At 41.9% G+C, this 144,179-nt stretch overlaps 2 protein-coding genes across 6 annotated transcripts; both read right to left on the reverse strand.

Moving 5' to 3' along the window:
- Positions 1–1,661: 1,661 nt before the first annotated feature.
- Positions 1,662–28,111, reverse strand: nol7 (nucleolar protein 7). Of its 3 annotated transcripts, XM_048521550.2 has the most exons (9): positions 27,906–28,111; positions 22,912–22,972; positions 20,913–20,968; positions 17,246–17,277; positions 15,617–15,695; positions 3,451–3,572; positions 3,280–3,357; positions 2,332–2,348; positions 1,662–1,999 (listed from the first exon to the last, which is right to left on the reverse strand). In XM_048521550.2, the coding sequence occupies exons 1-7, from the start codon at positions 28,079–28,081 to the stop codon at positions 3,281–3,283; spliced, it is 603 nt and encodes a 200-aa protein (XP_048377507.1). In that variant the 5' UTR covers positions 28,082–28,111; the 3' UTR covers positions 1,662–1,999; positions 2,332–2,348; position 3,280. The 3 variants fall into 3 exon arrangements, with proteins under 3 accessions (XP_048377507.1, XP_048377517.1, XP_059509567.1); XM_048521560.2 differs by lacking the exon at positions 2,332–2,348; XM_059653584.1 differs by having other exon boundaries at positions 1,662–3,357.
- Positions 28,112–30,914: 2,803 nt separating this feature from the next.
- Positions 30,915–64,264, reverse strand: sirt5 (sirtuin 5). Of its 3 annotated transcripts, none has more exons than XM_059653594.1 (9): positions 64,181–64,263; positions 63,620–63,749; positions 56,000–56,133; positions 53,199–53,424; positions 46,074–46,161; positions 44,547–44,600; positions 42,047–42,170; positions 35,552–35,667; positions 30,920–31,283 (listed from the first exon to the last, which is right to left on the reverse strand). In XM_059653594.1, exons 2-9 carry the CDS (start codon positions 63,729–63,731, stop codon positions 31,208–31,210), a joined length of 930 nt encoding a protein of 309 aa, XP_059509577.1. In that variant the 5' UTR covers positions 63,732–63,749; positions 64,181–64,263; the 3' UTR covers positions 30,920–31,207. The 3 variants fall into 3 exon arrangements, with proteins under 3 accessions (XP_059509582.1, XP_059509577.1, XP_059509571.1); XM_059653588.1 differs by having other exon boundaries at positions 30,921–31,283; positions 64,177–64,264; XM_059653599.1 differs by lacking the exons at positions 35,552–35,667; positions 64,181–64,263 and having other exon boundaries at positions 30,915–31,283; positions 63,620–64,094.
- Positions 64,265–144,179: the final 79,915 nt, after the last annotated feature.

Here is a 144,179-nt window from a genome sequence, read left to right on the forward strand (position 1 = left end):
TAGGCTGGAAACTTAGTACTGTAAACAGAAAATGCAAATAGATAAACAAGCAAGGTAAAGCATCTTTGAGTAGACAAGTGCCAAATTGGAAGCAGTTGATTTGATGCTGTAAACTACCTTGCAGTCAAATGGCATGTGTCTAATGAGAGACAAGGGACCAAAAGTTGGGAAATGAACTTGTGATCAAGTTACAATAAGGAGACCCTGTTACAATGGCCTAGATGTGATTATGTATGACTAGTTCTGGAATAAAAAAATTCTGCATAATCTATCAATGGGGAAGAAATTTATCAATTATGGTTACAAAAAAACTCAATACTATTTGGCTTGTGCTGCAAACATTTTAGTAGTAATGCACTTTGTACCTCACTGAAAATAGTTCAAAGAACTGAAAGATTGTCTTCAATTCTGTTTTTGAGAAAAGTCCTGAACATTTGGAAAATATACAAAATTGGAAAGCACTACACTTGAGAAGTGGGCAGATTGAATATTTAAATGTAATCAAGCAAGAATATTAATGAATGGTTGTTCCTTTTGTGCATAGGCAAAACCTGGCATTATGGGACAAATGGAAATATTCTGCAGTGCATGGAATTAAAAATGTATTGGAATTCTTAGCTTTATTTGATCTTGAGGCAAACTGATTCAATATTGAGAGTTTCCTCACTTATCTGCACTGCTTGGAGTCATCAGCAAAACAAAGTTTTCAAGCTAGAAATTTAAAAGACTTTGTGCAAAGCTACAGCAGTGGTCAGTGCTATTTCATGGTGACTTCCAAGAGGTCTTACACCTCCAAGATGTTTCTTCTTCAACACTCAATTCTTGTTTTAAAAACTGAAAAGAACTGCAGATGCTGTAAATCATGATCAAAAACAGAAGTTGCTGGAAAAGCTCAGCAAGTCTGGCAGTATCTGTGAAGACAAAAGCAGAGTTGTGTACCCTTCCTTAGAACTAAATTTTCAATGAAAAGCTTTTCACTAGCAAGTTTAAAACTGAAAGACATACTGTTGTTTTTGCATGCTGTGTGAGACTCAGACTGGTGACTATCCTGAGAACATGAAACAGCTTGAAAGCTTTGTCTCAAATATGACGGCCCAATTTGTGAAAGTAAAGCGAGAAAAGCAAAGTTTTAAATGTTTCACCAGCAGAATTATAAGAAATCCAAACTATTTGTACGTGGTGTGCAAAACGAACAAAGTAAATTAAAGTAGAATTGCTAGGACAGGGAGGAAAAGTATTGCTTTTCTTGACTGCTAAAACTATTGAGCTGGGCCTAACAGCATATTCTATTCAACAACAAGTAATTATTTGAGGAAATTAAGTGTTTCCAAATTGGTACAAAAACTCATTCTACAAATAAGCTGACCAACTTTGGATGAAACCTAATTTTTTAAAAAGTATAGGGCCCAGGTGGTGTTGTTGAGACCGGTATTTATTTCCCAGTCTTAGCTGCTTTGACTGAGTTAGTCATGTACAACCACATGGATGACAAGTTTTCTTCCAACAACAACATTAATGAACTACTTTAGGCTTTTGACTTTGACATTTGTAACTGTAAATTAAACCACTCATTTTTAAACTTGGGTTAAAAAGTTTAAGCCGTCAATATTTCTTACAAATTAACTTGAAAGTAAAAGAGAGCCCATATGAAGAATTTAACATCGGCTTTAAATATTTTTATGGAGAACACGTTGTATACAATATTAGAAACACTTCCAGCATCCCAATTTATTAACGTAACAACTGACAGCTATTACACAGTATAATCTTGTACCATAGCATCAAACTATTACAGAAAATATGGTGTACAGCTTCTTCAAGATTAATTAATTCAGCACATAAATGTTAATGTCCAGAGTATGTGTCCTGTCAAAGAGACCTCCCATTTCTTCTATTTGAGCCCCATGTATACTTCCATTTTCCCAATAGCTCCATTCCCTTATTTCCCAGTGGAAGAGTGAATCTGAATCCATAAACTTACAAAACTTCACAGCAGCTTCTAAAAGAAAAGTTATTTTGATTAAAAAGTAAAATAAATACCATGCAAAGCTATAAATCCTTGGGGCATGCAAGTGAAATTAACAATTCAGCACTGATGGTATTATTGTTATGATTTAGGAAGGACACAGCAAATTCTGCACAATGCACAATATTCAAGTCCAGAATTCGCAATCGATACATTTCAATCATTCACAAAATGGACAGTTCCAGTACTGAAATGACTGCAGCTGTACTTGGCCACTAGCTCTGCAGTTTTTAAAAAGAAAGCGGAAGAAAATGACACTAGGGTGTTAATGAGATTTGAACACATGGTAGGTTATAACTACTTACCAGCAACTTCTCGTGTGCTGAAAATTTAACATGGAATTTTATTCAATGATGAAAATTAGCATAAGATTTTTAGAATTTTAAAGTTTTGTGCCCCTTTCAGCTCACTTCCTTAATCTTATCTACATTTTCCAACCCTTATTTTGCATGCTGTACATCATTTCTAGTTTATATTTTTTGACTTAGAATCTATGTGACAATGAGGATCCTTTAATATGATTTGTTTCCAAATGTTGCATCCTTTGGATACCAGGGCTGAGATACTGATGCGAATGGTGAATGTGAGCTCTTGGCATCAGAGCAAAATTAAGGCCAAGATTTCAAAGAGCAGAACATGAAGGATATTGTAAACTTGGACTGTATTACCGCTTTATAAATATTGTACCAGAGCAGAGGCTGGGAACTCTGTGGTGAGTCACACATCTTCTGACTTGCAAAACCTGTCTTGCATCCACAAGGCATATCATCAGGGATATGATGGAATACTTGTTTAGATAAGTGCAGCTCCAACAATACTCAAGAAGCAGATTTTTTTCAGTTTGCTTTAGACAGTCTCTCATCTCACTAACGTTGGTCATCCTGAATTTAAAATTCTAGTAGTTGATTTGGGCTTTTCACTTTCAAATACTATACTGAACTCTATCTTGTTATGATCACTACTTGATAAATGTTCATGCACAATTAGGTTACTAATTAAATCCAGGTCATTACTAAATCCAATACTGCCTGTCCCCTTGTGGCATCCAGGATATTTTGTTGTAGGAAATAATCCTTGACACGGCAGAAACTCTCTACCTTTCTGACAGGTGTTTGTCAGCCGCTTACGACTTATGTTAAGGTTAAAATCCTCCATTAATACTTCTGTTTTTGCTACACACTTGCCTAATTTCCACAATTATGCAGTCTACTACTTTAGAGCCACCAACTGTAGGTTATACTAAGGTTTCTTACCCTAGGATTTGTTGACAAACAGCATTGCAGCTTTTTTCTTTTCTGCTTTCTTGTTTGCTACTGAGAAGTATTCATTGACTTATTTAAAAATACAAAACATAGAAACATTATTAAGACACATGAAAGGCAAATGAAAATTGAAATTCTGGAACAAACTGCAAAAACAGTTACCACTGCTTCTCCTGCTGCCAGGTCCATACAGTCGAAAATTAATGAAAGCTTTAGCATTTTCAATCTGCTGGCTTTTTTGCCCTTGGTCCTTTAAACGAATGGCCATATAGCTCTCCTTCCATCTGTAAAGGAATGAAAGTGTAAACAGAGTTAAAAACTACATAGCGAGCCTTTTTTTTAAATAGATCAATTTGATTATACCAAGTAATTGTTAAAAAAACAGGAGAGAGTGTAAATTTGAACACGTGATGCAAGCTGGAAAGGAGGTACAACCCTTGCCCTCCATTCCTTGCAATGGTTTATGAAATCTTGAGGCACTAAGCACTGTTTTGGTGCTTACTGTTATGACACAGAGATAGCAAATCAAATCATCACCCGATTTGCAATTAAAACAGACTGTCTAATTGGTTCCCAACAGATTTTACAACTAACAGATCTTGGACACCAAGCTTAACAAAAAATTGTCAATTTATTACAAATTATATAACTTCAGCAGAACACAAATTAATATCTACAATATAAATCTTCATGCATCATAACCCTCACTCTTACACACTATGTGCAAGGAAAGAAATTAAAAAGGAAATCAGGAGAACAAAAAGCAGGCATGAAAGAATAACGACAGGTATAATAAAGGAAAGTCCTAAGTTATTTTACAAGTACATTAAGGTTTAAAAAAATAGGGAAGAGTAGGGCCCATTAAGGACCACTGGTAATTTCTGCATGTAGCCAGAGGTACGGTTGTAAATGAATACATCGTATCGGTGTTCCCTAGTGTGGGATGATGAGTATAGAAATCTGGGAGAAGGACTGTGATATACTTAAAGAAATTTGCATAGACAAACACCAAATTCTGAGTAGTCTGGCAGGCTTAAAAATAGATAAATAGGGGAGAATGAAATATATCCCAGGCTGTTGCATTAGGCAAGGGAGGAAATAGAAAAAAGGGGTGTTTGCAATAATTTTCAATTATTCCCTGGCTACAGGGCAGGTGCCAGAGGGCTGGAAGAAAGCCAGTAAGTTTGCTTCGAGAATTGTCCATTTCTCTTTCACTTTCATCTTTCTTTTCTCTACGCTCCTCTTCTATACTTACTACCTGACACATCTGGACTTTCTCATACAAACAAAAATAGAAATTGTTGGAGAAACTCAGCAATTTCTGCAACTGTTTGTTTCAGATCTCCAGCATTCAGTTTCTTTATCACTGCACTTTCTCTTCATCTTCTTGAGGCATACTGTTTCAACATGCTTACATGACAATTGATTTTCTTTTCCTGTGGTCAGGAGTATCAATTAGATATGTCACCTTACTGACCATTTTAGCTACTTTGAACAGACCACCGAACTTTGCTCTTAGTCGGTCACATTGTGAAGATGAACAAGAAAATGCCACTGCCCGATTTGAATTACTAGTTGTTACATGTTTATCTGCCCATTTTCTTTTGTTTTCTGAAGTTTTCAGATGATTCTGCATAGCTCTACACACTCTTATTAACATTTACAGAGACAAAAACAGAAATTTCTGGAAAAACTTAGCAGGTTTAATAGCATCTGTGGAGTGAAATCAGAAATGTTTCAGGTCCAGTGACCCTTCTTCAGAACCGATGGTAGCTAGGATAAAGTTTTTTTATGCAGAAGATAGGATGGCAGGAGGGGGTAAGGAGTTAATGACGGGGAGAGATAGAGTCCAAAGACTGGCAAAGGAGTGGATAATGGTCAGCCTAAGAGCTGCTAATGGTGACGAATAGTAGCTAATGGGTTGTGTGAAAGAGCAGATCATGTGCTAACGAGGCCTGCTGTGTGGGGGTTGGGGTGAGGACTGGGAGAAGGTACCTCAAGCTGTAAAATTTTTGAACTCAATGTTGAGTTCAAAAGGTTGTGGAGTTTCCAAGGGGAAAAAACGTCAGCCAGGGAACGAGGTGGTGCGTTGCAAGTGGCAGGCAACTGGAAGCCTTTGTGCAAACAGGACGTAGGTGTTCTGTGAAGCAGTCACCCATTCTACACTTTGATTCCCCAGTGTAAAGGAGACTACATTGTGAACAGCAAATGCAGTAGACTAGATTGAGTGAAGTACCAGTAAAGTGCTGTTTCACCCAGAACGTGTGTTTATGTCTTGGATGCTGAGGTGGGGTGGGGGGGGAGGAAGTAAATGGGCAGGTGTAATCCCTTCTGCATTTGCAGAGGAAGATGCCATGGGACTGTGGGATGGTGTTGGGATTGAAGGAAGAGTGGATGATGGTGTCCTTGCCGAAGATGACAATAAGGGAAGAGGAAATGTGGTGACATCCTGCCAGAGGTGGCGGAAATAGCAGCTAATGATCCTCTGGATGTGGATGCTGGTGAGATGGTAACTGAGGACAAGGAGGACCCTTGTGTATTGCTGCTGTGGGAGGGAAGAGAGGGGGTGAGGGGCTGAGGGCTGAAGTATGTGAGATGGGTCAGAGCCAGCTGATGGCCTGGTCGGCTACGGTGTTGGGAAATCCACAGTTGAGCAAGAAGGTGGACATTTTGGATGCTCCCTTGTCACATTTGGCATCATCAGAACTGATGTGATGGAGATGGAAGAACTGGGAGAATGGAATAGAGTTGGTTCTAAAATACCACACAACATCATTACTCTTTTATGGACCCCAACATGCCATGCCATGGGAATTTCACGTACTACTCATAATATCTCCCAGTGGTAGCTGGGCGGTATCACTATCTGACATCTATTCCTTATCTGCTCATCTGTGAGGTGAGTATCCACTTCCTCATCAGCACTCTATTCTTAAGTTAAAAGTACTCAGTAACTTCTTGGGCCTCTATGTCAGTTTAAGTTGACTTTGCTAATTTATTTAATTCAGTATCTGCTTTCTGAGCCTCAATTAGTGATATTATACAAAATTTTCTCCCTCAATTATCTCAAACAATTTTCACCTCTCAGGCAAATTTCAGTGACCCTTGATTATACTATCATGTCAACCTTTATTGATGAAGTTTAGTTAACCATTATTCTAGTTCCACACAGTAGGTAAAAAAAATCTGGAACCTGTTCCTGTAATTGTTTGGTTTCTTGAACATCCTTTAAGTATTCTGTAATTATGATGTTCAGTCCTGCAAAATCGTTACCCAGAAGTAAATCTTCTCCCTCAATAGTTAATGTCTTCACTACTCTGACAATTATTTCTTCTGATAATAAATCACATTCCTATATACTCCATTTAATGGAACTGGAATATATTCTCCACCAGTCCCATTTACTAGTACCTTAGCTCCCATTGAACTTGCTGGAGAGAAAACCAAGTATTGCTGTAGTAAAAGCAACTGTGTTTTCCCTGTATCTCTTTCTACGTTTAGCTTGGATTTGGGTTTAGCTACCTCACCTGAAGAAAACGGAGTAACCTTGCCCCTCGATAAAAACTATGTATACCTCTCATCTACCTTGCATATTTCTTTTTTAACAAAGAATTCACCTCTGTTGTAGTTAGAGGTACAATCTAGTCCATGGTGTTGTCTTTTTGAGTTCCCTTCAACTTATTTATTATGAATTTCTTCCAACATTCCTAACAAATATGTACTAACTTATTACAAGAGAAACATTTATGCTTCTGAACTTCACTTCCACCCTCAACGCTTTCCTTCCTGATTGCAGGATATTCTTCAGATATTCCCTATTGTGTATTCTCTAACCTAGCTGCCTGTCTTCCTTTCACACTTCCACATTTTACTTTTCTCAAATTTCTGGTGACAAAACAAAGTTTTATTGATTAGTTCATAATCGCTAGCCATTACAGCTGCTTGCTTTGCCGTTGCTACCTTTCTATCTTCTACACAAGTTCTTATTACATAAGATAGGAGAGTTTTAAATTCTTCTAAAAATAACTTCCCTGACAGTATAAGTATTTTCAGCCTTCAATGCAGTTACCCACCTGTTAAAATTGTTTTGTTTAATTCCCTCAAACTCAACAAAAGTTTGTTCAGGCTGTTTCCTTTCGTTCCAAAACCTCCGCCTGTATATTTCTGGGACCAATTCATATGCATTTAACTTAAAATAACCCTTTCTACCTCATCATAATCTCTAGCGCCTTTCTCCACCAGGATTGCATAAATTTTGAGCTTTACCAGGTAATTTACTTTGTATGGGCAATATCCAATCTGCATTTGGCCACCCTAATTGGGTCTCTACTTTTGCAAATGACATGAAATGCTTCCATATCCTCCTTTTCAAATACTGGCTAGGCCTTCACAATCTTAAAACATCTCTTGACTAAATTGCAGACTATGCTTAGTTCTTTCCTCTTCAAAGCTCTCCCAAACTTCTGGTTTAGCTTGCTAAGCTGTATCATTTGTAATTTAAATTCTCTTTTTCCTCCCTTTCCAGTTAGTTTAATTTTTTTTCAGGAATTCCTTCTCTCTTTCTGTTCTTTGGAAGTTCACCTCCAATTTACTCATTTCTAATGACCCTTCCTTCAACTTAAGGTTCACTGATTGTACTACCTGGATGACTTGGCCTCTCTGGTATTTTCATTAAACCAAGTTGATATTAAATCCATTACATCTGCCTTCTCAGCTCACCCTGGCTCTGTTACCTTAGCTCTAATCATGTCCCGCAACAGTACCAGGGAAACCTCTGACACTTACAAAAAATCTTTAATAAGTTCTAGTGCCACCTTAAGTCTGTACACAAACAGTGTCACAGGCACCAAGGCACAGCAAAATCCAACACCAAACTTGCATTGTCCATAGTGTTGAGCTGCCAATTATATCATCATACAGGTATAGTAAGCCAAACCAAATCAGCTTCACTATCAACATTAACTAAGTAATGTGTAGTAAACAATAAAAAGTATAAATTATATCACAATCTGGACTACAATAAGGCAAAGCAGATGGCAGGTCTGGACTGCAGGATTTATGAAAAGACGGACTGCATTGATTGAACACTTCTGCAGTTACGTGTCTGTTTAGAATCTCATCAGCTGAGTCTTTGAATCAGACACACAATGACAAATGAGACAGGAACTCCCTTCCTAACAATTTTGTAGTTGCACCTTCACTGAATTGACTGCAATGATTCAACAATATGTCTCACCACCCCTTCAAGGGCAATCAGGGATGGACAGTATCTGCAGGAGTAGTCATCAACATTCACGTCGTATGCAAGAACATAAAAAGCTGGCAAATTTGCTCCAGACCTCAGTCATCTCACAGAGATTTGGCATCAGAATGGGGCTTGATGTGACTGACATCAAACAATATGGCACAGAACAGGCCCTTCAGCCCTCGATGTTGCGCCGACCTGTGAACTAATGTAAGCCCATCCCCCTACACTATCCCATCATCATCCATAGAGATCAAGAATCCATAGCAAGTCATCTTATGTAACAGGTACAATGCACAGATAGCCATGAGGATCAGCATGAATGCAATCCAAGTCACCTTGCAGAGGACACTAGCCAAAACAAGGAGGAGTAAAAGTCCAAATGATAGTTGTAAGGATCCAGTAACTAGGGGGACAAATAGAATCTTTTTACTAGATTCATTCGTGCAACACATATATTGCTGACAGGCCAACATTCTATTGCCCATCTCTGGTTGCCCTTGAGAAAGTGATTGTGAGCTGCCTTCTTGAACTCCTGCAGTCTGCATGCTGTAGGTTCATCCAAAATGCCCTTACAGAGGAATTCCATGATTTTGATCCAGCAATGAGAAGGAATGGTGATATATTTCCAAGTCAGGATGATGAGTAACTTGGAGGCAAACATGCAGGTGGTGGTGTCCCTCTGCCCTTGTCTTTTTAGATGGAAGTGGTCATGGGTTTGGAAGGTGCTGTCTAAGGATCTATAGTAAATTTCTGCATTGCATCAAGTAGATAGTAACACAATGCTGCTACTAAGCGTCAATGGTGGAGGGTCTGGATGCTTGTGGATGTGGTGCTAATCAAATGGGCTGTTTTGTCCTGGATGATGTCAAACTTCTTGAGTGTTGTTGGAGCTGCACTCAGCCAGGCATTCCATCACATTCCTGACTTATGCCTTGTAGATGGTGGATAGGCTTTGGGGAGTCAGGTGAATTACTTGCTGCAGTATTCCTAGCTTCTGTGTAGGTTAGATGGGCTTCAGATTGGTATGACAGGTCGGCACAACATCGAGGGCCAAAGGGCCTGTACTGTGCTGTAATGTTCTATGTTCTGACCTGCTCTTGTAGCCGTGTTCATGTGATAGGTCCAGTTGAGCTTCTGGTCAATGGTAACCCCAACAATGTTGATTGTGGGGGATCTCAGTGATGGTAACACCACTGAATATCAAGGGGCAGTGATCAGATTGTCTCTTATTGGAGACAGTCATTGCCTGCCATTTGTGTAACGCAAATGTTACTTGCCACTTGTCCACCCAAGCCTGGACATTGTCCAGATCTTGTCACATTTGAATATGGATTGCTTCAGTATATGAGGAGTCACAAGTGGTGCTGAACATTGTGCAATCATTAGCCAACATCCCCTCTTCTGACCTACTGGAGGAAAGGTGATTGTTGAAGCAGTTAAAGGTGGTTGGGCCTAGGTCACTACTTTGAGGAACTCCTGAAGAGATGTTCTGAAGCTGAAATGACTAACTTCCAAAATCTCTTCCTATGTACCAGGTACGACTCCAATCAATGGAGAGTTTGCCCCGGTACGCATTGATTTCCAGTTTTTTCTCAGACTCCTCAATGCCACGCTTGGTCCAATGTGGCTTTGATCTCAAGAGCTGCCACTCTCACTCTATCACTGGAATTCACCTCTATTGTCCACATCTGACTCAAGACTGTAATGAGGTCAGGAGCTGAGTGGCCCTAGTGGAACCCAAATTGGGCATCAATAAGCGGGTGCTGCCTGATAGCACTGTTATGACACCTTCATGACTATTGATGATCGAGTGTAGATTGATGGGACAGTAACTGGCTGGGTTGGATTTGTCCTGCTTTGTGTGTTCAGGACATGCCTGGCCAATTTTTCCACATTGTCAGTTAGATGCCAATGTTGTAACTGTATTGGAACAGCTTGACTATGGAAACAGCAGGTTCTGGAACCCAAGTCTTCAGTGCTTTTGCCAAACAGTCATCAGGGCCCATAGCTTTTGTGATATCCAATGCCGTGAACCATTTCTTGATGTCATGCGGGTGAATCAAATTGGCTGAAGACTGGTATCTGTATTGCTGGTGACCACTAAGGAGGTTTAGATGGATCATCCATTTTGCACTACCAGCTGAAGATTGCTGTGAAAGCTTCAGCCTTAACTTTTCCACTTGTGTTGGGCTCTTCCATTATTGAGGATGGGAATATTTGTGGAGCCTCTTCCTCCAGTGATTTGTTTAATTGTCCACCACCATTCAGGATTCCAGAGTTTAGAGGTGAGTCGTTGATTGTGGGATCACTTAGTTTTGTCTATTACATGTTGCTTACACTGTCTGGTAGCTTCACAAGGTTGACATCTCATTTTCAGGTACGCCTGGTGCTAATCCTGACATGCCCTCCATTGAACCAGGGCTGATCTCTTGGCCTGATTGTAATAGTTGAGTGGGGATATTCCAGACCATGAGGTTTCAGATTGTGGAGTATATTTCTCCTGCCATTGATGGCTCACAGCACCTCATGGATGCTCAATCTTGAGTAGCTTGGTAAGTGGTACCAATTGTGCCATTTGGCATGTTATGTAACTGGTAACAGGTCAGGTGAATCTCAAACCAGTCTGAAAGAATATTAGAGAAAGACAGAAAAGATCCAGTTTGTTGTGATCCTTGTTTGGATTAACAGAATTGAAGCGGCTCTGTTTAGAGAGTATCAGCTTTTTTTATTCATTCATGGGATGAGGGTGTCACTGGTTAGGCCAGCATTTATTATCCATCCCAGAGGGCAGTTAAGTGTTAACTACACTGCAGTAGTTCTGGAATCACATGTAGGCCAGACCAGGTAAGGATAGTAGCTTCATGTTCTAAAGGACATTAGGGAACCAGATGGGTGTTTTCAACAATCAACAATGGATTCATGGTCATCAATGGACTCCTAATTCCAGATTTTTAAAAACTGAATTCAAATTCCAAATGACTTTCCACATTAAGCAGAGGTTCACCTGCACATCTGCCAATGTGGTATACTGCATCCACTGTACCCGGTGTGGGTTCCTCTACATTGGGGAAACCAAGCAGAGGCTTGGGGACCGTTTTGGAGAACACCTCCGCTCAGTTGGCAATAAACAACTGCACCTCCCAGTCGCAAACCAATTCCACTCCCCCTCCCATTCTTTAGATGACATGTCCATCATGGGCCTCCTGCAGTGCCACAATGATGCCACCCGAAGGTTGCAGGAACAGCAACTCATATTCCGCTTGGGAACCCTGCAGCCCAGTGGTATCAATGTGGACTTCACCAGCTTCAAAATCTCCCCTTCCCCCACCGCATCACAAAACCAGCCCAGTTCGTCCCCTCCCCCCATTGCTCCACACAACCAGTCCAGCTCTTCCCCTCCACCCACTGCATCCCAAAACCAGTCCAACCTGTCTCTGCCTCCCTAACCTGTTCTTCCTCTCACCCTCCCTTCCTCCCACCCCAAGCCGCACCTCCATCTCCTACCTACTAACCTCATCCCACCTCCTTGACCTGTCCGTCTTCCCTGGACTGACCTATCCCCTCCCTACCTCCCCACCAATACTCTCCTCTCCACCTATCTTCTTTTCTCTCCGTCTTCGGTCCGCCTCCCCCTCTCTCCCTATTTATTCCAGAACCCTCACCCCATCCCCCTCTCTGATGAAGGGCCTAGGCCCGAAACGTCAGCTTTTATGCTCCTGAGATGCTGCTGGGCCTACTGTGTTCATCCAGCCTCACATTTTATTATCTTCAAATTCCAAATGGTGGGATTTGAAACCAGGCCCCCAGAACATTATCTGGGTCTCTGGAATAATAGTCTAGTGATAATAGCACTAGGCCATCACAACTATAGGAGTGAAATTAAGGAATGGGGTCTCAAGACTAATAACCAGAGATTATGGTATCCATGGATTCTTATACAAACCATATGCAAATTGCACAGGTACATTCAGATTGTAGATATGAACATTGAGTGGAAGTGATGTAGAAAAAAAAGTGATTCCAGGAGTTTATAGGCACCAGCACTAAGTATTAGAACAAGGATGAACTAGACTAAAAGAAGGACTATACCGGAACTCAGAATTTCAGTGGAAGGTTAATTAGGGTGGTAAATGGTGGGACAATTACCAGGTGCTGCAAATAGAACATTGAACAATACAGCGCAGAACAGGCCCTTCGGCCCTCGATGTTGCACCAACCTGTGAACTAATCTAAGCCCATTCCCCTACGCTATCCCATCATCCATATGCTTATCCAAGGACTGTTTAAATGCCCCTAATGTGGCTGAGTTATCTACATTGGCATAATTTCGTCACTACAATGAAAGATAATACTAAATGATGCAAAGTAATTAAATGAAGAGAGAATTAAAGGAGTGTGAATAAAACATTAGAGAAAAAGCACAGGTTCAGGTATGTGGTCTAAATATTTGTTCTTTGGATAAACAGAGTAACAGGACAGAATTTGAATGATGAGTAACAGGCACAAATTCATCTTGGGAGGATATGATGTGGCAGCCATTACTAAGACAAGGTACAAGACAATCAAATCTAGGAAGTAAATACATCTGGTTATAATGTGGGGAAAAGATGAGGGGGAGTGGTGATTTTGGGTGGGGAATACTACCTTACTGATGAAAGATAAATTCAATTCATTAATAAAAGAAGATCAATGAGAAGCATGCTCAGGACAGTCTACTGCAACAGTGCGGTCAAGAATTAGCGAGAGAGCGTCTAATGTTGAATTTGTTCATGAATAATGAGCCATATTTATATATTTAACAGCCACATGTGAACAGTTACCCAACAGCATTTTATATCAAGTTAAGTGCATTTTTTTTGGAAGGGAAAATGTGAAATGCTAAAGTTCTAGATTTAGGCAAAGTAACTATGGATAACTAAATAAGAGACAATGGCAAACTGAACAGAATATATAAAGATGCAAAGAAATCTTGTATGCTGATGAATGGGAGAGCTGCAAAGTATGGTTAAGAATACATGAGGGCATCCAGCAAATTTGGCCAAAATCTCACAAATACCCCAAAAGAAATCAAAGATGGAGGTTAAAAAAAATTCACCTTATCCACATTAGCTTATACAATGACTGGATAACTACAGATTCTCAGCAAGTGCAGAAAAACAATAATATTTGACTGGAAGAACAATGAGAACAAGAGGAAAAGATACAGATTGTGTATCTCCTATGCTATTGCTTCAGCTTCTCCAACACAAGCTGTCATACTTCCACCCTTTTTGCTCCGCCAATCATAGATTGTCTCTCTGGAGGAGCTACAACAGCCAAGAATAAGATTGAAGGCCAAGGAGCAGACATGCTGCATTATGAGGCTGACCCATTCAATCTCCTCCTGCACCAAACGATGACAGTGGAAAAGAAGCAGCGAAAGAAGAAAGTTTGAAGTTGGCCCAACACCTAGTAATGAAGTCAGAGACATGCGTACAGCAACACCCAAAGCAAGAATGTCTTCAAGGGCAGCAATCATAGATTCTGTCTTTGGAGGAACAACAAAAGTAGGACAGACAGAAAGTAGGAACTGCAGATCTGAGATAACAACGTGGAGAGCTGGATGAACACAGCAGGTCAAGCAGCATCAGAGGAGCAGGAAGACTGACGTTTCAGGCCTGGACCCTTCTTCAGAAGAAAAAGAGAACTTGTGATTAGAGCAGCTGGTGCAGAAAGCACTGGAGAAAGAACATAGAACATAGAACAGTACAGCACAGAACAGGCCCTTCAGCCCACAATGTTGTGCCGACCATTGATCCTCATGTATGCACCCTCAAATTTCTGTGACCATATACATGTCCAGCAGTCTCTTAAATGACCCCAATGACCTTGCTTCCACAACTGCTGCTGGCAACGCATTCCATGCTCCCACAACTCTCTGCGTAAAGAACCTGCCTCTGACATCCCCTCTATACTTTCCTCCAAACAGCTTAAAACTATGACCCCTCGTGCTAGCCATTTCTGCCCTGGGAAATAGTCTCTGGCTATCAACTCTATCTATGCCTCTCATTATCTTGTATACCTCAATTAGGTCTCCTCTCCTCCTCCTTTTCTCCAATGAAAAGAGACCGAGCTCAGTCAACCTCTCTTCATAAGATAAGCCCTCCAGTCCAGGCAGCATCCTGGTAAACCTCCTCTGAACCCTCTCCAAAGCATCCACATCTTTCCTATAATAGGGCGCCCAGAACTGGATGCAGTATTCCAAGTGCGGTCTAACCAAAGTTTTATAGAGCTGCAACAAGATCTCACGACTCTTAAACTCAATCTCCCTGTTAATGAAAGCCAAAACACCATATGCTTTCTTAACAACCCTGTCCACTTGGGTGGCCATTTTAAGGGATCTATGTATCTGCACACCAAGATCCCTCTGTTCCTCCACGCTGCCAAGAATCCTATCCTTAATCCTGTACTCAGCTTTCAAATTTGACCTTCCAAAATGCATCACCTCGCATTTATCCAGGTTGAACTCCATCTGCCACCTCTCAGCCCATCTCTGCATCCTGTCAATGTCCCGCTGCAGCCTACAACAGCCCTCTACACTGTCAACGACACCTCCGACCTTTGTGTCGTCTGCAAACTTGCTGACCCATCCTTCAATCCCCTCGTCCAAGTCATTAATAAAAATTACAAACAGTAGAGGCCCAAGGACAGAGCCCTGTGGAACTCCACTCACCACTGAGAGGTATGACTGGAGGAGTAGCTGTGACCTGTCACTCATTCCTGACCCAACCAAAACTCTGTATTTAGAACCCGCTCCCAGCGATTAGCAGAAGTACAATTTTCATTTAAGCCTCACTCCAGCTGCTGAAGGGCAGACCATATACTTGAAATGACAGATTTCCAAGGTGCCAGTATCAGAAACGTGCAAACAGGGAAAATTCCTCATCCCTTCTTACTTTTATGTAATATTAACCCATTTCTCCTAAATTAGTGGCCGAGATAATAAGGTTGTGGAATAAATTGAATTCAGAAATGTAAACTATTTCTTCAGATTGTTAGCTCATCTTTGGCTAAAAGAGGCTGGATTCTGGTGTCAGTTACCTGGTATCCAAGCACTCCTCAACATCTCCTTCCAATCCACTATCCTCCTCAGGGTGCTGCATAGAATCACAACCTTCACCTAAAATGAGGCAAAACAAGTTTTAAACAAAATAAATTTGTAGGAGCAACCAAGATATATAAACAGAATTAAAAATAACCTCACCTACAAAAAACAACCTGCTTAGGTGACTCTAGAGGTTGCAAGATAGAAACTAAACTGAAAGTGGTATAGTTCATATTCCCAGGTGCTGATCCAGGCAAAGCACTGCAAAATCTAGTGCCAGGTGGAACTGAACGTCAATGATCCCTTTATCCCTACTAAATGCCTAAATTCATGTTACTATGCTGTTCAAAAGTTAATGACATATTTTGACATTCTGACACAATTTTATCCAACAACAGTAGTTAACCCAGTCCAGACTGGGTATGGAACTCGGGACCTTTGACCCTCACATTGTTCAGTGTCACCAGTACTGTGTTGTTATTACCTTACATTAGGAGGTCCACAACTTTTCCTTTGTAAAAGATTTGTCTTTGCTAAAGGGAACAAACTAATTAGTCAACAATCAAGAAATTCTTCTCTCACAATGCATAACAGTTTCATTTAGCAGAAAAGGTCGCAATGTGCTGCACAAAGGTGTGATCAGAAAAAATCACACCACTGCATAGGAGGCAAAATAAAAAGGGATGACTAAACCTGTCAAAGAGGCAGATTTTAAGGAGAGTTGTAAAAAAGGAGAGCCAGAGGAATTTAAGGGAGGGAATTTCAGCACATGGGCCTCAATGGCTGATGACACAGCACACAATGGTGGGGCAAACAGAGGCGTAAGAAGCTAAAAGGGAGAGTTTGGGGCGAATAATGCAAAGCTGGAGCCAACGACATGGGACAAGACTAAGAGTATGACGATGAGAATTTTGAATTTGAGACATCAAGGGATCAGAAAACGACGCTGGTCAACGAGGTCAAAGGTGATGAGACAGCAAGATAAGCAGTGGACAAAGGCAGGTCGTGGACAGGAATGTCTAGCATACGAGAAATTGGGTTGCAATGTTGAAATCACCTTTTAAAAATGAATCAAGTATCTAGCATAATAAAGGCATACAATCTATTCCACCTAACATTTGCAATAGATCATCCTCCTAAACAATATTTTGTATTAGTTCCACTTTCTCCTCAGTAATGTAACTCTGCATTAAAATTGTTCACTGTACACTGTGGACAATGTACTTGAAAAAAACAAAAGAAAATTACCTTTATCACACTTAAAGCACTACATGAGAAGTACACAGGCAGGTTACCAATAGTTTAGTCCTGTGTTAGACATTGTACCCTACAGTCCCTTATTATGCAACCACTTCTTAGAGCAACCCCGATGTGCTTATATCCGAAAAATATCAGGACGTGGCAGGCTAACATAAAACAGTTTTCAAAAGTTTAATTTGGATGTGTAGTGCTGACAACAAAAACTTTGATTTTTTTTCTTGGAGGACTTCAGTACCAAAACATCAGAATGCCAACAGTTGGTCAGCTTCCATCTGAAAGAATCTCAAATCATTTATTAGTGGTAAAAAAAATTAATTACATAATGTGTCAGAAATCCAACTGAATGGCAAAAAAGCATGCTCTACCTTCTTTACTCGAGTCATGTGTCTGGTCATTCCTAGAAGGCAAAGCAAATCATTCAGTATACTGTTCATCATACAGCTGGTGTCCTGCAGCATATAGTGCAAACTTCAGACAAAGTATTAATCACTTGAAAAGTTGAAACCGAAAATTAAAGCTGAAAAATTCCAAACCTTGTATGTCCTTCACAGGTAAAGTTGCTTTTCTACAAATACACTATACAACATTTTTGGGATGGGTAGTAAGCAGAATGAGGATATTTCTCAGTTGCTATTAATCCTGCATAAGCTATTCTGCAATACAATGAAAAGAACTTGCATTTGTATGGAATAGCTCAAAGCATTTACAAACAATGGGTAACTTATGAAGTATAGAACACCGAACAGCACAGTACAGTACAGGCCTTTTGGCCCACGATGTCTGGTCAATGTTGTGTAGTCAAACTGGGTGGACAACCTGGTGCAGAAAATATATGAGCAGATGAGTATTTAAACTATGTTTAGCGGTGTTAGTACAGAAAGGATATGAGAACTGTATGTTCTTTTTCACTAAAGCCAAGGTTATTTTACTTCCACCTGAATGGGAAGATGGGTCTTTATTTTCCTTAAAAATGTGAATTTACTGCCTATCCCTAAGACATGCTTGGTACAACCATGCAAATTGGTGTGCCATTTTGGATGGTATTAATACTCCAGCAATTTTAATGGAACTGCCCAAAATACATTGAATTTAATTATGTGAAAAACAGCACTTCTGGCAACTTAGCCCTGCCTCTGCACTGTCCTGAAACATCAGCCCAAATGTTTAGTTCTGTAGTCAGGCTTCAGTTTTTGCCGTGAAGTAAGAATTCTATCCATTGAGCCAGACCAACAATAACCACTTTAACTGAATGGACAGCATAAATGCATGCATTTTGTTTTCATAATTGGATATCTTTATGACAAATTCTACTGCAATTAATTTTCATGTTGTTTTATCTCATTAAGGGTTGTGTAGGTTAGGTTGGTTGTAAGTGGATGAGTCTGGGTGGGACGCTCTGTGAGTTGGGTGTGGACTTGTTGGGCCGAAGGGTCTGTTTCCACACTGCAGAGATTCTACGATCTAAAACTAGAACCAGAGTCAAACAAACTGAATCACATTTCTGGGCAGATGGCGATAAAAATAATTTTTAATATGTAAATCAAGTAGACTTGTATGTCTGACATGGAAATAGGGAAACAGCGAAATTTCATGACTTTAAAAGAATATAAATTTGAACAGGTTAGACTCATTTTTAACTGATTAAAAACAGCAGCCCAGAAATGTTCAAATTGTGTGTTTTCTCTACATATTTTGAGCAATTTTACAAAACTAAGAGTCAGGGACAATCAGATTTTCTTAATGATCATATTATTAAAATTTTATATATATGACTTTGTAGCAGCAACAAAATTTGTGCCTGTATTCAAAATGGGTACAAATCTAATAAAACCCACCATCGTTAACAGCAGTTAATAACTTCTAAATTTCTTCTCATTTGAAAACTTTGACAATGTTTCATCAAAAGAAATGCTGTCCTGAATCTAACACAATATGAACAATGTACAGTGGGTTGACATTTCAAACCAAAGCACGCAGATAAGCAAAATGGCAAAAAACAAGGCATTTTCATCTCCCCATTGGGAAATTTAAGATTTAGAATTATCAATCAATATTTACATGCAGTTTCAAAATGGTTCAATAAGAAGAACTTGTAAAAGAAGGAGCTAGTTGAACAACTCATCTACTTGGCACCTGTGCCTTTGTTACCTCTACACGGTACGGTTTCCCACGTTCAACCCCCCACAACTTAAGGATATCTAAAACTCTGCTCCCTGCATGGTACCAAGTCTCATTCATCTATTACCTGGGCATTCTGACCTAAAGTAAATGCTGCTGAGCAACATCTTGACTTCAAAATGCTTACCATAGAATTCCTACAGTGTGGAAACAAGCCATTCGGCCCAACAAGCCCACAACGCCAAAGAGCATCTCACCCAGACCCACTCCCCGTACCTCTGCAATTTCCCATGTCTAACCTAAACTACCACAGACACTATGGGCAATCCGCCTACCCTACACACCTCTGTACTGTGGGAGGAAACCAGAGCACCCACAGGAAGCGCATCAGACATGGGAAGAATGTGCAAACTCCACACAGTCACCAGAGGGTGGAATTGAACCCGGCTGAGGCTGCAATGCTAAGCACTAAGACACTGTGCCGCTCTCATTTTAAAATTCCTTTGTGGCCTCATCTCAGTCTATTTTTGTGACCTTCTGCCCCACTATTTTCCAAACTATCCAGACTCTCTAACTCCTGGCTTTTGAAACACACGTGATACTTCACCAGTGATGGACAAGTGTTCAACTGTCTCGACTACAAACTCTGGAATTCCTTCCCTGTACTTTTGCACCTTCCTATTTCGGTTCCTTCCTTCAAGACACTTTTTTAAACCTACTGCATTGACCAAGATTTTGGTTAACTGACCCACTATCTCCCTGTGTTGTTTAGTCTCTATTTTATTCCATCATGCCCTGTGAAAAGCCTTTGGGTGTTTTCTAAACATACGTAGTTGTGCAGTTTTAACTAGAACCATAATGTTAAAGAGTGGTGGAGTGATTAGGTTTTAAAAGGAACATGCTATTTGTAACAGATTAAGGTATTACCTTTATGCTTTTAGAATACACAATACACAAGGGAAGTTGGCAGAAAATAAAAAATAAACCAGAACTTGTCAATATGTACTCAAACGGCCTCAATGACATGTGATCCTGTTTTCTCATTTCTATTCCAGTCAGACTGAGGTTTACGTAACATGAACATGTGTAGCAAACTAAGCTCATTCTTGCAATCAAATCTGTAATCTGGACCTAGGTTCCTTTATTAGAGTTTCACAAAATACAAATCACTCCTAACAGTTGTTGAGCAATTCATTGCTGGCTTTTCAAATTTTTCACGTGGGCCCTCTTGTGGCACTGTGGGTGATGTCCCTAACCATGAACCAATTCAAGTTCCACCTTGAAGGTCATAGATCATAGATCATAGAATCTCTGCAGTGTGGAAACAGACCCTTCGGCCCAACAAGTCCACACCCAACTCACCCAGACTCATCCACTTACAACCAACCTAACCTACACAACCCTGAACACCACGGGCAATTTAGCATGGCCAATCCACCTAACCTGCACATCTTTGGACTATGGGAGGAAACCGACGTAGACACGAGGAGAATATGCAAACTCCATATAGACAGTCTCGTGAGGGTGGAATCAAACCCAGGTCCCTGGCATTGTGCAGCAGCAGTGCTAACCATGGGGCCTCAACATCTTTGAACAAGATGATTAGAAAAATAGGTTAATTTTTTTTTAAAAAGTCCACATTTTTAAAAATCCAATGTTTTCACAAAGATGATCACAATTTTCTTGGCAGATTGTGTAAGCAATGGAACAACCTCAATTGTTTTCAAAAGACAATGCTTACACAACTCAGAATTAAAAAGAAACAGGGCAACTGCATAATGTTTTGAATAATGTTAATTTTATAAACTGATACAGATATATACATTAAGTAGGTAATCAATCTTCAAAACGTTTACTATTTACTTTATTATCTTTGTACTTCAAAAGTGTCTTGTTTAACAAATGTCTACTTACTTATCTGAGACTGAAGTGATCGCTTCAAGAATATTATCCGGAAGCAACTTGCGTTTCTAGTATATATAATAACAAAATAGAAAGAGAGATTATCAAACAGACAAATTCCATATTATGCCATCTAGCAAGGAGAGCCAAATTCCAATTAAAAATTCGTAATTTCAACTTATCCAATGTGGACATATTCAGCCTGCCTTTGTTTTAACAAAAGCTACAAAAGAAGTTGAAGGACATCCCAGTGCAAAACCCACAGTTTGAGCACTTAGTGTTGAACAGATTGTTTTAATTCATTCAAGACATGTTGGTGTCATGGCTATAATTAACCATCTTAAATGTCCTTGAGAAGGGGATGGTGATACACCTTTTTGAACCAGAGCAGTCCATGTTGTGTAGGTACACCCACAGTCCTGTTGAGGAGGTAATTTCAGCATTTGACCCAGCAATGGTAAAAGGAATTGCAATATAGTTCCAAGTCAGGATGGTGCATGTAGACACCAGATCGACAGCCCTTCCGGAACAGTAACCTATTCCAATAATGTATCAGGGACCCGGTAAACTCTGAGCCTCTGGAAAATTAATGCAAAACTGTTTATGTATGGTAGTTTATGACAAGTTGAGTAAAGATGGAAGGCCATTAGCTTGCTTGGAGTTTAGAATAATGGAGGAATATTTAATTTTACATTTGAAAACTCAGTAACTGAAAGCTTTTCAGATTGTTTTGAGGAGATATAGCTGGGCTAAGAGACCAGCACAGACCCTCTCAAAGAAAGAAGTTTTTTTTAAATAACAGTGCGGGAAAACAGTTACCTCAGCAGAGAAGTTTAAATTGTGAAATGTTCAAACCAGGAGTGTTTGGTTAGAAATCTGTATGTGATTGAAAGCTGAGAAAGTTTAAACTCTCAGTTTTGAGAGAAGTGAAACTGGACGAAACTACAGTTCACACACAAGAAACTGGATTGAATCAATTCAGTAGAACTTAAAGATTTAGTAGAGGGATAAGTTATCTGAATATGCATTTTGGTAATGGACAGGAAACAAGTCAAAACTTTGTTTTGCTGCATGTTTTAAAGATTTTTCTGTGTTCTATATATTTAGATGACTTAGTTTTATTTCTAATGGAATAAACTCTCTCCTGTTGTTAAAGAAACATCCTCACGAGACTGTTTTCATGAGTGACTACCTCGTTAAATAGTATTTTAAAAAAAATCTGATTTCATTCTGGGATATGACCCATATAGCAGTACCATCAGCTGGGATCATAATATTGATCTCACAAGGATTTAAAATCCCTCTATGGTTTCATACCTCCCTATCTCTGCAACCTCCTCCAAACCCAGAACACTCCAAGATCTCTTGTGCATTCCCATTTTAAAAGTGTCACTGCCAATGACCATGCCTTAAGCTGCAATTGCCCAAGGCTCTGGAATTATCACTATAAGTAATGCTCCCCAACACTTTTAAGACTGCTACCTAAATTCTAACTCAGCCAGTTGTTTTTCATCATCCATCCGATTGTCTTTTTGTATTGTTCAGGATCAAACTTGAAGTTTCTTGGAATTTTTTATACTACATTAAAGCCGCTATACAAATATAACTTGCTCTTGTCACTGTTTTGCTCAATGGTAAGAATCAATAATCAATATCATACTGTGCCAGGACTGAAAATGGAAAGGGTTTATTCTGGTTGCCCTGGGCTTAAACATCCAAAAACTGTACAGTGCAGTATGACAGGCTAGTGGAATTATTGAGTTTTAAAATAATGTAATTCAACCATAATTTTGGAAAATAGCACAAACTGAATAAACATGTTCTAACAAGATAAATACGCAAAAATATTTGCATAACAGCCTCCAAAATTGAACAGCTCACTAAACTGATGCAGTAGCAGTGCATTCTATAAATGAAATGAAGAAGAGCTTCAAGTGTGCTTCATCTACAAAATGAAAATGAAAATGAAAATTAATTTATAAAAGTTTGGTATCTTGACTAACAACCGTACCTTCTGCTCTTTGAATAACTGTTCCTTTCTTCTTCTTTTCTCCTTCAGCAATGCTTTTTCTCTGAAATATTTTAAAACATAATTACAAATAAAAATTGCATTTCCCTTTTTTGTCACATTTACACTTAAGTTTACTGTAATTGTGTTGTGCCCCTCATCACTTCCTAGCCACCACTGCCAAAAATAAACCCATGCTCAAAAGTTAAATATTTGGGACATTCTTACCAAATTACTTTCCAGAGAAACTGAATTGCATATTAAAAATAGAATGTCCAATTCAAGAAAGTGGCTGATTCCATACTTTGTCAGGATGACAAGGCCTTGGAGAAATTATGGAGGAAATCTACCAGAATGATACCTGGGATTAGGGATTTCAATTAGGTGGAAATACCAGAAAATCTGGGACTGCTCTTCTTAGAGCAGAGGAGGATACAGGTATTCAAAACTGTGCAGGATTTTGATCAAAATTCAGGGAGTACACACATACCTTGGCAGGAATGCGGACTATCAAATTACACAGATTTTTCATGATTTGCAAAAATATCAATGGGGCAATGGGAAGTTTTGTTTTAATAACAAGCAATTATAGTTTAAGATGTATTGCCAAAATGGACAGTGGAAAAGTTCAACAATAACACTCAAAAGGGAACATGTGAATACTTATGAAGGAAGAAAATTTTAGGGGTATAGAAAAAGAGTAGTGCTAGTTGGATAGTATTTTTCCATTATTGCTGACAATGGCTCAGAATAAACTTCTGCATTGTACACTACCAAGATAACTGAAAATTAAGATCCAAAAATTGCTCAGAAAATTCGCCTTTGATTCTGAATGAACAATGCAAACTAGAACAGGCTATTTTTCAAAGGAAAAAAGAATTGTATGAGCTTGGGTAGTTTTATTCTATTCATTTATGGATCTGAACTTCATTGGAAATTCCAAAATTTGACACCCATGCCTAATTGTGCTTAGCAGGTGGTGGAGAGCTGCCTTGCTGAACCAGCTGCAGCACATCTGTGCAGGCACATAGAGTCATACAGCATGGATACAAACCTTGCTGACCAAGTTTCCCAAACAAAACTAGTCCCAAGTGCCTGCATTTGCCCCACAGCTCTCTAAACCTTTCTTATTTAATGTACCTATCCAAACGTGTTTTAAATGTCGTAACTGTACTTGTGCCTACCACTTCCTTTGGCAATTTATTCCACATATGAAGCACCCTGTGTGAAAATGGTGCCGCTGAGGTCCTCTTTCTCCTCTCACCTTATCAATACACCCCCTAGTTGTGAAATCTTTCCTAAAGCAGGGCGACCAGGACTACACAGAACACTCCAAAAATGGCCTCGCCAACATTCTGTACAACTGCAACATGACATCCTAACTTCTATACTCAATGAAGCACTGAAGGCAAGCGAACTAAATGCCTTCTTAACTAGCCACTCTACCTGTAATGCACCCTTCAAAGAACTATGTACCTGAATCCCTAGGACTCTACTCAATAATTCTACCCAGGAGCTTCACTGCTAACTGTATAAGTGCTATCCTTTTTCATTTTATCAAAATGCAACACCTCCCATTTATCCAAATTAAACTCCATCTGCCACTCCTCAGCCCAATTGATCAAGATCCCTTTGTAACCTTAGATAATCTTCTTGGCTGTCCACTGTACCACTATTTTGATGTCATCTGCAAACTTACCAGAAATTCCTCCTAATTCGTCATCCAAATCATTTACATAAATGATAGACAACAGTGGACCCAATACCGATCCCTGCGGAACACCTCTAGTCACAGGCCTCCAGTTTGAAAAACAACCCTCAACCACAACCCTTGGTCTTCTACCATCAAGCTAATTTTGTATCCAACTGGCAAGGACTCCCCGAATCTCATGCAATTTAACTTTACAAATCAGTCTACCATGCAAAACCGTGTCAAAAACTTACAGTTAAGTCCAAGTAGGTGTCTACCACTCTGTCCTCATCAATCTTTTTGGTAACGTTCTCAAGAACCTCAATCAAGCTTGTGAAACATAATTTCCCTCTCACAGAAACATGCTAGCCATCCCTAATCAGTCTTTTCCTCTTCAAATCAATGTAAATCCTATCTTTCAGAATCCTCTCCAACTTTTCATAGAATCCTACAGTATGGAAGAAGGTCATTTAGCCCATCGAATCACCAACTGAGCAGATAAATATTAATTGATTTCCGGGCTGGCTGGACTGACATGCGAAGAAAGACTGGATCGACTGGGCTTGTACTTGTTGGAATTTAGAAGAGGGGGCATCTCAAAGAAACATATAAAATCCTGATGGGATGAGACAGGCCAGATGCGGGAATAACGTTCCCGATACTGGGGATATCCAGAACTCGGAGGTCATGGTCTCAGAATAAGGGGTAAGCCATTCAGGACTAAGATGAGGAAAAATTTCTTCATTTGGAGAATTGAGAGGTACGGAGAGAAAGTGAAAATCGGATACAGAGACTGCATGATCAGCCATGATCGTATTGAAAAGTGGTGCAGGTTTGAAGGGACAAAGGGCCTACTCCTGCATCTATTTTCTATTTCTTTAAAGATCAACGAACTTTCCCATGTATAGAACCAAAGAAGCTGGGAGAGATAATAAACAACTATTTCTCGCCAATATTTATGACGAGAAAGACATGGAAACTAGGGAGTTACAGGAAACAAATATTGATGCCTTAAAAACAGTCCACATTACTGAAGACGATGTGCTGGAGAGCCTAATCAAACGTATCCTAGGACATTTGTGGGAAACTCAGGAAGAAATTATGGGGCCTTTAGCAGATACGTTTGTATCATTTGTAGTCACAGCCATGGGTGAGGTGCCAGAAGACTACAGACCAGTGAGTTTGACATCTGTGGTGAATCAGTTGTAGGAGCTGATTCTGAAAGAAAGGATTTACATGCATCTGGACAGGCACTGGCTGATTATGGATAGTCAGCAATGGCTTTGTTTGTGGGAAACTGTCTCTCACAAACCTAATTAGAGTTTTTTTGAGGATGTAACTAAGATGACAGATGAGACAGAACTGTAAATGTTGTCTACATGGACTTTAGCAAGGCCTTTGACAAGGCACTGCATGGTTGACTGGTTAGTAAAGTCAGATCACGTGGGATTCAGGGAAAGCTTGCCAACTGGATACAATATTGGCTGGATACAGCATTTACAATATTGGCTTGATTGTAGGTGACAGAGGGTGCTGGTGGTGGTGGAGGCTTATTTTTCAGATTGGAGGCCTCTGTCCAGCGATGCTGCATGGGTTTTAGTACTGGGTCCTTCTATTTGCTATTTCTGTAAACAATTTGGAGGAGAAATTAGGGAGAATGGTTAATCAGTTTGCAGATGACACCAAAATTAGTGGTAGACAGTGAAGAAGGCTATCCAGGAATACAAAGGGTTTGAGTATCAACTGGGCCGAGAAGCTTAATACAGATAAACGCAAGGAGCTGCATTTTGCTAAGACAAACCAGGGCAGAAATTATATAACTAATGGTAGGGCACTGGGTATGTTATCGAACAGAGAGACCTATGGGATTCCTTGAAAGTTGTGTCACAGATAGTCAGGGGTGGGGGGGGCACCTGATACGTCTTCATTGCTCAGTATAGAGTTTGGGATGTCACGTTGAAGTTCTACAGTATGTTGATTAGTAGTACTGTGTATAGTTCAGGTCCCCTCACTATAGACAGAATATTATTAAATTGGAGAGGGTGTACAAAAGATTTACAAGCATGTTCTCGGGCCTGGAGTGTATGAGTTACAAGGATAGGCTTGGACTTTTCTCAGCGAACGTAGGAGGTTGAACGGTGACCTTTCAGAGGTTTATAAAATCATGAGGGCATAGGTAAGGTGAATAACAAAGGTTTTTCTCCCCCTAAGGCAAGGAAGTTCAAAAATAGATGACATAACTTTAAGGCGGGGGAAAGATTTAAAAGGGATTCAAAAGGTACTTTTCCCCCCACACCCCCAGGCCCACAGTGGCTGGTTAATACACTGAATGAACCCAGAGGAAGTGATAGATGCAGGTTCTGTTACAACATTTGAGGGACATTTGGAATGGCTGGTGAATAGGAAAGATTTCGAGGGACATGGGCCAAACGCAGGCAAATGCGACTAGTTGAGTTTGGGAAACCATGTCAGCATGAACGAATTGGATCAAAGGGTCTGTATGACTCTATAAGCTGAATCACGGAAAACAGAGGTCAGGTTTTCGCAGCAAAGCCTTACAGCATAACTGAATTTCCAACTGGGATAATTAAAGTGCTATATAAATGCTGGACGGCTTTTTTTCTGTATATTCAGTTACGATTTTATGGAAGAGCAAAAAATATGGTGCGTTCGTTGACTTAGTGAAATCCAACTCAGCCCACCTGACTTGCTGCTTAACAGATTAAAGAAAAACCGAGAGAACAGCGGATGCTGTAAATCAGGAACAAAAACAGACGCGCTGGAAAAGCTCAGCAGATCTGGCAGCATGAGAAGACAAAATCAAAATTAACGTTTCGGGCGCAATTCTGAGAAAGGGTCACTGGACCCGACACATTGACTCTGATTTCTCTTCACAGATGCTGCTAGATCTCCTGAAGCGTTTCCAGCAGTTTTGTTGCTGCTTTAACAGGTTAAGTCGATCACACCGAGACCTTAAAAGTTCAGAGGAGACTTGGTTATCAGAGTTGGGCAGCGGCGCACTGTTTCAAACAAACAGGCTTGCATGTGGCCGGGCCCCTCGCTATCAGACCGAAGGTTCAGTTTTGGGGCTGTGCTGATGCTGCGGTTGGAGACCAGGTGCTCAGCAATCGGATGAGATCTCCAATGCCAGGGATTAAACTTTCGCACCAGAGTATCCGAAGTTCCCAGCCCGACCCTTCTGACCGTCGCTTCAATTGTGGAGGCTGAAGACACGAACCAACAGTTTAACCCTTCTCAAAGTGGATCGGGGGCGCCGCGTCAGAGAGAGGACCAGGACCGCTCTCACCTCCTCACAATCTCTAGCGCCGCTTTTATGTTTCTTTCAGCTGCCTCCCGGGCGCTACTGAAAGTCACCTCTTCCGGTGCTTCATCTGCTTCCCTCTGGTTGGATTCAGCCGACATTTCCCGCCGATCTTGTCGGCTTTTCACGAGACACCCCGCTTCCCTTCTCGCCATCTTCATGGCTCCTCATTGGTTCAACTTCAAGTTTTGCGCAATTTCAACACAGCGCCCTCTTGCGTCTGGGAGGTTCAGACAGCGCCCGTTTGCGGCTTGGTAGTTTCAACCAGCGGCCTCTTGCGTATGGGAGTTTATAGGGCTACAATTCACCTACTTGGTGTTCCCGGGCGACTATATCTAAGGTCGGGGCTAACAAGGTGTTGAGCTGGATGAACACAACAGGCCAAGCAGCATCAGAGGAGCAGGAAAGTTGACCTGAAGAGGGGTCTACACGCCAGCTTTCCTGCTCCTCTGATGCTGCTTGGCCTGCTGTGTTCATCCAGCTCAACACCTTGTTATCTCAGATTCTCCAGCATCTGTAGTTCCTACTATCTCTGAAACAGTTTCTTAGTGTCATCATCTTTGTCAATATCACGTCCCAGAAAATGAGCAAAGTCCTTGGAGAATTCACACCTCATTGGGAGTAAGCATGCTGTTTGCAGTTGTTTCAACATTGTGTATATTAATTGTGGCCATTAATTCATGTTGTCTCTGCAACAACCAGAATACCACCCCATTATGTAAAATGCTCTCCAACCTTTGAAGAATGTCAGACACTAGGATGTTGGAAAATCCTGGAACTGAGCCCATTTGAAAAGGCAAGCTGAGAAAATAATGTTTACCAAATGGAGAGATGATTGTGGTAAACAGTCTGGACTTCTCACCTAATGGAGTCTGCCAGAAACCACAGTTGGCATCAAGTTTACTGGGAGTCTTAAGGTCTCATTCACATTAGCCATGCAGTTATTTTTTTTCTAGCCCTTGCCTTAGTGAACTGTGTAAGATCAACTCAAATTCTGATCAAACCATTTTGCTACAGTGAGCATGCTTGAACAGCATTCTGAGATAATGGGAACTGCAGATGCTGGAGATTCCAAGACAACAAAATGTGAGGCTGGATGAACACAGCAGGCCAAGCAGCATCTCAGGAGCACAAAAGCTGACGTTTCGGGCCTAGACCCTTCATCAGAGAGGGGGATGGGGGGAGGGAACTGGAATAAATAGGGAGAGAGGGGGAGGCGGACCGAAGATGGAGAGTAAAGAAGATAGGTGGAGAGGGTGTAGGTGGGGAGGTAGGGAGGGGATAGGTCAGTCCAGGGAAGACGGACAGGTCAAGGAGGTGGGATGAGGTTAGTAGGTAGCTGGGGGTGCGGCTTGGGGTGGGAGGAAGGGATGGGTGAGAGGAAGAACCGGTTAGGGAGGCAGAGACAGGTTGGACTGGTTTTGGGATGCAGTGGGTGGGGGGGGAAGAGCTGGGCTGGTTGTGTGGTGCAGTGGGGGGAGGGGATGAACTGGGCTGGTTTAGGGATGCAGTGGGGGAAGGGGAGATTTTGAAACTGGTGAAGTCCACATTGATACCATATGGTATCCCTTCCTCCCACCCCAAGCCGCACCCCCAGCTACCTACTAACCTCATCCCACCTCCTTGACCTGTCCGTCTTCCCTGGACTGACCTATCCCCTCCCTACCTCCCCACCCACACCTTCTCCACCTATCTTCTTTACTCTCCATCTTCGGTCCGCCTCCCCCTCTCTCCCTATTTATTCCAGTTCCCTCCCCCCATCCCCCTCTCTGATGAAGGGTCTAGGCCCGAAACGTCAGCTTTTGTGCTCCTGAGATGCTGCTTGGCCTGCTGTGTTCATCCAGCCTCACATTTTATTATCTTGATATCTATGTTGATTTGCTTTCTCAAAGGATGAGGAATCTTCCTAAGTGTCAAAAGACAAATGCTATTTTCTGTCTTTATTCTGTGTGAACTGTGCTAAGATTACCTAATCCTGTGAGTAGTTTAAGGTCAAAATTAACTTTTCACAATCTACTGTTCTTTCTATTTGGGCTTTCTTGTATTTGGTGGAGGAAGTTCAAGCTAAATCTGCTCTCTTGATCTAAAACGAGCTGTGCTACTTTTTTATGTCTTTTTTATTTAACAATAATCTTTGTTTCAAAGATACTTTTAACATCCCTTCAATGTTGATGATTGCTCCACCTAATCTATGTAATATTGGCTGACTGTATGACTTCTGTCATACCTTGTTGAGGTGAGTCACCTATTACCCCTGGGAATGATGAAGTCACAGCTTACAAACATGGTATATCTTTGTGCTCCTCCTAAGATGCTTGCTAAGATATTGATCTCTTTATGTAAGTCAGCATTAAAGGTTGTATTTGACTTTTACACATTCTGTAGAAATGTTCTGCAGACAGAAGTTGCACTTGTGTGATAAAGCTAACATTGTTTGTCTTTTCTGTTGAAAACTGCACATCCAGAACAGAATCTTATTACATTAAAAGATTTGAAGACATTTTGCGTTGGTCTATCACATGATGCTTTAGTGTTTTGTTTTTATAAGATGAATCTTTAAGTATTTTTCAACAGTTCTAATTGTCCTAATTTAATAAATTACTGGACAATGAAGGCAAATAAAGCTCAATCATTAAGAAGTGTTTTTTTTAAAAAACATCAGGATTTTTAACTTCTGCCTTACTTCCCTATTTAGAAATTCTCTTTAATTTCTGTTAACATTGTAAAACTTCTAAATATTTCATAATATACTCAGGTTCAGTTGAAAAAAATTTAAAAATCATTAAAGCTACCTGCATTTCACTGTATACAAGTTACATTAAAAAACTTTTTATTTTACACATTTTAGTGAATTTAAATCTTTGCAAAGTACACCAACTGTAATACTATCTGCTTTTAGATAGAAATTGGAGAGAAGCTGACATGAAGATTCACACGGATAAACTGTCCACAACAAATAGGAATTAAATTGAGGTCATCTTCATCTTACATTTGTAAATTGTTTTATTCATAGACATTTCTGTACAATACAATGATTGAATGTTCTCAAAGTCCTATTCAGCTGATATGCATTTATAAGGAACTACCTTATAAATTCAATGAAAAACAAAACATTTAATCTTGTAATTAAATTCATGAGTCATTAAAAGTCCTTTGTCATTCAAGCAGTGATACTGATTTCCTATCGCTGAAAGCACCACAATTTTTTTTAAAGTGCTGAATTTGATAACTTAACATGACCTATTTATCACTGTTTGAAAAGACCTGTGAATATTCATTCAAGTTCCTTAAAAAATTACTTCATTTTCATGACGAGCAAGTGCTGGTGGTAGTGTTGTTCCACATGGGCCTGGAAAATAAAATCTGAAAAGACAAATATATTCCATCAATTAAACCAATTTATCTCTGAACAACAGGTGGAGGAAGTGACAGAAAAGCATGATTAGACTTGAAGGATGCAACAAATCAGGGGGCAGAGAAAAGAGTTTTGGAGGCTGGCAGTAGAGAAGCTGCTTGAGAACGGAAAGGAGACTGCTGAATCAGAGTTGGGAAAATGAAGTACAGAAAAGGGATATTAAGAGATTACAGCTCAGACTGGAGACAAATGAAAACAAGGTTGTCAGAAATTTGGCACCAGGAACCAATATTTTCTGCAAGAATAGCAACACACTCAGTAAGCGGCAATCAGACAGGAACAGTCGTCAAGGATGAGATCTGCAAGCATTTAGTAGATAAGTAGTAGGAGGAGGGCTGAGGGCAACTGGAGATCAAAAATGAGTTATGGAAAAGGAAAGGCTAATGAGTACTTCACACATTTTAATCAAGAATGCAAATGCGACCAAATTCATGGTGAGAGAGAAGGTAGATGAGATCATACGTAGGCCAGAGATTTATTTTGCAGTATTTACTAGAAAGGCATAAAAGTGCTTTCTAGTAAAGTGCTTAAAAGTTGACAAATTGCCAACACTAGATGGTATGCGTCCAAGTATGCTAAGGAAAGTAAAGATGGACATTAAACGTCAATAGAGAGAGATCACAGTATAAAAAGAAAAAACAAATGCCATCACCTTACCTTAGATTTATAAAAAAAAAGCCAGAAGTTTTATAAGTCTTCAAATCAAACACTTAGCTGATCAGACTCAAAAACCAAAAGATCATCATCTTCTGTAATTTCAGGCACTGATTTCTTCCTAAGTCACTGATACCTCTACAGCTATAACTCAAGATATGAAATCTCCCACATCAGTTATGAAACTGACCTGCTTGTTTGATAGTCATAATGGGAACTGCAGATGCTGGAGAATCCAAGATAATAAAATGTGAGGCTGGATGAACACAGCAGGCCCAGCAGCATCTGAGGAGCACAAAAGCTGACGTTTCGGGCCTAGACGAGAGGGGGATGGGGTGACGGTTCTGGAATAAATAGGGAGAGAGGGGGAGGTGGGCCGAAGATGGAGAGAAAAGAAGATAGGTGGAGAGGAGAGTATAGGTGGGGAGGCAGGGAGGGGATAGGTCAGTCCAGGGAAGACGGACAGGTCAGGGAGGTGGGATGAGGTTAGTAGGTAGGGGATGGAGGTGCGGCTTGGGGTGGGAGGAAGGGATGGGTGAGAGGAAGAACAGGTTAGGGAGGCAGAGACAGGTTGGACTGGTTTTGGGATGCAGTGGGTGGAGGGGAAGAGCTGGGCTGGTTGTGAGGTGCAGTGGGGGGAGGGGACGAACTGGGCTGGTTTTGGGATGCAGTGGGGGGGGGGGAGGGGAGATTTTGAAGCTGGTGAAGTCCACATTGATACCATTGGGCTGCAGGGTTCCCGAGCGGAATATGAGTTGCTGTTCCTGCAACCTTCGGGTGGCATCATTGCGGCACTGCAGGAGGCCCATGATGGACATGTCATCTAAAGAATGGGAGGGGGAGTGGAAATGGTTTGCGACTGGGAGGTGCAGTTGTGTATTGCGAACCAAGCGGAGGTGTTCTGCAAAGCGGTCCCCAAGCCTCTGGTTGGTTTCCCCAATGTAGAGGAAGCCACACTGGGTACAGTGGATGCAGTATACCACATAGGCAGATGTGCGGGTGAACCTCTGCTTAATATGGAAAGTCATCTTGGGACCTGGGATAGGGGCGAGGGAGGAGGTGTGGGGGCAAGTGTAGCATTTCCTGCGGTTGCAGGGGAAGGTGCCGGGCGTGGTGGGGTTGGAGGGCAGTGTGGAGCGAACAAGGGAGTCACGGAGAGAGTGGTCTCTCCGGAAAGCAGACAAGGGTGGGGATGGAAAAATGTCTTGGGTGCAAAATTCCATCCCCTATTCCCAATTCCTCCGCCTCCGCCACATCTGCTCCCACGATAAGGCATTCCACTCCCGCACATCCCAGATGTCCAAGTTCTTCAAGGACCGCAACTTTCCCCCCCACAGTGGTCGAGAACGCCCTTGACCGCGTCTCCCACATTTCCCGCAACACATCCCTCACACCCCGCCCCTGCCACAACCTCCCAAAGAGGATCCCCCTCGTTCTCACACACCACCCCACCAACCTCCGGATACAACGCATCATCCTCTGACACTTCCGCCATCTACAATCCGACCCCACCACCCAAGACATGTTTCCATCCCCACCCTTGTCTGCTTTCCGGAGAGACCACTCTCTCCGCGACTCCCTTGTTCGCTCCACACTGCCCTCCAATCCCACCCTGCAACCGCAGGAAATGCTACACTTGCCCCCACACCTCCTCCCTCACCCCTATCCCAGGCCCCAAGATGACTTTCCATATTAAGCAGAGGTTCATCTGCACATCTGCCAATGTGGTATACTGCATCCACTGTACCCGGTGTGGCTTCCTCTACATTGGGGAAACCAAGCAGAGGCTTGGGGACCGCTTTGCAGAACACCTCCGCTCGGTTCGCAATAAACAACTGCACCTCCCAGTCGCAAACCATTTCAACACCCCCTCCCATTCTTTAGATGACATGTCCATCATGGGCCTCCTGCAGTGCCACAATGATGCCACCCAAAGGTTTCAGGAACAGCAACTCATATTCCGCTCGGGAACCCTGCAGCCCAATGGTATCAATGTGGACTTCACCAGTTTCAAAATCTCCCCTTCCCCCACCGCATCCCAAAACCAGCCCAGTTCGTCCCCTCCACCCACTGCATCCCAAAACCAGTCCAACGTGTCTCTGCCTCCCTAACCTGTTCTTCCTCTCACCCATCCCTTCCTCCCACCCCAAGCCACACCTCCATCCCCTACCTACTAACCTCATCCCACCTCCTTGACCTGTCCGTCTTCCCTGGACTGACCTATCCCCTCCCTACCTATACTCTCCTCTCCACCCTGCCTCTCCCTCTCTCCCTATTTATTCCAGAACCCTGACCCCATCCCCCTCTCTGATGAAGGGTCTAGGCCCGAAACGTCAGCTTTTGTGCTCCTGAGATGCTGCTGGGCCTGCTGTGTTCATCCAGCCTCACATTTTATTATCTCTGCTTGTTTGATATTTCAGTGAAACCTGATCTCCAGAGCCCTTGTGCACTTTCTCAGTCTGACAGCCATAAAACTGTTTCAGAGATAGCAGGAACTGCAGATGCTGGAGAAGCTGAGGTAACAAGGTGTAGAGCTGGATGACCATAGCAGGCCAAGCAACAGAGGAGCAGGAAGGCTGACATTTTGGGCTTAGACCCGTCTTCAGAAATGGGGTAGGGGAACTGGGTTCTGAAATAAATAGGGAGAGAAGGGGAGACAGATAGAAGATGGATAGAGGAGAAGACAGGTGGAGAGATCCACTGAAGTTGTTTGTTAGCGACTTCATAAAAAGTCAATCTCCAAGCCTTATACAATTCCTCAGTTTTGACCTTGCCTCATGGTTGCACTTCCAAAACACACACTCTTTCCTCAACATGCAGAAAATAATCAGAAGGCTAATGGAATACTGGCCCTTATATCTATATGACTGGCGTACATGGAGGCAGAAGTCATGCTGCAGAAAATGCTGGAGTACACAAGCTGATCTGGCCATCACACCTTAGCAAGGATCTTGAAGGAGTATTGGCATTATATTGAGAGTACAAAGGTTTACAAGAATGATACGTGGACTTCAGGGTTGAGTTATGAGCGGAGATTATATAAATTAGGCCCAATGTCTCTAGAATTTAGAAGGATAAGATGTAATCTGATCCAAGTCTTCAGGATGGTAATAGGAAAAGTCAGTGGAGAAAAAGACAAACTGGTTTGAGATTCTAAAACTGGGGGACAACGTCTGATGATTAGGGCTAGACTGTTCAGGAGAGATGTTAGGAAGCATTTGCACACATGAAGGGTGATTGAGGTTTGTAACTCTCTTCCATAAACAGCAGTTATGCCAGATCAGTTGTTAATTTTAAATACGAAATCAATACATTTTTGTTAAGCAAAGGTATTAAGGGACATGGGCCAAAGGCAGGTACAGGGGCTTAGGATACAAATCAACCATGATCTCACTAAGTGGCAGAAGAAGCTCAAAGGGCTGAATGGCCCATTCCTGTTCCCATGTTCAACAGCAGCAGCAGAATCATGCCAGTGCCTGGAAAGGAATCATTTCCTTCATCCCAGTGCACTAAAAAATGTACACACTTGGCAAGGATATAGAACTGGATAAAATCGACATACCTGAATTTTGTGGTGGCATCTGTGACAACAGTATTAAACTCTGCTACTGGCACACCCCTTGCAGCTACTTGGGGAGCAAACAATGCTGCAGGATAAACAATCGATGAGGTCCCAACCTTGAAAAGCAAATGTAAAACATTTGCGTAAGCAAACTTCCCTGCATTGTATGAAACAGTGGCAAGACTAACTCGCTGTAGAAGATTTCATCAGACAGAGATGAGTAACTGACTGAACGTGATGCCTGACTCACGACTAAAGCCCTGCAGCTTGGAACAAGCTATCAACACTTTGGTATCTCATCTAAAACAGTGCCACTCCAGCTAAAAGCTACAAGACTCAAACTCAGACATTTACAGGACCAAATAGCCACCTTTTGTTCATCGTGTAGATGCAGTCAACAAAGACCTAACTACGTTAATACTATTTTCCAGATTTTTCAGGTGACAAACAGGAAGTCCACAGGATCTTTTGTTGTGCTGAAGTGGTCAATGGACAAAAGGTTTGAGAATAGCAAATAAAGTGCAAAATAGAAACAAAAATACCATCTATTCTGCCATGAGTACTAACATTGTTGAGTCCTCCCTATTGCCACTAGGTTTTTTTTTAAAATCATTTTCTATATTAGCCATCTTTGTAGCCAAAGTGAGATTGCTAATTCAGGAAACACTGTACCATCAATCTACATCATCTAGCACAAGTGATAACAAGGTACTGAGCTGGATGAACACAGCAGGACAAGCAGCATCAGATGAGCAGGAAAGCTGACATTTCGGGCCCAGACCATTCTTCTGAAGAAGGGTCTAGGGCTGAAACGTCAGCTTTCCTGCTCGGCCTGCTGTGTTCATCCAGCTCAACAGCTTGTTATCTCAGATTCTCCAGCATCTTCAGTTCCTACTATCTCTACATCATCTAGCAATTTGGTTGAAATTATTCCAACTACTTCATTTAGAAATTTTACAATCGTAATGAAAAAGTAAAGAATTTCAGTCAGGCTGGATTCAAACTCAGATCTTAACTGGTGGAAATAGAAACAGCAATTCCCCATTTAAACAGTTTCCAACTGATTTCTTATTGTGACATCTGCACTAAACCTTAGGTGTAGCCCTTTGTTAGAAGTCAGAAACAGAGTGGGTTTCTCACAGTTTCTGAAGTTGTCTTGTTGGAGTGGAAACGTTAACTTTTTCTCTCTCCAAAAATGCCACTAGACCAGCCGTGCTTCTCAAGCACTTCACATTTGATCACATGATACAGGGTGCTTTGTGCTACAGACAGTGCAATAAGAATTTAGGTATTGCACAGGAACTTGCACTTTGTTAAAGATAAAAATGTTTCATTAGAAAATGTAGCCCTACAACTTATAATTGCAAGTTTGTATGAATCTAGACATTCTGATATTGGATGCATGATGTCACACAATGGCAATTGAAAGAAGGTAAGAAGGCAGACTAAGTTCAGCCAATATGCACTAAAAGGCACAGAAAGCATGAGGAGCCAAATGACCTATACCTAATTCTTACATTATCGTATGCTAAGGCAACCTGAGACTGTGATACTTCTCCATTGTCTTTACATGATAATTTATCTCAGGCTGGCCAGGATAATCAGCAATGTGGCACTTCTTTCTGCTTTAGAAAAATATTTTGGATGAGATTCTTTAACAATGAATGTCAGCCCAAGTTGGAGGGATAATCTGTAGCTCCAGAAAATCAGCTAAATTTGTGGCAGATTTGTAAAGAGTGAGGAGAGAAAACCTGTCGACTCACAGCCACAGGAATTTTCAAATATTGATATTAATCCTTGGCTTACTGATTAAACACTGGACTCCAGCTGTTTCTGTCCAAACATAAAAAGGAAGACGTATGATACTATAACTGGTCACTTCGAAATTAATAATGCAAGTGGTTAATGGTTTGAGTTTTTTAACCAATTTATTTGGCCGTCTATTTTAAACCTGGATTTCAAATGGAGGAGTGTAACTTCTTGTTTGTGGTCAAGTTTCTTTCAACTCCTTCTAAAGGCACTTACTACTCGTAGATTTTGCGTCACTTGTGGTCAGTAATCAAATTAACCTCCACTGCAAATCGTTTGATGGCTAAATGCTTCACAACTGAGCCCAATACCATTTAGTAACTAGAATCCCCATTCAGAAGTACTGAGGAAAATAGTGGCACCGTTATGCTGCTCAAATGAGCTGTCAATCATGCTGTTTAAATCTATTTTAGGGTCAGAGGGCACAGCACTTAGACAGCTGCATGGAATTGTCATGGCCAAGTCAAGTTTGTTTCAGCTTGGTGAGCTTTTTGAAGAGGTCATTCTAGTGGGGTCCAAGAAAGTTACAAACTTTCAGAAGGCATTCAATAACACACTATATAGGACCATTAAGATAACTGGAATTGAAGGCAACTTATTGCCATGGACATAGAACTGTTTACAAGATAGCTAACTGGAAGAAAAATGCACATCTATTCTCAATGGCAGAATGCGAAGCATGATGCTTCCTGAGAGTTCTGTACTGGGTCCTCAAATTTACTTAAACTAATTGAAGGAACAGATAGTTGCATTTGCAAGTGATGACCACAAAGATAGCTCAAACAATAAGTAATACACAGAGGAGAGCAGCAAGTTAAAATTGTATATTTCAATACTCCAATCTTGTGCGTTCCTACATTCATAGCTTGGACAAGTTAAGTGAAGGGCAAAACTGAGAATTCAATATTGGGATTGTGGTCCACTTTCAGCCAAGATAGAAGTACACTGTTAAGTGCTTAGGAGCTCCATCTTCAACATCCTAATCCCCTCCAGACTAATTTCAAAACATCGGAACACAAGTCTCAGCTCTGCCCTCTGCATCTGGACCTTCAGCCTCCTGACCCACAGACCACAATCAGTGAAAAGAGACAAATGCATCTCCTCTGCAATAACCCTTAACACAGGGGACCCCCAAGGGTGCGTTGTCAGCCCACTACTGTACTCCCTGTACACCCACAACTGTGTAGCCAAATTCCGAAAAAATGACATCTATGTTTGCTGTTGATACCACCGTGGCAGGACATGTCAAACAACGGTGAGTCAGAATACAGAGAGGAGATAGAGGGCTTGGTGTCACAATGCAATAATAACAATCACTCTCACAACATCAACAAAAGAAAAGAATTTTTGTCAAGGCCGTTGACTTCAAGAAGAGAGGAGGGCATGCCCTCATCTACATCAACGGAGCTGAGGTGGAGAATTTCAACAGCGTCAAATTGCTAGGAGTTACACCAACTGACAATCTGTCCTGGACTTCCCATGTAGATGCGATGGTCATGGCAGCACAATAACGCCTTTTCTTCCTCAGGCAACTTAGGAAATTCAACATGTCCATAAGGACCCTCATCAACCTTTAAAGATGCACCACAGAAAGCACACTATCTGGGAGAAAAACGCCCTGGGACACCAAGTGCTCTGCTTAGGACCGTAAGAAACTCAGAAGGTTGTGTGCATAGTCTAGGTCATCACAGAAACCAACCTCCCACCCATGGACTTCACTTACTTTCTCATTGTCACAGAAAGATTTCCAACATCAAAGATCCTTCCCACGCAGTGATGCTCTCCTACAACCTCTTCCAATAGGCAGAAGATACAAAAGCTTGAACACATGCATCAACAGGTCCAAGAACAGCTTCTTCCCTGCTGTCATTAGCCTGATGAGTGGACTCTCTAACTTCAAATAATGCTGAACTTGCTAACGCTGATATTACTTTGCACAACTCCGGTGCAGTGAAACCTGTATGTCTTGCTCTGTCTAATCACTATTTGATCTCTATGTCCTTGTTTGCTATGATCTGCCTGTACTGCTAAAAAAAACAAACATTTTTACTGTACTTAGGTACATGGGACTATAATAAATCAAATCAAATGAACTGGGAACCATAGGTAAGCAGAGAGATTTAGGGGTCCACAGAAATTACAAAGAGAAGCAGGCAGGTACAAGAAAAATGAAACTAACATTCAATTAGGCCTATCAAGAGGGTTGTAAAGAAAAATTGGAATTTATCCAACCATTGTGAAAAGCTCTGATTAGACCATGTTTAGAATACGGTGGTCAGTTCCAGGCATTGTACCTCAGCAAAGACAATATTCTTGATGAAGTTGATGAACAGATTCCTCAAAATAATACTGCAATTAAGACAGGGTTAAATGGAGGATTGGTTGAATAGAGTAAGCTCACATTTTCTTGAACATTAAAGTCTAAAGGGCGATCTAATTGAGGTTATGATTGAAAGAAAAAGTTGGTTAAGCACACAAACCGCTACCTTTCATGAGATTTTCCATAACGAGACAGCATTAAAACTAAAGCTAGGCTATTCAGGAGTGGATGATGTCAAGCAATTCTTCACATAAGATACGGACTGGGTATCTGTAACTTTTCATCAAAAAGTCGCTCAGGATGGGTCAATTATATTTATACACATATATAGGATTTTGTTATTTAAGGACATCAAGGGATATGGAACAAGTGCAAGTAAATTGAGTGTAAATAGTAACCAAATCAAGATCTAACCAAATGGCTGATGCGCCTTTCAATTTATTTGTTCCCAAGTCCAAGAAATGATTTAAATTCAGTTTACATCTCATCTCTCTCAAACTTCAATCTGAGTTCTCACAACAGTTACTTTATAATTTTCACTTTATGAAAGAACACAACAAGACAGTTAATTTCCTCTGCCTTTTGGTTGACTGAAAATATCAAGTTCTATCCATTCTGTATTGCCTAACTAAGCCAGCAGTAAGTGCACAAAATAAACATCTTGGAAATGAAATTCAGAATCATTGTTGTTGAATGGAAGACAAGGGCATTGAAATATCAGTGATATATTGTAGCATGATCAGTTTGATTCATTGACTCCTAGAATCTCTACAGTGAGGAAGCAGGCCATTTGCCCTATTGAGTCCACAATGACTGTCTGAAAAACATCCCACCTAGACCCACGCCCCTATCCTATTCTTTGTAACCCTCCATCACCCATTCTAACCCACTTAGCCTGCAAATCCCTAGACAGTATGGGCAATTTAACATGGCTAATCCACCCAACCTGCGCATATCTGAAGGGGGGGGGGGGGGGGGAGGAAACGGGGGCACCCAGAGGAAACCCATGCAGACACAGAGATAGTGCAAACTCCACCCAGATAGTCCCTTGAAGGTGGAATTGAACCTGGGTCCCCGGCACTGTGAGGCACCAGTGCTAACCACTGAGCCACTGTGCCGTTAAAGAATTTTCCACTTTGTTTATCTCACTCAGAACCTACGATACAAACGAGGTTTCTGCTATTGCATGGGAAAGATATTTTATAAAATTCTTTTCCTGCTCAATAGTTGGCCAGTCAGATAAATAAAACTTTATTTAAAGCTATTTCATCAGGTAACATAATTGCATCATTTCATGTTATGTTTGTTTGACATTGATTTTTGTTTTTAAAATAAGCATTGCAAGAATCGACACAATCATTCCTTTCTAGGATAGCCAGTTACATGTTATGCTATTGAAAAATATAATTAACACTGATCATGTATTGTAGCAGCCCTTGATTGACGTTGGCAATAACATGACTGAAAAGGAATTTCCAAATGCATATCACAGCCTGACTTGTGGTCTCTATATAGAGATACTGGATAAGGAAGAAACATTAGGGAATTCAATTGGATTTCTGTAAACAGGCAGTTTTAAACACATGAGCATTTTAATAAGGGACATTTTTGAAAGGCGCAGTTAAGTCACAATCCCTTTAAGTAAAAAGTAGAAGGAAAAGCCCGATCCTACAGTATTCTGAACTTTTAAGTAACTGTAAATTAGAAATGCAAACAATAAGCTAGTGTAAAAGGGTTAGTTGAATTCCTTAAGCAAATGCTTGTAGGCAGTAAAAAGTGGATCACTGCATCATTGGTTAAGATAAAGCAACAGATGATGTAAACATGATCTTTAAGAGATGACTAGCACAGGACAGGGTCAAGGGAAAGTTGTAAAGAGAGATCAGGACTTGACAGTCAAACAATTAAAGCTTAGAACATAGAACAATACAGCGCAGAACAGGCCCTTCGGCCCTTGATGTTGCACCAACCTGTGAACTAACCTTATGTGCAGATGTAGATAATTTGAACAAATTCTTACATCCAAAGATCAAGAAAAGAGTGTCACTGACCTCTCCTCTGATCTGAGCCATTATTAAGAGGGCAACTAGGCCCCACACAAAAACCAGGTTCAGAGTTGAGCATTCTCTGACCTCTCCTACACACATGGTACAAGAACTCTGGATAAAGGTTGCTTACACTGCTGAACACAAGACTCCTCTTTGATATTTCTCCCTACAACACAATGCTACCAGTTTAGTGAGCAAAACATAAGCCAATTGCTCTTGCACTTGTTAATAAGTGTTAATACAAGTAAACATTGATTTAACATTCTCGTTGAGTGGGTCACATTAAGAAAACAGTACCTTAAGAAACTCTATACTTACTATAAGACAAAGGTCACAGATCTCAAGCTCCTTGTTCACTTCCATCAGGATATCAGAATCTAAGGTCTCTCCAAACCACACCACATGTGGACGAAGTAGACCATTACAACCAAATTCTTCACACCTTAAAAAAAATAGAAAATTAAACTCTTCAAACGAACAATCCTTTGATATTACATAATGCTGAAGTCTTCTGATCTGGACCAATACAGAGCAGACAAAAAAATTCCTATTTACTTTACAGGAGCCTTCATAGCAGTAGTCTAGCAAGCCATAGCAATGTCTGTGGGTGGAATTAGGGGAGGGTTCGAGAGTGTCAGAGAGTACATATGGAACGTCAGAGTGTGAAACTGGGTAGCTCAGTGGGAATGGGGTCAGCTTTATGGCTAATCAGGAGTTACAGCAGGTTTCAAATTTCCCTCACATATTCTGACGAACTGCTAAGGCATTTGGAACCTTACAAAATCTCTGAAGCTAACACAGAGTTTGGGACATTTACAGGATGTTCTAGTCTAGTAAAAGCATCTGAACTTCTGTAAGGTCCCAACATACATCTTCCAGGGTATGCTGGTCTCCAACTATACAAGCCTGGAAGTTCCGGGCCATTGTGCTTTGGTGCTCCATTTGTAGAGAAGAGCTGTTCCATATTCTCAATAGATTGTTTGCATCAATTTCGATAGCTTCTGTTACCGCCACAAGATAAAAGACAGAAACCCAGAAAGGGGGCAGCAGAATAAGGACAGAACTCATGGCCAATCCTTTAGTAACATGCTACTGCAACAGGACAGAAGTCCAGTCCCTTAGAAATAACTACATAAAACTACTTTCTCTTTCTACAATAATACTATGTTGCACTGATCCATCTGTAACTTGAAGCTGTGGTAAATAAATAAGAGAAATAAATTACCACAGTAACATTTGAATCAAGGAAAAGCATTACATCTGCGTTTAATGCTTCATGTGCACATTTGCATATTCTTTTCTTATTTAATCTACTGAGAAAGGTTAATGATCTTCAACAGTACTCCTATGTCCAAGATGATATTTCATAGCACTTTGCAGGTAATAGTAAAGGTACAAAGTCAAGGAAGAGAATAACTAAGACTGTCAGGAAGGCAAGAATGCTATAAACAGTGAGTCTTGGTTAAATATTTAAAAATGGGGAGACGGCGAAGAAAATTCCTGAGGAAGGAGCTAAACTTGAAGGATGGGTTACTGACATGGTGTGGAAAGGCCAAGCAAGCTGTGGTTTATGGACTAAAACATGCAGAGAAATAAAATTGAATGCCATATCACAACTTTTTAATGACTTTTAAAAACTTGAGTCAAATCAACAGAATTAACAATTTACTGTTTCTCACAAATAACTCTCCCTTGTCTTAATCTTTACCCTTCCTCGATCATGTGCCTTTTGTCAGCCAATTAGTCAAGCAATGGATAGCCAGGCCTCTATCAATGCCATTCCTGAGGTATGCAAAAGCAACACAAAGGTGCTTTGCCTTCCTTGCAGAATAAACATATTATAATCTCGCTGCACAGTAAATTTAATTTATGGCAGTGCTCCAGCAAGCCATTGAAAACATCAGATCAAGTTTAAGAAATAATTTCAGTGTAATTCATACTGAAAAAATCTGAAGCTTAACATGGTGCCATATAAATTCAAGTTGTTCTATGCCAATTCTAAATATAATTTGGAAGAACAGGAAAACATAGTTTGAGGTGGTTGGAATTTTCTTGTCAACTAGTCTGATGAGTTCTTCCCTCGAGGAAGAATATTTGCAATAACTTTATAGCTTGTTCACTTTTTTTTATATAAAAGCAGTTAACACACAGGTACTATAAGTGATTAGGAAGGTAAATGAAATATTGCCATCTATTGCAGAGGAAACAAAAGCACATAAGTACATATGTACTGCTACAACTATACAGGGCCTTAATGGGACCACATCTGGAGTACTGTGTACAGTTTTTTGCCTCTTAAACAATACAATTGCATTAGAACAGTTCAGAAAAGATTCACGTGACTAATTCCTGGGATACAGAGATTAGCTTATGAGGAAATGTTGAGCCCATTGGAATTCAGAAGAAGTGATTCTGAGGGTATTGACAAGATGGATGTGGAGGCCATTTCTAGCATCTAGAGCTAGGAACACAATTTAAAAATTAGCGATCTCCATTTAAGACTGAGGAAATAATTCTTCTCAGTGGATTGTTAAGTCTGTGGAATGCTCTTCCATTATAAAGAGCGGAGCCCAAGTCTCTGAATGTATTTAAGCTGAGTTGGACAGATTTTTGACAGGGGAGTCGAGAGATTTGTGGGGGCAGATAAAAGTATGGAGTTAAGGCCACAAGCAGATCAACAATAATTTTTGTCAAGTGATAAAGTCTGCTTGAGGGGCCAAATGATCCATTCCTGCCCCTAATTCTTCTGTTGTATGCAGTTACATTTTGTATAGCAATGTGACCTATGATCAACATGTCAAGGTCCAAACATTTTTACCTGGGAAGATCTTCAACTGGAATTTTGGCATCATCTGTATCAGGATCTGGTGCACTAAAAATAAAAATGAGACAAATGTACACATGCATATACTATCATAACATTTTCAGTATCCTTCAAAATACTGTTCCACACAGAATTTTAATGCACATCTGTTGAATTTACATTTCTCATATTTGCTACCAGTAAGCAGGTATGACTCAGATTTCCAAAGAAATTATTTGATCTTCATTTCAACTCCAAGGTTAATTATTCAGGACAGTGTTAGCATTTTGCAACAAAATTAACTGGACACGATATGCTTAAGGCTTGGAAAAGGATTCCCAGTTCTTGATAATAAAATGTGAGGCTGGATGAACACAGCAGGTCAAGCAGCATCTCAGGAGCACAAAAGCTGACGTTTCGGGCCCAGACCCTTCATCAGAGAGGGGGATGGGGAGAGGGAACTGGAATAAATAGGGAGAGAGGGGGAGGCGGACCGAAGATGGAGAGTAAAGAAGATAGGTGGAGAGAGTGTAGGTGGGGAGGTAGGGAGGGGATAGGTCAGTCCAGGGAAGACGGACAGGTCAAGGAGGTGGGATGAGGTTAGTAGGTAGCTGGGGGTGCGGCTTGGGGTGGGAGGAAGGGATGGGTGAGAGGAAGAACCGGTTAGGGAGGCAGAGGCAGGTTGGACTGGTTTTGGGATGCAGTGGGTGGGGGGGGAAGAGCTGGGCTGGTTGTGTGGTGCAGTGGGGGGAGGGGACGAACTGGGCTGGTTCAGGGATGCAGTAGGGGAAGCGGAGATTTTGAAACTGGTGAAGTCCACATTGATACCATATGGCTGCAGCGTTCACAGGCGGAATATGAGTTGCTGTTCCTGCAACCTTCGGGTGGCATCATTGTGGCACTGCAGGAGGCCCATGATGGACATGTCATCTAGAGAATGGGAGGGGGAGTGGAAATGGTTTGCGACTGGGAGGTGCAGTTGTTTGTTGCGAACTGAGCGGAGGTGTTCTGCAAAGCGGTCCCCAAGCCTCCGCTTGGTTTCCCCAATGTAGAGGAAGCCGCACCGGGTACAGTGGATGCAGTATACCACATTGGCAGATGTGCAGGTGAACCTCTGCTTAATGTGGAATGTCATCTTGGGGCCTGGGATGGGGGTGAGGGAGGAGGTGTGGGGACAGGTGTAGCATTTCCTGCGGTTGCAGGGGAAGGTGCCGGGTGTGATGGGGTTGGAGGGCAGTGTGGAGCGAACAAGGGAGTCACGGAGAGAGTGGTCTCTCCGGAAAGCTGACAGGGGAGGGGATGGAAAAATGTCTTGGGTGGTGGGGTCGGATTGTAAATGGCGGAATCAGCTTCCCAGTTCTTGAGCTTGTTTTAATCTTAAATCCTCTCGGTTATGACAGCAAAATATGGTATTCCAACCCTGAAGGAAGGCCATGTACACACAACAGTCAGGATGCAGTTTGGGTTTCTAAGCTGCATTGTGCACAGCAGCTTCACAGAAGTATCATAAACATCTTAAAGTTAGTTCAATTAAGTCATTACCCTTTTCCGGCTAAAGCTGGACATATCGGGCTCCTGTAATTCTCTGCTACATGTTTACAGTTTGTGCAGCGTGTTTTGAATAAACTGCCTAAAGGAATAAAATTAAATCTTTAAAACATCAAACAACATGTTAAAGCATCAACTTACAAATCTAGAATGAAATTTAAGATAACTTGAAGCAGAGTTTAAAATCTGTTAATGTCAGTGTTTTTTCTCTCCAACGAAACAGAGTCACAGCCATTCTAAAGATCAAAGGACAGATATAGTAACTTATGTCAGTACAACTACTAACAAGTGGGTTGACACCCTTTTGCAGGATATGGTCATTGCTCAATATCAATAGAAGCTTGTTGGAAGTACTCTGTATCCTTCCCAGAATAACACTAAGTATTTTCTCATTTTGGAACTTTCTGGATGATAAAATGATGCATTATACAAACATGAATTACATTTACCATTTTCAATCTGTAATTGATTTTTGCTTAGCTTGTTTCAAACCAGTTTCTAAAAATACTGTAAGTAGGAATTAAAAGCACATCACCTTTGCTGAGCCTATGCCCTCTCACTTTGTTACAGCAGAGTCAACTGACGAGTCCATGATTTGCATGGGTCTAGTCAAAAACTTTCTAGACAACTGGTGATTCCAAGCAAGAGATTTGTAGACCGGAGGGGTAACTGTAATTAGTTAAGAGACTGATTAACAGACAGATCTCTGAGAGAAAGGTCGAAATTCCAATGTTGAACTTTTATATAGCAGACCCTAAAGTTATTATTTAGTTAAAATGAGGGTGTTCCATTAATGGGTCGGTTTGAGAGAGTGTAGTGTATATGCTCAGGATGAAAGTAGAGCAAATTTGATAAACTGCTAATAATTTATCTACACATGATAAGTAGTTAGAGCATCACTTCCTATGCACAATCGTTAAACCCTGTTGGAAAGTTCATGGTCATGCTTTTCCGTCAGTATTTTTCATCATAAGACCAAATTAACAATTCCACGTTACTGTATCAACTACCACACATAGAGGAATATTCTATCACCCGAAGTCTCTATGGGTCACATTTCAGAAATCTTTCCATACTGCTCTATTGCTGTTGTACCCCTATATTTTTAAAAATAATTAATGACTGTAGGCTACTCCTCTGATGCTGCTTGGCCTGCTGTGTTCATCCAGTTCTCCACCTTGTTATCTCAGCTTCTCCAGCATCTGCAGTTCCTACAATCTCTGAAACAGTATTGATATTAGCATGGTTTGAGGATTGGTTAACACAGAAAATGGAGTCAGGATTAATGGGTCTTTTTCAGGGTAGAAAGACTCATGGAGTACCACAAGTATCACTTCAAGGCTTTCAAGTCACACTACTATTTAAACGGAAACAGTCCAAAAAAGTGCAGCACGGAGGGATCCAAGCGTTCATGAGCATGAAACACAAGAAGTTGGTGTAAAGTGCAGCAAGAAATTAAGGCAGCAAACTGAATTCTGTCCTTTATTGCAGGTGGTCTGGAGTTTAGAAACAAGGAAGTCTTGTTACAACTGTACAGGGTGTTGGTGAGGCTGTGTTTGGAGTTTGTGTGTGTTTTGGTCTCCCATCATTAAGAAAAGAATATACTTGCATTAGAAGCCATTAAAAGGAGATTCCTAGGCTTATTCCTAGGGTGAAACTAGCTTAAGCTTTTATTTGTTAGAGTTGAGAAGAACAGGTAGTGATCTTATTGAAAAAAAAAGATTCTGCAAGGGCTTGATGGGGTAGGTGTTAAGATATTTCCACTAGTACGGGACTTAACTAAGGAACACAGCAACAGAAAAGGGGACCCCTGTTAAAATTTGAGGTGCAAAGGAATTTCTTCTCCCAGATGGTAGTAAGTGTCTAGAATTTTCTACCCAAGTGTTGTGAATGCTAAATTACAGAAAATATTTGAAGAGGTAGTGAATAGATTTTTCAAATGTCAGGCAGTTATGGCTATGCTGACCTGGCACAAAACCATGTTGAGGCCTGGAGCAGGTTCACAATAATCTTGTCAAATGGTGGGCCAAATGGACTAATCCTGTTTTTCAAGAATTTAAGAATTCTTAAACTCCTATTTCTTAAGAACTTAAATTAAACACCACACAACTGTTTCAATGTTGAAATACATCTTCAGGTTAGAAAGGTATTTTACATAAATAATATTACATAAATAATATTACATACATTCTACATAAATAGCAGGAGACTCTATCCTACACGGACAATGGTCCAGATCTTGGAGACTCATAAGATTGAGATTAGTTAGACTACTGGCCCGCAACAACAGTCAAATATTTTGATCTCACTTGTACCGAAAATCAGAAGTTATGCCCTCTGGTTCTGCTTGGCCAGTATCTAAAGGGTCAGGGACCTGTCATTTGGGAATTTGAACTGATTATCCAGAATTTACATTTATTTTAGTATCGGCAGTAGCAGCTGCAAAGCATGCTAAACAGCACATCCCTTCAAGCCCAAACCAACAAGAATGTTCAAACATTTTAACTCCTGGCTTCCCTCCCTAGCCCAGTAACCCTAACTCAATCCCAACCTTTGTATCCAGGCAATTGTTTATTCAATTAAACCTTGCCATCTAAACAAAACACCAATGATTACTTGAATGGGGTAAATGGTTAAGTCAAATCAAGAAAAGAACAACACAAAATGACGATAATCCAACTAAACAATTTTTATTTGCTGCTAAATAATTTTCATGCTGAATGCATTGCTGCATAATGGAATTATTCAAATTAATAGTTTAACATGTTGAATTGTTAAAGCAGTTCTGCCTTTTTTAAAAAATGGTATGTCTCATCACATTTCTGTGCTGTACAACACTGATGCTATTTGGTTATAACTGTTCATCATCTTATTTTAGGTGACCTTAGAAATCATGCCATTAGTTCTGTCAGTCGGCCAAAAATGTTAACATTTAATTTTCTTCAATTATTACGCTTCAAAATTTGTCTGGGACCAGTGACATTTTATAGTTAAAGCTGTTTCATTTCAGTTTAATTTTAAAACTTGAGTTACAGTTACATATATTTTCACGATTTAATAACAGAATAAATATATTGTCTGAATATATGGATGATTAAATTTAATTATATAGATTCAATTTGAAAGTTACTTTGCATAAGTTTATAACCATTTCAGAAGTGTTAAATATATTTCATGGCTTCCAGAACTGAAGTCTTAATTATTTTAAAATATTAAAGCTCATTTTAAAAATTACTTGTCGATGAGCTCAACACAAAGCAGAAGGTGCTACGCTTCAGTGTGGCTTCCAGTACTCCATGCTGGAAGGCCATGTTTCTTGTCCCAATGGTAGACTCTGTTGCAGGAAGAACATAGAACATTACAGCGCAGTACAGGCCCTTCGGCCCTCTATGTTGCGCCGACCTATGAAACCAATCTGAAGCCCATCGAACCTGTACTGTTCCATTATCATCCATATGTTTATCCAACGACCATTTAAATGCCCTTAAAGTTGGTGAGTCTACTACTGTTGCAGGTAGGGCATCCCACTCCCTTACTACTCTGAGTAAAGAACCTTCATCTGATATCTGTCTTATATCTATCACCCCTTCAATTTAAATCTATGTCCCCTCATGCTAGCCATCACCATCCAAGGAAAAAAGCTCTCACTGTCCACCCTATCTAACTCTCCGATCATCTTGTATGTCTCTCTTAAGTCACCTCTTAACCTTCAGCTCTCTAATGAAAACAGCCTCAGGACCCTCAGCCTTTCCTCATAAGACCTCCCCTCCAGACCAGGCAACATCCTGGTAAATCTCCTCTGCACCCTTTCCAATGTTTCCACATCCTTCCTGGAATGCGGCAACCCGAACTATACGCAATATTCCAAGTGCGGCTGCACCAGAGTTTGTTCACCTGCAACATGACCTCATGGCTCTGAAACTCAACCTGTCTACCAATAAAACCTAATACACTGTACGACTTCTTAACAACCTATCAACCTGGGTGGCAATTTTCAGGGATCTAAGCACATGGACACCGAGATCTCTGCTCATCCACACTACCAAGAATCTTACCATGAGCCCAGTACTCTGTATTCCTGTTACTCCTTCCAAAGTGAATCACCTCACACTTTTCCGAATTAAACTCCATTTGCCACCTCTCAGCCCAGCTCTGCAGCTTATCTATGTCCCTTTGTAACCTGCAACATCCTTCCGCACTATCCACAACTCCACTGACTTTAGTCATCTGCAAATTTACTAACCCATCCTTCTAGGCCCTCATCCGGGTCATTTATAAAAATGAAAAACAGCAGTGGCCCTAAAACAGATCCCTGTGGTACACCACTAGTAACCGAACTCCAGGATGAACATTTCCCATCAACCACCACCCTCTGTCTTACAGCTAGCCGCTTTCTGATCCAAACTGCTAAATCTCCCTCACTCCCATGCCTCCGTATTTCCTGTAATAGCTTACTGTGGGGAACATTATCAAACGCTTTACTGCAATCCATATACGCCACATAAACCACTTTACCCTCATCCACCTGTTTGGCCACCTTCTCAAAGAACTCTAAGGTTTGAGGCACGACCTACCCTTCACAAAACTGTGTTGATTATCCCTAATCAAATTATTCCTTTTTAGACGATTATAAATCCTATCTCTTATAATCCTCTCCAACACTTTACTCACAACCAAAATAAGGCTCACAGGTTTAGTTACCAGGGTTGTCTCTACTCCTGTTCTTGAACAAGGGGACAACATTTGCTATCCTCCAGTTGTCTGGCACTATTCCTGTAGACAATGACGACAAAGATCAAAGCCAATGGCTCTGCAATCTCCTCCCTAGCTTCCCAGAGAATCCTAGGATGAATCCCATCCAGCCCAAGGGACTTATCTATTTTATTCTATTACAAGGGACTAACAATGCCACATCTCCCCCTCTTTTACCACCTTCCCTGATCTTACTGAAACATCTAAACCTTGGAACCTGCAACAACCACTCCCATCCCTGCTCTATCCATGTCTCCGAAATGGCCACAACATCAAAGTCCCAGGAAACCCATGCTGCAAGTTCACCCACCTTATTCTAGATGCTCCTGGCGTTGAAGCAGGTACACTTTAAAGCACCTTCCTGCCTGCTGGTACACTCCTGCGACCATGAAACTTTATTCATGACCTCACTACTCTCAACCTCCTGTACACTGGAGCTACAATTCAGATTCCCACCTCCCTGCTGAATTAGTTTAAACCCACCCGAAGAGCACTAGCAAATTACTCCCCAAGGATGTTGGTACCCCTCTGGTTCAGGTGTAGACCATCTCATTTATGGAGATCCCACCTCCCCAAGAATGAGCCCCAATTATCCACGTATCTAAATCCCTCCCTCCTGCACCATCCCTGTAGCCATGTGTTCAACAGCTCTCTCTCCCTATTCCTCGCCTCGCTAGCATGTGGCACGGAAAACAAGCCAGAGATAACAACTATGTTTGTTCTAGCTCTAAGCTTCCAACCTAGCTCCTTGAATTTCTGAATTACATCCCCATCCCTTTTCCTACATATGTCAATGGTGCTTAGGTGGACCAAGATTTGGGTCTGCTCTCCCTCCCCCTTAAGGATCCCAAAAACATGATCAGTGACATCACAGACCCTGGCACCTGGGATGAAACACACCAACCCCGAGTCTCTTGTTCCCACAGAATCTCCTATCTGTCCTCCTAACTATGGAGTCCTCAGTGACTAATGCTCTCCTCCTCTCCCCCCTTTCCTTCTGAGCAACAGGGACAGCATCAGTGCCAGAGACCTGTACCCCATGGCTTACCCCTGTTCCTCCCTAGCAGTATCCAAAACAGTATACTTGTTAATGAGGGGAATGGCCACAGGGGATCCCTGCACTGTCTGCCTGTTCCCTTTCTGTCCCCTGACTGTAACCCATATACCTTTTTACTGTACCTGAGGTATGACTACCTCCCTGTAACTCCCTTCAATTACCCCCTCAGCCTCCTGAATGTTCCGAAGTTCATCCAGCTCCAGCTCCAGTTGCCTAGCACAGGTTCCGAGGAGCTGGAGTTGGGTGCACTTCCCGCAGATGAAGTCAGCAGGGACACTCATGGTTACCCTTACCTCCCACATTCTACAGGAGGAGCATGCAACTGGCCTAACATCCATTCCGACTGTTCTAAATTCCCAAACAGACTATTGAAAGAAAATAAAAACTAGTAATCTTACCAAATAGGCGCTCAGAACCCTTCGTTTGTTAGAGGAGGAGAATGGGTAGGAGACACTACCTAAGTAGTGTTTCGGGTAAAGCAACCACCCAAATATATTACCTCACTTACTCAGCCATCCCGTGTCCACTCCTGCTCAGTGTGGAGAAAAAAAAACAACCTTACCTTCCTGTCGGCACTCTGGCTCGCGCTGCTGCTGCTGAAAAACAAGGCGGCCGCTGCTGCACGAGGTAAGTTTTTATACTGGTAGAAAAAGAAACTTACCTCATGCAGCAGAGAAGAGATGGCTTTCGCTTGCAACCTACAAACCAGCTAAGATAGGCAGTCAGCAATCTAAGTCACAATTTTGCTGCTGATAGAAAGACACAAGTAATTGTGTTTTAATGATTGCTCACTACAATTTATTAAAACAGAGAAGAAAAAGGTGGCATAAATCAGACAGTAAGACAATTTACAATTAGAGAATGATGGAGAAAAAAAAGAGGCTAGATTAAAATGCACAAACAAGTTAAACAGAAAATAGTAAAACAAACAAAGAGGATTTAAAGGAAGGACAAAGTGTGGCAAACACAAGTGCAATGGAGTAAAAGAGGAAAAAATTACTGGTAGCTCTGTGATTTTCATTTATATAAATAAACTGAAAACAACTCCAATGATATCCAATCTGTATAATAGTCAAACTGGCGATTGTGGCTAGTAGATCTCATTGAAACACAAATTAAGAAAACTTCTATTGTACATTATCTATTAGGAAGCCTAAACTAAATTTACATTTATTGTGGACACTAATTGAATTGATTTGTCACCTTCTTATTAGTAAAGCAATTTATCTTTCCCAACAGATACTGTAAGTACTAAGATGAACTGCAATAGCCACAAATCAAGACTATCAGAATACAACACAATCACATACCATGAATTTCATATATAGCTTTAGATCCTGCTCTTTTATGAAGTTCATCAATGTTCTGAGTGATGACCACAACCTTTCTGCCTTGCTTGCTCAGTCTAGCCTCACATTCCGCAATAGCAACGTGCGCAGCATTTGGGCTTTTACCCAACATCAGTTCACGGCGGTAGTGATAGAATTCCCACACTCTAGAAGGATTTCTTGCAAAAGCTTCTGGGGTAGCCAAGTCCTGTTAATAGACAAGTACAGATGCAAAACACTTCTCTAAAAATAAGTACCGAGCTATCTAAGTTGGTACCCACATGTAGCTCTGAAAGGCCAGGTTCTAGTTGGTTTGTTCTGAATGTAATGGTTGGACCTGAAGATTAGCAGTGTGACACTTAGCACTGCTACTTCAATGACAAATAAATTCTAAACCAGAAATTATTAGTTGCAGCAACTTCATACAAATGAGAATCAACAGGGAGATGGAATTTACAGTACAGAAGCAGTCTGTTTGATTCAACTCGTCCAAGTTAGTTTTAAACATCCCAGGTGGCTCTAAAGTTGCAAGATATGCAGCAAGATGGTCCCTGAAGACAAAGCTGGACACATCAACTCTCTCATTCAAAAGTAATTTACAAGTTATTTTCAAACACGCTTTAATAGCATGCAAATAAATAAATGCTAATTTTACAGCTGTATAAATTGCTTAACAGTAATGCAGTTCTGGTCACCACACTACTAAAAGAATGTGGATGCTTTGGAGAGGGTTCAGAATAGGCTCGCCAGGATGTTGTCTGGTATAGGGTATTTTAGCTATGAAGAAAGGTTGGATAGACTGAATTTGTTTTCACTGGAAAGCAGGAGGTTGAGGGGCGACCTAATAGAAGTTTATAAGATTATATATGGCATGGTTAGAATAGAAAGTTTGAGGCTTTTTGCCAGGGTGGAGGGGTTAATTACTACGGGACACAGGTTCAAGGTGTGAGGGGTGGTGGGGAAGTTTAAAAGAAATGTGCAAGACATGTTCTTCACACAAAGGGTGATGAGTGACTAGAATGCATTGCCAGAGGTGGTGGTGGAAGCAGACACAATAGCAGCATTCAAGAAACACCTTCACGAATACATGAATAGGAAAAGAAGAGGGGGATACGGACCCTCTAAGTGAAGACAGACAGTTTCAGCATGGAAGGGCAAAATGTGGTGGCACAGGCTTGGAGGGGTGAAGGGCCTGTTCCTGTGCTGTACTGTTCTTTGTTCTTATTAAAGATTGCTACTTCGATTGATTTCACTTAGTTGGAATCCTACATCGACTAGGAATCCGTTCCATCTTTTCCAAAAGATGAAAATTTTGAACTTTATAATACTTAACTACAGCAGCAAAGCTACCATATGAATGCTTTAGACAGCAGACCTTTCGTGATCAACAGGGATTAGTGCTGGAGCACAAAGCTTTTCCATTTTTATTTCCTCAGAAATAAAAGACGTACAAAAACTTCTCTATAATACTGTATACTTCAAGACTAGTCTAGCTGTGCCTGAACGTAAAGTAGTTACAAATTGGCCTTTCTGGGCAAGGCTCACAATTTACACAAAAATTTGGCACATGCTTGTTGCAGGCAAACTAGGTATTGAGCCAGGATTCCCTAAATCAATTGTACTATATGTCACAGTATCGGTCTAATTCTGATTTGGAAACTAAATCCAAGAGGTGCAACCAATGTCTCAAATCATGAAATTCAATTTGCAAAGCAGTGTTATCAAATTTAACCTCTCTGTTTCACTAAGGTCTTTTAGGGAAGAAAAACTTTCCATCCTTACCCAGCCTGGCTGCAGGCCCAAAGCAATATGGCTGACTCTTAGCTACTGTCTGGGCAACAAATGCTTGCTGAGCCAGAGCCCACATCTTTACGAATAATTTTTTCCTAAATGTTGTAAAGTTCTTGATTTTTAGAGTAAACCCTCCAGGGAAAAGAGTCGTGCAGTGATTTCAATTGACTAGATGACCCGTGTACAGTTCAAAGGAGAGCTGACAGAATTGAATTTGATTCCCATTCCAGCTGAAGTAGATTTGGGCCTGGACTCGTTGCCCTGTTCTGTAGTAAAGTCATGGCATAAGCTGAAGTTCAATGACCTGTCCATTATTTGGAAATGCTACTGTGAGAATGGGATCTAAGGGAAAAATTCTGAAGTCAAAACAAATGTTGGAAATTAAAATAAATATTAATATTTGCAGCAAGTATACAAGAAGGGTATTGTATTACTTGGATAAATTAACAACAGGACTTCATCTTCATTTATTTTTACTCTTAGATTCTTGTTGTGTATTTTGAACAATTTATCAAATAAAGTTAATTTCAACTTAAGTATGTTGTAAGACAGCCAAGTCGTCAACTGGTGTTGAATCAAAGGTTAACAGGTTATGGTTACAGTCGGTTCCATTTTTTGGATGTACCATCAACAATTGCACAGCATCACTCATATAGCACAGAAAAGGGGGAGAAACAAATATATTTTACTTAGCCCACCACCTGACACTAAATAATGGCAGATAAAAGATACTGAATTATTACAAAAAACCTCAGTTTTAAAGGTTTCAAAGGTAACAGCCACAGTAAAACCACAATCCTCAGCCTTCCTTCACATCATGGCATTAATAGTCTCTTACTGCAAGTGCAAGATGCAATTCAGTCGTTGCTGAAGCTTTTGAATTCTATAAAGAATAAATGAATCACCTACAATCATCAGAGATCACATTTTAACATGAAATTACTAAAATGCATCATATTCCTGTACCAGTTTTGTGGATCAGTGTTACATACCTGGGCTTGCCATTTCCTCCAAAAGCCCCCTTTTCCACGGAATGTGGGAACTCCGCTCTCTGCACTAGCTCCAGCGCCTGTTAAAATGGTTATGTGCTTGGCGTTTGCAAAGACTTCCCGAAATTCAGTCAAATCTTTTTTAAAAGAAAAAGACATTCACAATCAAGAAATGCACATTAGACAAAGATTCAAATGATATAATAATCCAGAAAGTCTGCCCCTTAGATCCTGTTTAATCTTTCCCCTCTTATCTTAAACCTATGGCCTCCCCACCCTGGGGGAAAAGACCTTGTCTACTTACCCTATCCATGCCGTATGATTTTATAATACTCTATAACACTCCAGGGAAAAGAGCCCTTTTTTTTTGGGGGGGGGGGGTCCTTCCTTTAGGGAAAAATACAGAGTCAATGAAAATTATGAAGGATTTGAAAGGAAAGACAAAAAGATATTTGCACTTGAGATATGTGAAAGTGGAAGTGTCCAAAAATTAAGGATTTTAAACAGGATAATAATGCAACAAATAATTCGGAGGAAAAGATATAGGGGGAAGAATGTAGAACCACAGGGTAATCAAGACAATTAGTGTGGCTGCATTTTAAGGTGAGTTAGAAGGGACATTACAGGACCAAGAATAGGAGGTAATGCTGAAGCAGTTGAAGGATAGAGATGGCAGTAGCTTATGTGCAACAAAATACTGGCAGACCTATTGGCCAAATACTTGCTCTGCACAGTAACGTATTTTACCAAATTAGGCAGGACAGCAGAATCTGTATTCTTTTCCTCACAAAGTCAGTGATAAGCATTATGTCAAGCTTAAGAGTCTAAATATGCATATTCACACATGATACACCAACTGAAATAACATTAAGTCATAACAGTGACATAAACCTATTTTTGCTTAACAACCTGGGGAGTGTTGCTGAACACAGAGACCGTGGAGTGCAGGTTCATAGTTCCTTGAAAGTGGAGTCGTAGATAGGAAGGACAGTGAAGGCAGCGTTTGGTGTGCTTGCCTTCATTGGTCAGTGCATTGAGTATCGGAGTTGAGAGATCATGTTGCCACTATACAGATATCGGTTCAGCCACTATTGGAATACTACAAGCAATTTTGGTCTCCCTGTTATAGGAAGGAAATTGAGAGACTTGAAACAGTTCAGAAAAGATTTACAACGATATTGCCAGGGTTAGAGAGTTTGAACTATAGGGAGAAGCTGAATAGGGTGGGGCTATTTTCTTTGGAGCGTCAGGGGCTGAGGGGTGACCTTATAGAGGTTTATACAATCATGAGGGGCATGAACAGGACAAATAGACATGGTCTTTTCCCCAGGGTGGGGAGTCCAAAACTAGAGGGCATAGGTTTAAATTGAGAGGGAAAAGAGATTAAAAGGTATCCAAGGGGCAACCTTATCACGCAGAGAGTGGTATGTGTACGGAACTTGCTGCCAGAGGAAGCTGAGGAGGCCGGTACAATTGCAACATCAGGACGGACACATGAACAGGAAGGGAATAGAAGGATATGGGCCAAATGCTGGCAAGTGGGGCTAGATTTATTTAAGATATCTGATCAGCATGGACAAGTTGGACTGAAGGGTCTTTTTTTTGGCTACATATCTCCATGACAATGATAATTATAATCTAACCTCAAAATATAACTTTGCAGGTAATACATTTGAGACGACTGGCATTTAGATAGTGCCTTTTGTGATCTCGGAACATCCCAAAACACCGTACAGCCAATTAAATACTTTTGAAATACCCTATCCAGTTATTTAGATCATAGGGCTCAGAATCCATTAATAACATGATCACTTAGTAACTAGTCACTGTATATTGTTAGGTGTGTCAAAGTACAACTTCAGAGTTTCTGTGCTTCCAATTTAGACTCACTCTCAATAATCAGTGCTACTGTGTTTTAGCCCATCACTGAACCCACATTGCCTTCCAGCTTGGATTGGCGGGGTGGGGGTGGGAAAACAATGAATTTATCCACAAATGTTTATTCACCACATACAACATATTAAGGGCTCTTGTGGTACAGTGGTATTCATAGTCATATAACTCAAGCCCTTCAATTTCCAATGTCTATGCTGACCAACAAATACCAAACTATATTAATCCCATTTACCTGCACTTGGTCCATAGCCTACAATGCTCTGGAATTTTAAGTGCTCATGCAGATATTTCTTAAATGGTGCAAGAGTACCTGCTTCCACTACACTCTCAGGCAGCATGTCCCATACTGCTACCACCCTCTGGAGGGGGAACTTTTTTTTTCAGATCTCCCCTAAACCATTCACTACTCACCTTCAACTTACGGTCTCTGATCACGATCCACCATACCTACGCCTCTCATAATTCTGTACACTTCAATCAGATTCACCCCTTGGCCACCCCCTGCTCCAAGGGAAACAAACCCAGCCTATCCTGTATCTCCTCTTAACAGACTTGTCATCTCTGGCACATCCTGGAGAATCACCTCTGCTCTTTCTCCAGTGCAATCACATCCTTGCAATAGCATGGTGACCAGAACTGCACACAGCATTTCTTCTGTGGCAACGTTTTAAGTTTTAGCAAGACTGCCTTGCTCCTATATTGTATGCCCTCACTAATGACGGCAAGCATCTTTATTCCTTCTTCACCACCCTCTGCTAACACCTTCAGTTACCTATGGACTTGTACACAAAGGTCTCTTTGTTCCCCAGTATCCCCCAAGGACCTACCATTTATTTTGTATGTCCTTGCCTAATTAAAACTTCCAAGATGTATCATCTCGCACTTATCAGAATTAAATTCCATCTGCCATTGCTCTGCCCAATTTACTAGCGGATCAATATCAGACAGTAGCATGAGGCTATCCTCCTCAATATCATCACCTCTGAGCCAGAGAACCCAGGTTCAAGTTCCACCTGGTCCAGAGTTGTATAATATCATCTGTGAACAGCTGATTAGAAAATATCTAGATGCAACACATTCACACACCTTTAGAGATGGTGTGAATTGTCAAACAGGATTGTTAAAAGTTTATATTGGTACGATGATCAGCAATCATTGAAGAGATATTTAAACGAACCTTCAAAAGAATCAGATATGCAAATACAACTAGTTTTAAGATCCACAATAAATAGCTTAGTGGAAACAGATTCAATAGTGGTTTTCAAAGGAGATTTTAATGCTTGAAAGCTTTGGCAGTCAGAAGAGCTTTAGTAAATAACTCCTGGCTGCTACTTTCTTTGAAGTCTCTCAATGTTGTTTCCTCCTGGATGGGAGAACTGCACAAGAATCTGTGTCTGAATTTACCTTTTTACCAAGGGTTGTGTTGATGGGATTTTACTATATTGGACCAATTAGTTAGCAACAGGTACTGTACCTAATATTCAGTTAAGTTTTCCAGCAGTTAAGTTATTCTAAATTACTCTTTCTTTTGTTTGTATTTTAACTAGTGTTTAAATAAATTGTGTTCTACTTAATGTCAAATAGTTTGATCAGTCGCAACACATCTGAAACATGCAGTTTACATCTACCTTCAAAAATAAGAAAAAGTTAGGGATTAGGCTACCTTCTTAAAAGATATTTTGAAAGAGTCTGGCCTGGTCCATTACAGGTCGACAGGGTAGGTGACCCATACAACACCATGTGTGCAGGACGTAAGCACATCTGTGTTCCGAGGGTGAACAAGGCGGCAGAGACAAGTTGTGCATTGTCTTGTTAGTTAAGTCAGAAGAAGCATTTCAAAGAGCAATAGTGGAGTTCAGCCAGCAATATATAAAGAGGGAGGCAGGGGAGATCTGGGTAAATCAAGAGTTCAAGATGGGAGGTTGTGAACAATGTAGAAACAATATACCACAAACTACAGATGTTTCTGAGAAGTAGTCAAGAGAGGGATGAATGATGTTGCAAGATACAAATAAATAGTCCTGGTAATGGAGTAGTATGTGGAGCCCAAAGCTCAGTTTTGGATCATACAATACAAAAGGGAATACATTACTATTTGATGCCACTTGATTAAATAAATTATTTTGTAGTTCTGATTCTGACTAAGTAGTAACAAGTCACAAAGCACATTAAATTGTTACATCATCAAAAGTGGAATATTCAAGTCTAAATAGTATTAAAGGAAAAAAGAACAAATTGATAAAAAAAATTTGCTATAATTTTTGACAACCCCGCTGTCCCCTCAGCAATCAAAATCAGTTTTAAAGTTTCAGCAAAGATTTATAGCTTGGGTTGTGGGTGAGGTTGTTGACTCACTTGCGGAGCTGGCTTGTTTCTGTTCAGATAGTTCATCATCATGCTAGGTAACATCACCAGTGAGGCCTCCAATTAAGTGGTGTTGTTCTACATTTTGCTGCTTGATGATACTCATGTATTCTGAAGGCTAGTTTGCTTGCTGTCTGTCCAATGTAATGTTTGTGGCAGTCAATGCTTAGTATTTTGTAAACCATGTTGGTTCTTCATGTTGTGGGAATGGGGTCTTTAATCTTTGTGAGTATTAGTCGTAGAGTGGCTGAGGACTTTCCTTAATATCGATAACCTTCATTGTCCAAGTGTATCAGTATAACTGGAACAACGTAACTATAGTAGCCCAAGCCAGACATAGACACATACGGAAATTCCTAGAAACATGGTTCTCAACCCATAATGCAATCAACAAACACATAGAAATGGACCCCGAATACAAACCTATACAGATCGAAACCAGAAATGATACTACTCACCTTAATGGACCAGACAGTATAAATGCCAAGCGGAACAGAACAACATCGCTTCATCAGAGGCGTCACTGATGATATTACCTAGCATGGTGACGAAAAGTCTGAACAAAACCAAGACAGCTCGGTGAGCAAGTCAACAATCTCAATCAAACTAAATCTATATCAAATTAGTTGGGGTCTTGTGGCACACAGGCAGTGTCCCAATTATACCAGCGGTAGCAAGCTCTGAAGAAGGGTCACTGGACGCAAAACGTTAACTCTGATTTCTCTCCACAGATGCCAAACCCAAGTTTTTATCAGCAATTTCTGTTTACGTAATACTGAAGACCAATTGGAAGTATTTTGTGCTCGGTTGTTGGATTGAACAGTTTCCTTTCTGTGTCATTGAAAAGCATATCCACTTGCATGTGTCCATACTTTGGCAATAACTTAAAAGCATAATACAAGCAGAGACATAAATAACCTTAACATTAGTTCATAGGCTGTTGCCCATCATATTGAACCAATGCCTCCCTATGTTCCTTAAGCCTGAATGCATTTCTGCTGCTGACCCAAACTATTGTACTAGTCAAGTCTGTAGGTGCTTTTCCAAACATATCAAGCAATCTTCCAACTGATCTATATAAAACAGCATCAAACATCAACACAAGACAGTATCCTGTACGTAAAGGCAATTTAAGTGATGCTGTCCTCTGAACCGATCAGGTGAAAGCAACTAAATAATTTGTTTTTAAATGTCTTGCTACTCAAACTACACCAATAACTATCCATTAATCAAGTTGGTTTTCCAAACACTAACACACCAATTATCTCCTGTTCCAACGATCTAGTCCCACACAGTTGTAATGCCAGGGCAAATGGAAGACGAATTTGGAATTATTTTTGACAATGCCTCTGCCCTCTTAACATTCAAAACAATTCTATATCAAATTAGTTAGGGGTCTTGTGGCACAGTAGTAGCAATTCTCCTGAACCGCTTATTGAATTTATTAGTGGCACTCGTGTTTATAGTCCCTAGCTTTGGCCCAGTACAGATCGAAACCAGAAATGACACTACGCACCATAATGGACTGACAGCATAAATTCCAAGGGGAATAGAACAACTTTGCTTCACCAGAAGTTCCACCGATGATGTTACCTAGCATGGCGACGAAACGTCTGAACAAAAACAAACCAGCTTGGCAAGCAAGTCGACAACCTTATGGAATGATTCAGTTTGGTAGGAAGAAGAGGGAAACAACCACCCAGATGGCCACAGTGGTTTTGGAGCAGTGTAGACTAGAGTTGCACATTGGCACCATGTGGAATTCCAGATATACTGACTCATAGGAATTGGCTGGGAAATTGAAATTTTTGATTGGCAATTCCATTGCATCTGGGATCCTATCAAAGAATATGTTCAAGTGGGAGAATTCAAAGAGTTTCGGCTCACTTAAGCTTAACAGTTACCCAGGAATGGTTAGAGGATTAAAAACCTAGTCTAACTGCCACACATCTATTAATGCTGCCCCCACAACATTTCAGATTCCCCCAACCACATGATCCTCAAACTACCCCCAATCATAAATCTTCTTAACCCAACCCTATCTGCTACACCTAAATTCCTACCCCAGACCGGAATCCAGCAGACTGATTAAACATTCCCATAAGAGACACCATCAACATTTAAATTTCTAAGCATGGCAGAATGACTACTGCAAAAGGAGATGTGGTTTCCACACCAATTTATTTGCTGAAGAACACTTGGATTCCTGGACAGGTTTGTTAGAAGAGGCCCCCATCTTCTATGCTGGAGACTCCTGGACATCTAAACAATAGATAGGTTTTAATCCAATTAGGGATGAAACTAGGGTGCCTATTTCAGAATATCTGCCCCAATGTAAAATAAACTGTACAATTCCAAGTGCAGAAAGAATCGGGTGTTTGTGTGTACAACTGGTGGTAGGACATGTTGACAATGGAGTAACTCATTAATAACAGGAATACAGAGTACAAACGCAATAAGCTCATGTTGAACTTGTCCCATGCTCAGCCTCCACTGCAGTACTACTCCAGTTCCTGGAAAGATGTGAACGCACTAGGTAGAGTGCAGAAAATGTTCCCAAGAATGCTTCCAGAGATAAGGAACTTCAGTCATGAAGGCAGAATCAAGAAATTTGATCTGTTTTCTGTGAAGAGGAGGTTGAAATGATATGTCAAAGAAGTATTCAAAATCTTGAGGGAGTTGGACATCTGAATACAGCTGACAAGGATAATGGGAACTGCAGATACTGGAGAATCCTAAGATGCTGCTTGGCCAGCTGTGTTCAGCCCGCTCCACACTGTTATTTACAGCTGACAAGGAAACCATTCTCACTCATGAAACGATCCAGTGAAAAAAAAAATCTTTTATGGCAAAAACAATGGAGGCACAAGGCAAAACCCTGTGTGGTTAAGGTCTGGAATGCCCTGCCTAAGCCCATGGCGCTCGTTCAACGAAGGCATTCAAAACCCAACTGAAAGGATGAACGGAGATAATGGGAACTGCAGATGCTGGAGATTCCAAGATAATAAAATGTGAGGCTGGATGAACACAGCAGGCCAAGCAGCATCTCAGGAGCACAAAAGCTGACGTTTCGGGCCTAGACCCTTCATAACGTCAGCTTTTGTGCTCCTGAGATGCTGCTTGGCCTGCTGTGTTCATCCAGCCTCACATTTTATTATGAAAGGATGAACGTGCAGGATTACAGCGAGAAAACAAGGGAATGGCACAAGATGAGAGGTTTATTCCGGGAGCCAGCACAGACACAACGGCCTGAATTACCTCCGCCTACGCTCTGAAACTGTGTTTCTCCTGGATTTTTGAGGCACAACTCTACATGACTTTTACTCACCCCGGTTATATTCCTGCCGTCCACAAAAAACCTACCTGAATTTGGGCGGCTCGTTTCAATCTGAATCATTTGCAATTTCGGAGGCCGTTTAAAACAATTTCCCACCTGCGAAACAAGCTTCCTAGCAGTGAGCTGAAGAAGAATCATTGCAATAATAGGCTAGTTCTAAAAAAAAGACATGAAATGTAAAAAAGAAGTAAATTAAACAAACAAGCGATTCAGCTGCCACTAGCGACCAACACGATTTCGCTGCGCCGGAAATTGTGCAGGGGGAGGAGCTGAAAGTACAGAAGGCAAGGACAGAACCCCCGAGGTGGGGGGTCAGTTATTCCTGTCCCCAGTGTGTTTAAGGGTGCCTGCTGACATTGTTATGGTGCTGTTAGGAAGAGACAGCTCGGCCCTAGCCGTGGCTGCTGAGAAGACTGAAGCTGGTGTTGGTGGGCACAAGATGCAGCCTAAGGTCCTGCGGCCCACAGGCTCTCCATGTCTCCCCGCTCCGTCCTGCACAATAACCAGCTGCAAAAACGAAAAGCGCTCCTTCCTAAGCCCCTGAGGATAAAATACTGACTGTTTTAGCGTGACCCAAATTTACCTACGCTTCCTTGGAAGCAGCGGGAGAACCAGCGGACAGCAACACACTCTGCAGGTCCCCCGTCCCCCCACAGGACAGAAGCGGCTGTTACAGACAAGTGGGGAAATTGCGCCCCCTGCAGCACCGGCGGCTACACCTCCCGGTAAAGCGTGGAGCTCGGCACGTCCGTCTGCAAGAGCCAGTACAACCACCGACAATCATCAATAACAAACATCCTAATCGGGTAGCCTTACAAAAGCCCCAAATTTTGACAGACCTATTATTAATCCTCGATCATCATTAAGAGAGGAGAACATTGCGGTGTTGGAAAGGAAGGAATGTTTTCTTGGTAGCCAAGCTAATGTATTTCATGGAATCTTTCGACTTTTATGTTCACGGTCGCAAACTCTCCTAGTTCCACACACCCACCTTAGCTCAACATTTTTGTTTCTCGTCAGATAATTTTCAAATTCTATTTTGAAGGCCTCAGTAGAAGGTGCCTCAACCACTTTCAAGAAGTGTATTCCAGATGTGGAAATATTACTTTGAGATGCCCTTCATTAGGACTCTGAACAAAGGTCATTGCGATAGCTGATGGCTTACACCTACTCACTTCAGCTGACATTTCCTTTCTCTCCAGCATTTGTCTTAGGGTACCAAAATCAACCAGTAAGTTTTTCTCACTCACTCTTTCTAGCATCCATATTATGCAACAATAAATAATTGTGACATTCAAGTGGTATACTATCTTCTGTATATGCATTCAACAGAAATTCATTTTTTGAGAGAAAATCCTATATAATAGGATATCCTTTATTGTCACGTGTATTTTTTTCACAATGGCTGCATCTAATGGTGCCATCTCGGATACTAGTACCTAGGTACCTATCTTACATACAAAGAAAAATAAGAGGAATAAAATGAAAATAGCATTGCTTACATTAAAGAAATAAGTTTGAAGTAAAATAATCATAACATACTTAAAAGATTGACATCACAGTCCGGTGGACAGTTTCAAATAGCAGCAGCTCAGCATGTATCAGAGAAAAGGCTCAGCGGTTAGCACTGCAGTCTCACAGTGCCAGGGACCCGGGTTCGATTCCTGCCTCGGGCGACTGTCTGCGTGGAGTTTGCACATTCTCCCCGTGTCTGCGTGGGTTTCCTCCCACAGTCCAAAAATGTGCAGATTAGGTGGATTGGCCATGCTAAATTGCCCGTAGTGTTCAGGGGTGTGTGGGTTATGGGGGATGGGTCTGGGTGGGATGCTTCAAAGGGCGGTGTGGACTTGTTGGGCCGAAGGGCCTGTTTCCACACTGTAGGGAATTTAATCTAATCTAATCTAATCATAATGGGAACTGCAGATGCTGGAGAATCCAAGATAACAAAGTGCGAAGCTGGATGAACACAGCAGGCCAAGCAGCATCTCAGGAGCACTGCTTGGCCTGCTGTGTTCATCCAGCTTCACACTTTGTTATGGCAGCTCAGCATGTAGTCCGAGCACCCGTGTCAAGCGCACGTCCAACTGTCCTGCTCCGCTGCAGTCTCCATTCCACTCCTTGCCAACATTCAGCTGCAACAAGTTACGCTGCTCCAAACCTAGTCCTCCTTGCATTGCACCTGGGGTCACTTCCCCTCACGTTGCGCTAGGTCTCATGACCCCTCCGCTGCGCAGGGACGGCGAGAAACCGAAAAAAATGGAAACAAGGAAAAAGAACCGACGTAACGGTGGAGAGTCCGACTCTCCCACCATCTTGCCGGAAAGTAGCCAGTGTTCTAGCAGCCAGAGTACTTTTAACAAACATTTTTGTTTTAACTTCCAATGCTGAAGAACCATCTTTCCGATTTTTACCTTCCATAAATATTATGAAACCAGCTGTACTACAGGATCTGACTTTCATTGAACACAACCTGTTGTCAGCAAAAAGAGCTCATTGACAAAGATCTGCAAGATCTGGGGTTTCCGCTATTTTAACTGAAAAAGACTCCGGTCAATTGCAATTACAGCCCAGGTTGGGAATGCAGTTCTAAAAAGGATTTCCAACTCAGGGTAGCTACAAAACCATATGGATGTTTCATGGGTTTCACTGATTTTAGTAAGTTTTCCACAATAATTACAAAATCACGATACTTAGCAAAGGGCAGTAGCCAGTAGTTGTACTCACAATAGTGTTGAACGGTTCCTTAAATACTGAATTTTCATAGTATTCACTAGGTTATATGAAATTTCATTTCAAACTGATTACAGCCATTGTTAAGTGATAATGGGAACTGCAGATGCTGGAGAATCCAAGAAAACAAAGTGTGGAGCTGGATGAACACAGCAGGCCAAGCAGCATCTCAGGAGCACAAAAGCTGACGTTTTGGGCCTAGACCCTTCATCTAGGCCCGAAACGTCAGCTTTTGTGCTCCTGAGATGCTGCTTGGCCTGCTGTGTTCATCCAGCTCCACACTTTGTTATCACAGCTATTGTTAACTTGTGTAAAGTTCCAGCATATGAAAACAAAGGGGAGAATTACAAAAAAAAATCACAATGCCCAAGATTAGCATCAATAATTTATCTGGTGTGAACATACCCTATTGTCTGTGTGATGAGAAGGTGTAGAGCTGGATGAACACAGCAGGCCAAGCAGCATCAGAGGAGCAGGAAGGCTGATGTTTCGGGTCTAGACCCTTCTTCAGAAGAAAACCTCTGATGTTGCTTGGCCTGCTGTGTTCATCCAGCTCTACACCTTGTTATCTCAGATTCTCCAGCATCTGCAGTTCCTACTATCTATTGTCCATGTGTTGTTTTAGAAAATGGTAAAGCAACCTTAAGATGAAGGTGGAAAATGATCATCTGACCTAATGAGTGGTTGTCCCATGGCCATTGGCCAAAAATTTCAGATAATTGACACAGAGAAAATAATCTGTTCCTAGAAATATGATATAAGAATAAGTGCTAGGCTCAGACAGTGCAGGAGTACTTAGGGCAGGAAGTGCAGGCAGAAACCTGCAGAGGCTATACTAACTCCACGCAGAAGGATGCACGCAGGGAGAAGGAACAGAGCGAGGGCAGCGGGTTTTTATTTGTCAAGGAACAATCTTCATAGAGCAGTCTCTATCAGGTAGATGGAAAATGGACCAGAAGGAGAGGAGGAAGACCACGGGAAGAGTTTTTTCACACCTCAGCTAGAGGGTAAGATGCTGCCCTGATGTCTTTTAGGACACTGACATATTTCAGCACCGAAACCTGTTTGTCCTCTGGTATCAGTGAACAATCCCCAATTTTCACAGTTGTTTAGAGATAATGGGAACTGCAGATGCTGGAGAATCCGAGATAACAAAGTGTGGAGCTGGATGAACACAGCAGGCCAAGCAACATCTTAGGAGCACAAAAGCTGATGTTTCGGGCCTAGATCCTTCATCAGAAAAGGGGGATGGGGAGAGAAACTAAATAGGGAGAGAGGGCGAGGCGGACCGAAGATGAATAGAGGAGAAGATAGGTGGAGAGGAGAGAATAGGTGGGGAGGTAGTGAGGGGATAGGTCAGTCCGGGGATGAAGGACAGGTCAAGGGGCAGGATGAAGTTAGTCGGTAGGAGATGGAGGTGCGGCTTGAGGTGGCAGGAGGGGATAGGTGAGAGGAAGAACAGGTTAGGGAGGCGGGGATGAGCTGGGCTGGTTTTGGGATGCAGTGTGGGGAGGGGAGATTTTGAAGCTGGTGAGATCCACATTGTAAACATTGGGCTGCAGGGTTCCCAAGAGGAATTGAGTTGCTGTTCCTGCAACCTACAGGTGGCATCATTATGGCACTGCATGAGTCCCAGGATGGACATGTCGTCTAAGGAATGGGAGGGGGAGTTAAAATAGTCCGTGAATGGGACGTGCAGTTGTTTATTGCGAACCGAGCGTAGGTGTTCTGCAAAGCGGTCCCCAAACCTCCGCTTGGTTTCCCCAATGTAGAGGAAGCCACAATGGGTACGGTGGATGCCGTATACACATTGGCGGATGTGCAGTTGCTGTTCCTGCAACCTATCCCAAGCCCCAAGATGACTTTCCATATTAAGCAGAGGTTCATCTGCACATCTGCCAATGTGGTATACTGTATCCATTGTACACGGTGTGGCTTCCTCTACATTGGGGAAACCAGGTGGAGGCTTGGGGACTGCTTTGCGGAACACCTCCGCTCGGTTCGCAATAAACAACTGCACCTCCCAGTCGCAAACCATTCCCACTCCCCCTCCCATTCTCTAGATGACATGTCCATCATGGGCCTCCTGCAGTGCCACAATGATGCCACCCGAAGGTTGCAGGAACAGCAACTCGTATTCCACTTGGGAACCCTGCAGCCCAATGGTATCAATGTGGACTTCACCAGCTTCAAAATCTCCCCTTCCTCCACCGCATCCCAAAACCAGCCCAGTTCGTCCCCTCCCCCCACTGCTCCACACAACCAGCCCAGCTCTTCCCCTCCACCCACTGCATCCCAAAACCAGTCCAGCCTGTCTCTGCCTCCCTAACCTGTTCTTCCTCTCACCCATCCCTTCCTCCCACCCCAAGCCACACCTCCATCTCTGACCTACTAACCTCATCCCACCTCCTTGACCTGTCCGTCTTCCCTGGACTGACCTATCCCCTCCCTACCTCCCCACCTATACTCTCCTCTCCACCTATCTTCTTTTCTCTCCATCTTCGGTCCGCCTCCCCCTCTCTCCCTATTTATTCCAGAACCCTCACCCCATTCCCCCTCTCTGATGAAGGGTCTAGGCCCGAAACGTCAGCTTTTGTGCTCCTGAAATGCTGCTGGGCCTGCTGTGTTCATCCAGCCTCACATTTTGTTATCTTAAATTCTCCAGCATCTGCAGTTCCCATTATCATTGTATTTAGATAATCTTGTGCAGTTTTTTTTTGTGTATTCTGTAATAACAAGGTCCGGGAAGAAAGGGTCTAAGAGAAATTGATATTATTTGGCATTAAAAATCTTACAAAGGTTAAATTTAGAGGGGTAAGTCAGGCAGGAGAGCTCAAAACCATGGTGTGCACCTGCTGCTGTATTTGGGAAGTCGAGCATATTTTCAGTGATCAGGACCGACTGTGTGCAGGATAACAAAGTGTGGGGATGGATGAACACAGCAGGCCATACAACATCTTAGGAGGACAAAAGCTGACGTTTCGGGTCTTCATCAGAAAAGGGGGGATGGCGAGAGGATGCTGAAATAAATAGGGAGAGAGGGGGAGGCGGACTGAAGATAGAGAGAGGAGAAGATAGGTGCAGAGGAGAGTATGGTTGGGAAGGTAGGGAGGGGATGGGTCAGTCCGGGGAGGATGGACAGTTCGAGGGAGCAGGATGAGGTTAGTAGGTAGGAAATGGAGGTGCGGCTTGAGGTAGGAGGAGGGGATAGGTGAGAGGAAGAACAGGTTAGGGAGGCGGGGACGCGCTGGGCCGGTTTTGGGATGTAGTGGGAGGAGGGGAGATTTTGAAGCTGATGAAATCCACATTGATACCATTGGGCTGCAGGGTTCCCAATCGGAATATGATTTGCTGTTCCTGCAACCTACAGGTGGCATCATTATGGCACTGCAGGAGGCCCATGATGGACATGTCGTCTAAGGAACAGGAGGGGGAGTGGAAATGGTTTGCAAATGGGAGGTGCAGTTGTTTATTGCGAACCGAGCGTAGGTGTTCTGCAAAGCGGTCCCGAAACCTCCGCTCGGTTTCCCCAATGTAGAGGAAGCCACATGGTGTACAGCGGATGCAGTATACCACATTGGCGGATGTGCAGGTGAACATCTGCTTGATGTGGAAAGTCATCTTGGGGCCTCGGATGGGGGTAAGGGAGGAAGTGTGGGGGCAGGTGTAGCACTTCCTGCAGTTGCAGGGGAAAGTGCCGGGTGTGATGGGGTTTAAGGGAAGTGTGGAGCGGACAAGGGAGTCGCGGACAGAGTATGCTCTCTGGAAGGCAGACAAGGGTCGGGTGGGAAAAATGTCTTTGGTGGTGGGGTCGGATTGTAGATGGCAGAAGTGTCGGCGGATGATGCGTTGTATCTGGAGGTTGGTAGGGTGGTATGTGAGGACTAGGGGGATTCTCTTTGGGCGGTTTTTGCGAGGGCGGGGTGTGAGGGATGAGGTGCGGGAAATGCGGGAGACACGGTCGAGGGCGTTCTCGACCACTGCGGAGGGGAGGTTGCAGCTCTTGAAGAACGAGGACATCTGGGACGTGTGGGAGTGGAATGCCTCATCCTGGGAGCAGATGCAGTGGAGGCAAAGGAATTTGGAATAGGGGATGGAAGTTTTGCAGGAAGGTGGGTGGGAGGAGGTGTATGCCAGGTAGCTGTGGGATTCAGTGGGCTTGAAATGGACATCGGTTTGTAGGTGGCTGCCTGAGATGGAGACAGAAAGGTCCAGGAAGGTAAGGGATGTGTTGGAGATGGCCCAGGTGAACTTGAGGTTGGGGTGGGAGGTGTTGGTGAAATGGGTGAACTGTTCGAGCTCCTCTTGGGAGCATGAGGCAGCCCTGATACAGTCATCAATGTGACGGAGGAAGAAGTGGAGTTTTGGGCCAGTGTAGATTTGAAAGACAAGAAACAAAAGACACAGAGGGAAATAAGAGAAGTAACAGGCAGGGCAATCAAAGGCCAGAGTCAAATGAAGCTTAAGTAAAAAATAATGGGAATGGAACAAGGATCATTTAAAAAGAAAAGCCTCAAGACTGTGCTGGATGCATGGATCATTCAAAATGAAGTTGATGAATTAATCATATCAAAAGATTTAAACAGATATGATATTCCTCAGGGTAGTGTCCTATGCCCAAACATTTTCAACTGCTTCATTAATGACCTACCCTCCATCAGAAATGACGATGTTGGCTGCTGATTAAACAATAGTCAGCACGATTCATGGTTCCTCATATATTGAAGCAGTCCGTTTTTAAATGCGACAAGATTGGAACAAAAGTCAAGCTTGGGCTGACAAGTGACAAGTAACATTAGCGCTACACAAATGGCAGGCATTGACCATTACCAATAAGAGACAATCTAACCACCATCCCATTACATTCAATGGTATAACCATCACTGAATCCCTCACTATCAACATCCTGACAGTTACTATTGACTAGAAGTTCAACTGCACTCACCACGTAGACACGGTGACTACAGGAACAGATCAGAGGATGGGAATACTGTGGTGAGTAGCTTCTCTCCTGACTTCCCAAAACCTGTCTATCATCTACAAGCACAAGTCAAAAGTGTGATGGATGCAGCTCCAATAATACTCAAGAAGCTTGACACCATCCAGGATAAAACAGCCTATTTTACTGGCACTACAGTGACAAACATCCACTCTTTCCCCACAGAGCTTAGTGTGTACTATTTACAAGATGCACTGTAGAAATTCGTCAATGTAGGATTCTGGTTTGCAATCAGTAATTTACTGATTCTTAGGTGTTTCAAATCACTTTCAGATGTCTGGTTCTAACATTGGAGTTATTAAGGCATGTGAAATGATGAAGGAAGTAGACAGGTGTTTCAGGGCAAAAGAATCTCTGCATTTATTTAAACACAAAAGGTAGGTATAATGCAAAAAATAAAGGCTAATATAACAAACAGTGAAATTGACAAATCAACTATACTGAGGACAGTACTTAAATACACTACTAAATTAAACAGTTTAAACACTGTTAAAAGCTAAACAGTAGTTTTAATCACAGAAGCTTTAATCAGGCTTTCTACCCTTAGGGTTCCTGACACTGTAACTACCCACCTTCCCCTCCCTGCTAGCTAGGTTGGATACTTTGGGGTCTTGAGAATTTAAGCTCGCCACTGGGGAAAAACTTGTGATTTGAAGTACAGCTAGCCATTCCCACTTGCCGTACCCAGTGCATCGACGAGGACTTTGGATGATGTAGGCCTTTAGTCGGGGTTGAGTCCACTGATGCAGTAGGATGTCTTTGGATTTATCAGGTGAATACTTGGTTTTCTTACTTTCTGATGAGTTCTGCAAGTTGATTTTAACCTGAGGATGTGTCTGACACCTTATGGTATCGGTCGGGGCAGTGGGTTTTGGAGGTTGTCAGTTGTCAGGTCTGCTGGTCGTAGTCGGTCGCCATTGGTATCCCGGTAGGGAACAGGCCTGTGTCGGTAGGTTTCGGAATTGCTGTTGGGATCCTTCTTCTGGAGATAGTTCTGCAGATAGTTCTCGGGAAGAATCATCATTGAGGTGAGATCAGGGCCTGCAAGTATACTAATTGCGTGTCTTCTATCTTCACGCCAAATCTGCGCTTGCTATTACGTTATTAGTGTTCCTTTTGAAGCAATTAGCTTCCTGATATTTAAAAGTAGGCATGCATGTGTACTGAATAAGTGGAATGTCCTGTATCTCTGTGCATGAATATTGATCGAAGTTGAATGTCTCATATCTGCAGAGGCTCACATTCAGTCTGGGTTGGGTGGAGTTTAGGCCTGGTTGATTGTTCTTTTAGATTGGATGTGTGAATTGGATTTTCAGGCTGAACAATTCCAAGCAGCTATCTCTGTGTTTGTGTAATTTTCCCAGAGCATAGACCAGCTGCCTTTTTTTTAACTTTTAAAAGTAATTTGAAAAGTCCAGGATTTGGGCCCAGTATTTTAAAATATGGGGATCTTTTTGCTCAATCCTATGCCAAGGATCCTCACACAGCACTGACAAAGGCATGACCACTACCACCTCGAAGGACAAGGGCAGCAGACACATGGGAACATCACCACCTTCAAGTACTCCTCTAAGCCATTCACCATCCTGACTTGGAAATGTATCTCCATTCCCTCACTGTTAATGGGTCAAAATCCTGGTATTCGCTCTCTAATGCTTCAGAGAAGGACTCCACAATGATTTGGGGATCAACTTTTAAACATTCACCCATTCCAGCATTAGTTGAATACTGAAACTCAATTACTGAGGTGAAGCAATTTTATAGTGGAAAGGTTTGTTGCAAACATTATTTGATAATTTGCTGGTGTTAAGATGCAGTATTGCAATGTGAAAAATGGAGAGGACTTTGGTGCTTTGTTTGATTCCATTCATCACTGAGAAATGGTTAGTGAAGATCATGACTTGCATATCATCATGGAGTAAATGATAAATTTCTGAAGGTAGCTCAATTCAAGGACAGTACATTTGAGTATCATGCAAGTTAATACTTGGTATCCTGGCAGGCACCATAATGCATTTATTCTGTTTTGTCAGTTATACCAGCTGCAACTGTGACATCACAAGAAAACAGGGATGGCGACTGTGAATGAAGGTTATTTGGTGACCATATGATTCATGACTCTTGCATATAGCCCTTGCATTTGTGAACAGTATGTATACGACTACAACTGTGGCACAATGGTTAGCACTGCTGCCTCACAGTACCAGAGAGCTGGATTCAATTCCAGCTTTGAGTGACTGTCTGTGTGGGTTTCTCCCTGTGTCTGTGTCGGTTTCCACCAAGTATTCCGGTTTCCTCCTAAAGTCCAAAGATGTGTAGGTTAGGTGGATTGGCTATGCTAAATTGCCCATAGAATCTAGGGTGAGATATGGAGGAATAGGGTAGGGAGTGGGTCTGGATGGAATGCTCTTGAGAGGATTGGTGTGGACTAAGTGGGCCAAATGGCCTGCTTCCAGACGTCAGGGATTCTATGATTTTGAACTCATGGACTTGCCTCTGGCATCATTATAGATTGGAACATTTGTCGAGACTTCTCTTCACGTTATTGTTTAATTATCCACCACCATTCATAACAGGGTATGACAGGACTGCACAGCTCTGTGATTTGATGTATAGCAAATTGCTTCTGCTGGTAAGCATGCTTGTCTGTATAGATCTTTGAGCTTCTTTGCTCCTTCATGCCCTTAAAAATTTTATCATTTACAATATATTGTCTCTCCATATTTTTCCTTCTAAATTTCATCATTTCACACTTCTCTGCATTTTAAATCATTGGCCGTGCGTCTTGAATGCTTTACCAATCTGTCTATGCTGTCCTGATGTCTACTATTGGGGGGCTCAACATTAACCACACAAATTTTAACGACACATCTAAATAGGCTTTTTTGAAATTTAGCTCATTATACCTCCTCTTGTTGCCTGCTAATAACTCATGATCTTTAACCATCTTCGTTTTGGCAACGTGATCATTTTGCAGTTCATTCTGTTCCCTTCCTCATGCATTTAAAGAGTTTCTATCTATTTACACTCTTGTCCCCAAATTCTGTTTATCTATAAAATACCCTTATTTCTTTGAAGTATTAACGTTTTATCTATTGCTTCATTTAAGTAACCTAAAGCAATATTCCATTCATGAGTTTTGCACGGTTTGTCAGTTCTTCTAAGTACACATTTTTCCTTCCCATTTTCTGATGGCATTGGCTTATCTGTGGCTATGAAGGCAGGTTTGCCCCTCTACATTATTTGGTTTGTCTCCACACAGATGGTGCTGAATGTGAAGTTTTTCAACATTGTTTTTGCTACTGGGAGAATTCCCTACTTCTCCTCAAATAGCACCATGGGACTATTTATGTTTAGCTGAATGGTCAAATGTAATGTCAGATTTACTCTGGATGATGGTGTACTATGATGAATTGCTAATCTCAGACAGGGACTTGATCTCACAACTTTTGGACTCACTGGTAGGAGTCTTGACACCAAGGCAAACTGAATATCCTTTCTGAAGAAGGGTCCAGGCCCAAAACATCAGCTTTCCTGCTCCTCTGATGCTGCTTGGCCTGTTGTGTTCATACAGCTCTTGTTCTATCTGACATGTCTGATGACTAGGTTTATCACAATGGATGTGGTCATGGATTTTGGTTATAGGTTGTTGGGTGGGGAGAAAGAAGTGCCTTAATTTATAATAGAAAATGAAGGTGAACAGCTGATACCTTCACTGTGCAGTATATTGCAGAACAAAGGAGAAGGTGAGCTAATCAGGATGTTTTAATTACTTGATGCTAAGCTAGATTTGTGATAACTGAAGACTAAGGTAGTAAGGAGTGCCACTATTCTGAGATCCTGAATACGTATTGGTTAGAATGGGATACATCAGCATAAATACTATTTTTTCTTAGCTTCTGTCAGTTCTGGAGAAGGGTCACTGGACTCAAAATGTAACTTTTTTTTCTCAGATGGTCTCTAAAGCAATTTCTGCTTTGTTTTGTTTCAGATCTCCATAATCCTCAGTTCCTTGTTTTATTTTACGAGTTATGCTGGAACTATATGAAAAATTGGATAGGCCAGAGTTAGAGTATTGCATGCGGTGCCGGAATCTACATTTAGAGAACCGATGTGACTGCACTGAAGAGGACACAGAGGCGATTTACCAGAATGTTGCCTGTGCTGGAGACTTTGTTATGAAGAGAACTGGATAGGCTGGAATTGTTTTACTGGGAGCAGGACACAGAGGTGGGAACATGATTGATATGTATAAAATTTATGAGCAACATCGATTCATCTTGGCGGAGGGTTCAATGACAGGAAGGCATAGATTGAAGGGAGGGGACAGAAAGTTTAGAGGGATTGTGAGGAAAAGTATTTTCATCCAGAAGTGGTGGAAATCTGGAACTCACTACCTGTGAGGATGGTAGAAGTAGAAACCCTTATAACATTCAAGAAGTATTTAACTGTACACTTAGGATGCCAAGGCACATAAGGCCATGGGCCAAGTTGCTGGAAAGTAGGATTAGAAAATTCAGAAGAGATTTACCTAGATGTTGCCTGATATGGAATGTTTGAGTTATAGGGAAGGGCTGAATAGCCTGAGACTTTTTCTCTAGAGCAAAGGAGGTTGAGAAGTGACATGATAGAAGTTTATAAAATATTGAGAGGTGTAAATAGTGTTGATAGTTGTTGTCTTTTGCATAAGGTGGGGAATTTCAAGAGTAGGGGGCACTTTTCTAAGGTGAGAGGAGAGAGATTTAAAAAAGACATAAGTGGTTACACAGAGTGGTTCAAGTATGGAATGAACTTTCTGATACAGTGATGGACGTGGGTACACTTACAACGTTTAAACAACATTTGGATGGATATATGAATAGGAAAGGTTTGGAGGGATATGGGCCAGGAGCAGGCAGGTGGGACTGGTTTGGTTTCGGATTATGTTCGGCATGGACTGGTTGGACCAAAGGATCTGTTTTCGCGCTGTCTGATTCAATGACTCTAGAATAGGTATGATTGATTTTCATTGGTGCACACTTGTTGTGCTTCTGTGCTGTAGACCCCTATGGCTCCATGGCTGGGACTTTACCTTTTCAAACTGAAGGCGATACAGCTGGGGCAGGGTTGGTGGGGTTATGTAAAATTGAGGGAGATAGCTTTAGGTCAGTTTATTGTGCTGAAACATAATAGTAGAAGTGGCAAATGATAAGTTAACTAGGCACACTATTTGACGTTTGGATACAAGCAATTTGAGGCCAATTAACATTGTTAAGGGGTTTAGCAATTTACCATTACTTCAGAATTTAACGAGCAGCACAGGAGTGGCATGGCATTTTGGAGCCTTGGCAGCTTTTAAAGGGACATCTAGCGGTACTTGTTGTACTCAGAGATGTTTACTGAAACCTTTTAATTTAATATCATAATAGAAGAGCAATCACTTGTCTTGAATTGAGACCCCTTGGACATTCAGTCCTCCTAAAGGGCCTTATTGGAGATGGGCCTAATAGTATGGAAGGACTGAGTGGTCTTGCTGAAACAATTAGCATTTCCAAGATAGCATGGGCACTGTGGCTTTATGTGTAAGGTTCCTCCACTGAGGAGGAGAACATGGAATTGAGGGGAGGAGTGGGCATATGAAGACATACAGTCATCAGCTGCGAGTCATCTGCAGGACATCATCATGATGGTGAATTTGCAGAAGTCTGCACAGGATCCAGGTTGAACGGACTGATGGAAACCAAGGAGACCCAGTGGCGTGAGTACAGATAATGGATGATCTGACTTCAGATGTCAGATCTGGGGAGTGGCTGTAGACTGAAAAACAAATATGTAGGGAGATCTCAGATATAAGTAAGCATAGTAAGGTTGTAATAACGGGGGATTTTAATTTTCCAACATTGACTGGGGCTACCATAGGTTTGGACGGTGAAGAATTCGTCAAATGCATTCAAGAAAATTTTCTTGATCAATATGTGACTGATCCGACTAGAGAAGGAGCAAAACCAGACCTTCTTTTGGGCAATAAAGCAGGGCAGGAGACGGAAGTAAAAGTGGGGAACATTTTGGGTCTAGATATCATAATTCTATTAGTTGAAAATGGTTATGGAAAAGTATAAGTCTTCCATAAAAGTTAAAGCTTTTAATTGTAGTAAGGCAAATTTTAATGGTATGACATAAGAACATTCAAAAGTTGATTGGAGTAGGCTATTTCCTGTTAAAAGGATGTCTGACAAGTGGGAGGCATTCAAGGTGTGATGATGAGAGTTCAGTGGCATTATATTCCTGTTACAGTGAAGGGTATTGCTGGTAAGATCAAGGAACAATGGATAAATAAAGACATTGATGTTCTAGTCAAGAATAAAAGAGAATCTTATTTTAGATAAAGGCAATTTGATTCAATTGAATCTCTAACTCAATGTAAAGATTGTAGGGGCATTCTTAAGAAACACATTAGAAGACAAAGAGGGGCTATGAGATAGCATTGGCAGATAAGGTTAAGGGTAATCCAAAGAGATTCTACAAATACATTAAGAGCAAGAGGGTAATTAGAGAGACAGTACAGCCTCTTAAGTTCAAGGAGGTCATCTTTGTGTTGAATCCCAGGAGATGGGACAGAAATGACTATTTTGCATCAGTTTTTACAGCGGAGAAAGAAATGGAATCTAGAGAATGCAGAGAAATAAACTTTGATGTTGTAAAAACAGCCTACATTACAGAAGAGGAAGTTTAGGAGGCCTTAATTCTCCCTCAGGTGGCTAAATCTCTGGGACCTGATCTAATATATCTCAGAACATTGTGAGAGGTAAGGGAGGAAATTGTGAACCCCTTGCAGAAATATTTGCATCATCTATAACTTAATTGATCAATTATGAGGAGATCAGTGAGGAGAATCAATCAATTTGGAGATGATTGTCAGTCAGTGAGGATAGGATCAATTCTTCAGTTTGAAGATTAGTTGGTGAGATGATAATCAAAGATAATAAAATGTGAGGCTGGATGAACACAGCAGGCCCAGCAGCATCTCAGGAGCAAAAAAGCTGATGTTTCGGGCCTAGACCCTTCATCCAGCCTCACATTTTATTATCTTGGATTCTCCAGCATCTGCAGTTCCCATTATCACTGAGATGATAATCAAGCTAGCAATGAAAAGATGATCAATCTAACAGCAAGGAGAGGATCAAGTATCAGTGAAGAGAGGAGTGGATCAGTTAGTGAGCAGAGGAGCAATCGATTCACGGGGGGAGGATTGGGCAGGGGGTGCAAATTAGGCACCAAATCAATGATGAGAGAATCAATCAGTGAGGAGAGCATAAATTGATCAGCAAGAGTTGATTGAATGGTAAAGAGAGGATCAATCAATCGGTGGTTAAAGGATCGACGAACAGTGAAGACAGGATTGACTGAACAGTGATGAGCGAATCAGTGATCGGTAAAGAGGATCGTGTGAGGTGATTCACTTTGGAAGGAGTAACAGGAATACAGAGTACTGGGCTAATGGTAAGATTGTTGGTAGTGTGGACGAGCAGAGAGATCTTGGTGTCCATGTGCATAGATCCCTGAAAGTTGCCACTCAGGTTGATAGGGCTATTAAGAAGGCGTATGGTGTGTTAGGTTTTATTGGTAGAGGGATTGAGTTTCAGAGCCATGAGGTCATGTTGCACCTGTACAAAACTCTGGTGCGGCTGCACTTGGTGTATTGTGTACAGTTCTGGTCGCTGCATTAGAGGAAGGATATGGAAGCATTGGAAAGGGTGCAGGGAGATTTACCAGGATATTGCCTGGTTTGAAGGGAAGGTCTTATGAGGAAAGGCTGAGGGACTTGAGGCTGTTTTCATTAGAGAGTAGAAAGTAAGACGTGACTTAATAGAGACATACAAGATGATCAGAGGATTAGATAGGGTGGATAGTGAGAGCCTTTTTCCTGGAATGGTGATGGCTAGCACAAGAGGACATAGCTTTAAATTCGGTGGGGTGATAGACATAGGACAGATGTCAGAGTTCGGTTCTTTACTCAGATAGTAGTAAGAGCGTGGAATGCCCTGCCTGCAACAGTAGTAGACTCGCCAACTTTAAGGGAATTTAAATGGTCATTGGATAAACATATGGATGATAATGGAATAGTGTAGGTTAGATGGGCTTCAGTTTGGTTTCACAGGTCAGTGCAACATCGAGGGCCAGAGGCCTGTACTGCACCGTAATGTTCTATTAAATATCTCTTCTAAAACACTTCCTCCTCACCTTAGATAATAAAATGTGAGGCTGGATGAACACAGCAGGCCAAGCAGCATCTCAGGAGCACAAAAGCTGACGTTTCGGGCCTAGACCCTTCATCAGAGCTCTGATGAAGGGTCTAGGCCCGAAACGTCAGCTTTTGTGCTCCTGAGATGCTGCTTGGCCTGCTGTGTTCATCCAGCCTCACATTTTATTATCTTGGAATCTCCAGCATCTGCAGTTCCCATTATCTCTCCTCCTCACCTTAAATGTGTGCCTCTGGTCTCGGACACATCTGCCGTGCGGAAAAGATTCTCACAATCTACCCCGTCTGTGCCTCTCATAATTTTTTACACTTCAATCAGATTCCCTCTTAGCCTCCTGCTCCAAGAAAAACAAAGTCAGTCTATTCTGTCTCTCCTCATAGCTGACCCTTTCGATCCCAGGCAACATCCTGGTGAATCTCCTCTGCATATGTACCAATATAATCATGTCCTTCCAGTAGTGTGATGACCAATACTTACCTGTGGCCTAACCAACATTTTATAAAGTGGTAACAAGACTTTATTACTGTTACATTCCACATCTGGCCAATGATGGCAAGCATCCTATATGGCCTCTTCACCAACTTCTTTAGCTGTGTTGATACCTTTCGTGATTTATTGACTTGTACACCAAGGTCCCCTTTGTTCCTCAGTGCTCCTTAGGGACCTACCATTCATTGTGTATGCCCTTCCCTTATTTGACCTCCAAAAAATGCATTACCTTGCACTTATTAGAATTAAAATCCATTTGTCATTGTTCTGCTCAATTAATCAACTAATCAATATCAGACAGTAGCCTGAGACCATCTTCCTCAATACCTATTTGCCAGCAATTTTTGGTTACAGTTTGCCAACTTACCTTGGATCTCACTGGTTTTGTCTTTCACACCAGCAGTCCGTGAGAGGCCTTGGCAAAGGCTTTATGGAAGTCCATTCAAACCATAACTACCTTTCTACCCTCATCTATATATTTAGTCATCTTTTCAAAAAACTCAATTAAATTAGTCAGACAGGATCTCCCTCTCACAAAGCTGTGCTGACAGTCCCTGATCAATGTCTGTCTTTCCAAGTACTGAATTATTTTGTCCTTTAGGATTTTTTCCAAATATTTCCCTACCATTAACATTAAACTAACTAGTCTGTAATTACCTGGCCTATCCTTGCTGCCAAATCAGTTTAAAAACGCAACAACAGCACAAGCAAAGCCTACAGTGAGGTTACTGGACCCCTTCTGGTTCAGGAGCAACACGACTAGCTTGTACAAGCATCACCTGCCTCAGAAGCTGTCCCAATGATCCAAATCTAAAGCTCTCCCTCCTACACAATCCCTTTAGCCATGTGTTCATCTGACCTATCTTCTTATTCCTATACTCAGTAGTACATGGCACTGGAAGTAATCCAGAGATTACAATATAATCTTAGCAGCCTTCTCTTGCTACCTAACTCTCTATATTCATGCTGCAGGACCTTACTACTCTTTTTACCCCTGTTGTTGGTGGCAACATATACCATGATTGCTGGCTGTTCGCTCTCCCACTTCAGAATGTCTTGCAGGCACTGAGAGACATTCCTGAGCATGACATCAGGAATGCAACACACCGTTCAAGAGTCTCATTTGCAGTCACAGAACTGTCTGTCAGTTTCCCTTACAGTCAAGTCCACTATCACTAAAATTCTCCCAATCTTTTTTCTCCCCTGCTATGCGCAGAACCAACCATGGACCCACAAATACGTGTTGCTGCTTTCTCCCGAGAGGCGGTCCCCATCAACAGTATCTAGAACAGCATATCTGTTTGAGAGTAGAATGGCCACAGGGGACTCCTGCACTACTTTCCTATGCTTATTAGTCTTCCTGTTGGTCGACTAATGTTTTTCTGTCTGTGTAGCTCTCATTTGTGGTGAGACCCGCTCGCTAAATGTGCTATCCAGAATGTCCTCAGCATCATGAATGTTCCACAGCGGGTCCATCCACAGCTCCAGCTGCTCCATGCAGTCAATCAGGAGCTGCTGCTGAACACACATCCTCCTGACATACTCACCATGGACACTGGAAGTGTGTGTGTGATAATGGGAACTGCAGATGCTGGAGAATCCAAGATAACAAAGTGTGAAGGTGGATGAACACAGCAAGCCAAGCAGCATCTCATGTGCTCCTGAGATGACACAGCAAGTGTCCCTGTTTTGCCATATATTGCAGGAAGAGCATTCCAGAGAGCCAAGTTCTCCTGCCATTGTGGACCTTACCAACTACAAATGATAAGCAAGGAAAAATTCCTCAATCTTATCCATTACTCACCAAATCAGATTTCTCTCTCTTTCTATTCCTAACCAACTATAAACCAACAAAAATAAGGACCACAAACTCTGTCTCCTATCTATATTACTCACTCAGTCTCTGGATCTGTTTAAGTAGCCAATCATCTTGACTCGTATTTTTGAGTTGTGACATCACTTCAGGAGCTCAGCCTCCAATTCCGCTGCCGTTGTCACCACTCACCCCCAGGTTTGCTCTGTTCCTCTCCTACTGCCGCTGCTGCTCAAGTTAAGCATTACTTGCATTAGTGGTATCTGACCCCAGCGACCACAAATATCTACGACTCAGGATCATTCCAGCTTCTCAGTAGAAACAAGCACAGCATCTTTCAGACACCCATATATCATTCCATCAAAGTGTTGACAGGTGCCTTCCTCTGGAAAGCAGCTGCATCAACCAGTTCAGAAGCAATGCAGGTGATCAGATTGAGAAAGCTGAAAGACTCAGCACCATTGCTGAATTCTACAAGTGCAATGTCTCACCATTTTCACGAGACCATCAAGGATTCTGCAGGCCAGCCAATAGCTTTCATCTACCAGATAAAAATTCATTCCTTCAACTGCCATAACATGAGAATGCTCATTATCCTGGGGGCAACCACAATGTTTTCATTTTCTGGTGCTCCCAGGTGCCACAGTTTCTCAGGTCCCTATGCACCTGTAAAGATAGATATTCACCAACAAGGAATCATACAAAAGAAATAGCTGCATACATCAGTTAGGAATCCAAGGACTGAGGCAGAAGGTTTAAAAAAACTTGCATTTATACATTTCTTTTCGTGACCATTGGACTTCTCAAAGCACTCTCCTGCCAATTAAGGACTTTTGTTTTAAATGTCAGCCCTGTTTGAATGTGTCAAATGCAGCATCCAATCTGTGCTCAGCAAATTCCTACAAACAGCAATCTGATAATCACAATAATGGATTATTTGCTATTTAAATGATAAATAATGGCTGGGACACTGGGGATAACTCGTGGAGTGTCAGCATTGAATTTGTCCTCAAGTTCTGAAATGAAATGTGATAATGTGAGCAACTCTGCAACATGGGGGTCATTCAGCTTACTATCAGTCTCCTCAAAAATGAAATTTAGTTTGCTGGATCAAACATGTAGAGCACTTCAATGTACCCTGCTAAGATCTTAGGTATTGTAGTGGTTTACTGTGCTTTATACAGCTCTGCATTGCAAAGTGAGGAGACCCTGCCTGTTAAATAAATGTTGCATCATGAGACAGCCTCAAATGAGGGGCAGGATAAGGAAGTTGTAAAGAATCCACAATAACCTGACAAGCACTGGGGGCTGTTTGGACTGTGCCAAGATTTAGGCATAAGGGAGACAGGAGGCACTTATACCACATAATTTCTTCTGATACATGCGACTTCAGCCCTATTTCGACAAACTAGAATCCACACTGCAAGCACACAAAGGCCACTCATCTATTTTGGAATCCCCGAGTCTTTTGTGCCCTAGTACCTGCTCCTTCTGCAATACACTAGTGATAGACACATATGCCATGACCAAACCTAGCCAGCCCTGAGATTGATACTCTGTCCCACTCCACCACATCCCATCCCTTGCATTTCTAAATGACCTCCATCACTGCATTGGGATCGTCAAGACAGAGATTGAAAATTTATTATATTAACAGTAGTGTACTGGCGGTATTTCTTTTAATGTAAATCTATTGAATCTACAGTGTTTTCTTAAGCTTTTTACATGTGCTTGTGCATGTTGCTCTCTGTTTGTTGCCAGCCATGTTGGAGGCAGGCTGCTGACCTGGCTGCCCCATGCAATAAACTTAGTGATTGTCCGCAAATTAGCTGGGACAGACATGCTGAGACACTCTTGTAGAGGAAGAGAGCCGTCCTGTGTTGCTGCAGCTCCTGAGGTACTATTGTCACTGGCAGAGGGACTGAGAAGATCCAGTCCACATCTGGAATGCCAGAAGAGGAGGCCAAAATACAGAAGTCAGCTTCTCTCTAGTAAGGTACATCCACACTTTCTTATTTGAGAAGGATGAGGATCTGAGGGAGGATCCAGGCACCTTGCCCCCTTTCCCTTTGCCTCTGCTCCCCTTAGCTCAGTGTGGCAACAGTGTAGCTAACAGCTGCTAGGTTAGTTGGCTGGATCTGGCCTTGTGTGAGAATTGCTAATCTCTGCATGGAGGAGACGATTGCAACCACACAAGAAGGATAGCACAGCATTCAGAACATGGATGGCCCTTCCAATGTCTGAGCCAACGCATGGATACCCACTGGAAGCTCCATCAGATCCTCATGTACTTCATACAAAAGGACTTGCAATGTTTTGCTGCTTTATAGATGACTGCAGAAGTGTATCATCACGCTGTGGCTCAAGAAGTGCCTCAAATTGTCAGTGGCCTCAGCTGTTAAAGCCTCTGGTCAGTACTGTGTGTGGTTTTCTCACCAGGTTGTGAACAGATTCTATTCCTGAGCACGTACCATTGAGCTGACATTATCTGAGCTGGTAGCGAAACACACCCTGAGGTTTTCACTTCCTCTGAGATGGACAGATGTCCCCTGAAGGTGGCACCTTTCTAGTTCAGCAAGTGACCTGGGAGAATGCAAAATGAATGGGGCCACTTACTGTCCAGACAGAACTGAGGTGGCTGCAGTTCAAGTTTCAGAACAGTGCTGCAGCACCCACCTTTTGCCACTAACCTAGTGGATTCTGCTCCCCAGTATTCGTTCTATCAAACATACCTGTTCACTGGTTTGCCAGAGGATACTCAGGTTTGACTTTAACCCAAGCAGAGCGTAGAATGTCTTTGGCTTGTTTACAGCATTACAGCTAGGTTTTCTGAACAAGCCTATTGCTGCAAACATCCTCTGCAACCTACTTCCAAGTGGGGAGGTATCCTCCAGCAGCCCATAAGAAGGATAGCTTTCTGCATTAACTGAGCAGCTTAGAGGGAGAGACGCAGGGAATTGCCACTGAACCATCAGGTCTTGCTTATGCTATGCTTACGAGGGGGTCCTTAGAAAGATGTTTTGGTTGGGAGGATTAGGTGCATTTCTGAGGGGTTGAGGTTCTTTGATGTCAGCAGGCCATAAAGGGATGCTAAGGAACTGCTCTTTACTGCAGATTGCATGCTGGCCACAAGCGAATTCAACCCTTAGGTGCAAGTGGTCTTTTAAACTTACTGCCAAATCCTTCTTGCAAAACTTGCTTGCTGCCTCATCTCCCACTCCTGCTGGGGATTCATCTGTGCATTAGCCCATGGACAGCAGGTCAGAATGGGAATGGCAATTGGACAAGGAACCTTCCACATTTTTTGCCTATCTTGAAAGATCATATCTTGTTTTCATCTCGGTGGAGCAAAAAAAATGTGGACGAGGAGGGGCTAAGCAAGGAAAGCTGTGCGTTGGTAGTTAGGAGAAATGAGAACGAGAACTTGAGGGAAGTACACAGCAGTAAGCTTAATGCAAGCTGAAAAGGCTTTCTTTAAACAATGTTTTCTTGCCCTGAACCCAGTTCCCCTCTCAATGTCAGTTTATCTGCTTAAACCAGAATTAAGATTCTAGACGGTACTCCATGATATTGTACCAAATAATATTGTACCGGATAAACAGGTTAAAACGGAAGACAGTAAGGGTGACACTAAAATACTTGAACATTTAGCAGGTAGGTTCAAAGACATTCTTTGTTCTTTATTAATCGACACTGGGATTTACATCATGGAAGGGAAAAGAAAATCACATGGCTGTTATAAGTGACTGTTCAATGTATTTTAATTATATGTGTATATATATATATACTGATTAGGAGAGAATCCATTGAAGCTTCCATTTCTTGGGATCCTTCTGGTGCAGCCCTACTACTTAGTAAATGCTTGTATTTTCATTGGTCTAGAGAACTAAGTGAACTAAAATAGCCAAATCATTGTGGAAGTACCACCTGGATATTATCAATCTCTAACTGACACTGTTAAGCAATTTTTGATTGTCATGTATGGATCACATTTTCTTCAACAGTTATATTTTTGTGTGAAAAGTGTGCCAAGTTACTTGAAATTTAGGGATAAAAATTAGGTTATGTTTTTCAAAGAGCAATTGGCATAAGATTTACATTATAGTGGAATTGCACCAGACGCCATTTTGACCTGGGCAAATTGGGTTCCTGCATCTCAATCTGGTTAAGGTGCTTATATACTGCTGTAGTCTGGATCAATGGAACATGATGAAACAGACTCCATTTCTTTTCCAATGCATGATTGCAATTGCTCCTACTTTTATTACTTGCCATTGGCATATTTTGGAAGGGTACTCAATCTATTGAATGTTTTATGAACACACTTCTTGGCTATTAAGTCCTGACTGGGAGTTGAATCAAGAGTGCCTGTTCAGAGGCAAGGACACAACCCACGACACCACAAAACCTCCAATCTATTAAGGAGTCTGTGTCAAATTAAATTGTGGAAGTGTTGTATTCATTTGTTCCATAATCCAGCCACAAATTCTTGGTGGCAACAACCAATGAAGAGGCTGCATCATAATTACTTAAATAGATCTTAGCTACATAAGGGCATGTTCCTGACTAGCTATTTTTGACAGCTTGTGGATTTTAGGCCTACTGGCTTTGTTGGCTGATCCAGCCTAATTTAAAAATTGCAGGTCCTTGTTTGCATTTACAGACAAATCTCTAACTAGTAACTTGCACGGTGGGTATTCTGGAAAATTGAGTGTACTGGTTGGTCTGTCATTCAGATTGAAGGCTCAGGTTGGGATAAATACAAGTCAGACTGCAGAGACCTGCATTTGTCGGGAAAAGTAAGTATAGGAGGAAAAATGGCAAGAGGCCTTACAACCAGGTAAGTGCACAGAAAAAGGAAGATCTTTCTTTTTGTTAGCTGAGGGACAGTTTGTGTCGCAGTTCTGCTTGACCAGGGTGGCTGTTACAGAACTATGTCATTCATTGGAAAATCAATTGCTTCGCAAGACCAGATTACAAACTGCCTACCATTGCTTCATCGTTGTGGCTATGAATTTGTATGCTTCAGGATCATGCCGGGTTACAACAAGAAACATTGATATCAGTTAATTTTGGTCCATTGCTGGGTCAAGCAACTTACGGTGGGAGGTTAATTAGTTTATTTGGCTGGATGGCCAGTTTGTGATGCAGAATATTGCCAACAGTGTGTGTTCAATTCCCACACCAGGTGAGGTTACCATGAAGGACTCTATCCTTCTAAACGTCTCCCCTTGCCTGAGGTGTGGTGACCGTCAGGTTAAAACACCATCAGTTGTCTCTTTTTAATGAGTGAGCAGCCCTATAGCCCTATAATTGTGCCATTTATTAAATGGAACTAGTTCATTACTTTCCCTGTGGAGACTACAAATGAGCTCAAAGCTGTACCAGTATAGCAGCTTTTCCCCAAGTGGATGCATAATTGACTACACCAACAGTTTTGTGTGCTGTATTTCAAGAAACCAGTGTATAGGTTAACATCTTCAATTCACGCAATGTTCAGCTAACATGTGACATCAGCTTTCACATCATGTGACTCTGGGTTGGCTCTCTGGCCATGGAGTCATGTTGCCACTATCCTACACCAGCGTTCAATGTCTCCTACCTTTGTGTCAATCCAGATACTTGAGGACAAGTGTTAGGCTTTGAATATATGTTGCATTACACCAAATAAGCAAAATCAGTATAGACATAATTGAGGGCTAGTTACAGAATCACATGTCTACCTGAGTCCTTGTTGAGCTAAAAATAGTGAGACAGCAGTTGCATTAAGAGTACAGATGAGCCAAGTACGTGGATGTTGTCACATGATCACACATATAAGGTACTGTGGCAGTCAAGACATGGGCTGTGTTTGGAGATTATTTTACACTACATATATTAGTTTAACTGTAATAAATCCACTTCAAATAAATGGAATCCATGGTTGGTTCTGTTGTAATGCATGTTCTGGCAACACGAATTGGCTACAACGTGACTGATGAATCAGGGAACACTATTTTTAAAATGCCAACTTGTGTTGACTATAATGTGGTTCCATCAGTGCCCGGAATACGTGTTGACACCATGTGATATTTTTCATGGGCTTTGTCCTGGATATGCGCAATGCTGGTGCCGAAAGAGTCTCCACACTGGAGGTTGGATGATGGCGCAAATTTTTTGACCTTATTGTTAATGTCTTTGAAGATGCTTTTAGGAAGTATTGCAGGAAAACAATTTGGATTTCAAGATTTTTCTCTTCCTGGATAATGTGCCAAATCATCCTCTCATCATTGGTGAGCTTTCTGAAAATGTCAAAGTGTATTTCTACCCCAAAACACAACCTTTCTCCTTTAACCCATGGGTCAGGGTGCAATAGCAGCCTTTAAAGCTTATTATTTAAAACACACATTTGAGAGGCTGATTACAGCCACTAAGGGGGATACGGACATGTTCTTCAATTTTGAAAGAGCTTTAACATCAAGAAAGCAATTGACATTAACGTGGAGGTCTGGGGTGATGGCAGTAAAGACTGCTTGCAAGCAGTTTGGTGGAAGCTTCTTCCAGAAATTTTTCAAGGCTTTAAAGGCTTTTATCTGCAAGAGGAGCTCCCAAGAATCAAAGAACATTGTACTGATTTTGCAAAGCAAGTTGGATTTGAAGAAGTAGAGGGTGAGGATGTTAAAGAGCTGCTTCAGTCCTATTGTGAAGACCTCTCTGCAGCTGATTTACTACAACTTGTTGCTGACAGGGAAGTGGAAGCTGGAGATTTAGAAGATGAAGTCCAGGATGCACCACCATGAGAGCTTTCCACTTCTGTTTGGTTTTCTATCTTGAGGTAAATTGAGAAGCAGTTGTAGATATTACAGACAATGATTACAATACAGAACACAGCAGCATAGCAATTCATGGAATTAGATCTTATTTGGCACCCTATGAACAGCTTCTTCATAAAAGAAGAAAAATGGCATGGCAGCAAAAACTGGATGTCTTTTTTAAGCCAACTCCCAAGAAATAGTCAGTAGACAATGAACCATAGGTCATCCACTTCTGAATTTACTATTTTTCAGCCTAACCCTGCAACCACAACTGTACCAGAAAGTGGCGGTGGTGATGATGATGATGATGACGACAACCCTCAGCCCCTGCAATAACAACACAGCAACCTCAAAGCCTCCTCCTCCATCAAGTCATTTCGAAACTTTTTCAAGGTATGGTGTTAAATTTACTTTAATTCATTTCTAATAATGAAATAAAACATTTCTTCAAACTGTGCTGTCCTTTGTGTTAGGCTTATGAGTGATTTTTGAGTGATATTTCTTGGTGGTCTGCCCCTAACTCTGCTTTTCCTATATGCGCCATTATTTTCTGTAGTGCGATTTTCTATAACATGATGTTGCACAGGAATACAACTATTGTGTTATAGCAGAACCGACTATACCTTGTATATCATAGATTTAGCCATTGCAAAAATATTGATACATGATGCACAGCTGAGAATAAAATAAAGCAACAGTGAAGAAACCAATCAACTGTGGAAGATAGAAGCCGAGGGGAGCAGCAGCAAACAAAATATAATAGCAACCCAGAAGTTCCCAGTATACAGAATACAGAAGAAAATAAGATTTATTTGCAAATTGTGAGTATCTCTGAGTTAGTCAATTTTGGTTATTAAACCTGTCCTATCTAAAAGCTATTTCAAGTTTGAATGAACATCAGGAGTCAGCCTTTCATTGTTTGAAGAGAAAATTGTGCTAAGTTCAAACAACGGAAAAGGACGAGGTGCTCACAAAGAGTGCAGTGACAAAAGAACAAACTCTAAGATAAGTTGCAAGCCAAAGAAGTAGGAAAAAAGATTAACTAAGGTGCTGAAAGCACAGATTTATGACATAAATTTAAATTATTAAGAGAAAAGACCCGGAGAAAGATGGATACCAAATTCCTGGCATGAATTGGAGGGCCGTATCCAAGTTCAAACATTTTAAACTAAAGATACAGCTATGCTTAATAAACTAAACAGTTGCAGAATTGTTTAGGCGATCTGAGAAAATAGGAGTTGGTAATAAAGGGTTATGAAGTCCAAAACCTCAGGCTTCTCTGAAGAGAACCAGAAAGTTCCTGCAAAGGTACACATTAGCTGCCTGTTAGAGTCAATTTTAGAATTCATCATTTGGAATTGTTATTATACTGCCAAAAGCCACAGAGGTTAACAAACAAATGTCATTGCTTGCAATAACAAGGGCAATGAATACAATTTTTCAAGAGTCTGAATTGTTCGAATAGATAATGGAGTTGGTAATATCCTTAATATCCATCAAAGCATTCCAAAAAAACTACTTGGATGCTCGGGGGATGTTCATAGCATTGACTACTGTCAGCAGATGGCAGAAAATGAGAAGTCATTGTAGCCAGACAACAGTACCTGCAAACTTTAGGTGAGCATAAAGTATTGACAATACTATTAGGACACAGGAAGCATGCAAGCAGTATGGCAAGTGTCATCTGTTGCACCCAGTGCAAGGTTGACATATATTACAAGATCTGTTCAAGGTGTATGATACACAAGGGCACTGGGCCCACCTACGCAAGAAATTTGGCTGCAAAGATGCAGCCACACAAGAGATGGGTGCACCAGTAGGGAAGAGTGACAAAGAATGCACCAGCAACCTCCTGAAAACGTAAGCTGCTGCATCAAATTCACAGCAAGACAGACCTGAGTCAAGACCAGAATGGAACAATTTGCAACCAGAGGTCAAACAAGCTTCCCACATTTGTGAATGTAACACATTTTAGAAAAAAGTCAACAAATTTTAAATTTACCATGAGCAACATAATTTACTCAAAGAACACTGGTAACAACACATTCACAATTCATGTCCAAATGCAGCATGATCTGGACAATATCCATGTTTGGGCTCACAAGTAACTAATATTTCTACCACACAAGTGCCAGGCAATGATCATCCTGATCAAGAGAAAATCTAACCATTGCCACTTAAATGGCATTGCCAATGCTGAATCACCTAATATTAACATCTTGGGAGTTATCATCAACCAGAAACCGTATTGGACTCGCCATATAAATATTGTGGCTACAAAAGCAGGTTAGCTCTGAGGATCCTGTAGCAAGTAATGCATGTCCTGATTCCTCAACTCCTGTCCTCCATCTGCAAGACACTAGTCAGAAATGTGATGGAATGCTTCAATTTTCTTGGATGAATGCAGCACCAACAACACTGAAGAAGCTTAAGACTATTCAAGCAGTCCGATTGATTGCCACACATCCACAAACATTGATTTCTACCTCCATCGATGCTCAGTAGCAGCAGTGTGGTGTTTTTATTGAGTGTTTCTTGAGTGTTGTTGGAAATGCATCCATCCAGACAAGTAGAGAGTATTCCATTACACTTCTTACTTGTGCATTGTAGACAGTGAATAGATGGTGAACATAAGGAATCAGGAAAGAGACACTCACCACAGTATTCCTAACCTCTGTTCTGCCCTTGCAGCCACTGTGTTTATGTGGTGAGTCCAGTTGAGTTTGTGCTGCAACTCTAACTTTAAACTCCAGCAACAGTTAAGAAGCTTGACACCATCCAGGACAAAGCAATGCATTTGAGTGGCTCCATATCCACAAACATCCATTCCCTCCACCACTGACAGTCAGTAGCAGCAGTGTGTACTTTCTATAAGATGCACTGCAAAAGATCACCAAAGATTCTCAGTCAGGACATTCCAAACACACAAACACTTCCATCAAGAAGGACAGAGGTAACAGATACATGGGAACACCATCACCTGCAAGTTCTCCTCTGAGTCACTCAACATCCTGACTTAGAAACATATTGCCATTCCTGCCACTGGGTCAAAACTCTGGAAATCCCTCCTTAAGGGTATTATGGGCCAACCTATAGCATGTGGACTGCAATGGTTCAAGAAGACAACTTACCATGACCTTCTCAAAGGTAACTGGGTATAGGCAATAAATGTTGATCAGCCAGTGATGTTCGTGTCCCACTAGTGATTTAAAAAAAAAATCGATCTTACCTTTGATGGGGACAGTTTCCGGAACTTGTATGACCAATGTATACCCCATAAAGCAAGGAGGCTTTATAGAGCTGCCTTAGATCACTCAAATTCTTCGCACTCTGCACATTCAGACCTCACCCAAGAATGCATCATTGTTGAGACGTCTTAAAGAAACATATGCTGTATACGTGGCAGACACATCATCAACAAATTTTGAGTCTCTCATGCACCTGCAGTCCTATGAACGAACAAAGAAGACAATCCTGGAAGTCAGCAATTTGCGAAAAATGCTAGAAAAGTGCATTATGCAAGATGGCCAACTAACTGTATTTGGATCCAAGTGAATTAGGCCCAACCATCTTCAACTGCTTTGGCAACTTCCTTCCTTCCATTATTAGTGGATATGTTCGCTGATGAATGCACAATGTTCAGCACTGCTATAGAGATAGTGAGATAACAAGGCTAGAGCTGGATAAACACAGCAGGCCACGCAGCATCAGAGGAGCAGGAAAGCTGACGTCTGGGGTCTGGACTCTTCTTCAGAAATGGAGGAGGAGAAGGGGATTCTGAAATAAATAGGGAGGGGGAGGCGTATGGAAGATGGATAAAGGAGTAGATAGGTGGAGAGGAGACAGACAGGTCAAAGAGGCGGGGATGGAGCCAGTAAAGGTGAGTGTAAGTGTGGAGTTAGGATGGGGGTTGGTCAGTCAAGTGAAGACGGACAGGCCAAGGACACAGGGATGAGGCTGGTAGATAGGAGGTGGGAGTAGGGGTTGAAATGGGAGGAGCGGATAGGTGGGAGAAAAGACAGACAGGTCAAGGAGGCGGGGATGAGCTGGGCTGGTTTTGGGAGGAGGTCAGGGGAGGGGAGATTTTGAAGCTTGTGAAGTGATAATGACAAAAACTGAAAGAACTGCGGATGCTGGAAATCAGCAGTGAAAACAGAAATTGCTGGAAAAGCTCAGCAATATATGTCATCACCCCTATTCAAAAAGTGAGGGAGGCAAAAAACGGATCAATATGGGCTGATTAGCCTGACATCTACTGTTGGAAAATTATTGGAATCAACTATTAGAGGAGTAATTTGAAAAATCATAAACTAGTCACGCAGAGTCAACGTGGCTTCATGAAAGGGAATTCATGTCTGACTATGTTATTAGAGTTTTTCAATGAAGTCTCAACCAGAACAGACAAGGGAAATCAGTATATTGTATATGGATTTACAGAAGGGATTCAATATAGTACCTCACAAAAGACAAAATCATAAGAGCCCATAGTGTTTGAGGTTGGATATTGGCGTGGATAGAGAATTGGCTAATGAGCAGGAAACAGTGAATGGAGATAAAGTGTTCTTTCTTGGGTGGATGACCTGAAACTAGTTGGGTTCGGCAGGGATCTGTGCTGGAACCACAATTGTTTACAATATATATCAACGACTTGGAGGAAGAAAGTGAATGTACTGTATCCAATACTACTGTATTTACAGATGACACAAAAATAGATGGAAAGGCAAATTGCAAGAAGGATACAAAGAGTTTACAGAGAGATATTGAGAGGTTGAGTGGACAAAAAATTTGCAAATGTAATATAATGTGGGAAAAGGGAGAGGGTCTAGGCCTGAAACCTCAGTGATTTTCTGAAGAAGGGTCTAAGCCCGAAATGTCAGCTTTCCTGCTCCTGTGATGCTGCTTGGCCTGCTGTGTTCAACCAGCTCTACACCTTGTTATCTCAGATTCTCCAGCATGTGCAGTTCCTACTATCTCTGAACCAAAGGATAGAGTTGTTTACATGGATTAAAAATAGCAGAAAGCTGCAAAACGTGACATGGGGGTATTTGTGCACAAAACACAGAAAGCTAGCACACAGGTGCAGCAGGTACTGAGGAAAGTTAATGGAATATTGGCCCTTTTTACTTGGGAGTTGGATTACAAGATTGGGGAACTCTGTGCAAGATGCTGGTGAGGCCACATCTGGAATACTGTGAGAAATTTTGGTCCCCTTATTTAAGGAAAGGTGTTATTTTACTGGAGGCAGTTCAGATACGTTCACTAGAATGATTGTCAGTTTGAATAGATTGTCTTATGGGCAAAGGTTAAAAAGTTTGGGATGATACTCATTGGAATTTAGAAGAATGAGAGGTGATCTCGTTGAAATATAGATTCTTAAGGGGCTTGACAGAGTAAGTGCTAAATGTAGTCCCTTCATGGGAGAATCTAGGACTGGAGGACATAAGTTCAGAATAAAGTAATGCTAATTTATGACTGAGATGAGAGGAATTGGCTGAGATAGATAGATTTTTAATCAGTAGGGTGATCAAGAGGAAAATACAGGAAAGCTGATACATGGAATTTAGGATCAGCCATGATTATATTGAATGGTGAAGCAGGTTCAAGGGGCTGAATGGCTTACTTCTGTTCCTGTTTCTGATGATCTTATGGTCATTTGTGACTCCTCAAGTACTGAAGCAGTGTACGTTCAAATGCAACAAGACCTGGACAATGCCTAGGCTTCAGCTGAAAAGTGGCAAGTAACATTCACACCACAGAAATGTCAGGCAATGACTATATCCAAAAGGGGACAGTCTAACCACCCCGCCTTGACATTCAATAGGATCACCATCACTATCAACATGCTGGGATTACCATATAAATGCAAAGGCTGCAGGAGGAATATGTAACAAGTAACTCACCTCCTGGCTTCTCAAAGCCTGTTCACAATTTACAAGGGACAAGTTAGGAGTGTGATGGAATACTCCTGACTTGCTTGGATAAGTGCAGCTTTAACAACACTTAAGAAGCTTGACACCATCCAGGACAAAGCAGACTTCTTGATTGGCTCCACATCTACAAGCACCCTCTCCCACTATCACCAAGATTCAGTAGCTGTAATGTGTACTAACTATAAGATGTGCTGCAGAAATTCAGCAAAGATCCTTAGCAGTACCTATTAAACCCATGGCCAGTTCCATCTAAAAGTGTAAGGGCAACAGATACAGGGAGCACCACCACCCACAAGCTTCCTTCCAAGCCACTCACCATGCTGACTTGGAAATATATTTCTATTCCTTGACTGTTGCTGGGTCAAAATCCTGGAATTCCCTCCCTAATGATATTGTAGGCATATCCTCAGCATATGGACTGCAGCAGTTCAAGAATGCAGCTCAAGGCACCACCTTCTCAAGGGCAGCTAGGGTTGGGCAATAAATGCACCCAGCCAGCGATTCCCATGCCCCATGTGTAAGTTTTAAAATGTCTTTTGCAAGCAAAATCCAATTATTCCAATGTAAAATGTCAGGCACTTGCTCTAATATTTGATGTCACAAGATTCTACATATACTTATCCAGTAAGCAATTCACCATGGAAATCCATCATTTACAATTGGAAGTTATTTTGTGCAAACCAGTAATGAGTGCACCACCTACACTACAATAATTTTTGGATAGTTCCGAGATATAACTCTGATATCCGTTATAAACCTGGTATCAGAATGGCTACCCTGGATATGCCGAGTGGACTGCTAAAACCAAACCAGCGTGTAAACGTTCCACTGGATCTACAAGTATAAAGCATGGACATCAAGGTGGAAAATGTGTTTAAATTCACTTGATTGAATTTTAAACAGCATAAATGTGACTTGCTTCAATCCGAACAACTAATGATCCACAACTGAAGGCACTGTGGAATGCTGTCATTGAAGGATGAACTGAATGATAAAGGAGGTATCAGACAGTTCTGGATATTTTTGACCTTTCACAGATGAGTTCAGTCTCTCAAGAGACATTATCTTCAAAGGGAAAATGAAGTTCTTGGCCTCGGAGCTCCTCACCTGAATATATTGTTGCAACTAACCAAGGAATTAGAGTGGATGATTAGCACATGGTATAGACTACTGGCCAGGGGTTAGAAGTGACATTGAATAATTATTGAGCCAGAGCCATCACCCTTAGCAATGTAGAGAACCTTTAAACCAGCAAAAGATTCCTTTAGTCCCTTAGTCTAAAATTGTTGCAGATCCTGATACTGATTTGGGGGCGACACGGTGGCTCACTGGTTAGCACTGCAGCCTCACAGTGCCAGGGACCCGCGTTCAACTCCAGCCTCAGGCGACTGTCTGTGTCGAGTTTGCACATCTTCCCCGTGTCTGTGTGGGTTTCCTCCGGGTGCTCTGGTTTCCTCCCACAGTCCAAAGATGTGCAGGCTAGGTGGATTGGCCATGCTAAATTGCCCATAGTGTTCGGGGTGAGTGGATTATAGGGGGATGGGTCTGGGTGGGATTCTTCAAGGGGCGATGTGGACTTGTTGGGCCGAAGGCACTGCTTTTACACTGTAGGGAATCTAATCTAATTCACTCAATCTAATTCAAACAGATATGAAACACTTTAAGCACATTCACAGCAGACACCACTGAGTGCCATGCTTGGTCTGTTTGGTGGACCTGAAGACATAATTTCTGACATTCGATCACAGTACATTCCAGACATTGAGATGAGTGACAATGGCCCTAAGCGCATGTGTGAATAATTCTTTGTAAATGATTGTGGAAGTTCAGCACCATATAGTGTCTTCACACTGTCCCTAGTCAAACAGATATACTGAGGCAGGAATGAAAGAGATCCGAAAAAGAAATTGAGCAAATCAGGCACAGGCATGTACAAGGCCGTCCTAGAGTGGGGAGATGCACCTACTGAAGGCTTGGAAAGTTGTCCAGCCCAATGACTAATATTGCACCACAACCAAACTATTCTTTCAACAGTTAAAAAAAACTTTAGAAGCCAGTAATAGTAAACGGAGTAATTGACAAAATCAAAGTGAAACAAACTGTCAAATTTCACTGTGAAAGAAGTGCCAAATTATTGCCAGAATTGAGCAATAAAAAGACACTCAAGAGTGCGAATATTCAACACTCTCAAAAAGAGTCAGACCACATGACAACCTGGGATTCGTGTAAAGCAGTTGCTACCTCAATTATGTATGCTGAAGGTGAAGACCAGCTTTTTGTTGCAACTCCAGATAAAGACGTGTAATCAGAAAAGTGCTTTTTCACTGCAGAGAGCTGATGAGGAAAATTTGGTGGTTTATATTCTGTGCACTTGTTAATAACTGTTAGTCTTGGAGCTCCACAATTCCCTCGCAACAGCAGTAGATCGTCAAAAACATGTAACATGGCGACACCACTTGCCACGGGATCAGCATTCCCTAGTGAAACTACATCACCTTAGGTGCATATTGATACTAGGTGATCAATCAGCAAAAATGCTCACATGTACTGTGAGAAGACCTACATGATTTTGAGATTTTTTACGCAATTCATGTGCAGAAACTGATGAAAGTGGCACATATTAGAATTAGTACCAGTTTTGTTTATGAACGATAATTTTCTTTGTTTACCATGTATTTTGGGTAACATGACTTCAAATGGTAATGCATGCAAAGTCTTATTTTTTCATAATGAAAAGGGAAATGTTTGGAGAAATGCATTTTTAAGTACATTGTACTCAATGACTCACCATGGTCAAGTAACCTCTGCTGAAAGTGCTTTGAATTTAAAAAAATGAAACCATTAAAAGCTTTCATATGAAATAAGTCTGTGCAGGTTTGAAAATCTATCTGAATAACTAAGGTTGTTAAGACTGGAAATCATTCTTATACTTCCCCTCTGAACATTTCCCAAGTCGTGCAGTATAAGAGAGCAGTATCTAAATGTGCTTTAATGAAGGTCTTGAACAAAGGTAAAATTATACACCTGTATTTTGAGTAGTCCTGGGTCCTGTAACACAACCTAATATCTTTTTTGTTTTGGTTATTAATTTCCAGCATTGTTCATGAACCTTTGGAATAATGATAAATATATCTCCATTGACCAGTTTCAGTTCTGTTTCATGTAAAAGATGTATATACTTGGTGTTGGCCCTGCTGACATGCATAAATCCACACCTATCAAAATTACATTTGATTTGATAAGATTGTTCCATTTTTCTAGCAATACTAAGTTTGCAAAAAGCTATTTTCCAGATCAATGCAAATGTTCGTATCATCCGTGAACTTTTTAACCTTTCCACAAAACCTACATCAGGCAGTTTCATCAAAAGCAAGGTCCTCACAGACACTAGCAACTTGATTCACAGCAAATACATACTACATGTGGAATTCAACCTAATTTCATCCTCTGTAATAACTTCTCATTGGTTATAAAAGTACTTGTTGTTTAGACAAGGGGCATCTATTGTGACATATCTTAGCAAGGATTTCTGAAAAATGCAAGTAAAGATGATTAGCTATTTATCTGACCAATTCCACAACTGCATCAACTTTGATTTGTATAATGCTTTTTATGTACAAAAACACTTCACAGAGCTTCATAGTAACATAAGGTTTCTAGCCTCCTGCTCTGGGCTGTTATCTACTGGAATATACTTGTCCAGGTTTTGATGTTGACAATGCAAGTGAAATAATCCTTTTATACAGTTTGTGCAAGCCCATTACCGTGACATCATAGTTTGCCATCAGTCCAGGCTGGTTGGGGTCCTGCTGGTCTCCCTCCATTATTCAGTACTCATAGTTTCTTCACCATTTTTAGCAATGACATTGGCCCAATAAACATTGTCTGGAAACTGAGTCATGAATAAGTAACTGGGCAGGGAGAAAGATAGACCGACACAAACTGGATGGAAATAGAGAGAAATATACCTTGCTAGAGGGAGTTAGTATGGCTGTGTAAGGTGTGTTGTTGTCAAACATATTTTATCCTATTTATAATGCTTCATCCCAAGGATAGATTCTCATCTCCTTGAGGCTGATTTTCCACAGTAGGATATTGCAACTGGTTAAATAAATTATGTCTTGCTTTCACTGATTTTATAACTTGTTGTGCATTTTAAAATTATTAAATTGTATGAAGACTTTGGAGTTAATTAAAGTTACTGCGTTTTTGCAAAATCAGTGAAACTTGCTTTGTATTTCTTATTGCAATCATTAACATAGAAGCATAGACATAAGTCTTATTTCAAATTACTTAAATATTTCTATTCCTTTGCACTCCTTTTGAATAATAAATTATCACCCATCTCACTATGAATCAATAAATCAAATATTTAGGATTTGGTGTGATTATAAGAGGAAAAGTGTCATGTGAGCATGCATCAGATGATCAAATGTCATATCATTAAATCTCCACAAGCTTGTCAAACCAAAATTGACAAACCTTACCTGGGTTTAATGGGGTAACATTTCACTGTCTTTTAGTTAGCATTGTACTAAACAATAGGGGAGGCGATGGCCTGTTAGTCCAGAGATCCCAGATCATATTCTGGGGACCTGGGTTTGAATTCTGCCATGGCAGATGGTACAATTTGAAGTCAATAAATATCTGGAACTAAGAGTTTGATGATGACCATGAATCCATTGGAGTTGATTGTTGGAAAGCCCACCTGGTTCACTAATGTCCTTTTAGGGAAGGAAACTACCATCCTTACCTAGTCTGGCCTACATGTGACTCCAGACCTACAGCAATGTGGTTGATTCGTAACCAACCCCTCGGCAATGAATGCTGCATAGTCAGTGATGCCCTCATCCTGTGAGTGAATAAAGAAAAAAAATGATACCGAATACTGTTATGTCTGGTGGTTTTATTTTGGGGTCATTAACAATGTAAATAATCACTGCTGGTTTATCCAATGACTTCAAACTGCAGTGCAGGCCAGCAGGGGCCTGTGCCCTCTTTTCTTTGTTATTTTATATGATCATTATTATTTCATTGATGGCTATATGCAGGCTTGTGGATGGATGATCTGTGATGATGTCTTTCCTCTTTGTTCAGCAGAGAACATTTTGACAACTGTACCTAATAAGCATATATTGTATACTATGTATGTACCAGCAGAAATCAGTCTGGGCAATCAAGGACCTCTGCTTTTGCAAGCAACCAGAAACAAAATTAAGGAATTAAACAAGATAGCGTTTTTATGAATTGAAAGCTGAAGTGTGATGATTCAAACGCTAACCGTATATAAATGAATCAGTAACTAAAAGGTTTGTTGAAGAGTTATGAGTTTTAAGGATGGTCTTCAAGAGGAAAAGTGCACAGGAGAGGCACAGCTTAATTAGTAATCATCTGCGTGGAATTATGTGCACTGCAGCCAATTAGCAATCAATCTATGGAATCAGCATCCGATTAAAGATGCGCTATTTTAAGAGGTCTGAGCTGAAGACAGAAAGGTCTATTGCAAGGAGATTGGCTGCTCTCAGTGTTCAGAGCTTCTGAAAGCTGAACAGCAGAAATGGCAATGAAACCATCGTCCAATATAAGGGATCAACAGAGACATAAAAAGGCCAGTAATAGTTAGAGATATCTATCTCCAGGAAATGTGGGCTCAGTGGCAGAGCCTTGATGTAAGAAGAGAGTAGCCTTGCCACTTTCTGGTGGTAACCTTGAAAACTCTTTAGGCTATAAGGCCGTTTTTAATGGATCAAATTCCAGAATTTCCTTACCAATAGTGCTTTGGGTCTACCTACACCACATGGACGGTAGCAGCTAAAGAAGTTCGTTAACCACCACTTTCTCAAGGGAAATTTAGGATGGGCAATAAGTGCTGCCTGAGCCAGTAATGTTCACATCCCATGAAAAAAAATTAATAAACCAGCTGCTGTGCAGCCAACTCCTGATTTACTGGAGTGGGGAGATAGTGGGAGCTTCTGTGATGTCTGAAAAATTGGTGCACCTTTGTAATTGTTTTCCAAGTAAGCTACTGCCACTGATATGTAATTGCTTCTGGGAAATGTGTCAGGAGTTGGTTATTGGGGAACAGAGCCAACATCCTGGCATAGCAACTCCACCACCAGAGCCACCAAATCCACCTCTGGTTGGCTGGGAAAATTCTGCTGAGGACTTTTTGAACTGCTTTTATTTCACATTACAGTGTCGGTGGGGGAAATTTTAAATGTGGCGTGCTGTTTGGGCCAGTGCCACAACAATTGGATGCCCCTTTCACTTTCTGGCTTTTTACTGGCTTCCATGCAACTAAAATTAAAATTTAAATGCTGGAGATGCACACATGAAATACATGTGATTACATGGTAGACAATTTCTCAGTTGCAAAACTCACTTTCTGCTGATGATGCTTCAGGCATGGATAGCCTGTAAAAGAGTCTCCTTGATAAACAAGATAGCTCTGTATCATGGCCACAACTTTTTTGCCCAACTCAATTGCCATTGACTCAAGGCTTATTAAGAGGATAAAGATGGTATTGGTGTCTTTTAAATGTAAATTTAAAATGATGCCTCTTCTTCTCGATGATACTCCCTACCCCATTTCACACAATTCATCATCACTGTCTCTTGCTGGCCCTGAACCTCCGTATAAGCTGTTGTTCTCTTTCCCGATTCCTTGTACCATATTGTTCAACAAGGAAAATGAGTGACTTCAGATACAATTGCACAAAGTCAACTAGCACATGTTGTTATGATACAAAATTTTCCTAGGGTGGAGGTAGCTACTATGAGGGGGCATAGTTTTAAAGTGAGTGGAGGTAGATATGGGGAGATGTCAGAACTAGGTTTTTTTACTCAGAGTGGTAGGGGTGTGGAAAGCAGTGCTGGAGAGGGTAGGGGAGTTGGTGTCATTAGGCATTTAAGCGGCTATTAGATAATCATATGGGTAATAGTATAAGGTAGAGGTGGAGGTTAGATAGACCTTCGGTTTAGGGTAAAAGTTCGGCACAACATCGTGGGCTGAAGGGCAGTACTGTGCTAAACTGTTCTATGTTTTATGTTCAAATAACAGTAATAATGAACAAGTCAAATACCATAATGCTTTATCACATATATATAACTTTTGTAGTAGGTTAAAGTGATAGTTAATCACTGATACATATTTACATGAGTCTACAGATGTTTCTTTACAAACAGTTGTTAAAGAATAGTTAATGTAAGTCTATTACACAAAAGAAGAACAAACAAAGCTATGTACATACAGAGAAGAAAGTTAGAAAGATCTTATCACAAACTTCAAATTTTTGACAATCTCTCTTGCAGAAACTTAATTGCAGAGAAATATCACTTCTATCTCGGATTTTTAGTTCTTTTCTTAACCGACTTTCCCAGTTTCTTTTTATGGAACAGTGGAATTTTTTCCAGCTCGGCTGGCATGATCATGTCTGACGACATGAACTTTCTCAGCTTGAACAACTTGAAGATTTCGATCCAAAGCCTGGAAATTCCATTTTTTCTAGCATTTCTCTCATTTCAAGGTGACTGGTCTGTTGAACTGACTTAATTCTCCTGCTACTAAAACTATTTTACCTTTCTGAATTGCACTCTGGATTCTTCTGAACTAAATTTTTAAACCTACTATTCTGAAGTCAAAATTAAACCAGGATGTATGAGTGTGTTTACACTATCACGGATAAACAGAAGTGTAAAACATATATTCCAGGTGCTCTCTCTCATGCAATTTACCCTACGTACTGAAGAAGGGCCACTGGACCTGAAATGTTTATTCTGCTTTCTCTCCACAGATGTTGCCAGACCTGCTGAGTTTCTCCATCAGTTTCTGATTTTGTCTCAGATTTCCAGCATCTGCAGATCTTTGCTGTTTTTCTACTGCAGACACTTGCTTTCTTGAGTTTGATGTGTTGAGGTCATTGTTCCAAGTTATGCAGCATGGTGTCTCAGTGTTCAGTACTGCTGCCTCACAGTGCCAAGAACCCAGGTTCAATTCTACCCTTGAGCGACTGTCTGTGTGGAGTTTGCACATTCTCTGTATGTATGAATGGGTTTCCTCTGGGTGCTCCAGTTTCATCCCACAGTCCAGAAGGTGTGCAGGCTAAGTGGATTGGCCATGCTAAATTGCCCATAGTATTTCAGGATGTGCACATTAGGGGCATGGATCTGGATGGGATGTTCTGAGGGTCGGTGTGAACTAGTTGGGCCAACGGGCCTATTTCCACACCGTAGGTAAAACTTAGGGGTGGCTCAGTGGCTAGCGCTGCTGTCTCTCAGCGCCAGGGACCCACATTTGATTCTACCCTTGGGCGACTATGTGGAGTTTGCAAATTCTCCCTGTGCCTGCATGGGCTTCCTCCAGGTGTGCCGGTTTCCTCCCACAGTCCAAAGATGTGCAGATTAGGTGGCTTGACCATGCTAAATTGCCCGTAGTGTTCAGGGATGTGTAGCTTAGGTGGGTAATAGAGGGATGGGTTCTGGGTGGGATGCTCTGAGTGTCGGTAGGGACTTGTTGGGCCGAAGGCCTGTTTCCACACTGTAGGGATTCTATGATCTTTCTAACTTTTTGAAAAAACCATCTCAATGTACTTCCATCCAAATATCACCTTTTAAACAAACTTGAGCTGAGTGCTATGAAATTTTCATGCACTGCTATCTTATCTATGCAGATTGGACAAAACATTTAATGTAACGAATATTCATAACTTGCAAATATTACAGACAGGGATCTGCCATGGGATGAAATGAGACACAATCCTCGATGACCAAACTGCTGAGTTAATTCCTAAGTTTGAACTCCACAGGGAGCATAATTTCACCTCCCATCTAATTAGGCCCCCAGCCCTGCCATGTTTCCTATTATTGCAGTCCCAGTGAAAATCTCCCAGTTTCTGCAATGTTTTGCATTTGTATTTGTCAAGTCTAGTTCATTGAAATATTAGTTAATTCTGTAGTGGATATAGTTTTAGAACTGTGGGCCAACCGTATATGAATACCTCTGTTAAATGAAAGCCAAATGTTAATTCTGCTTCAGTCAGAGGGAAAGGAAGCTTCTCTGAAGAGATTGTTACTTTACACATTATAAATAGACCACAGAGTACAAATCACCATAGCAACTGGACCACAGCAATAAGGATTTGACATCAGATTGGCTAAAGGTTGTTGTGGACATTGAAGGAAGCAACAGTTGTGGGTTGTAATTTCAGGAACGGAATGCTGACAATAAAGCGACCTCCTAAACCGAAAGACTTTTTTTTGAAAGGCAAGTAGAAGTAGAGACCAGCTTCAGCAGCAGCCTTCCAATTTCACCTTTCACCTCACCAGGAGTCTTCATTGGCTGTTGCAGTATTGCTAATGTCTCAACACACGAATGGCAATTGCCTACACAGAAGGTAATCTGGCTGCAAATAAACACTGGCTGTGCTACAACAGTGTCCATCAATATTCATGGAATATTTCCAATAAATTTGTACTAATATGAAAAATTTTCAATAATTTAGTCTGAGGATGTTCTTATTCCCAAAATGTTATGAACTTGTACTGAGTTGTTAATTTTATGTAAAAACAAAATGCTGAGCATTTGCAGCGTTTTCTGTAATTTTTCAGATTTTGATTATCTGTCACTTTTTTGGGGGATGTTTTGTTATTATTAAAATAGTTCTATATTGTGTATAAATTTCGTAAGTTCCAGACAATGACCAAGTCAAAAAACCTAAAATCTAAGCACCTCCCCTCAACATTCCATAATATTACCATTGCTGAATCTGCCACTATGAAATCTTGGTGTTTACCATTGACCAGAAACTGAACCAACCATATAAGTATGATGGCAACAATTGGAGATGCATGTATTAGATTTGTAGAGCAAATGGCTCAGTGGCTAGCACTGCAGCCTCACAGCGCCAGGAGCCCTGGTTCGATGCCAGCCTCGGGCGACTGTCTGTGTGGAGTTTGCACATTCTCCCCGTGTTTGCTTGGGTTTCCTCCGGGTGCTCCGGTTTCCTCCCAAAGATGTGCAGGCTAGGTGGATTGGCCATGCTAAATTGCCCATAGTGTTCAGGGGTGTGTGGGTTATAGGGGGATGGGTCTGGGTGGGATGCTCCAAGGGGCGGTGTGGACTTGTTGGGCCGAAGGGCCTGTTTCCACAATGTAGGGAACCTAATCTAATCTAAAAAATATGCACTGTCTGCTCTGCCACTGTCATAAGTTACAAACTTTAGCACATTTTATATCCTTCTTATACTCATGCAATTACCATTGTTGCAATCATCGCATTCCCCACATCAAGGGATATTCCTCCATAGTGTCCAGACCCGACCATCTTCAGCTGCTTCATCAATGATCTCTCCTCCATCGTAATGACGTTCACTGATAATTGCATAATGTTCACTGTTCTCCAGACACTGAAACAGTCTGTGTCTGTATTCAGCAAGACCTGGATGACATCCTGGTCTTGGACTAACAGGTGGCAAGTAACATTTACTCCATGCGTTCTAGGCAATAATGATCTCCAAGAAAAGCGACTTTAACCATTGCCTCTTGATATTCAATGGTAAATCTTTATTTGAGTTGCCCACTATCAACATCCTGGTGTTGCACTTGATCTGAAACTTTATATGACAGGTTGTATAAATACTGTGGCTATAAGAACAGATCATAAACTGGGAATTCTACAGCAAATAACACATCTCCTGTCTCCTTAAACCTATCCACCATCTCCAAGGCACATGTTAGAAGTGTGATGGAATATGTCCTCTTGCTAGAATGAGTGCAGCTCCAACAATAGCGTTGAGTCTCTTGAATATCAATGACAAAACAGCTTGCTTGAGTGGGTCCACATCCACTCCCATCAGACGCCAACGCCCAGTGATCACCAATGCATTAGCATTAGTATGTACCACTGACAAGGTGTATTGCAATAATTCACCCACACTCCTTAGGCAGAATGTTCTAAACTGTGATTTCTATCATCTAGAAGGACAAGGGCAGCATCATCCACTGCAACCCCACCATTTGCAAGCCCCTTCTCTAAACCACACACCATCCTGACTGGAACCATTCTATTGCGTGTTCAAATCCTAGAACTTCCTCACAGTACTTTTCCCCATCCACAAGTTATATTGTCCATAAGGATAGGTCTTAGCCAGATCAAATGGCAGCAATATTACCAATGATTTTCATGTATAGTTTCTTTATGCTTTATCCTTCAATTGTATCGCACACGATGAACTGCAATTGCTTTCACCATTTCATTGACAAAACATTCTGCCTTCATACTCATTTCTGATCTTTGTACTTCTGTCTCATCTCAAGTGCTGATTATGTTGAAATATCTCTGCCACTTGGGAAAGGAGCTCTTAAGATCCTAATGAGCACGTGCTGAGAGACTGACACTATGAGTACTTTGAGTTCTAGGTTGGGGGGAGGATCTTCATGTGTTTGGTTAATAAACTTGTCTGCAGGAATTAGGATGGTAAGATTGAGATAGAAGGCAAAATTCCATACTGGCTCTGTTGCAGTGGATGCAAATGCTATCTTTGAGGGTACAGACTACCAAGAAAAGCTGTATCTGAAAATATACAGATATTGTATATTTGTGTACTTGCTGCCTACAAAGTGAGTTTAGTCATCATGGTTCTGATATACATTAAACCCAGCTCTGATGTTTCTTTCCTGTGGAACTTGGGCATGATTCTGACTGACATGAATCTAGTATGAGCAGTTCAGTGGCTCAGTGGTTAGCACTGCTGCCTCACAGCACCAGGGACCTGGGTTCCATTCCAGCCTTAGACAACTATCTGTGTGGAATTTGCACATTCTCTCTGTGTCTGCATGGTTTTCCTCTGGGCACTCTGGTTTCTTCCCACAGTCCAAAGATGCGCAGGTTAGGTGGATTGGCCATGCTAAATTTCCCACTGTGTGCAGACTGGGTGGGTTAGCCATGAGAAATGCAGGGTTAGGGTAGTGGGATATATCATCTCACCCTTAAATATACACAAGGGCTCTACACCCATAGCTCTCTGTAGCAAGGAATTCAAAAGACTCTCAACCTTCAAAGAGAAGAAATTCTTCATTATCTCAGAGTTTATTTTCTGTTTTTTTTTAAATCATTTTAGTCCTCCTTAGCTGGATTCTGAATTTATTCCAATCTTCAGGGCTATCACTGACTTTTGCTTCCTTTATATGCATTTTGCTTACAACTTGTTAACCTACTCGGCTCGTTTATCCAACTTTTAGAATCTTCTCTCCTTCCTGGGATATATTCTTGCTGAGAGATGTAGATTACCTCCTTAAACGTCTGCCACTGCTTGCTCAGTGTCATTCCTGTTAATCTATCTACCCAGTTCACTTTAGCCAACTATATCCTAATTTCATTGTAAGTTTATTAAGTTAAACGCAGGTGTTTCTCACTCTCAGTTTCAAAGTTAAGCTAAATCATGTTATGATCACTACTTCCTTAGATACATTACTCAGAAGTCACATATTAAACAGGCCTCATGGCCCATTACCACATCCTGCTCTCTGTTAGTTTCCTAGAGCAATATGTCATGGAACCAATCCCTAATGTATTTTATTGAATTTGTTGTTATAGCTACCCTTTCCAATTTGATTAACCCAATCAACATGAAGATTGACATCACTCATAATTATTGCTGTATTCTTTTTGCATGCTTTTCACAGTGACTACTCTGACCAATGCCTTGTTTCCCTTGCTGATTTCTACCTCCACCCAAATCAACCCTGCATCATCTGAGCCTATAATGTTTCTCTCAACTGTCCTCATTTCATCTCAGTGCTACCCCACCGCTTTTTCCATCTGCCTTTCTTTCTGAAAGGTCAAATATTGCTGAATGTTCAGTTCACAGTTTTGATCTCCTTGTAAACATGTTTCCGTTTTGGATTTAAGATCATATTCATTTGCCTTGACTTGTATCATCAGTTCAGTTACCTTAGTCTGAATGCTTTGTAATTAAAATAAGAAACCTTTAAGTTTGTACTATACTCAAACTTTCCTACACTTTTTTAAAAATGTTTCCTTGGAGCAGTATGACATTCACACATTCTGACTCTTCCTTTTATTCTCTGGTAATGCTCAACCTCATAACTAATCTGCAATCCTACTTCTCCTTCACCTTTTGATTTTGTGATTTTTCCCAGCAGCTGAACCCACTCTGCCACTGCTTAGTTTAAAGCCCTATTCTCAGTGCTGATTCTGTGAATTGTCAATCACATTGGAACAACTCCCTCATTCTCCAGCACTGGTGCCAACGTTCAGTGAATTTGAACCCATTTCTCCCATACCAATATTTCAGCCCATGTATTTACCTCTTTAATTCCGTTTACCCTGTGCCAGTTTGCTCATGGCTGAGGAGAATATTTTCTTTTTGGTTCTGCTTTTTAATTTAGCCCCCAGCTGCTCATATTCCCCCAATAGAACATCTTTTGTCTTTTTACCTATGTTGTTAGTACCTACATGGACCATAACAATATATCTTTCCCAAACAAAAACAGAAGTTTCTGGAAAAGCTCAGCAGGTCTGGCAGCATCTGTGAAGAGAAATCAAAGTTAATGTTTCTGGTCTGGTGACCCCTCCTCAGATCATTCTCCTCCAACTTGAAGTTCCTTTGGAGCCCAGATGATATCTTGAACCCAGGCACTAGACAGGCAACACAGCCTTCAGGGCTCTTGATCTTGGCCACAGAACATTATCTATTCCTAATTAAACTACATTTCTCCCTTTTTTTTTCTCCCTTGGGCCATGGTACTATAGTCAGTTTGCTCAATCTCCCTACAGCCCCAGCTTTCCTCCACACAGGGAGCAAGAATTTCAACCTGTTAGACAAGTTATAGGACGGAGGAGGGTCCGCTTCCCCCTCTCTCCCTATTTATTCCAGTTCCCTCTCCCCATCCCCCTCTCTGATGAAGGGTCTAGGCCTGAAACGTCAGCTTTTGTGCTCCCTGAGATGCTGCTTGGCCTGCTGTGTTCATCCAGCCTCACATTTTATTATAGGATGGAGGATCCTGCTGCACTATTTCCTGGATCCCTCTACCTCTCATGTTTATAGTCACACTTTCTCCTGTTCCTAACCACTGACTGAATTTGAGGTAGCTAATCTAAAGGGCGTGACTGCCTCTTGAAACTTGGTGCCCGGGTAACTCTACTCTCCCTGATGTGTCGTACTGTTCAAAACTCACACTCCAGCTAATTAGCTCTCAGCCAGAGTTCCTCAAGCAACTAGCATTTGCTACAGATGTCACTATGAACCACAATGAGGTCCATTAGCTCCTACGTCATGGAGGTACAGTGGATTGTTTGACCCTACACCTCTATTTTATTTACTTAATTCTTAATTTTTTTTCACTTTCCTATTTTGGTCTTTTAGTTTTTAATCTGTAAATTATTTCTCCTATTTACCAAACATCATCAATTCCTGGTTTAAAAAAAGACCTTGCAAACAATGAGCAAAATAACAAAAAGCACCAAATTCCCATGCTGCTCCAAAATCCCAGAGATGTGTGCTCAGGCCATGCCTCACTTTGAATGTGATCTCTTTTTCCTGATGATGCAAATGTTACTGATTACAGCTTACTGATGGTTTAATCATTAAGATCTCTTTCTGGAGCCAGTATTTCTTCAAATGGGTCACAGGGAGGTGGTGAGGTAATTAGCTACATTGGAACAAACTTTAGGGACTGAGAGAGTAGAACTGGTGTAGAGACAGTGTAAAATACTTATCTTTGTGGTGTGTTAGGAATAAACAGAGAGAGAGATGGAGAGTAATGAGTAAGGTTGAGGAATTTGTTCCTAGTTTATTGTTTGTAGATGGTAAGGATTGCAATAGCAGGAGAACTTGGCCTTGTGGAATACTGCTCCTCCACTTTGAGGGAATTTGGGGACACTTCCTGTGTACAGCAGCAGCTGCTGGTTAACCACATCGAGCAGCTAGCTCCTGGATGGACTTACTTAGTAAGGAGCAAACATTTAGTGTGCCAATCATTCTACAAGTAAGCGCTACACAGGTAGTAAACATTGTGTGACCACCAGAAAGATCAGTAAGTGTGGGCATGTAGTACAGATATCCTCTGTGGCTATTCCTCCCTCAAACAGAAAAACTGTGTTGGATTCTACTGGGGGTATGGCCTTTCAGGGGAAAGTGGTAAGAGCCGCGTTTGTGGCACCACAGTTAGCTCTGCTGTCCAACAGGGGAGGAAGAAGTCCTGGAGACCTTTAGTGATTGTGGAATTGATTGTAAGGGGGACTGACCAGAAGTTCTATGCCCTCAAACAGCACTCTTGAGTGGTATGGTACCTCCCTGGTGCCGGGGTCAGGATGTGTCTAAGCAGCTGCAGGGCATTCTGAAGGAGAAGGATAAATGACCAGCAGTCATAGTCCATGTCGGTACCAATGACATGGATTGAAAAAAAATAATAAGGAAACACGGTTGAAGGTAGGTCAAGAACTGCAGCTCAATATTCCAAGGTACAGAAGTTTCAGGAGTGATAAGGAGAGATATGAGAGGTGTGGGCTTTGCATTATTGATAAAGAAGATCTTCACTGACGTAATTAGGGAGAATATCTTGAAAGGCTGTTCAAATGAAGCTATCTGGTAGAGCTTAGAAGTAAAAAAGGTGCAATCACTTTGTTGGGCTTGTACAACAAGCCTCCCAACAGTCGCAAGGAGATAGAGGAGCAGATATGTAGGCAAATCGGAGAAGTGTGAGAGGAATAGGGATACAGTGGAATGGAATTTCAATGTTTCTAATTTTAACGTGGATCACCTTAGTATGAAAAGATTAAGTTGGCAAACTGATCAAAAGTTGGCCAACAAATAGGAGGCCATGAGTGATGATGGAAGTTTTGTTTTTAAAATTGGAAGTTTGTGACCACCAGCAGTGTATCACAGACAATAGTGCTGAGGCCATTGCTGTTTATGTACATCAGTAACTTGGATGCGAATTTGAAAGATGTATTTGGTATTTTTGCCAATGACTCAAAAATTGTGATGTTGTCAATGGTGAAGAGGATGATCTCGGGCTACAGTCTGACATTTGGCCATTTGGTAAATTAGCCACAGCAATAGCAAATGGAATTAAATCCTGATAAGTATGAGATGATGCTTTTTTTTGGAAGTCTAATGAGGGAAGGACATAACAATGGATAATAGGTCTTGAGGGACCCGTCATGATGAATGAGCAGCACCATGACCCTGATGAAGGGTCTAGGCCCAAGACGTCAGCTTTTGTGCTCCTAAGATGCTGCTTGGCCTGCTGTGTTCATCCAGCTCCGCCCTTTGTTATCTCGGATTCTCCAGCATCTGCAGTTCCCATTATCAGTGATAATTTCCTGCTTTTCTTCAAAATGGTGCAATAGGATTTTTCAGATTTGTTTATGTATAGATAGTTTTGTGTTTTATTTGTAGGCCCATGCAGTATTACATATTTTTTCTTTATTTATCTACGGGATGAGGGTGTCACTGGCTAGGCAGCATTTATTGCCCGTCCCTAATTGCCCAGAGGGCAGCTAAGAGTCACCCACATTGCTGTGGGTCTGGAGTCCCATGTAGGCCAGACCAGGTAAGGATGGCAGTTTCATTCCCTAAAGGACATTAGTGAATCACATGGACTTTTCCTGACAATTGGCAATAGATTCATGGTTTTAATCAATAGATTCTTAATTCCAGATATTTTATTGAACTCTGATTCCACCATCTGCCATGGTGGGATTTACACCCAGGTCGCTAGAACATTATTTGGGTCTCTGGATTAGCAGTCCACCGATAATACCACTAGACCATTGCCTCCCCTTCTGTACTATAGACAGTCAGCCTAGGTTTTCAGGTTCAAGTTCTGGAGTGACACTTGTAACCATAGCCTTTTAATTTGCATGCAGGAATTCTACCCACTGAGCTTTGTAACACTGATGTAACTCAAAGAATCAGGATAAAGTGTATGCAATCGTCAGGATGAGACTGGCAGTTACTTTAATGATCAATGTTGGGGCCTCAAGTATTCGCTATATTAATTAATGACTTAGATGGTTGGATAGATTAATTAATGACTTAGATGATTGGATAGCAAGACACGTATTAACGTACTAATGACATAAAGATGGACAGCACTATGAGCAATGTGGATGGAAACATAAAAATACAGAGAGATAACAAATATTTTAATTGAATGCTCAACACTGCAGTAAATAGCGGCATGGTGGCTCAGTGGTTAACACTGCAGCTTCACAGCACCAGGGACCTGTGTTCGATTCTAACCTCGGGCGACTGCCTGTGTGGAGTTTGCACGTTCTCCCCGTGTCTGCGAGGGTTTCCTCTGGGTGCTCCAGTTTTCTCCCACAGTCCAAAGATGTGCAGGCTAGGTGGATTGGCCATGGTAAGTTGCCTGTAGTGCTCACGGGTGTGTGGGTTATGGGGGATGGGTCTGGGTGGGATGCTTCAAGGGGCAGTGTGGACTTGTTGGGCTGAAGAGCCTGTTTCCACACTGTAGGGAATCTAATCTAGTAAGCAAAGTTGGGTCACCCATTTTGGGCCTAAAAGGAAGATCATAATACTCCCTAAGTTGTGACAATCCAGAAGCAGTGGAGATCCTAAAAGGCTTGGGGAATCCTTGAATGTAAGTTGAACACACCTGAAGAGAGACAGCAAGGGGAAGATAGAGGGGAGTGGGACAAGTTGTATCCAAGATAGTGGGAACTGCAGATGCTGGAGGATCCGAGATAACAAAATGTGGAGCTGGATGAACACAGCAGGCCAAGCAGCATCTTAGGAGCACAAAAACTCTTCATCAGGGGTCTAGGCCCGAAACGTCAGCTTTTGTGCTTCTGAGATGCTGCTCGGCCTGCTGTGTTCATCCAGCTCCACACCTTGTTATCTCTTATATAGTGGGACAAGTTGATTTGCTCTGTAGAAGTTGGGCACAGATTGTCCTGTGATCATTCTAGCAATTCCTGTATTGAGCTATACTTGCTGGTCAGTCTTCAGCAATTCCCATGTGTGCTGTCTATTTACCTGGTTAATTCATCAAGAGACTTGACTTAGCATGAATGTCATCATTGAACCTTAACTTCACACAAATCCTGTTCACCTCCCTCCTCGAGAATAATAAATTATCTGAGTGCTGTTTAAGTTAAATTTGCTTCAAGTTTCAAACTTAATAGATTCATGAATAATAGGCCTCTCACTCACTGAGTTATCGTACAAACCATTTTCTGATACAGATTGGACTGACCACATTGTTAGGTGAATAACCTGGGGATGAAATTCTTTGGCGATCCCATGACATCTTTCATTACTTGCTGCAGTTTGGATGAAAGTAGGATTTCTCACATCACTTACTCAGGTGGAATCAGAGTACCTCAACGTACCTAGTGCTGTTCCTGGGCCCAGGTTGGAAACAGCCTGAATGCTGTAAAAAAAACCGTTTGCATCTTAACTGGGTCAGTCCCTTTCCACAGAAGGATGAAGAGGTTGCAGCCAGGCTTAGGAGGTGGCTGAAACTTTGAATTTGATTGAGCTAGTTGGCACCTAAAATATTGTTATAGCACCATTTGTATCCACTTGTCCCAATCAGTCCCAGCGGAATCGTCTCTGCAGAACACGGAAGAATTCCCACTATCCTAGAGTCTGAGTTGATATGGGAATATACATGCATGCATCTTGGAGCTATAGTACAGGCTCCAATTTATTTGCATCACATGGCTGACCAGGAATCATTTTCACAATTACCGCCTGTTATTGTCATATTTTCGAAGGATTTACGACCTGATATTCAACCTGTTTGGCAATAGTGTCGACACAGCTTCTATGGCTTTCAAGACCTTGAACTGAGGGCTTTGGGTTCACAGCCAGGGATGCTACCACTGCACACAGGGGATGCTCTAATGCCATTATTGCTGGGCAGTTAATCCAAAGACCCAGATAATGTTCTGGGGATCCTGGTTTGAATCCCGCTGTAGCAGCTGGTGGAATTTGAATTCAATAAAAGAAAAATCTGGAATTAAGAGTGTAATGATGACTATTGAGCCGGGGCGGGGGGGGGAGCGGAGTGGAATCTCAGCTGGTTTACTGATGCCCTTTAGGGAAGGAAATTGCTATAATTGCTATCCTTACCTGAGATAACACAGTGTGAAGCTGGATGAACACAGCAGGCCAAGCAGCATTAGAGAGGCAGGCAAGTTTGACATTTCGGGTCGAGACCCTTCTTCTGCTTGGCCTGCAGTATTCATCCAGCTTCATACCTTGCTATCTCAGATCCTCCAGCATCCGCAGTTCCTACTATCTCTGCCATCCTTACTAGGTCTGGCTTGCATGTTGCCCCAGACCTACAACAATGTGGTTAATTGTTAACTAGGGATAGACAATAGCTCCTGGCCTAGTCAGCGATGCCCTTATCCCATGAATGAATTTAAAAAAAAGAAGCCACAAGTTGTCTTCCTAGTTTTCTCCCCATCTATAAAATATTATTTTGCATTTTCTCATTTGATCTTCCCAAAATCACCTTGTGATCTGTACACCATATTCCTCCAGTGCCTTATTCATCATATTCTCCTGTTTGCCACAGTACTGATCATTGCTGAGACATACCAAGATTTTGTGTGCTGGCATTATCTTGACAACATTGGACACAAACTCTAGTAAAACATAAGCTTTATACAATTGCCTTGCATGGTTCATTTTATTTTTTGGATAGAGGATAATTGGCTCCCTGCTTTGCTGTTGGGGGCTTGGAGGTCCTGCCAGACAGCGTGCATACAGTCACTGGCCCCACAGCTTGCCCTGAGATGTTGTTAACTGGTGAAGATTTGGAGGATAAGTTGGAATTGCCAAATAACAACTTTGACTTTTATATCGTGAATTCAGTCTTGTTTCTATCTGGCAGATTGGTGATTGGGAAAATGAATGTTTCTGGTGTTAAAGGGAGAAAACCAATTTGCATTTCATTCTAATTTATAATTGTCCAATTTACCTGACTAATTTTGGATTTCTATTTTTAACAGTCTCCTCATCTGAAAGTTCAGCTTTTTGCTGACAATCAAAGAACACTGTGGGCAGTATGTTTAAATGATAATAGACTATGGGATTAGCACCCTCTAATTCAAATTTGACAGTGGGTAGATAGCAAGGCTATGTGGGACATTTCTTATATGGCCAGTGGAAAGATTCTGTGGTTTCACACTGGTTCACATAATAAGATATTTGTCAGTTTTAGGTATATAAGAAAATGTATTCTAAATAGGCCTAGCCTTATTTTCTTTGTGGTGAACAACCACACGTCTTAAGTTAGGTTTGGTGAATTTTAGGGTTCTACTTTATTCATGCTAAACAATTTGCATGCTAGTAATTCAGTTTAGTTAATTTTGAATTGTTGCTAGAAATTTTGTGGAAACAAATACAATTCAATATAACTATGTTCTATTTCAGATCTTCATAATGGGCAATTGGATTTGGTAAATCTAATACCCTGTAAATTGCTGCATTTAAAGTACTTTCCAAGATTTAACCAAGAACTGCAATCTGTTCAATCTATCTTCATGACTGCTACAGCCATTAGAGTCATAGAGTAATACAGTATGGAAATAGGTCCTTCAGCCCAAACTGGTCTATGCTGTCCACTCAGCCTGTTCCAAATAGAGTTGTGGAGTAAAGTAGCTGGAGTTGGCCCTCCTACCATTTAGCATAACACTTTTTTTTCTTTCAAGGTCATTTGAAGAGTAATTAAATATCATGTCACCGGGCTGCATGACTGAACACTGGGGGACAACTCCACAGTACCAGCCCAATTGTCATCATATGTTTGGCAGAAATACAAGAAAAAAACAATTCAGATGGGTTTGTTGCATCACTGGACTCCAGAGTTCTCAAGTCCTCACAAAAAAAAAGCTGCACCAAGCGATCAAGAGAACTCCTGCAGAAAGAATTGGAGCAAGTCTTTATTGAGGCTAAATTTACAGCATTTTACCCTAAAACCTCCAGTTTTCTTTAGCGTTTAATGTTCCATCACAATGCTGAAAAATTTTATATACCAGTATCAGCATCCACAACTTCTGAGGCTGGTGCAGTAAAAGTTATGTGCAAAGTGAAGTTCCTGCTGCACTCCCAGGATAAGTGCCATAGAGTATAGCTGTTTTTCACATTGTCCCAAACATTCCTGGGACAGGAGTAGCTCAGGTTAGATGAATCACCGAGGTCAGTGATGACGTGGGTTAATGCTGTGCCCCAATCTCTGAAGAGTTGGCATTACAACACTATTGATATTGTCACCTCACACACAAACTCCTTCGAGCAGAAGATTTGAATGGAGCTGTTTTTGTAAGGTGTGTTCAGGAGGGTTTCCTAACTCAGTACGTTGACAGGCCGACGAGGGGAGAGGCCATTCTAGACTTGGTGCTCGGAAACGAGCCGGGGCAGGTATCATATCTTGTGGTGGGAGAGCATTTTGGTGACAGTGACCATAACTGCCTCACATTCTACATAGCTATGGAGAAGGAGAGGATTAGGCAAAATGAGAGGATATTTAATTGGGGAAGAGGAAACTATGATGCGATTAGACACGAGTTAGGAAGCATGGACTAGGAGCAATTGTTCCATGGTAAAGGCACTATAGACATTTGGAGATTGTTTAAGGAACAGTTGTTGTGACTGATGAATAAATATGTCCCTCTGAGACAGGCAAGAAGGGGTAAGATAAAGGAACCTTGGATGACGAGAGCAGTGGAGCTTCTCGTCAAAAGGAAGAAGGTAGCTTACATAAGGTGGAGGAAGCTAGGGTCAAGCTCAGCTCCAGAGGATTACAGGCAGCTGAGGAAGGAGCTCAAAAATGGTCTGAGGAGAGCCAGGAGGGGGCACGAGAAAGGCTTGGCAGAACGGATTAGGGAGAACACAAAGGCATTTTACACTTATGTGAGGAATAAGAGAATGGTCAAAGAAAGAGTAGGGCCGATCAGGGATAGCATAGGGAACTTGTGTGTGGAGTCTGAGGAGGTAGGGGAAGCCCTAAATGAGTTTTTTGCTTCTGCCTTTATGAAAGAAACAAACGTTGCAGTGAATGAAACCTTTGAAGAGCAGGTGTGCATGCTAGAATGGATAGAGATAGAGGAAGCTGATGTGCTGAAAATTTTGTCAAACATTAAGATTGACAAGTATCCAGGCCTGGACCAGATTTGTCCTCGGCTGCTTTGGGAAACGAGAAATGCAATTGCTTCGCCACTTGCGAAGATCTGGAGTCGTACCTGAGGACTGGAGAGAGGCAAATGTAATTCCTCTCTTCAAGAAAGGAAATAGGGAAATCCCCGGCAATTACAGACCAGTAAGTCTCACGTCTGTCATCTGCAAGGTGTTAGAAAGGATTCTGAGGGATAGGATTTATGACCATCTGGAACAGCATGGCTTGATTAAATGCAGTCAACACGGCTTTGAGAGGGGCAGGTCATGCCTCACAAACCTTACTGAGTTCTTTGAGGATGTGACTAGAAAAGTTGATGAGGGTTGAGCTGTGGATGTGGTGTATATGGACTTCAGCAAGGCATTTGATAAGGTTCCCCATGGTAGGCTCATTCAGAAGGTCAGGAGGAATGGGATACAGGGGAACTTAGCTGTCTGGATACAGAATTGGCTGGCCAACAGAAGACAGCGAGTGGTAGTAGAAGGAAAATATTCTGCCTGGAAGTCAGTGGTGAGTGGTGTTCCACAGGGCTCTGTCCTTGTGCCTCTACTGTTTGTAATTTTTGTTAATGACTTGGATGAGGGGATTGAAGGATGGGTCAGCAAGTTTGCAGATGACACGAAGGTTGGAGGTGGCGTTGACAGTATAGAGGGCTGTTGTAGGCTGCAGCGGGACATTGACAGGATGCAGAGATGGGCTGAGAGGTGGCAGATGGAGTTCAACCTGGATAAATGCGAGGTGATGCATTTTGGAAGGTCGAATTTGAAAGCTGAGTACAGGATTAAGGATAGGATTCTTGGCAGTGTGGAGGAACAGAGGGATCTTGGTGTGCAGATACATGGATCTCCTAAAATGGCCACCCAAGTGGACAGGGTTGTTAAGAAAGCATATGGTGTTTTGGCTTTCATTAACAGGGGGATTGAGTTTAAGAGTCGTGAGATCTTGTTGCAGCTCTATAAAACTTTGGTTAGACCGCACTTGGAATACTGTGTCCAGTTCTGGTCGCCCTATTATAGGAAAGATGTGGATGCATTGGGGAGGGTTCAGAGGAGGTTTACCAGGATGCTGCCTGGACTGGAGGGCTTATTTTATGAAGAGAGGTTGACTGAGCTCGGACTTTTTTCATTGGAGAAAAAGAGGAGGAGAGGGGACCTAATTGAGGTACACAAGATAATGAGAGGCATAGATAGAGTTGATAGCCAGAGACTATTTCCCAGGGCAGAAATGGCTAACACGAGGGGTCATAGTTTTAAGCTGGTTGAAGGAAAGTATAGAGGGGATGTTAGAGGCGGGTTCTTTACACAGAGAGTTGTGAGAGCATGGAATGCGTTGCCAGCAGCAGTTGTGGAAGCAAGGTCATTGGGGACATTTAAGAGACTGCTGGACATGCATATGGTCACAGAAATTTGAGGGTGCATACATGAGGATCAATGGTCGGCACAACATCGTGGGCTGAAGGGCCTGTTCTGTGCTGTACTCTTCTATGTTCTATGTTCTATACACCAAACAGCAATCTGACAATTCAGTGCTCGATTGAACAGCTTGTATTTTAGGCCTGCGCTCACCACAGATGACCCTCTCCAGCTTTATTTCGGTGGTTTTGAAGCCAGGTCCCTGATGTTTGATCCAGTCTCCAATTTCAAAATTTGATGTAGTTAAACATGTAGCCATGCAGGACTGGGCTTTTGAGAAAAAGCAAACTTGCCATTTAGGACAGTTCAGCACAGATTGTGGAACTGAGCACCAACTCTGCAAGGCTGCTGTGCAAAGTGTCTAGCAGGGTCACACCCAGCATCCTTTGAAAGATACAGGTCATTCAGTACTTTATGAAGCAGACAGACAGAACCAGGAGGGGGCACGTACATTATACTTTGTTGCCTGTGGACAGCATCAATCTGTAACCTTCAATAAATTACAAATTGAAGTTGGATACTTCAACACACCAAGTAATCAATTTGGGGACACAACTTGCACTTGAAACTATACTGACAATGGCCCATTTTGTGACATTGAAAGCAGATACAGAGGCTCTTAAATTAAAAAAAAGCTATGAACGTCCTTGCCCAATTACTTGCAACTCTCACCTTCTACCTCCATTTTTTAAAAAGGTCAGGCAATGGGCCTAGAAGATGAGTCCCTGATTCAGGGATGGCATAGGCCGGACGAATCTTCTCTACTTGACTGTCCCATTGCCCCAGGTGTTGAGGGCCACAGGAAACCTATGAAATGTAGTTCTATGCCACCAAACCACTACACCCATGCAGAAAATAATACGGTATTTAATTTTCTTTCTAATTCTCACTCTAGGATCCTCCTTTGTTTTTGCACCACCAAAGGTTTTGTTAAACTCTTCTTGTTCTGTCTAGTCTCTCCTCAAAAATGCATAAAGAGTTCATTCATGGTCCTCTCAGTCAGCACGTTGTCATGAGATAATGGGAACTGCAGATGCTGGAGAATCCAAGATAATAAAGTGTGAAGCTGGATGAACACAGCAGGCCAAGCAGCATCTCAGGAGCACAAAAGCTGACGTTTCGGGCCTAGACCCTTCATCAGCGAGGGGAATGGGGTGAGAGTTCTGGAATAAATAGGGAGAGAGGGGGAGGCGGACTGAAGATGGAGAGAAAAGAAGATAGGTGGAGAGGAGAGTATAGGTGGGGAGGTAGAGAGGGGATAGGTCAGTCCAGGGAAGACGGACATGTCAAGGAGGTGGGATGAGGTTAGTAGGTAGGAAATGGAGGTGTGGCTTGGGGTGGGAGGAAGAACAGGTTAGGGAGGCAGAGACAGGCTGGGCTGGTTTTGGGATGCCGTGGGTGGAGGGGAAGAGCTGGGCTGGTTGTGTGATGCAGTGGAGGGAGGGGACGAACTGGGCTGGTTTTGGGATGCGGTGTGGGAAGGGGAGATTTTGAAGCTGGTGAAGTCCACATTGATACCATTGGGCTGCAGGGTTCCCAAGCGGAATATGAGTTGCTGTTCCTGCAACATTCGGGTGGCATCATTGTGGCACTGCAGGAGGCCCATGATGGACATGTCATCTAAAGAATGGGAGGGCGAGTTGAAATGGTTCACGACTGGGAGACACTTCTGCCATCTACAATCCGATGACACTTCCGCCATCTACAATCCGACCCCACCATCCAAGACATTTTTCCATCCCCACCCTTATCTACATTCCGGAGAGACCACTCTCTCCGTGACTCCCTTGTTCGCTCCACACTGCCCTCCAGCCCCACCACACCTGGCACCTTCCCCTGCAACCGCAGGAAGTGCTACACTTGCCCCCACACCTCCTCCATCACCCCTATCCCAGGCCCCAAGATGACTTTCCATATTAAGCAGAGGTTCACCTGCACATCTGCCAATGTGGTATACTGTATCCATGGTACCCGCTGTAGCTACCTCTACATTGGGGAAACCAAATGGAGGCTTGGGGACCGCTTTGCAGAACACCTCCGCTCGGTTCGCAATAAATAACTGCACCTCCCAGTCGCGAGCCATTTCAACTCCCCCTCCCATTCCTCAGACGACATGTCCATCATGGGCCTCCTGCAGTGCCACAATGATGCCACCCGACTGTTGCAGGAACAGCAACTCATATTCCGCTTGGGATAAGCCTGCAGCCCAATGGTATCAATGTGGACTTCACAAGCTTCAAAATCTCCCCTTCCCCCACTGCATCCCAAAACCAGCCCAGTTCATCCCCTCCCCTCACTGCATCACACAACCAGCCCAGCTCATCCCCTCCACCCACTGCATCCCAAAACCAGTCCAACCTGTCTCTGCCTCCCTAACCTGTTCTTACTCTCACTCATCCCTTCCTCCCACCCCAAGCTGCAACTCCATTTCCTACCTACTAACCTCATCCCACCTCCTTGACCTGTCCGTCTTACCTGGACTGACCTATCCCCTCTCTACCTCCCCACCTATACTCTCTCCACCTATCTTCTTTTCTCTCCATCTTCGGTCCGCCTCCCCCTCTCTCCCTATTTATTCCAGAACCCTCACCCCATCCCCCTCTCTGATGAAGGGTCTAGGCCTGAAACGTCAGCTTTTGTGCTCCTGAGATGCTGCTTGGCCTGCTGTGTTCATCCAGCTTCACACTTTATTATCTAGCACGTTGTGATTGCTGCTTTTGCAGTTCCGAAGAAGATTCAACTTGAAACGTTGATTCTGCTTTTCTTTCCACAGTTGCTGCCAAACTTATTGAATATTTCTGTTTGTATTGTGGAGCTCCAGAATTTGCAGTATTTTGCTTTCTTTTTGTGCTGTTTTTCCTTTTGCTTTGCCATCAAGCTAAATCCTTCATCTGCCAAGGCCTGAATTCACCAACCACTTTTGCTCACCTCTCTCATATCTCCCCTCATGTACAATCCAAGTTTATCACATCCTGGAAATTCATGTTTGCTGCTTTAATAATTCCTCCGTGACCAAATACTGAAGAGTTTCCAGCATTTTTCTATTTTCATTTCTGATTTTCACCATCTGTGTGTTTTTTCTTTTTCTCTGGAGGAATTACAGTTAATCATTTTACAGTTATAATGTTCCCATTGTGTCAGTAATAGCCTACTTTTGGAATGTCGGCCTGTAAAATGCGATTTTTTTCTCCACATTTTCCTCAACCTCTGCCCACCGCTACCTCCTCCAGCAACCCCCCCAATCCATTAAAAGGAAGTGCACTTTGTATGAACTCAACCCTTGCAGAAGTAAAATGATCCAAGTTTAGCAATTTCTTAATGACAGTAAAATAATTGACCACACTTATGGGGGGAAAGAAAACTTAGAATTATTCACACCAGGTCTTGTTAGAGCAAAACCATTTATCAAATATTGTTCAAGCAAATGGTGAAACAGTTTTAAGTGGCTAGATAGTGCACCTTGTTTCTAGAGATCAGTGGATTTTAATGCCCTTCTTTTGTGGCAAGTCTGGTGACTGTGGGGCATTTAATTTAGGGACAGGTCAATGTTGTGAGTCCCACCACTATGCTGCTCCTACCCTGATTAAGACGGCTGTTTGCAATACAGAGTCATACCAACAGTTCAATAGCCATAGTGGCTGAGATTACCACGAAGGTCCTGCCTTCTCCATCTCACTCCTCACCTGAGGTGTGATAATGTCCAGGTTAAACTCCCCACCAGTTGTCTCCTTCTATTGAGTCGGGTTCTACAGTCCTCTGGGGCTATGGTGCCTTTACCTATACTTCACCCAGTATTAGCAGCAACCACCACTTCCCTCCCTGTCACCACTTGATTAAGATGTTGGCCACTGATTGGCATTTCTCAAGGGTAGGATTTCTGCCCCTGGGGTTCTTGGGGGCCTGCTGCTGGCTGCTTAAGTGTCTGTGTGGCACTTAATATGTCAGGCCAATAGGCTCTCCAACTGATGGGCAAAACACCCTTCACTGTGTAAACCCCGACCCATACCCTTGTCTCTCCCTTATCTCTCAACTCTCCCACTTCTCTTTGAAATTAGTTGCCCCACTCTGCCCCCATCCACTTTCAGCATCAATCTGGTTTTAAGAGTCTCCTCCCCCAGTGCTTATCTCTCCACCCCCTTCTCAACTACGCTGTAACTGGTTATTGCTCTCTGTGGATTAGAGGGAGGTGAGAAACTTCATTTGCTGGTCTCTCAGGCTGTTTGGACATGATGCTGAAGATACTAAACTGTGATTTCAAGAGTTACTCGGTGAAATTTGAGAACCTACTTAGTGTTTGGTTCTGTTTCTGTCTGTCTCATGTCTGGGTGTCTCTTGCTTTTGCTTCTTTTAACCCTCTCTCTCTCACCTCACAGCTGTCCTACTTTTGGTTCCCCTCACTTTATCCTGCTTCCTCTTTCCCTCTGCATTCACTTAATGTCAATGTTTTGGCTTTTTTGAGGAAGGTCTGCACCGGCAAAATGAACCTATATGTTTGGTCCAGGGACTGACTTGTGTATTTGTCCTTTTCAATATTTTTATTTGTCTCAGGGGAATAAAATATAGTTAATTTTCCATTGACAAAGTATATCTGTAGGCCCAGAAGTGGCCAATGTTTCAAGAGGCAGTAAGTTCATGCCACGCAGAATGGGTTAGATGAGCAAATGTATGCATTACTGCATGGGGCCAGTATCTCCTGTCTGCTACTGGAAGTATGACCACAGGTCCAACAGCATCATTGGAGAAAATAGTTACCATTTCAAATCAAATACGTCTGTTTGTCAGAATTAAAGTTTCCGTTCTGAAAATGTTATTTGACTTGAAATGGTAACTCTGTTTCTTTCTCCACAAATTCTGCCAAAACTGTTGAGTACATCTGGTGCTTTCCACTTTTATTTTGCGTTTCCAACATACGCAGTATGTTGGTCACATTCTTCCTTCTGATGCTGTTGGTCCATTAACCAGCTTTGGTTTACATGGGTCTGAAAGGGTTAGTACCCAGGAATGACCGAAGCACCACTTAGTATGTTGATTATTTAAATGGAAACCATGTGTAAAGGTACAGGAGAAAGGAAGGAGTGACATGTATAATTCTCATTCAAGAGTATACACAATGGGCTGAATTTTCTGTGACTTTTAGGTGGTGGTAAATGTAATAAGATGCAGAAACATATATGACATCTTCAGACTCAAATCAAAACTGCATGGTCATACAGCACAGCCAGCAACAGGAAAGAACTGAAGATTAAAGAACCTGTCAGAAGAAATCCTTGGAATAATATTCAACAAGGAAGAATACACCAGTGAATGACAAATGCATTTCAGATTTGGTGATAGACATGCTACAACAGGAGAATTAGCAACCGTTTCAAGAAGGAAAATTAGTAACTGAAAAACACATTGAGACTGCATCAATTTGTGGTCTGTATGAATGCCCTAAATTTAAATTCAGTGATAAGAAGACAGATGCCAGAGGTCCCATGAATAAGCTTAAAATGCCTGGCTGGTCTTTAAAATGGTGCAATAATCCAAGGTTGAAAAATGAGAAATTGAAAAGTTACAGCTCAGATAAAGCATCATTCCCGCAGTGACAAAGAGTAGCCATGAAATAAACTAATGGGATACTACAGAACCACAATTTAAAATGATAGTACTAGGTAGATTAAAAACCGAAGCAGACTGGTCCAACAGTGAAAGAAAATTTGGGATACTTTATCCAGATCCCAGGAAAATTGGAAGATTCCACTTAAGAAGAGCTTTGATTAAAAACAGGAATCCTTGATTTTAAACCTAAAGAGCAGGCATCCTTCAGTAGAACTGTGATTAAAACTGGAATTGTTGTCAAAGCTACAGTTTTTCTGATGAAGGGTCTAGTCCTGAAACATCAGCTTTTGTGCTCCTAAGATGCCGCTTGGCCTGCTGTGTTCATCCAGCTCCACAATTTGTTATTACCCATTGATTATCACTCCAGATTAATAGAGAAATGTGACTTCAGTGACTTCAATTCAGAATAAATAAGATACAGAATTCTTATAGGAATTGCTGATAAGTCTGAGTCACATTTATTATACTTTGAAGGGACAAACCAACCATGGCACAAGATGCAGAGTCCATTCTGTTCTTAGGATGCAAAACTCCAAGTGACACATGTAAGAAACCAGTACAGCAAAATTCAGGCATCAGACTCGAGAAACCTCACAGGCACTGACTTTGCCAAGCTTTTAAAGTAAATGCTTTACCTGTCACACAATAGGTCACTTCCAGAAAATGTGCAGACGTGGGTGGGATACAGTTTCAGAAAAGCATGAAATGAAATAGCTAGCTGTACACGGAAGTTAATGTGGTAGACCAGTTCATCAGGACAAGAGGTGACTCTATCCTTACATTTTGGCAAAAAAAGTACGAGTTAGATATTAGGATACCCTGTCACTATATTATCAGACATTGGGCCTTGATTAAGAAAACAACACTGTCTATGGCCCACATCAATGCAACTACATGATCCAGAAAGCATACCATTTAAGATTAAGAGTACAAGCAGCCCTCCAAGATGGGAGATTCCAAATGGTACAAATGCAAAATGAAGGCTGTAAACTTGCTGAGCCAGTGTGTTCGATTGCAGACATTTAGATAACATCATCATCAGTCCACCTCCAGAGCTGTACCTAGCAGGATGACAAAACATCTGCAATCAAACAAACTGGCTTGGCGAGCAAGTCTACAACCTCCTCCATAACCCAAGCTATAAATCTTCTCAAAAATTTTAAAGTGCAATATAAAGTTCACAATCAAGAATTCTCACATCTAGGAGGAAAACGTGCCTTGATCTCAATCTTCAAGTGAGGGAAGGAATTTAAAAAATAGCAAATCATGGAACAGTTGGTCAAGGAACAGCCAAAGTACAGCTGGGAGTAGATACCATTGCGCTCCATTGACTCATGACAGAACCTAAACAGAATAAAAAACAATTTTTTAATGTTAGTTATGTTGACATAGGGGAATACTTTTCATTTTGTCAATTTAGTTGGACTAGACTGGATTGGCACAATTGCTTTTCACTGTTGAAGAACATTTAGACTGTAAAAGCCAGAAAGAATTGTGAGGAAAAACAAGCAATGAGATTGCTAATAAACAGTGTACCCCGCTTGAGCCAATTAATGAATCTAAAGCTGATATAACTCCAAGTACTACATAGTTTGGCTAACAAATAGCAATGACAGATTCAAATCTGATGCTAAATGCCAAGCTAACACAGAAGGTGCAAGTTCTAGCAGAATATTTGTCTTGTTTTTCTTCCTTGGAAGAATCCTCTGTAATTGTAACCGAGATCCTCCTAAGCAGGAAGCAGTTCTCAAATGGCAGAATGATGGAAGTGAATAGATTGATTTCACCAAAAATGCAATCATCAAGATGAAGCAGGAAATCTAAACTAATCAACATGTTGAACTCTTCATGCTTCATCACAAATCTACAGGCAAGTTAAGGAGAATAAAAATCTGCTGATTTGATATGTGGTGTACTCCACTCCATGGAAGCCACTATTGAGAAGGGATGACCTATGTCCAATGATTTGAGATATTGTAAGGAAGAAGCTACTGCTGCAGAAATCAAAATACTCCAAGTAAGGAGATAACACAGTGTGGAGCTAGAGGAACACAGCAGGCCAGGCAGCATCAGAGGAGCAGGAAAGCTGACATTTCGGGTCAGGACACTTCTTCAGAAATTTATGAAGAAGGCTCCCAACTCAAAATGTCAGCTTTCCTGCTCCTCTGATGCTGCTTGGCCTGCTGTGTTCCTCCAGCTCCACACTATGTTATCTCTGGCTCCAGCATCAGCACTTCTTACAATCACTGCAAGTAAGGAGTTCCGTGTTTCAGCAGGGAAGATGTTCTCTACAAAGGAATTCCATGAGATTAAAAGATGTTTCAGTTTAAAGGGATCCACAGATTTCAGACTGTGTAGAACATCAAATACACTATCAATCAAATACCCATCATACTATTTGTCTTTGAAATTGAATAGGTTCTGGGAAAATCATGAAACTTTTGTAAAGTCAGCAATTTAAGAGTGTTTGTGTAATGCTGTTAATGTGGAGGACGTGGACTTTCAAAGGCATTTGATGCAGTGACAGATCAGACTTATGAGAAAAGTTAAAGCTCACGGAATAAATAAACAGTGGCAATTTGGATATTAGAATTTGTGTTGTGGCAAATAGCAAGGAAAGAAAGCTTTGGACTGCAGATCAGATGAGCAGAACAATAGCAGGTAGATAAAATGTGAGGCTGGATGAACACAGCAGGCCAAGCAGCATCTCAGGAGCACAAAAGCTGACGTTTCGGGCCTAGACCCTTCATCAGAGAGCCTCTCTGATGAAGGGTCTAGGCCCGAAACGTCAGCTTTTGTGCTCCTGAGATGCTGCTTGGCCTGCTGTGTTCATCCAGCCTCACATTTTATTATCTTGGAATTCTCCAGCATCTGCAGTTCCCATTATCTCCAATAGCAGGTAGAGTTTATTCCTGAAAAGTTTGAAGTGATACTTTTTTTAATTGGAGAACTAACAAGCTAAGGGAGTACATAATGAATGGTAGGACCTGGGTATAACTTAGAATCAGAAAGACCTTGGTGTGCATGTGCATAGATCCTTGAAGGTAACAGCAGAGGGAGATGAGGTGGTTAAGGAGGCGTATAGGATACTTGCTTTCATTGGTTAAGGCACAGAATACAGGAGCTAGGAAGTTGTAATGAAGCTGTATAGGACATTGGCTGGCCTACAGCTGAAGTACTGTGTGCTGTTCTTGTCACCATACTATAAAAATAATGTGATTGTACTGGACAGGAAGCAGTGGAGATTCATGCTGACATTGCTTAAGTTGGTGTTTTTAGCTTTGAAGAGACTATATAGGCTAGGGTTGTTTTCCTTTGAGCAAAGAAGGCTGTATGGGGACAAGATTGAGGTCTCCAAAATTACAAGGGGCAAAGATAGTGTCTAGAGGGATAAACCTCTCCCCTTAGTAGAGGGGTCAGTTATCAGGTGGCATTGATTTGAGGCATTGGGCAGGAGGTTTAGAAGGGATTTAAGGAGAAATGTTCCGCCCAGAGAGTGGTAGGTATCCAGAACTCACTTCCCAAATGGTGGTAAAGGTGGAAATCATTACAACATTCAAGAATTATTTTCATGAACATTTGAAACACCACAGCATACAAGACAATGGACTGACTCCTGGGAAGTGGGATGATAGTAGATGGGAGCTGGTTGACCAATGCAGACTCAATGGTGCTAGGAGTCTCTTTCCATGCTATAATACTTTAAGACTCAATAACTCTAAAATTAGCTGAATGAAAGGCAACAAAAAGTAATGATAAATGGATTTTTTTGGGCTGGAGGAATATTTGTAATGAAGTTCTCCAAGGATTAACATTGAGACCCATTTCCTGATCTATATTCAAAAGTCAAAGCTTTTGTTCAGGCACAACTTCTAAGTTTTCAGATGATACAAAACTTCGGAGGCATTGTAAACTGTGTGAAGGGATGCATTTTGGTAGGGAGAATATGAACAAACCATATAAAATAATAAACACAATTCTTAAGGGTGTACAGAAGCAGAGGAACCTGGGTGTCTATGTTAATAAATTATTGAGTTGGCAAAATAGGTGTAATGAGCAGTTAATATAGCTTCAATAATAGGGACATAGAACACAAGTGCAGGGAGGTTATGCTGAGTTCTTAAAGGCACTCATTAGATCTTGGCTAGAGTATTGTGTACAGTTCTGGACACCACACCTTTTTCAGAAGGTTGTGAACAACTTTAGAGATAGTACAGAAAAGATCACCAAGAAGAGTTACATGCATGAGAAATGTCAATCATGAGTTTTGGACAGCTTGGATCTCCACTTCTTGGAGAATAAAAGAGGTCTGATAGAAGTTTTCAAATCATGAGATGTCTGGATAGAGAAGATAGGGAGAAGTTGTTCTTAGTCAAAAAAGAACAGAGAATAAGAGGGCACAGAATTAAGGCAAATTATAGACCGAGCAAATATGATGTGAGAGATTTTGTTTTACATGAGTAATTTGGGCCTAGAATGCACTGTCTGTAAATGTGGTGGAGGCAATTTCAATTGAGGCATTCAGAAGGGCATTAGATGATTATTTGAATAGAAACTTTGAGCAAAGATATGGGGAAAGTGCAGGAAAATGACATGAAGTCATAATTTTTTTGGAGAGCTTGTATTACACAATGAACGAATGTCCTCCTTCTGTGAACTAACGTTTCTATTGTTCTGATTCTATGGGTGGTGGTAAATGTAATTATATACACAAATGTGTAATAATAATAATGGAAAAGTTATGGTGAGAGATGTTGTATTTGGTTATGAAAGGGTTGATACATAAGTATGACCCAGTACTATGATTATCATATGAACTAGTGTGCAGAACAGCTTAGGATCTTGAAGGAGTGAGGCTTAACATTTGATCTTCTTCAAAGTCCCTGTAATAAAGTCTATCATATCAATATACCTTGCAGCTTTTTCTTAACATGCAATAACTTATATCTTCTTAGTAGAAGAAAGTCTTTAATTAACCCAGGAAAGGTTTTTTATCCCTTTACCATAATAGACAATTACAGGGGAGGGATGGGAGCAGCAAAGCTCACCAGCAGCTCATAAATTGAGTGAGCAGCATACCCATATAACAAACCACCTCGGAACTTGTCTTTACCCTCAACAAATTTTCCTTTAACTCCTCCCACTTCCTACAAACTAAAGGAGTGGCTATGGGCGCCCACATGGGTCTGAGCTATAAGATAATAAAATGTGAGGCTGGATGAACACAGCAGGCCAAGCAGCATCTCAGGAGCACAAAAGTTGACGTTTCGGGCCTAGACCCTTCACCACAGAGGGGGATGGGGAGAGGGAGCTGGAATAAATAGGGAGAGAGGGGGAGGCGGACCGAAGATGGAGAGTAAAGAAGATAGGTGGAGAGAGTATAGGTGGGGAGGTAGGGAGGGGATAGGTCAGTCCAGGGAAGACGGACAGGTCAAGGAGGTGGGATGAGGTTAGTAGGTAGCTGGGGGTGCGGCTTGGTGTGGGAGGAAGGGATGGGTGAGAGGAAGAACCGGTTAGGGAGGCAGAGACAGGTTGGACTGGTTTTGGGATGCAGTGGGTGGGGGGGAAGAGCTGGGCTGGTTGTGTGGTGCAGTGGGGGGAGGGGACGAACTAGGCTGGTTTATGGATGCAGTAGGGGAAGGGGAGATTTTGAAACTGGTGAAGTCCACATTGATACCATATGGCTGCAGGGTTCCCAGGCGGAATATGAGTTGCTGTTCCTGCAACCTTCGGGTGGCATGATTGTGGCAGTGCAGGAGGCCCATGATGGACATGTCATCTAGAGAATGGGAGGGGGAGTGGAAATGGTTTGCGACTGGGAGGTGCAGTTGTTTGTTGCGAACCGAGCGGAGGTTTTCTGCAAAGCGGTCTCCAAGCCTCCGCTTGGTTTCCCCAATGTAGAGGAAGCCGCACCGGGTACAATGGATGCAGTATACCACATTGGCAGATGTGCAGGTGAACCTCTGCTTCATGTGGAATGTCATCTTGGGGCCTGGGATGGGGGTGAGGGAGGAGGTGTGGGGACAAGTGTAGCATTTCCTGCGGTTGCAGGGGAAGGTGCCAGGTGTGGTGGGGTTGGAGGGCAGTGTGGAGCGAACAAGGGAGTCACAGAGAGAGTGGTCTCTCCGGAAAGCAGACAGGGGAGGGGATGGAAAAATGTCTTGGGTGGTGGGGTCGGATTGTAAATGGCGGAAGTGTCGGAGGATGATGCGTTGTATCCGGAGGTTGGTAGTGTGGTGTGCGAGAGCGAGGGGGATCCTCTTAGGGCGGTTGTGGCGGGGGCGGGGTGTGAGGGATGTGTTGCGGGAAATACGGGAGACGCAGTCAAGGGCGTTCTCGATCACTGTGGGGGGAAAGTTGCGGTCCTTAAAGAACTTGGACATCTGGGATGTGCGGGAGTGGAATGTCTTATCGTGGGAGCAGATGCGGCGGAGGCGGAGGAATTGGGAATAGGGGATGGAATTTTTGCAGGAGGGTGGGTGGGAGGAGGTGTATTCTAGGTAGCTGTGGGAGTCGGTGGGCTTGAAATGGACATCAGTTACAAGCTGGTTGCCTGAGATGGAGACTGAGAGGTCCAGGAAGGTGAGGGATGTGCTGGAGATGGCCATACAGTGGTATACTGCATCCATTGTACCCGGTGCGGCTTCCAATTCTCCAGCATCTGCAGTTCCCATTATCTCTGGGTCTGAGCTATGCCTGCCTCTTTGTAGGATATGTGGAACAGTCTCTCTTCTGCAGTTACACTGGCACCATCACTCACCACTTCCTCTGTTACATTGAGACTGTATTGGTGCTGGTTCGTGCTTCATTGAGGATCTTGAACAGCACAACTTTACTAACACAGTATGGAGCTGGAGGAACACAACAGGTCAGGCAGCATCAGAGGAGCAGGTGAGTTGAAGTTTTGGGTTGGGACTCCTTTCTTTTCTGAAGAATTGTCCTGACCCGAAATGTCAACTTTTCTGCTCCTCTGATGCTGCCTGGCCTGCTGTTTTCCTCCAGATCCACACTGTGTTGTCTTTGACTCCAGCAACAGCAGTTATTATTATCTGTCAACTTTACTTTCACCTAAATTCACCTGGACCATCTTTAACACCTCCCTCCCCTTCCTGGACCTCTCCCGTCTCCATCTCTAGTAACCGTCTCAGCACTGACATCTATTTTAAACTCACCAACACCCACAGCTACATTGACTATACTTCCTCTCACCCACACTCCTGCAAGAATGCGATCCCAATTCCTTCCCTTCCACTGCATCTGCTCACAAGATGGAGTGTTCCACTCCCGGTCATCCCAGATGCCCTGCTACTTCAAGGGCAGTAACTTTTACCTACCTCACCCCCTCTTCAGTGATTCATAATACCCTCAAACACATCTCCTGCATTTCCTGCACTTCTGCCCCCAAATGCCCTCCCCGCAACCGAAATAAAGACAGAGTTCCCTGGTTCTCATAAACCACCCCACTAAACTCCACATACAGCGCATCATCCTTCGCCACCTGCAATTCGGCCCCACCACCAAACAGATATTTCTCTCCTCATCCCTATCTGCCTTCCATAGAGACTGCTCTCTCCGCAACTCCGTCATCTGCTCCACACTCCCCACCAACTCCAGCACACCCAATACCTTTCCCTGCAATGGCAGGAGGTGCTACACATGCCCCTACACCATCCCTCTCAACTTCTTCCAAGGTCCCAAACAATCTTTCCAAATCTGACAGGGATTCGCCTGTATGTCCTCAAACCTGATCTCCTGTACCCATTTCTCCTGTGTGGTCTCCTCTCTATCGGTGAGACCAAATGCAGGCTCGGTGACCGATTCGTGGAGTATCTATACTCTGTATGCTGTAACTAACAGCACCTACTGGGTTCCAACCATTTTAACTCCGTTCTCCCACTCAATTGGTGACATGTCCATCCTGGGCCTCCTGCTGTGTCATGATGACACCACACATAAACTAGAGGAACAACACCTCATATTCCACCTTGGGAGCTCACAGTCCAATAGCATAATCATGGAATTCACCAGTTTAAGAATCTCCCCACCCCCACCTCGTCCCATGTCCAACCCTCCCTCTCATCCCCATCTCTTTGACCTGTCCATCTTCTTTCTCACCTAACCATCCCAGCCTTTCCATGACCTATCGCTGCCCTACCCCTCTTCCTCTATTTCCCAGCTCCCTTCCCCCTCCCAGCCCTGATGAGGGGTGTACACATGGAATGTCAACTTTCCTGCTCCTCTGATGCTGTATGACCTGCTATGTTCCTCCGGTTCCACACTGTATTAACAAAATACCTCTCCTACTTTAGTAGAGATAACAATGCGTAGAGCTGGATGAACACAGCAAGGCAAGCAGCATCAGAGGAGCAGGAAGGCTGACGTTTCGGGCCCAGAAGGGTCTAGGCCCGAAACGTCAGCCTTCCTGCTCCTCTGATGCTGCTTGGCCTGCTGTGTTCATCCAGTTTTATACCTTGTTATCTCAGATTCTCCAGCATCTGCAGTTCCTCCTATCTCTCCTACTTTAGTAAATGTGGCTGAACTGGTTTTACCTGTTGTATTTCCTAGACCTTCAGGCTATGTGAGTGCTTTTGGAAATTCCCCAGTTGGAATGCATGAAACAGCCCACATGAGTTTTCTGTTTGCAAATTTGCTGAGACTGTTTCCAAATTTCTAGTAGGATACACAATCCTGAATCTTTTGGGCGACCAAAACCTTAAGGTGGATAGTAAAGTGTATAAGGCAGTTTGCTTTTACTTACAGAAGTCTTTTAAAGCCACTATAGTTGTTATGAATGTTTTTATCTGCAGCACTAATAATATTTATGATTTTTAAAGTGTCTTGAAGTCCACACTTGCATAGACCTTAAGAATTCTTTGAAGCTTCTTCCAGAACTCAGTGATGCCTTTTGGTCCACTTTCTTGGTTCAAATTCTCTTTGATCTGAGAACTATAGATTGTAAAGACAATATTACTTTGAATAAAACCAGAAAATGCTAGAAACATTCAATTTGTCAGACAGTACTTGTGTAGAGAAAAATCAGAATTTGTGACTGTGATAATGGGAACTGCAGATGCTGGAGAATCCAAGATAATAAAATGTGAGGCTGGATGAACACAGCAGGCCCAGTAGCATCTCAGGAGCACAAAAGCTGACGTTTCGGGCCTAGACCCTTCATCAGAGAGGGGGATGGGGTGAGGGTTCTGGAATAAATAGGGAGAGAGGGGGGAGGCGGACCGAAGATGGAGAGTAAAGAAGATAGGTGGAGAGGAGAGTATAGGTGGGGAGGTGGGGAGGGGATAGGTCAGTCCAGGGAAGACGGACAGGTCAAGGAGGTGGGATGATGTTAGTAGGTAGGGGATGGAGGTGCGGCTTGGGGTGGGAGGAAGGGATGAGTGAGAGTAAGAACAGGTTAGGGAGGCAGAGACAGGCTGGACTGGTTTTGGGATGCAGTGGGTGGAGGGGAAGAGCTGGGCTGGTTGTGTGGTGCAGTGGGGGGAGGGGACGAACTAGGCTGGTTTAGGGATGCAGTAGGGGAAGGGGAGATTTTGAAACTGGTGAAGTTCACATTGATACCATTGGGCTGCAGGGTTCCCGAGCGGAATATGAGTTGCTGTTCCTGCAACCTTCGGGTGGCATCATTGTGGCAGTGCAGGAGGCCCATGATGGACATGTCATCTAAAGAATGGGAGGGGGAGTGGAAATGGTTTGCGACTGGGAGGTGCAGTTGTTTATTGCGAACCGAGCGGTGGTGTTCTGCAAAGCGGTCCCCAAGCCTCCGCTTGGTTTCCCCAATGTAGAGGAAGCCGCACCGGGTACAATGGATGCAGTATACCACATCGGCAGATGTGCAGGTGAATCTCTGCCGTGACTGTTTCTTTTAGCTCTGGCTGGAGCCAGATGGGTGTGGTAATTAATGCCATTGGCCTTGTGTGCTGGTTCGCTGACTCCATCTTGCTCCAGGCCATTTTTGTGGAGGTAGACATAGGGGGAGGCAGAGGTACCCACATGCAAACAGCAAGTAGCATGATTAAAATAATTAAAGGCCTGTTAACTGAGGCTGATTTTCTCTTCCCCCGTTCAGCTACAGGAGGTAGGGATGAATTTAACTGCATTATGGTGGCCTATAACTGACTAGGGATATTGTTTCATAAAGACTTTGAAATCTTTCCTATCCACTTGTTGACCTTAATGGACTCCCATGCCCAACAACGGTAGCTTGTTGTGGGATTGAGGGGATGGTCTCTCATTCGAAGATACTTTGTAATAATTAGAGTCATTTATGAACAACCATGTAGATATCTTTCTCAACAACAACTCCAGTCTCTGCAGTACAAGTTTTGTAGGTTAATATATAGAAAATGACAACATGTCATCGTGGCAGAAAGCAGGCGCTAGAGGCTTGTTGCACCAAATTGAGTTCTGAAGGCGAAAGGGTGATAGCAGCAGTCGCAGTTATGGAAAGTTGTTTCCCAACAGTCATCCATAATTTGTCCAAGGTTATTACTGAAGCTTACATCTAACAATCAGATTCAAAGGTCTCAACTGTACTGAAGCACAGCAACCACAAAAGAGGAACATTATCAAGTGGATCAGGATAGCTCTAATTTAGCAAAGCAATCCTAGATGTGGAGTACATCTCAAAGTACTAGAAAACATTTCTGTACATCATTAAAGTATTATCTCTTCAGTCTTCTGTTGATTCCATCATTTTGTTTTCTTTGGAAACAGCTCAAAAGCACATTGGAGCCATGTGTGACACTACCTCAATACTACTTTTGACACAAATGCTACATGTAGCCTCTGTTCAGCTATTTTGTTTAAAAGGAAAATGACAATCAAAAGGGGGGAAAAGTCAGCAACCCTTAAAGCAACAACAAGGACAGAAACAAAAATAAAGAAGTCAACATACTAAAAGATGCATTACACTGGATTAGAGATCCTTTGGATGCTGGCAAATTTTAAACAGCACAAAGCAATAAGGATGGAAAGCAAGCATTGGAACATGTATCAGCATTCTCGTGGCAACAGTAGGTTGTCTTTTTAGTAAGTAAAAGAGGGCACTTCTGCACAGTGGTGGCTTCTCACTTAAACTTCTTTACTTTAAAATAGAAAGAAAACCATCTGCAGTCAGGCAACTATTGTAGGATGAGCCTCTTGACAGCCTGTGCCTACAGCTGGAACTAGGCAATCAGAGGGTCTCAAGCCTGCTTGAAGCATTGATATCAACTGCTGTCACTAAGTGGGAGCTAAACTGTTCCTCAACATGTCTGGGAGTTCTGGGCTTTAAAGGGACTTTAAACACTAGTGGGGCAGTAGCTGTGCCTTTCCCCTCCCACTTCGAGGTTACAGTGGTCCTGGGGATGGATAATGTCAGGAAACTGGCACACATCTGATGATGGAATTTTGCATTCGCTCACCATTATCTATGGGTTTTCTACATTTAACTATTGATGCCACCATTATGCTATATTGCATGAACAATGGTCAATGTGTCACGCTGATGGGCTGTTTTCTCCAAACCTAGACTTATAAAAGCTCCTGTCTGCTGTGTTGTTAGATTCCATTTCAATGTGTAATTTGATCTGGTGTTTAATCAGAGATGCCACAAATTGTGAAATTGTACATAGAATGAAAGAACATTGCTGAATATGTTTTATTGTGGATATTTACAACTGTGCAAACTTGCAGAAACCAGCACCCCCCCCCCACCCCGCCACCCCGTTCCAAAATCAACATTTTATGGTGAATTGTTTAGTAATATTGTTAATTTTAAAGTATCATGAGAAATGATTGCTCATACTAAATAATTCTAATGAAAGATTGTCAGGCTGAAACATAGTGGAATTTTGTGGAGATAAATAGGGTGTCCTATTAGAGCCACAGAATCGTACAGTACAGAAACAGATCCTTTGGTCCAACTTGTCCATGCTGACCAGATATTCTAAATAAATCTTTTCCCATTGACAGCATTTGCCGATATCCCTCTAAACTCTTCCTATTCCATCCAGATGTCTTTTTAAATATTGTAATTGTACCAGCATCCACCACTTCCTCTGGCAGCTCATTCCATACATGTATCATCTTCTGCGTGAAAAAGTTGCACCTTAGGTGTCCGTTAAATTTTATCCCTCTCACTTTAAACTCACTTGTTCACTGGCTTTGGACTCCTCCCCATCCCTCCCCCACCCTAGGGAAAAGACTTGTCTATTTACCCTATCCATGCCCCTCATGATTTTATAAACCGCTGTAAGGTCCCCCCTCAGCCTCTAACGCTCTGGGGAAAATAGCCGCAGCCTATTCAGCCTCGCCAGATAGCTCAAACCCTGGCAACATCCTTGTAAATCTTTTCTGAGCCCTTTCAAGTTGAACAATACCCTCCCTATAGCAGGGAGATCAGAATCATTCTGGGACATCCCAAATTATTTTGCTCCATGCAGTCACTTTGATGGGCTAACAGCAGACCTCCTCTCAGGATAAGGGATGTCAGAGACCTTGCCAGCCAAGATCCACTAGAGAGTTAGACGCTTTGCTAACCGGCAGTGTCACCAAAGAGGTGGCAGCTGTTTCCACCTGAGGCGTAGTATCGTCGCTGATTAGTGATGCTGAGAAGGGGATTGTGATATAGGTGCAATGCCAGCAGCAAGGGGCCCCATCTTTCTCGATGTAAGATTCTTCAATCAGAAAAGGTACCTTCAAATGAGAGACCATCCCTTCAAGCACACAAAAGGCTACCATTGTTTGGGGGTGGCGATCCTGTGGCTGCTGTTATCTTGACCGAGTGGGCAGGAAGTGTCTTGAAGCCTATCTGGAGCAATAATCCTAGTCTGCCAGAGGCCATCATCAGACAGCTAAACTCACCCCTCCCTCCTGTATTGTCCTGGAGGCTGAAAGGAAAATCAGCCTCTGTTAGCAGGCTTTAAGAGGCCTTTCATTATTTTAATCATGTTACCTGCTGTTTGGGGGTGGGTACCGAAGCCTCCCCACCCTTCTGCCTTCAGGAAAATGGCCTGTAGCAAATTGGAATCAGCAAACCAGCAGTCAAGGCCAATGGCATTAATTATCTCACCCATTTAGCTCCAGCCAGAGCGAAAAGAAACAGCCATAAACTCTGATTTTCTCTATACAAGTACTGTCTGACCAACTGAACGTTTCTAACATTTTCTAGTTTTATTCCAAGTAATATTATTCTTACAATCCGCAGTTCTCAGATCTAAGAGAATTTGAATTTAAGTTGACCAAAAGTTATCGTTGAGTACTGGAACAAGTTTCTAAGGATTCGTAAAGTCAATGCAGATGTGGTTTGCCAGACACTTTTAAAAATCAGAAATATTATAAGCACTGTAGATAAAAACTTTCATAACAATATAGTGATTTTAAACATTTTTTTTGTAAGTAAAAGCAAACTTTTGTTCATCTTACTCAACAAGGCAATTAGACATTAGAGCAGCAGTAGCCTATTCAACACATTGTGACTGCTCTGCCAAGCAATGAGATCATGGTTGGTCTGATAATCCTCAATTCCACTTGCCTGCTTTTATTTTTCTCATAACCCTTGATTCCGTTACTGATTTTAAAAATCTGTCCATCTCAGCCTTGAATATGTTAATGGCCCAGCCTCACCAGCCCTCTGTATTAAAGAATTCCATAGATTCACTACCTTCTGAGAGAAAAAGTTTGCTTATCATCTGTGTCTTAATCTCTTATTCTGACATTGCCTTTGGTCCTAAATTCTCCAAGGGAACCAATGTTTCTGGACTACCTTGTCAAATCCCCGAAGATTTTTGTATTTTTCAATGAAGTTGCCTCTCATTTTTCCAAAATCCAAAGTATACAGGACCAACTCAACATTTCCTTGTAAGAATAATCTTCATGCTGATATAAGGCAGAAGAATCTTTTCTGGACTGCCTCCAAAGCTGGTATATCTTTCCTTCGAAAAAGGGCCCAAAACTGTTCACAGTATTCCAGACTGGTTTGACTACTGCCTTAACATTTCAGCAAAACCTTGTTACTTTTATATTCCTTTCCCTTTGAATAAAGGCCAATATTGTATTTGCCTTCCCTATTACCTGCTGAACTTGGTGCTCGCTTTTTGTGATTTGTGGATAAGGATTCCCAAATTCTTCTGTTACATAGCTTTCTGCAGTTTTCCTCCATTTAAATAATGGTCAGCTCCTTTTTTTTTCCTGCCAAAGTGCATAACCTCACATTTTCCCACATTATATTCCATTGTCAAGTTGTTCATCCACTCTCTTAACCTGTCTACATCCCTCTTATGAACGCTGTGTCATCCTCACCATTTTCCTTTCTACCTATTTTTATGTCATTTGCAAACTTAGCAATAGTACATTTACTTTCCTCATCCACATCATTAATAACATATTGTAAATATTTGTGGCCCCATCATTTGATCCTTGTGGTACACTTATCCTAACAATCTATTTTCTGTTAATTAGCCAATCCTCTTTCCATGCTAATATTCTTCCACTGGCACCACGAGCACTTATCTTATTAAGCAGCTTAGTGTGTGGTACTTTATCTAAGGGCTCTTGAGTGGTAGTATCACTGTCCTATGAACTAGGAGACCTGAGTTCAAGTCCAGAGGTATATAATAACATCTCCGAGCCAGGCTGATTTAGCAAATATTTGTGGTACTTTAACAAATGCTTTCTAAAAATCCAAATATATTACATCCACAGCTTCCAGTATCTCCACATGTATCTTGGTGTCAAAATTGGCTTGGGTTCTGTATAAATGCAAGTAATTGTTATTGACTCTTTTAGCCCTCCTGTTACTCCATAATCTGCAAAAACAAGGACCTGGCCAAATCACACCAGTAGCTACTATATAGAAAGGACCAATGCACTACATGCATGCACACGTGCACACATGTGCATATATGAAATAGGTACCAGATAGCAGACCACGCACGCACACACCTTGCTGAACTCCAAAGCAACCATTAGATTTCAAGGTAAACAGCTATGAATAGAAGAAGTTGCAAATATGCGATGATAACTAGAGTACGAGAGACTTGGCCTAAGGAAAAATCCAAAATACCTGTTTGGTATAGACATTCAGCTTCAAGAATAATGTACAATTACACCATGGGATATCCATTTTAAAAATTGCTTCTTTAGTTTAAACAATCACATATGACAGGTGCATAGGTATTCAGCAGCAGAACAACTCATGGTGGTGGACTAGAAATTCAGCAGACCTCAGTGTTTCATATTGTGAATCACCAGTGCTGATTAAGCAGGTGGTGAGGTTATATTATTGGCCTCCATGATTCCAGTTGCAAATATTCGCTGGTGACAGATCACAAGCTTTTTCATGCACTCTGACAACTAAGCATTCCAAATTCTGCCTTGATCATTGTGGATACAAAACTTGTCTATGTAATTTTTAAATGATTAAATGAATGCATATTTTTCAAACTGCCTCATTAAAAGAAAGATAATAAAATGTGAGGCTGGATGAACACAGCAGGCCGAGCAGCATCTCAGGAGCACAAAAGCTGACGTTTCGGGCCTAGACCCTTCATCAGAGAGGGGGATGGGGAGAGGGAACTGGAATAAATAGGGAGAGAGGGGGAGGCGGACCGAAGATGGAGAGTAAAGAAGATAGGTGGAGAGAGTATAGGTGGGGAGGTAGGGAGGGGATAGGTCAGTCCAGGCATTAAAAGAAAATTTGTTATTGGAACAATATGCTGGTGGAATTAAAACAATTCAGTTCATTTTAGTAATTCAACAGAATTTCCAGTAGCTCAGTACCAGGAGAAAATCTTCCTTCTGTTCCTATTGCAAAGCAATAAACTTTTGTGATATCTCTTGTACTTGCAGTCAATAAGATCAATGACATGAATTGCACACTGAATGTATGTGATCAGCAGCATTTGCTGTATTTCACGAAAAGTGTTTTCATGCGGAAGGTACAAAGGGCAGTTTTATGAATGTGAAATCTTAAGCTGGGAATTCACTGTTCCCTAATTCTTGAAAATTAATTCTTTTGAAGATTTTATGGATTGTTCAAGATTTTGGTCTTCTTTTGGGTGGAAAGCAAGGTTTAGTGACTGAAATTTTATACCAGTTCAAAGCTGAAATTTGCATTTATGCAGCACTCTTCTTAACCTTAGGAAGACCAAAAGCATTTTGCAAATATTACAATACATTTGGAATATCATCATTGTGATGTAGGAAACATGAGAAGCTGGCACACGTAGCAATGGGTAATACCAGTTTTTGTTCCTACCTGCTTCTTTTTTTAGGGTTTTCTTTTATTCAAGGGCCCTTGCCATCAGATCAGAAACGGGTCAAAAACCTGATAGATTGACTCTTGATGTTTCCATGGTAGTAGCATGAGTGAATTAATTGCTCACATGCTGGGTCTCTGGCCAAGTAAGGCTACAATCATTTCTTTCTGTCACTAATGAGACACACTGGTGCCTATCATAAAGATTTTAGGGATCTATGAGATTAAGATAACTCTGCATTAATATGCATCTTTTCCAAGTTGTTGATTTTAGGATTTATGACTTGCACCAGTAAAAATTGAAAAGGCACTGCCTAAACTTCCAGTCCTATGAAGTCAAACCAGGTAAACCAGCAAATAGAAAGTGTAAATAAAAGATAAGCAATCAATTACTTGGGCTTTGAGGGTCGGGTTTGCCAGAACTTAAGGCCACAGGGTTAAATACGCCTGTCTTAAGTACCAGAGCATTAAGTACCACAGTTTCCAGTGTGAATTGAATTAAAAGAATCAAGATTACTCTAGGAAGCAAAAGTAATTGAGAGGAATGTGGGACAGATAAATACTCAGCTATTCTTACAGACACAGACTATAACACACCAGAAACTTAACTGGGACCCTGTTATACTGGGGAAAGGCGCTGGTCTTACAAGGACATCATTGTAAGGAAACGCTGGGCAGGGGTATTTGAATGTTGATTTTACTACACTCAGGCCTTAAAGGTGTTGGCGTATGGTTGCTGGTGCACTAGGTTAGATACTGGCAGAGTACCTAGACATAAATGTCACATTTTTAGAAAATGAAATTAATGTGGCTCTCTTGTGTAGACGAGGGAATAGAACGGCTGGAAATTACCTTAATCTTTCAAATGAAATGACCAACATTCAGTCCTCAGTCAAAGTTCAATTGAAGACCTGCATGCATTTCTCAATCAGTAGACCATAAGTACATTTGTGAATTCAAAGCCATTCAGTTTGTCCAGTTCACCATGAAACCAAATGGAAAAGTTGCTTGAGCAATGAAATTTGCTGCCATCACTGGTTTCCTCAGATAGAAAGGGAAACCAACTGCAAGCATGTGGTACTCGGAGCTCCTGTTGTAATCTAACCAGGTTCCCGAGCAGCAAGTGATTTCACTTCCTCAATGTCCAGCTCACGTATGGCCACAGGCAACTATTCCTGCAGGATTGTCATGATGCATGCTTTCTGTCAAATCCCAGGTTTCTTCAATATTTTATCCCTCCCTGAAACTTTTCCAGGTCAAGCTTGTGGGTGAGAAGATATATTTCCTCCTCATTTGTGTCAGTGAGGTCTGTTGAACGTCTAGTTCACTGCCATGAGTGGTTCTGCTGAAAGCCAATTCATCTGTCATCCCAGAGCTATGAAATCCCTATGTCAAACAGAGCTACAGTACTCGCTGGACAGGAGCTCCCAGAATGAAGATTGTGCAGCAAACCATCTTGTACAAACAATCTAGCTCAATGACCTGGTGAGAACTTAGAAGTGGAGGTGGACCAGGCACCTGTTTCCTTGGAGGTAGAAGTCGGGGAATTTGACAGAAACGTTGCTGATAGGGATGCTGATGAAGCTAGGACAGTTGTGAGATGAGGCAGACAGGCCCTCATGGGTGTCACTGGATAGATCAGCATTTATGCCTATCCATAATTGCTCAGAAAGCAAATAAGAATGAATCAACTATATTGCTGTGGGTCTGAAGTCATATGTATGCAGACTATGTAAGGATGGCAGATTTCCTTCCCTAAAGGATAGTAGTTATATAGTTGCTAATAGGTTGTGGTTATCGACGATTAATCATCTGTCTCAGGACATCACTGTAGATTTTCCTCAGGGTATGCCCAACCTTCTTCAGCTGTTTTATTAGTGACCCTCTCTCCATCATAAGGTCAGATGTGAGGATTTTCCCTAATGATTGCACAATGTTGAGCATCAGTTGCAACTTGTTAGATTCTGAAGCAGCCTGGGTCCATATGCTGCAAGACATGAACAGCATTTGGGCTTGGGCTGACAAGGGACAGAAAACATTCATATAACAGAAATGTCAAGCAATGGATATCAAAGGGAATTCAATCTTTGTTCTTTGACCGTTAATGGCCTTACCATCACCAGAATCTCCTACTGTCAACATCCTGGCTGTTACTATTGATCAAAAACTGAACTCAACCAGCCCTAAAAATATTAAGACTCCATGAATTTGACAGAAAATGACAGAAAACTGATCTCTTGTCTCATAGCATCCTGTTCACAATCTACAAACAAGCAGGAGGATGGACTCTCTACCCTTGCCAGGAGTGTAGCTCCAAGAAAAACTCAAGAAAATCGGCAATATCCAGGATGAAGCATCCCGCTTGATTAGCACCCATCACAACCTTTGACATTTACTCCTTCCCCACTGGTGTAAATTAGCAGCAATGAGTGTTATCCATAAGGTATATTGCAGCACCTCAGCGTCTCCAACAGCAGCTTCCAAATATGTGACCTCTACCACCTGGAAGAAGAAGGATGGCACCATGCTGGAAACACCAACACTTGCTCATTACCCTCGAAGCCACTGACTTGGAAGTATATTGCCGTTTCTTCTCTGGGTGAATATCCTGTAACTTACTCCCTGTCAGCACTGTGAGTATGTACCCACACTTAAGGACTGCAGCAATTTAAGAAAGCACCTCACCACTACCTTTTCAAAGGCAATTAGATGTAGACAATAAATTCTAGCCACATCCTGTAATCAAATTTAAAAAAGAGATGGCCTCATAAAATTATACTCCAGCTAAATTATCACAGATATCATCATTGTAACAGGTATTGCAACAGGTTGTGGATGCATTTACATCCTATTTCAGCAACTTACGGGCTTCTTGGGGTGAAATGAATGATCTAATCATTTGATTCAAGCAAGATAAATAACAACAAATGAAACCTTGCAACTGAAATCAAAGTAAGAATGCAAGTGAAGGTTGGCTGTTTTTGGGAAAAAATAGCAGTATACACTCGGTGCCCACAATTACTTTCTTTACTGCTGTTGAAAATAAAAGGTTTGTTCATGATCCTTTGCTAAAGTTGGCTTTTGCAACTTATAGAGGTTCATTCAACACTTTGGACATTTTAATCAGTAAGAACAGGGCAAGTGCTGCGACTAGTCATGTGTGTTTTGCATAAAAGCAAGTCCTTGGCTCATGGTCTGCTGCTTATGCGTACTGTTTATGGTGCTTTACACTGGAGACTGGGTGAATCCAAAGATGACCAAGCACAATACATGTTGCAGTGTTCTGGTACAAAGAGCTGTAATTTTTCAGGAGAGAAAGAAGCCACTAAGAGGGAGAAAGAGATGGTTAGTAGCAGAGAAGGAAGCAGGAGACAGAGACCAGGGCTAAGGAGTGACTACAGAACAGTCAGGAGCAGAGGCGGGGGGTGCAGTAAAAAGGAGCTTAGTAGAGAGGGGGAAGCCACAGATGGGGGAGCAGCAGAGAAACAAGTCTTACTCTAATCCTAGAAGATGCGTTTTGAGGCTTGTCATTACATCATGTAACTCTGTTGCTGTTCAACGATTTTATCCTCTTCTTCAGTGCCTCCTAGCATGTAGCATTTTGTCAACTTGAGCAGAGTCCTGACATAGATGCGCCATGAATGTTCCCGGCACTACACTTCTCTTGCTTACTTGAGGAGTAAGAGTCAAGTGAAAACTCAACTATCTTTACAACTGGTACAGCCCAACTTGAGGGAAAAAAAAGGAGTAAAAGAGTATGGTGACACATTGAAATTAAATTGACCAGTTGAATTCATTTTGGTATAAATTATTTTTATGTTGCACATGAATGTTTGCACATATCCTCCTCATCTCTCAATTGACAGATTGTATAGTTACACTTAATTAGAATTTAGAGGTGAAATTTGACCTCATACATGGAATGGGTTTGTTGTGAAAATTGAAGAAGAGACAAACATGATCCCAACTCATCCTCAACCTGTTGACTTCTGCCATTAACATAGGTAGTGTGGTTATTATCCACCTACAGGAGCTGGTTTAGTCATTTTAAATATTACAGTGAGGGTGTCTCAACAGTTAACTTAAACCTGAAGGATAACCTTGTCTAGTTGGTTTCTTTAGATTCAGGCTGTCAACAATTAAAGGGAGGTGA

This window comes from Stegostoma tigrinum, chromosome 2 (assembly GCF_030684315.1).
Source record: "Stegostoma tigrinum isolate sSteTig4 chromosome 2, sSteTig4.hap1, whole genome shotgun sequence".
Lineage (NCBI taxonomy): Eukaryota > Metazoa > Chordata > Chondrichthyes > Orectolobiformes > Stegostomatidae > Stegostoma > Stegostoma tigrinum.

What these genes read in the sequence shown, in the direction of transcription:
- nol7 (XM_048521560.2), bottom strand. Translation starts at nt 28,081, where the DNA reads ATGAAGATGGCGAGAAGGGAAGCGGGGTGTCTCGTGAAAAGCCGACAA. An exon ending in ACATGACTCGAGTAAAGAAG is followed by an intron (nt 15,696 to 17,245) that starts GTAGAGCATGCT and finishes GCCTCATTTTAG; the next exon opens with GTGAAGGTTGTGATTCTATG. An exon ending in TGGCAGCAGGAGAAGCAGTG is followed by an intron (nt 3,358 to 3,450) that starts GTAACTGTTTTT and finishes TTTTTAAATAAG; the next exon opens with TCAATGAATACTTCTCAGTA.
- sirt5 (XM_059653594.1), bottom strand. Translation starts at nt 63,731, where the DNA reads ATGATTCTTCTTCAGCTCACTGCTAGGAAGCTTGTTTCGCAGGTGGGA. An exon ending in CCAGTTGAAGATCTTCCCAG is followed by an intron (nt 42,171 to 44,546) that starts GTAAAAATGTTT and finishes ATTTTTTTTAAG; the next exon opens with GTGTGAAGAATTTGGTTGTA. An exon ending in TCTGTGACCTTTGTCTTATA is followed by an intron (nt 35,668 to 42,046) that starts GTAAGTATAGAG and finishes TTGCTTTTCAAG; the next exon opens with GTTGGGACCTCATCGATTGT.